The sequence below is a fragment of the Nuphar pumila genome, chromosome 16 (genome assembly GCF_984573655.1).
Source record: "Nuphar pumila chromosome 16, dmNupPumi1.hap1.1, whole genome shotgun sequence".
NCBI classification, from domain to species: Eukaryota; Viridiplantae; Streptophyta; class Magnoliopsida; order Nymphaeales; family Nymphaeaceae; genus Nuphar; species Nuphar pumila.
Window position 1 is genome coordinate 26485542 of NC_143264.1, and position 144179 is coordinate 26629720.

Below are 144179 nucleotides of genomic sequence, written 5' to 3' on the forward strand. Positions count from 1 at the left end.
ATTTGTGTTGATCCTTATTGGGATCTCTTTTGTATTTTCGTTTGTTTAATTAGATGTATATCATGTGTTTTTGTTTTAATCTCGGTGGCATTGTTTGTAACTATAATCTGTATATCCTTTTGGTATATGATGAGGCATTACAAGATCTTTTTTATTGCTTGTGACCTATAGTGGGTGGGTTTCTACTCGCCTAGATTTCCAAGTGTCCTCCACTATTGTGAAATTAAATTATGTCTTTTAGTGCTAAAATGCATTTTTTGCATTTAAAATTTTAAACATATCTGCATGTAATCTTTTTGTTTGTTGATTTTTCTCTTGCAGAGGTCACAGCATCAAATAACAAGTCATTTGATTCATTTCTTGAAAAAGTATGTTTCTTAATTAAATTTATAAGATTTCTTGATGTATTATTTGTTAACTTGCATTTGGATGCATTTGTTAAATGGTTGTAACAGGAATATGAATTATGATTTTTTCTTAATGTATTATATATTAATTGCTTGCAACAGGACACATTTCTTAAATGGTTGCAACCTGCAACTGGAATATGAATTATGATTTTTTTTTCATGTATTATTTATTAAATGCTTGTAACAGGATGCATTTGTTAAATAGTAGATACATGAATATGAATTATATAATTTTTTTGATTTATTATTTATTAAATGATTGCAACATGATGCATTTGTTAGATGGTTGTCTTGCAAACATCATTCAGTTTTGAGATTAATAGATCAACTTTAATGTTATCTAGTTATGTCTTATTTTGTCAATGATAATATAAATCTTATATTTTGATAAATTAGAAAAATATACATTTTCGCTTCCCTTTCGATTCCTACTTGCTTCCCTTTCGCTCCTCTTTGTTTCTCCTTCAAATCCTTGTTCACTTCCGGTTTGCTTCTCTTCTTGCTTTAAGTCTCTTACCGCTTCGCTTCTAAGTCTCTTACCGCTTCCCAAAATTTTAAAGTGCCTTGCTTCCCGCTTCCAGCTCTCACTTCCCAGACTGGCAACTCTGGTCAGGGGACATTCCTTCAACCAAGGTTTGGCAAGTATCAGCCTAAGGCCATCAAAATTACTATTAAGCTAAGATATGCCTCGGTCAGATTATTCAAAATGGCCCAATAGGCCAATTCTTTATCAAACTTACGCAAGAACAGGCTAGGCAAGATAATCAGGTTAGGTCCAGTCAAATTAAGAAAAGGGGAAAAAACAAATGGTTCAACCACGTTATTAGGTAGCCCCAACAACTTGATAGGCTGACCCAAATCTAATCTGATAAATATCCGGCAAAGTTTTGGCTTGGTTTTTAACATGTTTGGGACAAAAAAAAAAATTGTTAAATCAACAAACCTATAGATTCACCTCAATACTAAGTGCTACTAGCTCCTAGTCACTCCCGCTTTCTAATGAAGTTTTATGATTACACATCTTTTTTGTCTCACTTGTCCTTCTTAGTTATTATACTTTTACAAGCTTAAAATCATTTCTTTATACTGCTTTTAGTTTTTTTTTTCTCCCTTGAAGCTTAATATTGCCTACCCCTCAAACCAACTAGCAACCTCGCACTTTGCAATTTGAAAGACAGTTCCACCTATTGATAGTTTATCATCATACTCTAAAGTGTTTTTGAAACCAAGAATATGAATATTGTAAGTGAACAAAACTTAGAAAGTTGAAATAATTGAAGACACTGTATATCCCAGTCAAATAGAAACTACAATTGAAGTAACAGAATCAAGCAATGGTGCGAGGTGAAAACAAATATATTCACCATAAACAAAAGCAAGTAATAACAAGGATACCTTAAGAAATAGATGATAACATAAAATACTAATGCCAATGAGCTGAACAACAAGATCTAGAGAATATCTTCAATGATATTTGAGAACAAGAAGCACAGGAGCTCATAGGATCAAGTTCAATTAACAATTCTTTCACTCTCTTTAATAAGGGAAGAATAAACTTTTGTATCTTCATTTAGATAAATGCATACCGCATCCTTCTTGCTATTTTGTTCTTCTTCTAGTCCTTGAAGAGTTCCATCCATCCGTTTCCTGATTCGTTAGAGAATATGATTTTATAAACTATGAGAAAAACGACACCAAGTTCATCCTTCAAGATTTTTGTAGCATGACAGCAACAAAGGGAATAAGCAAGAACTTGAGCAAACATAAAATGACATAAACAAGTCAAATACACACAAAAGGAACTGTTACATACATAAATTGATCAAATAAAAGGAATCGAAAAAGAATGGGTTAAACAAATAAAAACCACGATAAAATTAAACCAATAAACAATAAAACTAAAAGATTTAGTAAATTCCAATGTTAAGGTACTGCCAAACGTATCGCCAATCCATTGTGTTAACTTTCCAAACCAAAAGCTCATAAAACCCATGATGCACATAAGAAAGTTACAAGGACAAAGAAGTTTTAACGCATCCAAAAGGGCTTCCAACCAAGATAGAAAGATGGTGTGTTGAAAAATCGTGTAGATTCACAATCCACAGAAACAAATTATATCAAAATAAAGGTTGGAAAATGTGTTCTCATTTATGAATCCAAAACAAAATTCAGCTGCAACAACGACCAACTAAAGCAGCCCATGCTACAAATAAGCTTGCCCCATCACAATAATGTTATTGAAAAAAAAAAAGATTGATCTGCAAGAAATGCATGAATCCAAACTTAACGCAAATATGCTAGAAATAAGCTCGCCCCATCGAATCAGTATTACAAGAAAAAACACAATAAGAATTCGACAACTACTGCTCCCAGCACAAGTACAAGACGCCGAAAAATGTTTTTTCCCATGGAGCATAAAAATCACGGTCTGTTTGATGGTTGATTCTTCGTACTCACGGCATCTCGAGAGAGAAACAACAAAACTAACAAAAAGAATAGAAGAAAAAAGAAGCACCCAATTGATCGAACTATAAGGATCGAAGAAATGAACATACAATTCAGCGGAAATGTACTCAATCCGTTTCCGCACATTGGCATTAGCTTCCGCAAGATCTTGCTTGACGAGAACGGGACCGATCAATTTGTAGACGTTCGACTCCTCATTCAACAATTCCAATTCCTTCGCTCAGTGCAACGGAGAAAGAAATCCACCAAAACATTCAATTGAATCAACAAAAAAACAATGAACGCACGTCCAAAAAAAATGCAAGAAAGTGTCCGTTTCATCGCTCGAGATTCGACGTGTACCTTGAGGACCAATTCGTTCTCCCCCAATTGAATCGTGTATTGCTTTCTCACTTGGTGATTCTTCGCGATATCTGTGAATTTTGCAAGAAGTGGGGAAAAAATTTAAAAAAATAATAATACTTTTTGACAAAAATCAAGGAAAAAATTTCTGGGTTTTACCTTTCTGGAGCTTGCTGAGGTTGTTAGCTTTGGTTTCGAGCTCATGCTGGAGCTCTCTTAGCGAATACGAGCTCATGGTCTCTCTCTCTCTCTCTCTCTCTCTCTCTCTCTGCACATTAGGGCGACTATGTCCCTCTTCTTGTTATGTCGTACAAATCGCCGATATTTCGAAATATCGTAATTTCATCGCGATTTTTTGAAGGTCAATATTATAAACAAAATTAATATTTACAACGAGGGAAATATTGGCTGCCGTCGAGGGTACCGGACCCTCTAGTAAAAACTGCTCGTTCCATCAGATTTTTCTTTTTTTCTTTTTCTTTTTTGTGGATCAATCTCCACGGATATGGATTGTTTAGTCAAATACATGTTTTAGATCCTCCGATCTCTAAGCCTATTTTTTAAATGCTTCAAAATTCAATGCCCGACAATGCATGAACATTTCGAGATTGAGAAAATCATTTTTTTATAATAAAAATGCCATACTAAATGCATATGTGAACGATTATTTTGTAATTTTTTTGTTCAATAGTTAATTATTCTAATCTGAATTATTGGGTTTTTAACTTGCACGTTCGACAAATTCAAATTTTTATGTGGTAAGAATTTAGGGTTATGATTGACTAAGGTTTGTTAATTTTAGCTACAGCATAGATTTCTGGCTTCTCTATCTAGATCACACGCATAGAAAGTTCAGAAATTTTTGGGTAATTTAGGATTTTATGCCTCCTTTTTTTGTGTATTTTTCACCCTTTGTAATTTCTTGTTTGTTCCGAAAATTTTTCAGGCAATTGTTTGGCTTTCCTGGACATCCTGAATCATGGTAACAATATTTTAACTGGTTTGGGTATTAATATTTCTTAATTTTTTTTGTAAAAGGAAGCAAGTTCCTACTTTTCCAAATTCCCTATCAAACACTGGATAAAATCTTCCGCATTTTTTCCCATGTCAATCAAACACAATATAAAAAGTGTTGTGACTCCCTAGGGGTAAGCCCACGGAGTTCTACGTTGTCAGAACAGGACAGGACAGGCAAAGACAGCAAGGCTAGGTCTTTGTTCTCATTCTCCTTGTAAATTAAAAAAAAAGACACACAATATAAATTCATTTTGTGACAAAAACTTCAAAAAGTAATTATCATAGAAGAAAAAAATCTCTAATAGAGAATTTATCTCCAACAATCAAACGCCCCCTAAAGGGTGTGTTAATAGCATGACGCAATTGTTGGGCCCCACATCATGCATGACATGAGAGCTCCACTAAAGTGGCGTGGCCAGTGGGGTGATTGTTAAGGTGCTGAGATGAAGGCACCGGATCAAACAACACTGGCGCAGGGGTGTGTCCATAGCTTTCAGAGGTGGGCCACGTAAGGCAGGGTGGTTGTGGGGCCCCACCCGGGGCTTTCCTCGCTTTGGCAGGGTTTTAACAACAACAACAACAACTATTACGCCTTCGGCGATATGAACCGACAAAGAAAATCATTATGGGTCTAGGAAGAAGGATGGAGAAATGGGAAAATATATTAGTTAAAAGAGGTCGGGGTAGGCCTAGAAAGACATGGATGGCAGGGTTTTAAACAAAACAAAAAAAAAGAGCGCCACTAAAGTGAGACCCTCTTGTAACTCGCATCCTGCTTTGATAATTGTATATGCAACGGTTCAAATGTCTACTTAGTGGTCTTAACTAATGTGTTTTTGAAATCGGTTTTCAATCATAATCGATTTCAAAAAATCTATAGAGAATCTACTCAAATCGAATCGAATCATCCCTAATTGGAAAGATTGGAATTCAAACAATTTATTGAAATTTTTGAACAGATAAAAGTTTACAGAAATATTTTAAATGCAGGTGTCTTTCACTCACTGGTGTGCTCAGTAAAGATTTGGTTGTTAGTGACCCCGCCTTGAGCTTACCTGCTTCAGTGGAAAACTTTAGGCCTTGTTTGGAATTAGCAGTCCATGGTAGCTGGGGAAGGAAGTATGGAATCCACAAATTCAGTAGATTAGACACTTCTCATCTATCAGAATTATGGTCAAGGATTTTCCAAATTCATGTTAAACTCGATTGGGAGCTTTCAACTACAACTGTAGATTTTATAGTTCCCTTCCCACTTACCAATTATTAAACAATGTATCATAATTTACAATTTTTCATTGATGGTTGTGGTTAAATGCTTAATCATTGATGACTTGTATCATTTTTCTTTTTATGCTAAGCATGTAAACAAGCTAATGTATCTTTGATGTATCAAAGAAATTTACTGTACTGAGGTGGAAACAAATACTGCAAAACTCGATTAACAACAGCATACACCAAAGCCGAGCAAGTGGACATCAAACATTAAACTACACCAAGAATACATCTATATTTCACTAGATGAGGTAACAACAAATCATCCTCTAACTTCTCACCCAGTAGGGTATTGAGAGCAAAGTGTGCCTTATAGCAAATCAAGCTCATCCTTGAGTTAGAGTACTATTCTTCCTATCAATTTCAATCACAAATGGCATAGCTTTCCGAAATTCTTCATCTCAAAAATACCATGCAATAAGTTCTTAAGTTGATGAACGTGTCTTTCAGTGTTGCCCATGGTAACAAATTTCAATGTATAACAATACAGTGGTGATTTTCAAGCAAGTCCACATGCAAACAATGAAAAATCAGCCTAGATTCTATAGAATGCAAAAGTCTTTACTTGGTTACCGGAGGGCATCAAACCATACCCAAGATGCTTGTTGTGGCCTCCTTTAAGCAAAACATTTGACTTTTGAGATTACATTCATAATGAAATATGCAAAAATACAAAATCAAAGGCCTCTAAGGGTTTAGATAAATACAAAGTGCACATGCACTATACAAGCAGTAAGTGCATACAAGACATTAAAAAATTAAAAAGAAAAATACAATAATATAAAAATATATGTTTTATTGAGCATGAATACTTAAGAGAAATATTACATAAAGTGGGGACAAGAGGTCCCTTATATAAAAAAAGGAAGAGCCAAAAGAGAGCACCCATAAGATCGTTAGTAGCTCCCAAGGGTTATAAATATAGCCGTTGGGATGCCTCCAACGACTCTAAAGGCAAGGACCTTAATACCCATGGTCTTTGGGATAAATATAATATACATATAAAAATAAAGAAAAACGAAAAAATTGTCCTGTGAGAACAAAACCTGTTATAAGAAAAAAGACAAAAATATCCTTATAAAGTATTTACTTATTGCAGTGATAAATAACTATATATATAATGTATATATACTTTATATATTTTTTAATTTTATTCTAGTAACATATATAACTATGACTATATATATGTATATTATATACATACTTCTTAACACCCCTCCTAAAACTTATGGTGAGTTATACTTGTATCCAAAATATTTATTTTTCAATTCATCACATCTTTAAGAACATGCAAAGAGAAAAAAACACATATTTCAACTACACAAAAGAAGATATCTTAACCAAATAGTTATATAGTTTTAAAAAAAAACTAATATGTAAATTTTGAACAAGAATAACACTCAAGTAGAATTTCTAAACAAAGTAGCAATAATTTTAAGATTTTTAGAAACATTACGAACAACAATTCAAGCAAGATAAGATGAGAATGCCTCAAATACAAAATTTATAAAAACAATTTTAAACGAGGATGTGCTCATAATCAACATATTTTTCATAAAAACATAAATATTGATCACAAGAGAATTTAATCACTAAACAATGTTTAAATTATCAAGAAGAGATAAACAATAATGTATTAATAATATCCCAAATTTTTAAGAAAATACTTCAAAACAATTAATCAATTTATATTAAAAACATGTATATAAAGTATAATATTTTAAAAAGGAACCCTCATGAAAATAAGAGTTAATTAAGTTTATACATACAACATTGTGAACAAGATAATCAATTTGAAATATATATGCAATATATTTAAAATACATAATAATTAATGAGAGCAATCTCATAAATCACAACCTATTAGAAATCACTCACACAACCTCGAATGAGGTTAAGTACAAAGGATCAAATAACAATTTTTAAAATATATATATATATATATGTTATAAATGAAATGCATGAAATTTTATCAATAAACATTTTTCATACAAGGAAAAACTAGTAAATGTTTAAAAATTTCATGGAGAGAATTTAACCCACATAACAAAGGTAATAATATTTGCAAATCAACACCAATTTGTGAAAAATGTGAAGAAATTTAAAATCATATAAATATAAAAAGGTGATATTTGGCAAACCTTAACAATAGTTTAACCATGACAAGCAAGCACCTCACTAGACCTTCAAACCTTAAAATTCAAGTGTATCATCTATTATAACAAAAGCACAATCATAATGCCACTTATGGGCTTAGACACAAAAAAAGTGTAAAAGTGTAAATAACAAACGAGTACACATAACTCACTACAAACATCTTTTGTCTACATGAAATGGCACTTAAATAAGAGGCATGATAGGAGGAAACACACAAAGTAAAAGTGCTTGTAATAAAGTCAAACTAATGTCATCAAGAAGAATAAGGATATCAATTTTAACAATCGTTCAAAACATCATGGTTTAAAAAACAAATAGTTGTCACAGATAAATATAATTATAAGCATCCAATATAATAATAATGGTCAAATAAATGAGTGATATAATACACTCATAGAACCAAAGATCAAACAATTGTCAGTTAGATCCGAAGTATAAGCCACTAATCTAAACTGACAATAAATGAAATGCACACAACTCACTTCAACAAACAAGTATTGATAAAAAATGACTTATTCATGCCAAAATAGGGAATAAGGGTATTTTTATTATTTTATATTTTTTATTTATTAGATTTTTTATCGTTAATATATCAAAAATCCCTTAGCTAATTTAGTTACAATTTTAAATTTTGTTGGAATAACAAAAATAATTTTGTATTTTGTTTAATTAGGTGTCAGTTTTTACAAATCTGGATAGTTTTAGTACCCGTTAGGATATTGTGGGTACTAGAAGGTGTAAAGTATTTTTAGTAAATTTTATTTTTTGGTACAACAATTAATCTGGACCTTAGATCTCACTTTGTCCTTAGGTTTAGAAGGTCCAACCCACCCCAAGTTTGGTTCCTTCTCATTGGCTAAGGTGGAAATGACATTTTGGAGTAACCAATCTAAGAGAGGTCAACTCATTGGCTTCTCATTGGCCAAGTGAGAGGTGACTTGAGGACCACTCTCCATGTGTTTAGAAGTCTAACATTGGCTTAGAAAGGAGGAGATAGGACAAAAATTTATTGGAAGCTTCTCATTGGCCCTCAAGAGTGGTCAACTCCCATGAGAGCCAATGAGAACTCATGGCCTCTTTCTTCTCCCTTTAAAAGCTAACTCAAAAAACGTGCGAGAGGTCTTTTGCTACTTTTTAAAAACTTGAGAAAATTTATGGAATGAAAATGGTGAATTGAACTTTGTGAGTGAGAACAAGCTTAACCGTGAAAGTTGGATGTTGAACCTTAAAGAGGTCAATGTCCTTTCTTCTTTCATGTTTTTTCATTATAACGTTAGTCATTGTGGCATTTTGAGGGAGGTGGTCGTGACTGCCTTACATGCGAATGGTGAAGGAAATGGCAGCAAGTATAGGACTAACGCAGTTTGTGTCCTTTGATCAACTAGCCTAGTTTGGGTGCATGCAGAAGGCTGCTCACAAATGCACTCTCTGAGGCATTAAGTTCGTCATATTGACTTTGCGAAGAAGAGCACACCCACAAGATTGTGTTGGCAGTGGTGACAAGGTTTGATCATCGTGCTGATTCAAATTTGGCCTTCTGCCAACTCGCATATGTCTATAGAGTAGTCTATTGGTTGTGATCAAACTGCCTTGTTGGGGGCGTCTGCAGAGAATGACCCGCATATGGGATCTTCAATCTGTAAGTTCCTTCAAAAACTTCTCACGGAGTAGAAGTTTTACACTGAATCATGCCAACAGAAGGTATATAGTCACATCCATCGGCTGGTCGAAGTTGACAAAAAAGTGTTGTCCTAGTAAGACAGTTGTGATCAAATGGGCATTTTTACACCTTGTTGTCATAGATCTGACAGAGGCTCAGGAGGGGACCCCGGGTATCTTGAAATCACCTCACATCCAAAAATATGTTGTCCTTGTACTTGACAACATATGTAACCAGATGGTGACAGAATACAATCCCAAAGTCTACCAAAAAAACAAGACGTTAAGACTGCAGATTCTGCGTCGATCTTCTAAACGAGATTCAAAATCATCATGTGATGTATCGACTGAAATCTACATTGTAATCACATTGAAGCTCATAAAAAAAAAGATGGTGGCGATGGTTCTCCTTCGACCACCCAGCTAGAGCAAAGAAGAAGGGAGAAGAGGGAGGAGGAGGTTGTCGGCCACTTGGTTGAACCAAGGCACCAAGAGGCAGAGCCTTTGGCAACCTTCTAAACTAAGGAAGATAGGTGGTGGTGGTTCTCACCACCACCTAAAAAAGGAGGGATAAACAAAGAGAAGTGGTTGACCCACCTCTCACAGCTATGAAAGAGAGAAAGAGTAAGGGGAGAGTGAGTGAAACAAAGAGAAAGGGGGGGTATTTATAGTTTTTAAAATTGAAAACAGGAGGGAGTCATGCATGAAAGAGAGAGAGAGAGTGGGTGAGTGTTTTAGGAAAGTAGGTAGTAGGGAGGGGTGAAAATGACTTGAGATGTGAGGGGAAGTGGATTTGGGTGATGGATGTTGGGTCTTGGGTTCATTTGGATCTAACCCTAACCCATGTGGGTTAGGGGTGTGATCCATTCGGGTTCACTTGGATCCAACCCATTTGGGTCTAATTAGATCCCACTCATGTGGGTTATAAGGGGTTTGGATTTGGTAAGGCCCACCTGTGTCTCATTAGATCTAAATCCAACCAACTCCATAATGTATATATTGAGATCCATTTAGGTCTCAAATGGATCTAAATATTATCTCATATAGTGAGATCCATTTGGGTCTAAAATGGATCCATATTCTATCTATAGTCGATTTAAATCTCAGTGGGGGTCAAACATATACCCAAGCCCATTCAGGTTGTCCCATGCAACCCGAATCATTCAGAGATCCATATAATGCAGATCTAAAGTCTTGTAAACCAATATGCATTCATTTGAGTTCAGATTGTCTCCCATGTCCAAACATAATAGTTCTAACTCGGATTGGGTCCATCGAATGGATCCAATCTCAATTACATGGGTTGATCAATTTTGATCTTCCCCAAGATCCAAACTTAAAAAGTTTAAGATTCAACAGATCCTATGTGTTTATTCAGATAGTTTGAACTTAAACCTATTGAACTTTCGTTGAGATCCAGGACCAAGAACCTTGTAAATTCTCAATTAAATGCCAAATAATTTAAATAAATACCAAAGTTTTGTTGATAATTAATTGCTAATAAATCAAGCAATGGTGACTAACTAATTAGTCAGAAAACGATAATTTAATTTAACTAACTACTCGAATAATTGCCCAAAAATAAATTTTATTTATTTAAAAATTCTAAAAAATTTATGGACTTTACATCCCAAAATAACTATCAAACAGGTGCTAACACCGCATCCCAAAATAACTATCAAATGGGTGCTAACATCGCATCCCAGAAATGTAATAGTCAAGAATGTTTGCAAATATTTTAACATATTATTGAGGGATTTACTTGTTTGAAATTAAATTGTTAAATTTATGAAGTTTAAAAATATATTTAGGTTTGGATCTCAATGGAGTATCTAAAAAGACCAATATGAGTAGACTTAAGTTTAGAAATATCCAAACATAACACATAAAATCCATTGGATTTCAGAACTATTCAGTTTGAATCTTAAGGGAGATCCAAATTGTTTTATCCACATAATTTAGATTTGGATATAGGAGGGGGATCCAAATTGATCAAAGTTACATGACTAGGATTTAGATCCAATTGGTGGATCCAATCCAAACTTGAATTTAGTTTAGTTTGGATCTTGAGGGAGATCCAAACTAATCAACCCAGATGTTTTGGATTTAAAATTGGATCCATTTAAATATGTATTTTAAATATAATTTAAAATAAATAATGTATATTATAAATATGTATATAAACACTTAAATATATACAAATCTATAGAGAGTTTGAGGATCGAATCCAAATGGACCTGACCCAAACTCCTCTCCTCAATTAAACTTGCACCTATTGGATTGGGGTTGGATCCAACCCAAGACCCAAACCAAATTTAAACTTGGTTTTGCATACAAGAATGCATCCAAGAACCAAGTGATGGGTTGAGATCCATTTGGATCCCATCACTCATCACCTCTCAAATTCCTCATTTTCCTCCATTTTCCCCTCCTTTTTCACCCTATGGCCATTTAATAGCCACACCCTACATCCCCCTTCCGCCTTTCTCTCACCAACCATATACCACCCCCACCCTGGTCTTTCCCTTTCTATTTAAACTCCCTCACTCTCTACACTCTCAACTCTCTCAAGTTCATCTCTCTCACTCTCATCTCTCTCTCTCTCTCCCTTCTCGTGGCTCTCTCCCTCTCGCTTATCTCAGCCCAACCGAGCTCAGAAAAACTCAACTTAACAAAGCCTAGCTCATCCCAATTGAACTGAGCCCAACTCAGCTCAGTTGAACTCAAACCACTATAGTTTGATGGTTCTACTAGGGCTTGCCTACCTTGCCGCCACTTTCGTCCAGCCACTGTTCAACATACGCCTAGTGTTGCCTTGATGGTTCTTCTTCCGCAAACCACCTACACCTCTTGCCACGGTTTGTTGTCACTATCATTTCATAGACCTACATAAGTGATATGATATCCTATGCATACATGTATTTTTATACCTCTGGCATAAATACCGAGGCACAAACAAATTCTCACCTAAGTTTGGATTCACTAAAAAACTGCATTTATTTTGAGGTAGCAAAATATATATGATGTTCATATTTGTACGGTCTGAATATATGTATTTTATTTATGTCAATATACATATATACCCAATTATTTACTTACGAACACTTTGCATATGTTAATTTACGTAGGCGTGTTACACAATTTCCTTTATGTATGCCTATTTCCATGTTGCAAGCATTTATGAACAAAATATGATATGTATGTTTGCATTCTTACATTTGCATGCATTGGACATTTTATAATTGTTAGACTTTACGAAACATTAACTATGTATGTTTCGAACTTTAAGTTGTTCAAGAATCAATTTTGATGCATATACGATTCAAAAATGTTTTGACTGCGCAAATGCGAGAATTTGTTTATATTAAGTTCTCTTATATGCATCTAAAAAAAATATGGATCATCTCGAGTTGAGATTTGGGTATCGTTTGCGTTGTATGTCATATTTGACCATAGTAATTTTTTAAAATATCCCTATTGATTTTCAAATACGAAGGGGTTAATCTTTTTGAAAACCTAATTAATTCATATTATTATTGTACTATAAGACATGCAAGGCATGTCTCTACACTTGTGTACTCATATGAGTTGGGGTTTCGACAACCTACAAAGTGTAAAACTGCATCAAGTTATGAAAAACACATGCACACTTAATCACTTTCAAAGGAAAAATGCCGATCGGTTTAAAGGCAACCAAGCATATTGAATGGGTTGTAATAATACACAAATATAGGAACCTACCAAGAATGGGTGGAATATACTTACTAATATGAGACATATATAATATTGTAAATCTATTAATAAAGAGGACCTAATAACCCATTTGTATTTTTATACTTGCCTTAGAGGAGGTAAGTGGTACAAACTCCGATGTATACTATGATTATTGTTGTTTTATTGACAATGACTCGATGTTTCTAGTCATAGAAATTAGGAAACCGGATATACCGCACGTTTGTCCTAGTTTGATAGTTTTTCACAACTTTTGCATAAAGCATAGGTTGCATCTTTACTATTATGTATGCTTTTAGGGATTTCTCTCTTGGTTATTGCACTATCTCTTTTGGGTATCACTTTATCTAGTCATACAGGGTATTTAATATAAAAAATAATAAACTCCTATGTGGTCTCAGTCTAACTCATCAATGTTTCTCCTATGAGTACCTTCAAAGAGAGTAATTATCAAAACAAAGTTCTTAAATACACAGAGTTACCTAAATGAAACATATGCCTTGTCAATGTGAACTATTTTCGAATAATGATATTTATATCTGGTGAACCGAACACAACAACATATTTGAGATTGATAAGTTTTATGACAATTACTGATACATCCATAATTTTATTGAATGCATAATTGTTCATCATATATATTAGTTATTTACAAATATGTGACATTCTTGTAAATACCAAACTAGATGTAGTATGATCACTTATTATTTCAGATGATGGCATAAACCTGTAAAGGAACCACATTTCTACTTAGTTTTATTTTTTGGATGTGCTTGTTATTTTGAAATATTATTTGTTAAACAATATTTAATTCAATCATGTTTTGAAATGAAATGTATTGAAAAATTCATTTTCTCTAGTTTGAAATCTATGGGTGTGGAAACAATTCCTAATTCAATAAGGCTAAGATCCAATCTTCGTTACCCACCCAAGGTTCACTAACTTAGATCTTTTCAAATACTTTTCTATTATACTTTCATTTTAACTCTAAAAAATGACCAATAACAAAACAATTTTAAAATTTTCTTATAACTTTTGAAGTTCAAAATTTATGTTGCCAATGTTTCCAAAATGTGTGAACCTCCTTTTTTACTATAAAAGAAATGCATAAAAGGCACATGTAAAAGGATGTTCTCAAATGTGTGAGGACGTTCGCCAATCATTGTTGTGAATGTCTCCAAAATGTGTGCCCCCCCTTACAAAAAATAAAAAAATCACATAAGGGGTACAAGTAGGAGGACATTCACAAATGTGTTTGGACATTTGCAATTCACTGTTGTAAATGTCCCCAAAATGTGTTAACTTTTTTTTTACTAAAAAAATCGCATAAGGGGCACGTTCGCTTGCGAAGGTCATGACATTCACAAATATGGGTGTATTTTGTAAATTGCGGTTCTCATATTTTGGAGACATTCATAAACATGATTTGTGATGGTCGTACTATATCTGTCAACCTTCTTTAATTAAATAGTCTAATATTTGCATACCATATGTTGCATGTGCCTTTTATACATTTTTTTAGTAAAAGGGAGGTTTTCACAATTTTGAGACATTTGCAATCATGACTTGGCGAATGTCCTCACATATTCGTGAACGTCGGCTTGTGCCCCTTATGCAGTTTTTTTTTAAGTAAAAAAAAAGGTTCACACATTTTTGAGACATTAGCAACAATTAATGTTTGTGAAGATAGTGTTGTATTTGTCAAAGGGAAAAAATGTCTTCAAAAAATTGAGAATCACTCATATATATATATATATATAACATTATATATGTATACAACCTATATAATATATACACACATAACATATGTATAAAATATATAATTTATTTATATGTAATATATAAGACAAGCCGAGTCAAGCTAAGCTTCCACAGTTGTACTCGGCTGAATTGCCTAAACAAACTGGCTTGTAGCTCAGTTCGCAAGCCAAATTTCATGATCTCTCAGACCTGCTCACAGCCCAACCGGCTTGGATTATAAGTTTTCCAAAAATATGCATGCAAGTGGATTGGAGCAAGGTAGATATACATCCCGGCTGGAGTCCCACAAGTAGCCTACTTAGGGATGAGCCTGACTGGGATTTTGATCTTACCCAGCCATACTCAACAAGTCTACCAAACACACTAGGAAAGCCCATGATCCGGCTGCAATTCGTCAGGCTAGGTCTAGATCCTCCTAATTAGCAGTCGATCCATGGGCTGAATCCAGACTCAGTTGTGTCATATTACCACCAAACAAGGAACACTTAGTGGGTCTAATAAGGGTATTGGATCAGGCTGAGAAGGATTAGATGCCCGCTTGAACATGGACTTGGTTTGGTTGGCAATTGTTTTTAGACCAAACTGGATCTGACCCATTTTAGGTATACCGCGAGAGAGAGAGGTTTTCCTATGAGGTTGGACCTCATCATGCTGGTCAAGATTAGATTATTGGCATTGCTTGTTCGATTTGGATCTGGATCTCTGGGTCCGAAACGGCTGCCTGTCATGTACACCTTTACGATATGGTCCATACTTTGCAAGCCAGTTTAACGTTGTGCAATAAATCTGCAGCTTATTTTTTGTGCATATGGTTGCTGCTTTTCCCTGATTTCTCCCCATCAAAGGTGGGTCCCACCAAAATCTTTGCCCCAAAAATCAACAGTGAAACAGTGTTTCGTGGATTTGGCTCCCAAAAAAAAATCAACAGGCAAACAGTGAACTGCTTCTAGACTGATTGATAGAGTAGCTGGAGACGTGGAGAATATGAAGTCCAAGCATGTGCTATGGCTGTTGTACGTGTCAAAATTTGATATGATAAAGTTGGGTTGTAAATGTCATTTGGATCCAACATAGGTTGATGCTGCTCGGATCTTATACCTGTGGACTCAATTGTGTAATTTTCAACTCTTCATACAACCAAAATTGCAAAAAAAATAATTATTTTATTGCACTAAGGTTACATACTAGAAAAAAGTTGGTCATGCTTGAACCTAAATCCAGTATTCACATATAGATCTTATCCAATATTGATCCATTTTAACTTGTAGAGTTGTAGTAATAAGTGCCGTGGATTTCAAATGAGACCGACATTTAATAAAGTCTGCCAGATTTTTTCTTTTCTCTCTTTTTTTTTTTTCTCATCACGTGAAGACTATGTCTCAACATGACCAAGTTCATGAACTATTGAATTCCTGTTTTCGTACTAAACTTGGGAAAATCCATCCATGGAAATAATATATGGAATTTAGTATGATATATCATTCATAATGATGAATAAATGATATTTAATTCTTTATTCTGATTTTCTAAAACCGTAAGCTGGCCTAAAATCCAGTAAATAACCAAGGTGAGTTACCAGCACATTGGTTGGCCTCTAGTTGATAAAACCTTTGAGGCCACCTTTGCCCACCAGAAAGTACAACCAGCTTTGACCTTGCACAGCAAGAGACACCACCTGTGGTTTCACACTTGTAACCAAGCTGAGTTAAATAACACAAGTTGATGAAATTTCACTAATGTGTTTGCTTGATCATGGACAAGAATCACAAGATCAGGTGCACAGTTTGTTTGAAGTAAAAGAATGTTAGTATATTCAATATGGAGGCATATATAAATATGAGTAATGTCGTTCCTTAGGCTTCTTTTTTGGTTAGGTCTAACCCCTTACAAAATCATAGTTTTAGTTTTTTTTACGTCTAACACTGTAGATGTGATCTATAGGTCTTTTTAGTGAGAATCGACTTTTGGATTGAGGGAATCTGACCCGTATAAAGCTTTTTCTGGTGATCTAAAATCAATGGCTATGAAGGTACTAGTTTTTCCCAGCTCATAAAATTATGTTTTTTCGTCAAAAAAACATGATCCAATAGTCAATTATCACCAAATAGAGCATGCTAAATACATCTAACGGTTCAGATCTATCATAAAACACTTAAAACCTATGGGGGCAGAGCGAGAAACGGGGCCTAATATGTTCAATTATATATATATATATATATATATATATATATATATATATATATATATATATATATATATATACTCAAAGAAGACGAGTGAGTCATTAGTCTTGGGCCTTGTTTGGATGTGTACCGATTTATAGAGAAGAATTAGATAATGTGGGATATCGTGTTGCTATTTTGTCACATCTTTGGTTTTGGATAAAAAAAGGCTTGGTTTTATTATCTTTTATTTGACCAATATTATCATATGTCTTTTGGATCTAGATTCAACTCTACCTAATCAGACATGATTAGGATCCATACTCAGATCTAGATTTACTATATTCAGATTCTGTTCTTAGATGTCCCAGCTGAATTTCATTTGTTTGCAACCATAAATTGAACATTATGTTGTTATTTTTTAAGTTTCGTAACCATAAATAACGTTTAATTCCAAGAGGATATCTTGCCCATGTTGATCAATTTGCACTCTGCTGGTTGGGTATCTTTAACAGTTTAATAATAATGCTGCTAACCATCAATAGCAAACTAGCAACAATAATAAATAGTAGGTTATAATGGGAAATAAAAAAAGAATAATAGTGGATATTATTTTTATATTTATTGTCCATTTTGTTTTCACAGTTCCATATTCATCATTACCCTAGCAAAGATTTGTTGTTTATTCTATTTTTAGCTCCTCTCTTTATATATATATATATAGAGAGAGAGAGAGAGGAAAATGAAAACTTACCCGATAGAAAACCTCCAAAACTTACCCAATAAGGAACATTTATAAGGATTTCTGTGTTTTTCCCAAATTCTGACCTTACAAATGTGTTAGCACTGATTGATTTACTAGAAATTGACACTTTCATCATGCAATTTGGATGAAAAAAATGGTATTTAGAGCCTCAGAAGTATATGAAATTGTAGATGGTTGATTTTTGAAACCTTATAAAAACATATCCATAGATCACAATCAAATGCTCCAAGAACTAATTTCTATAAAAAAAAGTGCATAGATCACATCTGTAAGGTCATTTATCTGTATTTTACCACCAACGTGGTATCTCATGTGGTAAGCGGGGTCCAATGCCAAGCTGAAGACCCAGGTTCGAATCCGTCTACCACATCGGGCTTGAGAGATATTTGGTAGGGTCTGCCTAACCCCACCTTGCCTTTCAAATAAATAAATAAATAAATCAATAAATATCTCTCTCTCTCTCTCTCTCTCTATCTATATATATATATATATCAACAATATTTATTTATTTGTATTTGTATTCATCCTTTCACAATATTTGTGAGCATTGCTCACTATAAACCCATCTTTGTATTATTGTTGCTCTTAATATAATCACTCGTTGATAACATCAAAGCGCCTTCATGCAAAATTGAAAAATTTAAATGAATCATTTATTAGCATTTGAAATAATTTATGCACGTAATTCAACTATTTCCAGTGCTAATCAGCCACTAAATCAATCACCTGAGGCTGTGTGGTCGCGTTCTAGATCCGAAGTTTTACTTTGCAAGGAGGCGGGCCCATCAAGTGACCCGATTCTCGGTGAGGGTTTTCCTTCATCATAAATTTTTTTTGTTAACATGGGAAAGTTGCATTCTTCTTGAAATGAAGCAAAGTAGGGATTCGAATTTGAACCCGAAATGCATGCAATAGATCTAAAATTTGAGCTCATATCCGAAGTAGAGTTGAATCTTGTCCTAAATATATGACACTACCGGATCCAATTTTAAAATATTAAAAACAAGCATTTTTACATGTGAAATAATGACAACAGTTCAGTTTTGGCATAAGTTTTAACACATCCACCATAAAGCACTGCTCTGATTATGATTGAAACCCGAAAAGCCTAATTACATATATTCAGATATAATACGGGTGCACTTTAATGGTGTAGACCGATTGGATATATCTGGATTCCAAACGAAGTATGGCATGCAATTCCCAAATTTGGATATTTAAAGATCTGAATGTGCATTTGGATTGGATTTGGATACCCTAAACCAGACTATCTTCCTACTCAAATAAGATTTCTTTAAGTATTTTAGTTTGATGAGTTTCACATTCGGAACAAAATGTGACTTATTGCATTTTTTTAATGCAAAGATCTTTTTTTTTTATTTAATTTGATTCAACAAGAGCACACAAGTTTTGGATATGGAATTAAATCTACCTAATCAGATCTGATTGAGATTTGGATCTACTGCCTACATTTCAATGTTTTAATTGGATCTGACATGATTTGGGCTGAATCCAATCCATTTGCACGTATAAATTGCATATTTTGATTTTAAATGTGACATATTCAAATAGGATCCGGCCGAACCTGATTCATTTGCGCCACCAGTTGCAGTTAGGGTAATGGGTCAGGTCAGGATTAACCTGGTATTGGATCCATTTGTAAACAGTCCGCTTGGTTGATCTCAATCCCTTCAATTCTTACATTCAAGTGCCAGATCTGGTTGAGATACGGATATCTGTGGCACTGGGTCACCCAAAAATAAATTAAATATCTTTATTTCCAAGTGAACAATATATTGCAAATCTCTTGATTTTCAAGTGAACAGGATCAAATCCATCATTGTCGACCCCGATCCGACCATATTTGCCTATATTGTCATGACCCGGATCCCAATAGAATCAACAATGTTTATTCCGGACCTGTCCCGCATTCAGATATACACCGTAGGGATCCAGCAATCTGAGTTGGATCCGGTTCGGATCTGGGTCAAAACTCCGGCCCGGTTGTACCCATATTTAATTGTTTAATTAATACTGCAACTAGTAATTATGCGCAGCAAGCAAACTAGCGACAATAATAAAAAAACAAAAGAGAAAAGAAAGAATAATAGTTGGTATTATTTTTCATATTTATTGTCCAAAGTTTTTTTTTCATAACCCCACATTTATCATTTCCCTCACCGAAATTGGTTGTTCCTTTCCGTTTTTATCTCTCTCTCTCTCTCTCTCTCTACAAAACCCTCGCCGAGGAAGTGTGTCGCTAGTGGCCCTCTTCTTCTTCTTCTTCCCTTCCGTTTTTCGTAGTCGCTTCGTCTTTGGTCCGTTTGCAGAGAAACCCTAGAAAACCCATCTACTTCGGCCCCTTCTTCTTCCCATCGCGGAGCGTCCCCTTCTCTGGGGAAACCCTAGATTCGGGGCCATCGAGCTCGGTAGCCCTCGGTTGGAGGCCTGGATGAGGCGTCGTCTGGGGCTCCTTGCGTTCTACAGTGAGGGAAAGAGGAATTTTTTTCTTCGTCTTCTTCGTGGTGGCCGTGGAGCGCTTTGAGCTCGCTAGGGTTTAGGAGGAGTGTGCTTGCAGTGTTGAGGTATTGTTGTTGAAGAGAAGAGAGGAGGCCGTTTCGTGTCGGGTTAGCTTTTCGGTTTTCCGTTCTACTTGGAGCTGTGCTTGGGCATGGGTTGTGGGATTCTTGTTGGCTTTTAGAGGATGGCTTCTGGCGAGCACAGCGTCGCGGTTGCTTGTGCCATCTGCGGCTCGTTGCTTGCGTTTCTGTGCTCGCTTTCCGTTGCCATCCTTTGGGCTGTAAATTGGAGGCCGTGGCGGATATACAGGTAAAATTTCACCTTATGTTAAATGTTTCTCATGATAAGCCTCATGTTCTGTTGTATCAGACTTTAGTCGTTTATCGTAAAAGAACACGCGAAATTGACGCTTATTTTGCATGCGACGAGATTGCTCGTCTTGTCGTTTTTTAGACGCAAGCATATAGAGGATGATTATGCGTTACTTTTGGATCTAAATCATCCCTGCATGTGGACGGTATGAAATATGGCAATTTTGTTTCGTGAATCAGTTTCTGATCCGTTATCATTTATGGAGAATTCTTCAATTCATTTGCCTTTGTTGGTAGGCTTTAATTGTCTCCCTTGTATGTTTTGGATGGAAATCACTGATAGTGCCGATCACTGCTTTATTATTTTGAGAAACTTCTGAACTTGCATCTTTTTTCTCCTATTGCCGGTATTCAGATTGGTTGGTGAGTTCCAGATATCCCTCCCCCCTCTCCTTCAAAAAGCTGGCGACACTACGTATCCCATTATTACTAGGGGGAAATGTTGAGCGGGAGAAAGTTTGCAGGCCTCTATTATTGTATTATGTGTAAAATCTTCGAATATAAGCATTATTTACGGCCTTCAAGTCTGCTGATTGATCTAGTTTTGGAGATCAGTCTGATTTGTTTATCTACTTTAGGGAAGTCGTCTGATTTCTTTTTCTGATCGTAGTTGAATAATATTTTAGCTTGTGAGGGGTGCTCAATTGGGCAAATTGGTTTGAATAGGACCTCTGCGCTTCTGGACAACTTTCTATTTTTGCATCCTTGTATGAAGTTTGTTTAGCATATGTACGCTATATTTCCTTTTCTAATACATGAATAATTACTTTGTTATATCAAGCGAGAAGATAGATGGTAATGAGGGTATAGACAACATGTGGCGTTAACCACATTGGTGTAGGAGTTTTCTGTGTCCATCCGACAAGCTTGGTTCTAACATTTGTTGGTCCCAACATGAGGATGTAGTATAAGAAAGCCTCATGTCTTCATTTGTAATTTGGTTAACACATAAAATAAATGTTATGCATGAAGAATAATCTTTTGGGCAAATTTATGTTGGTGGACAGTTGAAATGAGTTCATTCTATTGGTGGTTGTTTTTGGTCATGAGTTAGTTGTTCAATCACATGTCCCGCCTATGTTTACCCTTCAGTACCACGTGGAATTAACATATCTTACAGTCACATGACTCTGGGTGCTCCGACTACTAGTACTCGAGTAATGCTGTGCATAATAATAATAATCTCTTGGACTGCGGTCATGATTCTTGCACAGAATCACGTGTTCTGATACTACAAAAATGTAAGTGCTTTGATAAGGACTTAGTTGAGTGATGCAGAATAATGATTAACTTTCAAGACACACATTGCATGTGTGTTTTGGGATTTGCATTGATAATTTGTGGATACTTTTTTGCAGAAATACATATCTGAAATTACAACATTAGCAGTCAAGATCCATCATGGTGAAATGGTGACCCTACTGGATGGTCTTCAATGTTTCTTTCCTGCGTGAACTTTCATTTATGATATCTCCAGCTATGTCATGTAGGTAAGGGATATGGCATGGGTACAAAGAGCATGATAGGGAAATTTCTAAAAGGATGGGTACATGGGTACAAAGATCATTGTTAGAAAAATCAGAAAATGTCTAAAAGATGGGTATATGCGTACTTTCTCTCTCTCTCTCTCTCTCTGTCTCTCTCCCTCTCTCTCTCTCTCTATATATATAAGGGAAAATATTTGCTACTAATGAAGGAACTAATGAACTATAAATCATAGGTGGGTGCAAGTTGTATAGACACAATCTAACCACATAGATGTGTTCAGCATGGTTTGTTTGCTAAGGATCAAGCCTTGAACCCCTTTAAAAACCTAATTACTTGTCATGATAAAATGATTCAAAACAAGATTCCTACTAAATAAAACATGTAGATCACATCCGCAACATTTAATCTACAAAAAATTGGAAATGTTTTAAGAAAAGAGTGATTTCTAGTCATTAGTAGCCAATATTTTCCCACATAAATAAATAAATAAATTATATATATATATATATATATATATATATTATGGGCACATGCAAAAGTGCAAAATTATGCTACAGTTTACAAGGTGCCCTGATTGACCTTTGATACCAAGCATTGGCTTCATATTCAATGGATCATAAGATGGATAAAATGGGTTAAGTTTGTTGCCTAGATGATCTGTACCCAGGAATACCTAAGTACCTAATCTACCGATACTGGGTCTTGGTAGAAGTACTCATTTACGTGGGTTTCTAGGCATAATATGCAACCAATCAGCAATTCTGATATGGTTAATGGTTGCATCTATTTGATTAATATGCCTTATAGACTACTTTATACGAGCCATATGGGGGTGATGAAAAGATTTTCTAGATCAACGACATTTAGGGATGCTTAAGAACATGGGGTGAGAAGGAGACGGGGAATAATTGATATCCACATGGCCGTGTCTGTGTATGGAGATGACTTTCCTATCCATCTACACTAATGGTATCCCTAAGAATCACATAAATCATGTTATGTGCTTGAAGATTGAAAGGTCTCTGGTTGGTAATAAAACCCTTGATATCCCGCCTGCCCATTTGAGAATTTCACCCAGCTTTAACCTTGTGACAAGGGTCGCACCCCATGAGTTTTGAACCATAGTCGTCCCCCTCAGGTGAAAAACCATGATCACCCCTAATCAGGAAGGCAAAACCTGCAGAGCCCTCATGGGCAATGTGCCTACATATATGAGTTATTGCTGTGTAGGTTTTAGCTCTGCGCTCCCATTCTGGTGACATGTAAACGTGCACGAACATGTGCTTGATGCTTGTCAGTCATTTCCATCACGATCTTTGTTCACTCTTTACTCTCTTAGCGATGCTTCATTTTGCTAGTTTTGAGGGAGAAAAAGTGGACAACTGAATTTAATCATATTTTGGGTTAGTTATGGTATGCTGTGTCACAAATATTGCTGCTAATTTTCGAATATCATGATTTTATCATGGTATTTTCATAATCTGAAAAAACACGAAACCATCAAGAACTTTTGAAATGAAAACATCTTTTGTACTATTGTCATATTGATTATATTTTTCTGTATTTTTATAAAATTTTATATTTTCATATATACTGGTATTTTCCCAAGAAAAACCAGAATATGTGACATTATCTGTATTTCTTTACATGATAGTTTCACAAGAACCATAATTGAATCTTGGAGGCTTTTTACCTACTAATGGGTCTAATTTCTCATTTTTTTATGACAGCTTTCTTGAAGAGCGACTGTATCCATGCATCAGCCCTCAGAGGATAAAATTATAGAAATGTATTGTTTGAGTTTTCAAATTGCATGCTTAGATAAAATTTTAGCTTAGAAGAGGCATTGGGAATGAATGACTGTATTCATGTGATATAGAGATTTTATGCAACCGACTTGGAATCCTATGAACATGGCCATCAATGGTACTTGCACGCCTAAGAATGTGATTGGATTTATTTTTTAATTGAAGGCATTCTATTAGTTGGAATGAAAGAAAGGCAACAATGTCAAATAATCATAGTTTTGCGTCTCCACCCATCCGATCCAAGATAAATCAGTTATAATCCTTCTTTGTTTTGCACACAAAGTGTGTTTACTTGAATTCATTAATGCTAAGAAAGCTGGAGGAATGCTCATTAAAAATTAACTACCCAAACCACCAAGCAGAGATTGACCACTATTTTCAGATGAGTTTCTAGAGTTTTACTCCTATCAAGTTATTAACAAATCCCTTATTCAAGATTTGGGTCCACTGGTTCATATAGGTCCATGCATGCCTATCTAAAGAGTTGCTGAAAGATAGACATACCAAAAATAGTTGAGGGTCTATGTCACATAGGTTTGGGTGCAGGTGCGGTGATGTGGCACTTTAAAAAAGCTTGGATGCGGGGGTGCGGGAGGGTGTATATATATATAGAATTATTTATAGATAATTTATAACAGTTGACAGTAACATTAATGAAATTAAAAAACAATTATCATAATATCATCAAATCAATTCATCATCATGCATCCACAGAAATCGCATGACAAAGATGAAGAAAGTTTACAGAATTTTCATCAATTAATGGGCTTTTGAATCACACATATATGGACCAAGTACTGGTCAAGAAAAGATCCAGCACTAGGTGGTTGGGAGGCAGAATACACACACACAAATTATATGGATACACATTATTTATAAATCATACAAAATGGATGAGTTCAACATCATCACCCCACGGAATAGAGGCCTTTGTAGCTTTTTATACAATGAGAAAATTTATCATCCAAATTAGATGAGCATGCAATGGCCAAATTTAGTAAAATGAGGGTTGACTGTGGTATATAACATCGTAAATTCGTAACACTTGAGAAATAACCACATGATGAAAAAAAAGTGTGCGAGGGGAGAGAGAGGTACACAAACAGAGGGGGGTGGGGGTTTAGCCGAGAAGAGCGAGAGAGACAAGGAGAAAGAGATTGAGAGAGAGAGAGGTACACAGAGGGGGGGGGGGGGGGGGGTTAGCCGAGAAAAGTGAGAGAGACGAGGGGAGAGAGATTGAGAGAGAGAATGGAAACATACCTCCTCGACGTGCCGGAATCGCCATGTCGAACCGATCGCCTTGTCGCTGCTGGGTTGGAGGCGGAGAAGAGGAGGCGTCAGGATCGGGAGGAGGGGGCAAAATGCTTTTTGCCCTAATCCCCCTCCCTGCCCGTTTCTTTGGGCATTTTTTTTAAGTTCAAAAATTGGACACTAAGACCTTGGGTGCATTGACTGCACCCATGGTCGGTTTGACCGCACCCGCGTTGCATCGACGCGAGTGCGGCACCCGGCTGACCGAATCCTTGTGACATAGGTGAGGGTTCAATCCTGTACAACATATGATTGAACAACTGGACAACTATGTCACCTGGGTACGGGTGTGGGTACAAGTGCGTGTTTGTCACTGCAATTAAAAAAAATGTGGGTACGGGGTCATGGCTATATATATCTTAAATATCACATAAATACAAAATAAACTGAACATAATCTAAATATATATGCTATATCTAAAATATGTATTATATACTGAAAATATAAAGTTACACTAAAGAAATAATTATAAATTATAAATTGAGTACAAACTTGTATGTATGGAGGGTGAAATGGCATGTCCAAGTGTCGATGCGTGTCGACATGGGGACACGCCTGTCGATACGGGTACGGAGCGCAAAATGGAGTGTCCATGTGACAGATGGACATCATTAATAATTTCTTTTTTGAAGTTTTTAGTGGTGTTGCCTCTTTCTAGTGAGACCAGCTGAGCAAATGCTTCTGCTTTAGGCGATGGTTCAGGACTCCAGGTGGCCTTCTTAGGAAATGGCTCCATTTTTTCTGAAAAGGGCTCTATAGAATGAGGTGGAGTATTCCCTTGAATTATTGTTTTTCCAGATGATCTAATCATCATATTAGTTGGCAGAATATTTCTAAGCCAACTCGATTAGGAGCCAGTTGTTGAGTTTTCTATCCTTAAAAGCTGTTTTAAGGACCAAAACACCAGCTGCCAATTTCCTACATGCATCGCCCATATTTGGATCGTTGCAAGTATTCCAACATCTTGTTTATTTATGGAATACTATTGTACTTTTTTGTATTGAATGGTTCCTTTGTTGCTTTTGTAATAATTTTGGGCCATAACTCAAAATTTTAATGCACCAAAATTCAGTTTTATTTGTTATAGTTCCCATGGGCATCACCTCTTTGCGCAAGCCAACATGTAGCATAGGCTCTGTTTGCAGGGGTCCTAGCCTCGGAGTTTCACGCTGCCGGCACAATGACTGTAGGTATGGCAGGCTGAGCCAGCATGACCAGGTCTTCGTGCCAGGTGCGGTTTCTTCGGGGTATAAATGCCTCAAAAAAGTTGTAGGGATAGGATGCCATGGTGTACTATGCAGTGGATTAAAGATTGGTTAGTTGGAAGTATTTCTTATGCACATCTTAGGCTATTTAAGGATATTTCTGGTCCTATTTTAAAAGCAAGTTGGTTATATCTCTCACATTTACTTCTTTTGGATATTTCTTTGAGCGTGTATCTTTCCTTTAGTAGACTTGTTCCCTCATATACATATAAAGGCATGACTATATGGATTAGGAATAACCAAATAGGTGTGTATCACGATAGGAGCATACTAGATGTGGACTATCCATAGATGTGTTCGACATGCCCCATTTGCTAGGAGTTGATTGTTGGATCATGTTGAATGAAAAACATGATTTTTTGAAGCTTGAATATTTACAAAAAAGTTTGGGCCATTGATTTGGAAGCCCTGAAAAGCCTATTCATGTGTTGTAATCAGATGATCCAAGAGCCGGTTCCTACAAAACCAAACATGTAGATCATATCTGTACTGTCTGATTAAAAAAAAAGAAAACTCCTGAAAACGCTCCTTCCATATCTTGTCATACCTAAGCCATCCTCACCTGCACCCTATTCACATATATATATTACATCATGGGGACAAGCAACATACCTACCACACATATCCAAGTCTGTATATTATATATGTATGCACATATGCCCTGTGCTCGAATGTGTGCATATACACAAATAAGCTCAAAATGTTTGGGTGTGGCACGACCTTTAAGATGTCCAAACCATTTCATTGTTATTAGTCAAATTATAACATTGTTTGTTTTTATATATTATTTTTTTTGAAAGAAAGGATTAATTATCTCATTTTGAGGGTTTCATTTTCTTCCATGCAGTATTAATTGGTTTTTTATTATCGTTATTGAGAGACCACAATCATTCTTATTGGGAAACCACATACACCTGTCTGTCTGGGCTTTCTAAACACAGGTGGATCTGTTTCAGCAATTTTTTATCTCACCACGTGCTATTGATTATTGATCAAGTTTTCGTATTCCTATGGCAATTATCTTTTTCTTTCGTGTCCTTATCCCTTAGAATGAATCATAAGTTGATGACTTGTTCTGTCTCGTCATCATCATCATCATTACACCTTATCCTAACTCCATTGAAGTGGCTCTATGAGCCTTTTCCATTTCTTAAACTTCAGTCATTTTACAATCCTTCATGTCACCTCTGACTGCCTTCTTCCAAGTCTTCAATTATGTTCCTATCCTCTTTTATAATTCCTTCCATTTGTGTCATGTCAACCTTCCTTACTGGTGCCATAATAGGTCTTTGTGCAACAACATTCTCAATGTCTTGTTCTGCATGCTATGTTTATGTTACAGGTCTTATCACTCCAGGTTTGGAATTGTCCGATGTATTTCATGTGAATGGTTTGGAAGTTTGCTTTCCCCTCTCTTTATGAAGCATGAGTGTTCCTGCAGTATTTTTTGTGTGTGTGTTCGTGTAATGAGGATTTTCTTTGGCAATTTCAGCAGCATGAGAATTTCTTCTTATTCTGCATTATCAGCCTGTGTTTATGCTCCTTTAACTAGCTTGATTTATATGACTGCTGTTTTTCTCATAAGACTAACGTAGTGCCCACTAAAAATTTGACCTTTTTATGCATCTGCAGCTGGGTTTTTGCTAGAAAATGGCCTGAAGTACTATATGGCCCTCAGTTAAGTGCCTTGTGTGGAATTTTGTCACTTTCAGCATGGATAATCGTGGTTTCTCCTGTTGTGTTGCTTGTTGCTTGGGGGAGCTGGTTAGTTGCCATTTTGGATCGGGACATAATTGGACTAGCGGTTATCATGGCTGGGACGTCTCTGTTGCTTTCATTATATGCCATCATGCTTTGGTGGAGAACCCAATGGCAAAGCTCAAGTATGTGTTGATCATTCCGTTATTATCCTTGTCTCTCGCATGGATGCTTTTATCTTTTTATTTAAAATCTTGGATGATAGGTATTTTTCAATGAAGAAACTAGCCTTTGGGCTTCTTTTTTTTCTTTTCCTTTCAAGATGGAAGAAATAAAAGAAATGCATTAATTGTTGTGCATATACACGTTTTGCATGTGACTATTTTGTTTTGAAGCTACACATGCTTGCATGGTAAGCATTGTTTTTGTTCTCATAATTTTTATGATAATGTGTGTGTGAAGTGAGTGAGTGCATAAATTGTATATATTTTTGATTGGTGGCCACATTGTGTGGTTATCTCTAATTGCAAAGTCACAAGTTCACTTGCAGGTTATTTTCTTTCTGAATAGGCCAGATAAATTTCTATTAGCATGTATTGGTTCACCGGTCTGAAACTCTTTTACCAGTTATCATCATTGTGCTATTGTTTTCTATATTTTTTATTCTATTTCATGCTTTTGAAAGCATGCGAGTGCCAGGAAATTTTTATCTTTTTTTAACATTGATTTTTATTACTTTTTAAAATATCCAATTTTCTAATGGGTGAAAGTGTGAATACCTTTCCCAAATTTTGCCTTGTTTATTTAATTTGGGTACAATAGGACAATGATGACAACAACTGTGGTGTGTGTGGTTTGCTTGGAAAAATAAGGCGATGGTAATGGTGGCAAGAATAATTAATATACAATAATTATAGTAGTAGCTTCCCATTACATAGTCGCTACAACTTTGGTGTGTAGTGACTTCTTGATATCTGCTTTTTGCTTATTGATACAAATTTTTTTGGGTTGCCCCCCGAAAAAACAATTACTTAATAATGTGATTGCCATTGTAATTGTTATTACAATCCTTGTCATTATTATTGTTGTTCCGATTATTGTTAATGTTGTTTTATGTTTATTGTTGCTATTGATTTTCTTGTGTGTGATTGTTATCATTGGGAATGCATAATGCAGCAAAGATGGGAAAAAGGCAAAGCAAGACAAAAAATTACGAATCTTGAAGTGTATACAAACTAAAATCTTCAGAAAAGGAAGCAATAAATATATTATTGCAGTTGAAGTTTTCAGCTATTTTTATGGTTCTATCATTTATCTAATTTTTTATAACTCTTTTGTATTTGAGTTTTTTGGATATTCTTTAGTATCTTACTAGCTTAGTTTTAACTTTTAAGTTAAATCTTCTATGAGCTTCTTCTTTAGTATCTTACTAGCTTAATTTTAGGTTAAATTTTGTATATTTGGTTTTAGCTTCCTTTTTTGTTGTTCTCATCTTTCTCTTGATAGCATGCCGGCAAGCTGCATGCAAAATTGATAAAACCCATAGAATCTGGCAACTGTTATACTAGGCATAATCAGAATATAGAAATTTGGTGAAGTTGGGTTTCCAACATTCATGAAGAGAGTTTGGTACTCGAGTATATGGATAGTGGACCTAAGTTTGTTGGTCAAGTTGGGTTTCCAATCTTCATGAGTAGATTGTTGATTTATCTTTCAAGACTTCCCATTTGTTGCTTCTTTCTGTTATGATCAGTATGTATTCATGAATTGAGTCCCCTTTGTCTAAGTTAGCTTTTTCGTTTCATTGGCAGGGGCTGTAGCTATTCTTCTTCTCTTGGCTGTAGCTATTCTTTGTGCATACAAATTTTGTGCTGTATATGTGACAGCAGGTTCTAGTGCCTCCGAGCAATATTCACCTTCTGGTTTCTTTTTTGGCGTATCGGTGATAGCTCTAGCGATTAACATGCTTTTTATTTGCAGAATGGTCTTTAATGGTAATATGACTATTCTCATTTCTCATAATTTTTTTTAATTATATCATCCCTAAGTTGATGGTATTTCTGTCTTGAGTCCATTACTTCTGAATTATATGTTATTTTGCAGGAAATGGGTTGGATGTGGATGAATATGTGAGGCTATCTTACAAGTTTGCATACTCTGACTGTATTGAAGTAGGGCCTGTAGCTTGCTTGCCGGAACCGCCTAACCTCAATGAGTTATTTTTGCAGAAAGCTAATAGGCAAGTTTATGCTGTTATTCCTGGAAAGCCCTAAATTATTGTGCAACCTTTGTTTTGTTTTATTTTTGATGCATTAAATGGAAATTTGATCATCATAAAAGAGAAGGGAGGGTTTACTGTCAAGTAGGTTCTGTACCAGAATTTGTTCATCTTGCTATTTCTGAACGGCTTAGGGTGGCATTGGTGATGCATTTTATAATTCAAAAAAACCTAGTTATTTGTGACTGACATGTTTATCCTTGACTTATGAGGTCAACTTGGTGATCTGATTATGTAAACAAACATTTTATTAGTATATATTGACAAAGATCTGTCCATTAAGAAATCGCTAAGCGACAACTAAGTAAAATTCCCGAGTATCCTAAAATATGAACTACAGGATGCATGTTCATAAGATCTGTAAGTTAATAGGTCATTATATTGAGTTTCTTCAGAAATTAACATCTATTCTTGTTCACTGGAACTTAGTTGACATCTTGTGATACCAATCAAAATAATCAAGTTCCTTGAATGAATAACTTTATAATCAAAAGTAGCAAACACTAATTCACAAAGAAATTCTACCATGAAGGAAGCTAAAATGTATTAGTATTATTCCCGAAGGAGACAAATCAAGTTAATTCAATATCCACAAATTATATGTATGATGTCGTTTGTGTATGGAAACTAGAAATGGAAAAAAACAAGGCTGGGCATATTGGAATAGGGTCAGCCTACTGAGTTTACCCAGTAGGGCTGTTCTGGATTGATTTGGATGGAGTCAAACCCACCGGATTTTGCAGCTATAAAAACTGAAGCTTATCCACTTTGAAATTTGTGTGTGAGTGATAGCTTTGTCAAGTCAACCCAAGATCCTGAAGTTGCTGTGTTATGGACTGACTGATTCTTGCTTTATTTCTTTCTGACTTGGTTGATGTCACAGGGCTTCTTATCTTGGGTTGCTCTACATTGGATCACTTGTTGTACTCATTGTGTATTCTATCTTATATGGTTGGACGGCAAAAGAAGCTCGCTGGCTTGGGGCTGTCACTTCTGCTGCTGTTGTTGTTCTGGGTATATTTTACTTCAGGGCCTTTATATTTTGGTTTTGGTCCTTTAAGCGTTGAAATTACTCACAAACTTATGTATAATTCAAATAGTTGATTCTTGCAAAATTGTGTAAAAATTGTAGACTACAACATGGGTACATGGTTATTTGGATTTGAGCTCCTCAAAAGTCGAGTTGCAGCACTGTTTGTTGCGGGAACATCCAGGGTTTTCCTCATCTGCTTTGGGGTGCATTACTGGTTTGTTATGGCTGTTCATATATAACTAATTTAATTTCACTGCATATGTGCTCTTTCTCATAAGTTGTCATACTGAAAAGTTTTTTAGTTTTGTTTGCTTTTCCTTTTGTTCAGGTATTTAGGGCATTGCATTAGCTATGCTGTTGTAGCATCTGTATTGTTAGGTGCTGCTGTTTCTCGTCATTTGTCTGTTATGAACCCATTGGCTGCCAGGAGAGATGCTTTAGAGAGTACTGTAGTTCGTCTTAGAGAGGGTTTCCGCAAAAAGGGTTTGAACAGCTCTTCTAGCTCCTCTGAAGGTTGTGGATCTAGTGCAAAGCGTAGTAGTAGTGTTGAAGTTGGTCAACTTGGAAATACTGTTGAGTCCATCTGTCGAAGCACTATGAATAGTGCTAGTGATGGTGTTGGTTGGAACACCTCTGCACTTGGTGGTGGTGGAAATTTCCATGAAGGAGTAAGCAGTGATAAAAGTATTGATAGTGGAAGACCAAGTTTGCTCTTACACAGTAGTTCTTGCAGATCGGTTGTTCAGGAATGTGAAATGGGTGCCGTTAATAATGATAAGAGTTGTAATCAAAATAACTCTTTAATGGGTTGTCCTAGCAGTGGTATAGAAAGTCAAGGGTGTGATTCAATTACATCTGGTACAACTTCAGCCAGTCAGCAGGTCTTGGATGCAAATTTAGCTCTGTTTTTCCAGGAAAGGTTGAACGATCCCAGGGTTACGTCTATGTTAAAAAAGAAAACAAGAGAAGGCGACCATGAATTGGCCAATCTACTCCAAGACAAAGGTTTAGATCCAAATTTTGCTGTAATGCTAAGGGAGAGGGGGTTGGATCCAACCATTCTTGCTTTGTTGCAGAGGAGTAGTCTCGATGCAGATAGGGATCATCAGGACAATACAGAGACTGCTGCCGTTGAGTCTAATTCTTTGGATGATGCTATTGCCAATCCAATTTCATTGTCTGAAGAACTAAGACAGCGGGGTTTAGGAAAATGGCTTGAAATCTCTAGGTTTGTTTTGCGGCAAATAGCAGGTACACCACTGCGTGCCTGGGTTGTCTTCAGTTTCATTTTCATCCTAGAAACTGTAATAGTGGCTAAATTTCGGCCAAAAACTATCAAGGTCATAAATGCAATCCATGAACAGGTAAGAGTGATTTTTTATGCTTGAGAAGTCTCGCTATTTCCTTGTTGGGAGTATAGTTTGTGTGGGTTCTCATGTGAACTGCTGCACTTGCAGTTTGAGTTTGGATTCTCGGTGCTGCTATTGTCACCTGTTATTTGTTCAGTCTTTGCATTCCTTCGTTCACTTCAAGCTGAGGACATGGCAATGACATCTAGACCTCGAAAGGTATACAATAAGGATTACTTACATTGCTTTGAAGGATTACCATACTGTTGCTTCTTTGGTGCATGAGTATTTTACAAGGTGCATCTTTTGATTCTGACAATGACTTAATTTAGCAGAATCCGTGTTGTGTTGAATAGAATAGGGATTACTTCAAGAGGTTTCGATCTTGTAATTGTTCTTGTTATGGTGTTATATTCACTTTCATCTGAAAACATGGTGGTGCATCTTTTTTTATTTTTGAGAAATTCACATACTTGTGCGTGGGGCCACTGACACATAATTTCATGTCTTATATATGTGGATTTATACTGAGACCCTAAGTTGTGCAAATAGATGCATGCCGTATACTTGTGCTTATGTTTGCAGCAAACATGCATTAAGATGCGTGAAGCCGCTCTCTGTTTAGTACAAATTGCAAAACGATCCAAAGTCATAATCTAGTGTTGCGAAGTCACCCATCTATAAGCATTAAGTTTATGTCCTATCAGCGGTAATGTACCCTAAATCACACCTTTCTAGAAGTGGTGACTAATAAATTTTTTGCTTTTGACTTTATGCTTGCTACCTATATTTGGATAACAGTGATTATAACATGATTAGTAGCTTGAGTGGTATTTGTAACTGACATTTTGGCAGGAATAATGTGATGCTTTCTTAGTATACTTCTTTTCTGTTCTGGAAAGGAATGAATATTTAGTTATGATTACTGTTTGGAGAAGGGATTCTTCATGGAAAAGGTTGTTTGATTTCTTTCATTAGTAATAGAATTAGTTTCATGGAAACGGCTTTCTGTAATCTGGGTTACTTCTTGCTTTTGTTTCCTTCCAAAAGAAAGATTTTTCATCAATAAATGCTTAAAATATGTGATTACATTTCTCTTAATCTTTGTTACATATTTCATAATATGTTTCTCCTTAGATGCATTTACAGGAAATAGGTGTGTTTTGTCCGGTGAATGGGGACCTACCTATAGCCACTGCATTGAAGTTGTCCATTGTCCTCAACAATAATAGTTCCACTTTTCATGTTCCATAATTTTTTGTCTCTGCTGGCTGTACCCATTTGCTTGTATTGGAAATACAAGTGCGTGACTGTATAGACATGCGCAGTGACTGGCAAATGCATCTGTATCTCTGCATGCACCTTTAAGTGGGCAATCTGGTACATGCATACACGCTTATTCTCACATGCATGTGTACCACCATCATATGGAAAGCCACTTGTATTTGGTAGAGCATTTAATTTCACCTTTTTGTGTACCAAAGTAGGTCACTTTGTTTTATTATCTTGGGAAATATCATCATTACTTCCTGAACTGGTTTTTGATACTGTTACCTGTCAGGTCTGTTTCTGACAGTATGTCTTCCAGCTGTCTACTAGGTCTGATTATGTTGTTAATATGGTCCGTTAGAATTCTGCCTTCCAATACAGTCCATCAGATCATTTCAAGTGTTGATGCATGCTTATACGAAATGTACTCGACTTTTTTATGTGCAACCGGGCATTCATATTAGTTCAAGCTGTAGGAACAATTAAGTAGAGGATACTCTGAATGCTGTTTTATCGCCAGCATACTATAGTGTTTTCTCTTTTTTTTTTCTGATTTACTTTTCTTTTTTATTGGTATTTCTTGACATTTTCAGTATGGCTTCATTGCGTGGCTATTGAGTACCTGCATTGGTTTGCTGCTTTCCTTCTTAAGGTATGTTTATCGGATGTATGCCTAATGGCTATTATTTGGTTTTAATCTTCAGTGCTGCTCCTTTTATGAGTATGCAGCCAATGTAAATTTGGTGGGTTGCCAACCTCATTCTTGTGTCGTGTTGGGATGGGTCATTCATTTTTGGTACTGTTTGACAACAAACTATTATTACCTCTTGTTTTAGTAATCCTTGTAATGCAACTGCTGCTTGTGGCTCATCTTTAATAGTATCATGTTGCTGTTGCTACATCTTGTGCGTTGTCTGACTGTCGAAAATGCTTGCTGATTTCCTGCTTTTTCTGTAACTGGTTCATCTTTGTTTGCACAGAAAAGCCTGTGGAGTTTGAGAAGTGACTTTATGTGTTTGTATCATATTATTTAGGGAAAATTCCATTTAGGAGCCAACCTTTTGCCCCTAATTCCAAAAAATGGGCCTCACATTTCTGAAATTCCAGATATCAGCCTCTGTTTTCCTGGAAACTGCCAAACAAGGGCCTGCATTTATTATTGCCCTTTAACTCGGGTTAAGTCATAACAATAATAGCCTATATCATTAAGAGTTCAAAACTTCAAATTGTTCTCCTTTTGCTTTTTGTGTGGTTGAATGTGTATTTTTTAATGTTTAAAGCAAAAAGGAATCACATTTTTCAAGATGACAGATGTTGACCTCGGGTTCCTATATGACTGTTTAGGAAAAGTATGGCCCATATTTGGAATTTCAGAAAAGTGAGGTCCATTTTTGGAATTAGGGGCAAAAGGTTGGCTCTTAAATGGAAGTTTCTCTATTATTTTCACTCTCTTCACATAATGCAGTTTTCAGGGATATGTTAGTTGATTTTTTTCATTTTTTAGCTGTCATGAATGCTTGAGAATTCGGATAGGTTTGTTCTAGGGAGATATAATGGGTCAGGTTCTGTTTGTGTCTTCGTGTAGCTTGAATCTCACACGTTTAGATTAGAAATTTGTTGAAAGAACTATTTGTGTCTTGGTGTAGCTTGAATCTCACATATCCAGATTAGAAATTTGTTGGAAATCTTTCAACTGAACCCAACATAATTCTATACTTCTGCCCTTATTCACATAGGAAGCAAGTTATGTCTGTAAAATCTGATTATGACCAGATTGCGGTTTCATGACTGCTTACCAGATTCAACCAGTTAAATAATTGGGCTTGGTGAGCCTTACCAATTTAAACAAAAAGAATATGTTTGGCCAGTCTCCACTTGACTCAATATGAAGCACTTTAATTTTAACAGAAAACTGAGTCTCAATCATCACAAAATTTCTTGAAGATAGCAAAAAGTTCATTTCTATTCTTCATGAAGTAAACCCATGTATATCTTATACGATCATCTATGAATTTTGCAAAATATGAAGAACGACCCTTAGACAAATTGGGTGAAATACCCATACATTTGAACTCTTAGTCTCTCTATCTCTTTACCTAAATGACAAAGCATGACCCTTTGTCAACCTACAACTGTCACACTTCTGTACATTCTTAGACACTAGTAACTCTAATATACCCAGACTCCTCGAGGCTGCCAAGTGTTGCAACCTAGAACTGGAAATATGCCCCAGTTTTTGGTGCCACAAAACTGTCTCTTCCAAAACAGCTGCACCCATACCAACTCCATAACTCATTTGCTTGCTCATGTCCAGCCAATCCAAGTAATAAAGATCTTTTCTATGGCCAATCCCAATCATCTTTTTGGATAACTGATCGTACACACCGCAATTAACAGGAGAAAAGGTGACATTATAATTGTATTTAGTAGTTTCACCAACAAAAATGAGATTCATGGCTAATGAGGGAACGTAATAGACTTGTGAGCTATTTAACTTGCAACCACGATAAGAGTTTGAAGAAATGCAATTTATTTTGAAAATGAGCATAGAGTAACCATCTGTAGTGCAAAAAAACACCATTATAGGTTTGACAATTGGTTAGAAGAGACTCATGAGCTGTCATGTGACATGCGATCTAAGTCTATCAACCCAATTGAAACATCTAATGTTGCATCTTCTCTAATAATTGAAGCTTACCACCACCTGACTGCTCTAAGGATCTCTCAGCCAAGATGCAACAAACTGAATACCAACATCCGTGAGCTCAGTGCTCTCACTATTAGAAGATACTATTTAAGCTTCATCACTCTTCTTCAGAACTGGACAATAACTTTTCATGTTACCAAAGCCGTTGCAGTAGTGGCATTGAATAGAACTCAAGTCACCATTACCTACAGTCTTACCACCACCCTTACCACCTAATCTACCACGACTACTGAGGAATTGCTATTACTGTATCACCAGAAGGATATGTTCTGGGAGACTTCATTTTAGTCTCTTCAGCAATCAACTCTGCTAATGCATGAGTTACTGAGGGAAAAAGTGACCTGTGAGGTTTGACATTCCTCACCCCATCAAATTCCGGGCAAAGGTCCATGAGGAACTCTCTCAGTTTGCTTGTCTCTCTTTGCTGATTAACCACACTCACACATGCCTGACAACAGTTGCACTTCATACACTTTTCACATTTGTTATGCCCTTCCATAAGTGTAAGTGCATCCCAAACCCTTTGCATTTTGAGTAGAATTCTTCTACATACTTGCTCCTATGCCTCATAGCGAGTTGATATTGTTCGACCCAATTTTCTTGCTTGTACAATTGCTTGACACACCGTCATGCTTCCTTGGCTTCTTGAAATTTGGACAAATTCACATCTGTTCTTTGCTCTGCCGACCTTAATATCCATACCTTGACCTTCACATTATTTGCAATCCACTCTTCCATGAACTTGTCATAGTTAGGATTGGTTGTCTTGGATTTCACTTTTGAGCCATCCAAGCCCTTTTCCCATAATTATAAGTTATGAAGTCAACCTAATATTCATAATTTGTCTCAGCAAGCTTCAACAGGACAAGTTATATTCCTTCCCCCTTCTCCATATCTCACTACAAAATAAGTAGCTGCACACAAATATCAGAATAGCAACAACAAAAACAAATATGCTGAAATAACCCAAATACGCTGACTGAAAATCAAGCCAGGTTAGCCAACACACAACAATAACCCACTATGCTGAATACACCGATACTCACAATCACACAATAGGCACCACAACAAATACCTTATGCACATGGACAATATACTCTTGACAATATACTCTTACACAGAGCACATCCAAAGAGTATAACCAATATGATGCACAAAATAGGCAAGCTCGGTACACCCAAAGTAGGAAATATAGTTACCAACTGTCCTCAAATCTTTCTCAAATATTGAAATATCAACTCTCTACTGCTTCTAATGTATCCCCAACTGTAAAACAACCCAAACGAAATGAATCTCACAATGACACTACATGTAACGCCCCAAAATCGGTTATTTATCAGAGTTTGAAACAGAAGTTCAACGGAAATCATGTTTGAAATAGCAAGTCCCTGGACCTTGGGTGCATTACAACGCAACCTCCCCTTTACAAACCGATTTGCAACTCAAATATATATTTCATTGAAATAAAAAGAAGAACAAGGTTTTGGTAATACAATTTTAGTAACCCAGAGTTTTAATCAGAAGAGATGCTTTCGAAGAAACTTTTATACTACATCTATCAAAAGTGTCTTCAGGAGCGCAACGTCAGGAAAGAGGTCTCGCCTTGAACGCATCACGACATCATGCCATCGCAAGCTGTATAACCTGTTCACCACCTTCCCATGAAATGGGTCAGTCTCATAACAGACTAGCAGAGGTGCAAAAGACAAGAAGGTACAAATGCTGCAATAATCAAGATATCTGATAGATCAAGAAGGAAAAAACAAGATTAGCAAAACTAACAAAATGTACTCTGAAGTAAGCAAGACTCTAGTAAAGCAAACAGCTAAATACAAGAGCAGTAAGGACCACAATGCTAAACAAGCAATAATCCAACTGATATTATAGGTGAAGAGTAACTAACTCTATCCACTAATCAAACAAAACAACTGAATAAGACAAGCATTTATAACAATGCTCGCAATACATACAAGTATCATTGGATGACTCAGTCTATCGGCAAATAACTACATTAATCGTAAGGCAGAAGCTATTGCATCACAAGCAATTCATAAGCTACACATGATAAGCAATCACACTGTAGCAGTTATATCACAATATGTAACAAGTAGCATAATGCTAATATTATAAGAAATTGACTAGTATGAGAAACTAGTTATTACCTAACAGAGAACTGCGCAAGCAGTTTAACCAACTAGAGTAACGTCTTGACAAGCGTGCATAGCTCAACGAGTAGCATATGGCCAAGAGAGTAATCAAGCAATCAAGTCACATCACAACATGCATATCTCATAATCGTGTGCATAAGTTATATTTTGTTCTCTTTATGAGCAGGCCGTTGTGGTACACACAAGGCAAACAGTAGAAACAACCAAGATCGATTCTGAGGTCCATTATGCTATGTATTTTATTATACTCCGAATGACTGACTGAGTCCGCTCCTAAGGGGACGATCAGTGACCAAGAGAGTAAATCCCCAAAGGCAAACGAAGGACCATGGATGTATTCAAACTTCTGCAGAAGTGGCCTGAAGTATTTCTCCTAACCTCCGATGACTGAGGAAGCCATACCTTTGTCCATAATAGCCATTAATGGTCTGTCCATCGAAGTTTTGTACCATCCATCCTCTCTCTTGATGAACCGTCCCGAATGAGCATGACGGGGGTTTCCTAATTGCCGTCCCATTCTACATGCTCTGGTCTTTCAACCCAATCGAGCATCTTGTATGTGAAGGCACATGATTATCATTTATGGGAATTACACGTGTCATTGTGTGTTCGAGGCAACCACACACCTCTCATCTTACTCACCGCAATACATAACGTACCTGTTCAAAGGTATAACCACGATGAGAGGGGTAAAGATCTCTCGCAGGAAATCCCTCAACACATCTGCTTTACAGAAGTCCACGGTGAACTCATTCAAGTTCCAACTTATCGTGCTCGGGTCCTTTAGACAATCGCAATCATTCTGCCTATTAGGCGAATATTAACATAACAGGATTTAGCTTAATGTGTCAATACACGTTTAGATGTTACTACAGACCTCTCGTCCTGCTCTTCGTAGTTCAAACATATCATACGTGACTAAGAGTACAACTACAAGAGGAGGTGCATGGATTCTTCATAAGAAATCCAACGATAATACCTTTACAAAGAAAGGAAGGCGCTACTGTCTTAGTTTGACCAGAAAGCCTAGAAACTAGGTCTCGCATCAGAGGTGATGTAACGCCGATCTAGCGATGGCGCAAGTACCTTAATAAGATTCTCGCCCTACTCGTGCACACGTTCCTAAACAGGGTTATCCGAGTCGTATTGGATACGCGAACTGAAGTTGTAGAACACTTCTCCCAAATGCATCAATTTGGGAGATTCAGCCGCTATCTCATAAAAAGATTTCGAAATCTACTTTGCAAAACTATACGTTTCGAAAATAGGTTGGTGCTTAAAAAGTCATTCTTTGGAGAACCAAAGTGCATAAGTGTGCATCGTGTCTTTTAAGACAAATAAGTGAAATAGTATATACTATACACTTGAAGCTGCACTCAGGGAGTGCAAGCTGACAAGGGGCAAACCCGTGCACATACTAATACAATGACAAATCAAGGGGCAAGACTCGATGTGCGAAGCTACATTTCAAGCGCAAAACACACAAGCCACACACGAGGTATGAAATCATACCTCGACCATCGAAACACACAACCAGACAACTACGTAAGCAACTCATGAGGTATGAGATCCTATACTGACTAAGCAAGTGTAAAAGACGACTCATGAGGCATGGGGTTGTACCTCGATTAAACGATAAGCGTAAGCAAGTAAAGGAGCATACGACAAAGATAAGAATAAATGCACGAAGTGCAACAACAAAGTAAGGACGAACAACACATACAAAAAGTAAGTGCAAAAGAAGTACGACAACAACAGGAAAGTAAGGTACGAAAAGCAAAAGCAAGTAGTAAGGCCATGACGCATAAAGCGCGGGACAATAAAGGTTAATGCAGAAAGTAAAGTGCGAGAATGTAAAAGAGGACCAAAATTGCATCATGGAGTAAAAAGACAGATGTAAATAAGCAATGGCCATGGCGCAAAGCGCGAGACAACAAGAAAGTAAAGTACGAAAAAGTAAAGAGGACAAGGATCGCGAAACCGCGTCCTTGAGTTAAAGAACATGAATTAAAAGCCTAGGCACATATATCGTGGCGACAACAGAAAGGAAAGTGCAAGAAAAGTAAAGAGGACAAGGATCGCGAAACCGCGTCCTTGAATGTAAAGACATACGTATATATATTATACATATATATATCATCCTATTTTAGTTATCTTTCTTTATTTTAGCATTTATCCGTTCATTGTCCTTTTACGCAAGAATCCCCTACCTTGAGGGGTTGCGGGTTCTCGTATGCCTGCGGCGTAAGCAAGCAAGAGCTCGAGCCATGAAGGGCGAGCTGGATCCACCGTTCAACCTGCGATGCTTAGAACATTAATATATGCCGTAATATAAACGAGAAGCGGGTCCGGTAAAACCTGCAGTGGTACCGGACCCCAAACACGAGAGTAGGCAGGGAGCTCAGCTCCCTGCAGAGGAGCAATAGAGGCAGCAAAGCCTCCTACAGGTTGCGGTGCGAGAGGCAGGGGCCTCAGTCCTGCTTAACAAAAAGCAACAGAGGCAGGGAGCAGGGGCTCCCTGCCTACCAGAACAAAGAAAGGCAGGGGAGAGAGCAAAGGCTCCCTGCCACAACAAGACAGGGGGGAAACACCCCCTGTTGGAACACGAGACAGGCAAGGGCTCTGCCCCTGCCGACAGCAAGAACAAGGCAAGGAGGCAAAGCCCCTTGTCGGAGAACAAACGAGGTGCAGGGGGCTTTGCCCCCTGCTCGAAAACAGGAAAGCAGGGGAGCTTCTTCCCCTGATGGCAAAACGCAAGAAGCAGGGGGGCAGAACCCCCTGCCGAGAAGCAACAGGGGAGCAGGGGACTTCAGCCCCTGTTGAGGAAAAACAGAAGGCAGGGGGAGCTTCTCCCCCTACCAGGAAACAACAAGGGAGCAGGGGGGCTCACCCCCTGACAGAAAACCACAGGAGACATGGGGCAGAACAGAATCCCTTGCCGAAAAAACAACAAAGAGGCAGGGGCTTCACCCATGCCAAAAAAGCGAGCCGACACAAGGAGCTCCGCTCCCTGTCGGCAAAATGGAAGGAAACAGAAGGGGAGAAAGGGAGATACCTGAGACGACACAGGAGAAGGCGATGGTGCCGATGTCAAGACCTCCTTGCGTCAGCCTCCAAAGAAGGGGGGTGTCTGCCGAGGTGGGTGCTGGCGGACACAAGGAAGAAGAGGTTGAAGGAATGGGGAGCAGTGGTAACTCACTGGAGTGCTGATCAAAGAAGCGGTTTGGCAGAGGCGCTGCCAGACATAGGTGGTTGTCGATCGCCGGTGGGAGCAGAAAAAGGAGATCGGGGGAGAGGGTGCCTGAAGGCGGCGATCGTCGGGAAACACAGCCAAGAGGGAGCAGATGGTGGCTGACGGCGAGTCGTTGACGCCAGCTCGAAGAGTGAGATGGCCAGTGACGGTGGTGCAGTCGAAGGTTGCCGGCGACTCCGATCGCCGATGTCTGCAGCACCCAGGACGAAGGCGACAAAAACAGAGGGGTCGCTGGCACCCACACAACAGAGAAAAGGAGGGTGGTGGTCGGCGGCGAGTCGCCAACGACAGAGGTTGTCGAGGCTTGTAGGTTGGCAACGACGAGGAACTCAGGCAGCGAGGGTTGAAAACTCCGACGTCGGGGGCTCTGGCGCAGCCGACAAGGTCGCATGGGAAACAAGAGGAGATGGTCGGTCGCCGGAGCTCGGAGGCCGCCGGGAGGTCTGCCGAACTCAGAGAGGAGGAGGTGACCAGACGGAGTTGATCGCCGGCGTCTCCAATCGCCGACGACAGTGTGAGAGAGACGGAGCAGAGGAGAGAGAAGGGGCGAGGGTTTTTGCCCCTCGCCCGAGACACCTGTGTCCTTTTAAGGACACATGCTTCTCGAGAATTCGAGAAGCTGGGTCGTGGGTCGTGCTCGGGTCCGGGTCCGAGTCTGGGTCCGGTTCGGGCTCGGGTCCGGACTCAACTGATAACGATTTTTTTACGGGCTTTTACACTACACCTCAAGAGCCTCAGAAACTATTGATGTAGTGAGATTTCTCAAAACAGTCTCAAAATGACAGCACAGAAAAATTCCTTGAAAAATCACTGAAAAACCTAATGCTGAACCGATGATCAAGATTTTTTATTCGAAATGCTGTAAAAATCAAGAGCTACTGGTCTGGTATCTTGAAACCTCAAGAACTGAAAGTTGACTAGATGATGCTGATGTCAGCACCCTTGCACGAAACTCTGTGCAACCCAGAATGAAGCCTCCTTTCTTCTCCAACACGCTCTGAATCAGCATCTTCTTGTTCTCAATATGGCTCTGATACCATATTGAATAACAATCAAGAGAACAATAAACCACAAGCACACAAAGAAGAGAGTGAGGAAAAGGCTTTAGCCAAAACTTCCTTAGCAAGGAAAGCTAAAGAGATACGACATCTATGGGTCGCCCTCCTTTACTATACTAAAAGACAAAATCAGTTGACTCTCTAACCTTGTAACAGATTACGTTGATACCCCTTTTAAATAATATTATGTACACTTGAGTGGTGTAAGACCATTGATTAGTAATACATATGATGCATCTATATTATATTATTCAACAGTTTGATATTTTTTATACCTATAAAACGAAAATTGGGAAAGTCATCCCCCTTCCCTATCTCTCTTACGTTTGGAAGGAGGAGGTGCAGGTATGTCTTCGCCCTCTCTCTCTCTCTCTTCCCCCCATTGCTTCCTTTTTCCTCTTATTCTTCTCCTTCTTCTCTTTCCCCCACATCCTCTCTCTCTCTCTCTCTCTGGCCAACTAAGTAAAAAAAAGGTTTCAGGTTGGGTCCTGGTTGGACCCAATCCAAACTGACCCACAACGTACCCATGCCTCACCCGGTACCCAGGCTTGTCAACATGGATACAATGGGTCATCTGCCGTGTCTGTGTTACATAGTATTTTACGAGTTTACTTTTGGTTGTCTCGTTAACTGGATATTGGAGTTATCTGCTGGTATGCTGCGGACTTGGTGCTGGTTAACAATCTTTTTTGGATTTGGTTTGTTAGTCTGAGTTGTCTGAAATTTAATCTAGGTGATCATAATTTGAATCCTTATGCTGGGGGGTGTATACTTTGTGCATTTTTGTAGATATCTTAATAAAGCTATTTGTTTTGTTCCTGGTTTGTGTTCTAACTTTCCACATTTTTGTTGTGGTGCAGCAAATCATCGCTGCTGCTTGGTTTGGCCCTCACAGTTCCCTTAATGGTGGCATGTCTTTCTGTTGCTATTCCTATATGGATTCATAATGGGTACCATTTCTGGATTCCACAAGTAGATAATACAGTGCAGTCAAATAGCCATCAGACATGTGGTACCCGGGAGGTTCGTTCATAAGACCATGCTTATATTCATATTTTCTTATTTTTTCACGCTAGGTTAACAACTTTCTTCAGCAGATAAACAGAAAATACATTTTGTTAATATGTTAAATTATTAAAGTACCTGTGACACGTGAGTATTGCAAGCTGCATTGCTAACTTGTTATTTTAGAAAGTCATTGGATATAAAATAGTTAAATACTGCTTCATGTGCAGGAACACTCTGCTATTATTGGTTTCTGCTCTTTCTTGGTCAGTTATCTAGTTAAATGACTTTCAATTTGTTGACTTCTGGTTCACATACTATTGGAGTTTCTTTCACATGGTTCTCCTTTTTGTTTTTATTTATTTGTTTGTTCTTTTTTGACTTTGTTTGAAAATCAGAAAGTGGTTTGCGCAAGCTATGCATGTGGTCACCTTGGTTAGGTTGCCAGTGCCCTTAGAGGTCTAGACTTTGTTATCCTGAGATAAACGAGGCTATGGGCTGTAAGTTGTAATGAAGTTATTGACTCCAGTTGTTAACATGGCTTGCCAAATAAACACTAATCACATGAAATAAATGGTTTACTGGATCCTGGCAGCCCACAAAATAGCCTCCTCTTGCCATTTAGATGGAACTCTTTTAAAATATATTGGAATTTATCATATTCTAAAATCTACATGTCAACCAGTATATTTACATTTGGACACATTCGTGTTTCTTTGAATGTGATCTGGTTGTCATGATGTAAAAAGCCACCACACTATATGTGTTAGTGTTAATCCTTGCCACACATTTTACTTATATTCTGTTATATAAGTTATTTGTTACTCTTTTGTGTCATTGGAGAATCATAGTACCATTGTCCATAATAAGTGCAGAACCTGATGACAAGATTCACATTCTATGGAGTGTCAATTTCAGGCATTTTGCTACTCCCACACTGGATATAGCTGCGAAGAAAACCTTGTCATTGTTGTTATATCACTATCCATCTCTAGCCACGTGAAAGCGTGAGCTATAAGAGATCATTCTATATCTCAAATGGCTTTTGCAGAGTAGGTGAGGAGATATCATAATATGCCCTTAAAGTTTCTACGGTGCTATAAGCTCTCGGTCATATTGAGTTGCAATTACTCTTGCGGCACTCCAGTGACTGCAAACAAGCTACCCACTTGCCTGTCCATGTTATGAGAGATGGCACAAATTTATTGTATCCAACTCTATAGTTAAATGGCTATGACTGTAGGTAGCTTTTAGTTTCTTAAATTTGTACATCTTCACTTCTTCTGTCTAACAACTGTCGCATGAAGTCAAGTATTTGGTGCTGTTTAGTTGCAGTTATTTCCATATAGTTTCTTATTTAAAATGCTTTTTCACATGCATTGTATTGTTGAGAAGTTGGGAATGGAGTTAGGCACATCTATTGTCTTAATATGAATTTACAAATGTCTGTTTTTTCATTTCAGGGTATTTTGCTGGCGATCTCCACAACAATTTTAATTGGATCAATTGCAGCATTAGGTGCAATTGTTTCTGCAAAACCTTTGGATGAACTGGATTATACTGGCTGGAATGGCACTAAAAAATACTACGACTCCCCTTATACATCATCCTTTTACCTTGGGTGGGCAATGTCTTCAACCTTAGCCTTGCTGATCACAGGTGTCTTGCCTATAGTTTCTTGGTTTGCAACCTATAGGTTCTCACTTTCTTCAGCAATCTGTATTGGTATTTTTGCAAGTAAGTTGGTGTTTAGGATGATAGTTTCACTACCAATTTTTTTTTTCTAAAATATTTGTTTTCTTTTACTTCATGGGATGTTTTGACATTATGATACTCTCTCTCTATAGTTGTACTTGTTTCATTCTGTGGAGCTTCTTATTTGGAAGTTGTCAATTCTCGGGTGGACCGATTGCCTACAAAGGCAGATTTTCTTGCTGCATTGCTACCACTTGTGTGCATTCCTGCAGTTCTATCTCTTTGCTCTGGGCTGTACAAATGGTGAGAAAATAAGATGTGTCCTAATCTAGACTGCTTTAAATTTATGTTATCTGGATGTAGTTTACTCTGCTTATCTTTTTCCAGGAAAGATGATGACTGGCAACTCTCTCGTGGTGTTTATGTCTTTGTTGGCATTGGGTTGCTTCTTTTGCTTGGTGCAATCTCAGCTGTTATAATAACTGTTAAACCATGGACGGTATGTCGTAATTTTTTGGCATCAGTTGAATGGATACATGATTGAAAACTTTGAATGTTTTGGTAATGTTTTTTTTTCAACTGATTTAATCTTATTGTGGCTTAAATCTGTTTTTTCTTATTGTAACAGATAGGGTTTTCATTTCTTTTGGTTCTGCTGCTAGTTGTCTTTGCTATTGGTGTTATTCATTATTGGGCTTCAAACAATTTTTATTTGACAAGGACCCAGATGTTCTTAGTTTGCTTGTTGGCATTTATCCTGGGTTTAGCTGCATTTCTGGTTGGCTTATTGGAAGGTGAATGCTGCCTTGGATTATTCTTGCCTTCGCTATCCTTTCTCTGTTGTATGAATGATTTCTTTTAGATAATTTTTTTGCTAATATAAATGCCCATTTTACTTGTAGGTAAGCCCTTTGTGGGTGCATCTGTTGGCTACTTCTCCTTCCTGTTTCTTCTGGCTGGCCGTGCACTGACTGTGAGTTTTTGTTTTGAGATAATATTGTCTTACATTTAGTTCATAAACTATGTTTCAAAGTGTATCTGCTCATGGCTTCAATTGAACTCATAAATTTTTTTTAGGTACTTCTTTCACCTCCTGTTGTAGTTTATTCACCAAGAGTGCTGCCAGTGTATGTCTATGATGCACATGCAGATTCTGCAAAAAATGTCAGGTTGGTTGGTGCTGTCGATCTCCTTTGCATGGGAAATGCATGTGGTGATAATGATATTGATTTTGTCAAGTTAATTTTGTGGATAAGTGCTGCTATTTATTGTTAGATTCTTCTATCCATATTGTGCTTTTGAGTGCATGCTGTTGTGGTTCCCTGCGTTTGACACAAGTGAGTTTGTGGGTTGCAGTGCTGCATTTCTTATTATCTATGGGATTGCACTTGCCACTGAAGGCTGGGGTATTGCTGCTAGCTTGAACATTTATCCACCTTTTGCTGGTGCTGCTGTATCTGCAATTACTCTCGTTGTAGCCTTTGGTTTTGCTGTGTCTCGTCCATGTTTGACTCTTAAGGTATGCCCACTGCCTTATGCTGTATATTTTACTAGGTTACCTTCCCAATAATAGATCATCAAAAGAGTTATTGGTTTCCTATCCTCAACATATGCTGGCTCTTTGTTTCTCTCTTAGAGTGGATATCGGGCCACCACCCAATGAGAACTGGCACGATATCTGTTAGGGCCAACACTAACCCTGACCTGTGGAAAGCCTGACCCCACTCTTATCTGGTACGGGTTCGCCCAGGCTGTCACATGGATGCTTCTACTAGTTCCCGTGTCCCTGTCACATCTATACAGGATCAAAAGCATCCACTGTTAACGATACACTTTTTAGTTATTAATTGTCATTTAATTATGTATGTTTAGATTTTAAGAGATCTTTAGAATTTCAAGTTGTGCATAACAACCACCATGTGCTGTATTCCAATTGCAATTTTGACCTCGTTGTACTGGGGATAATGCTGTTTCTGCCAAATCTGACATTAGGTTAATGTTTACTGGTTTTGGAATGTCTCGAAGACAACATGTTTTAGACTGTTAGTTCCTAATTGACTGTCTAGAACTTCATACATGGACCATTTTCTAAAATATGGAATAGTTGTGCATTTTGCTGTGTTTGTGTGGCCATACCCCCACAGAGTTTTGTACCAAACTGCTGCTGTGGGTGTGTGTGGGTTCAGGCTGTGTTAGGCCTGGGTCTTTTCGGGCTTGGGGCTGCACAAGCAACCCATGCCCGACCCTTTTGGTTCTGTTTCCTGACTAGATGTACACCCTTACTCTCCTCAATGTATGCTACATTCCTTGAAACATTTACTTGTAAATATCTGTATGTCCAAAGCACTGTGGTAAATTAGTAATGACTTCTTCCCCTTGTCAGCAAAAAGCATGTATTTTTCACATCATAACCAAGTCATTTATCAAATAGCACATCTTTTGATTTTGATGCATTAATTTGTGTACATCTTTTCTTTTTTCGGAAGGTGATATACAGATCCAGTCAGGAGTATTGAATTAGGTCCTGATAGTTGCTTGCCTGTTTCTATTGTTGTGCTATCAAATTTGTGTGAAGCGCTTTAGGCTCATACATAGGAAATGAGAAAATTTTTAAGACTGTTAACTAGGTTTTCTTGAGGCTGATACAGTTATATGGTGAAATAGATGATGGAAGATGCAATGCGTTTTCTCAGCAAGGAAACTTTGGTTCAGGCTATTGCTCGGTCAGCAACAAAAGTGAGTTCCCATGGCCTTGAATTTATTACAGTATTTTCTATTGCTCAGAATGCTCTGTCCTTTTAGTTTGTCAAAAATAATCAGTACATGGTATGTATGGATGTATGCGTGTATAGTTTTGTGTATGTAGGTAGCGTATATATGTATGTATGTGCATACATACATATGTACACATATACATATGTATCTTGTGCCATCAGTTGGTAGGCACCACTTCATGATTTATTTTTCCATAAAAATGTGCTCTAGAAAAGATATTAATCATAAGGATTGTTTATGCAGGAAAAGTAATATGGCTTTGCACTCATATGCATAGCTATACAAGAATAAGAATAATCTTTGTTTTTCCTTTGAGAAAATGAAAATGGATTTCTTTGGAGTATTAGGGCCTATTCCAATTATGATGCTTGCGTAGAAGGCATATCAAGGAATACAAAGAAGGAGCATCTCATTTCCGGGAAGAAAGAGTTTGAAGCAGAGTTGCCAGTCGGGGAAGCGGGAGTAGGAAGCAATTCGAGAAGCGGAAGCGGAAAGAGAGGCACTTCCACAATTTTAGGAAGCGAGAAGCACGGGACGACTTAGAAGCGAATCTGAATCTGGAAGCGACCTAGGAAGCGAAGGGGAAGTGAAAAAGAGAAAAAAGAAAGAAAATAAAAATGAAAACACAAAAAAAAATGAAAAAAGAAGGGGAAGTGAGGGGGAAGCCCCCTTCCTAAATTTTTTTGGCGCTTCCCAACACGTTTCGGAAGTGCCACGTTTTGTGCTTCCGAAACGCGCTTTGGGGAAGCGCACTTCCCCATGCCCTATAACCTATGTCACACGGACTCGGCTAAGGAGGTGCCGCACCCGAGTCGACACGCCCCGACACGGGTGCGGACTCGGGTGCGGCTTCGGACTCGGCCCGGACTCGGTCAACGCCGAGTCGGACTCGGTCAACGAGTCCAGGCCGAGTCCGTCCACATTTTGGACTCGGTCAACTTTGACCGAGTCCAAAAATGTCCCTAAAAAACCATTTTTTTATTTTTTTTTGCTTAAAAATATATATAAAAAAAGGCACAGTGCAGACTGTGACTGTGCTGCCTGACTGTGCACAGTCTGTGCACAGTGCACAGTCTATGCCTGTGCATGCCTGTGCACAGTGCTGTGCAGTGTGCACAGTCACAGCCTGTGCACAGTGCTGTGCCTGTGCACAGTGCAGTCTGTGCCTGTGCACAGTGCACAGTCTATGCCTGTGCCTGTGCACAGTGCTGTGCCTGTGCCTGTGCACAGACACACAGACTATGCTGTCAGCTGTGGCATTTTAAAAATAAAATAAAATTATATATATATATATATATATATATATATATATATATATATATATATATATATATATATATATATATATATATATATATTTTTTGCCGAGTCCCCGTGTCCAAAAATTTTAAAATTGTGCCGCACCCGTGTCGCACCCGCACCCGCACCCGCACCCGCACCCGCACCCATGTGACATAGCCTATAACGCTTTCAGTGACCCTGGTTTGAAGCAAGTTTTCCAAACGGATTAGGTGGGATATTAGTATATCCAGCACATAATATAGATAAATGATATATGTATGTATGTGTGTATCAAGGTCATAGGGTGACAATAAAAATAAAAGGTACACTCTAGATGCTTTCTTGCCTTTCAAAAGAATCAATCCTTAACCCCTTCCCAATGACAAGAAACCGACAAAAACCTTGAAAGAAAGAAAGAAAGAAAGAAAACATTGATCCTGTACCTCCTCTTTGTCACGAAGGGGCATGAAACCTGAGACTCAAGAAACAAAAAAATAACAACATAGATGAAATCCAAATGCATTTGGCTAGATACAATAGGCCATGCAAATACAAGAGAATAAACAAGATATAAAAAATTAAATATTTTATTGATGTGAAATAAACACAAAAACATACAAGAGAAATCTCACTATAAACATACTCATAGACACTTAAACTACCCATCACTCTCTCACTTTAGAAGGCACACACCTACCCATATATATAAGAGTGAAACAAAGGAGAAAAAGGAGGGACTAGCCCAACAACTAGTTGGGAGAGGTACAATGGCTAGATTGGTCAACATATTTTGATAAAAATAAATAAATAAAAATAAATAAATAAAAATAAATAACAAAAATTAGTCATTTAAGTAATGACTAGAAAATAAATGAGTAAAATTCCTATTCTACTCCTAATGGCATACCTTAAGTATACTCAACCTATATAATACCTAGACTGCACTTGATAGGTATACCAAAGAGATACCTAGAATACAAAAGGAAATTAAAAAAATATACAAAGAAAGGGGATATACAAAAGGATATACCAGAGTTACCAGTCGAGGGAGCGGGAAGCGAGGCACTTTCAAAATTTTAGGAAGCAGGAAGCGTGGGATGACTTAGAAGAAAATCACGAACGGGGAAGCAGGGCTTAAGTTAAGGGTAAGCGAAAAAAAATATGTGGATGAATGGGCCCATATATTTGTTCCCCAAGTTGAAAACTTTGCAAGCCAGTACTCAAATTCAAGAGTTCAATAAGTGAATGAATCGTGGGTTTTTTCCCCCACTTACGCATCTGGCTGAACAAGTTTACAGCTCTGTGCAGATATCCATCTCTGGCATGGGCCCAAATAATAGAATTCCAACAGATCACATCTTGAAACTGCATTAGCTCAAATGATTTGATGGCTTCGCTTAAGCAATCACAAGAAGAATACATGTCAACTATTGCATTAGCGATGAAAAAATGAGATTCAGCCAATCCAGTTTTAATCATGCGACAATGCACTTGCTTTCCCTGGCTCAAAACACCTTCATGATCACACCCATGAATGACATAACAATAACTAACTCCATTTGGTTCCATGCCTGCTGCCTGCATCTTTCCAAACATGTCAAGCAATTAGTCTGATCGACCATATTTGCTATATCCACAAAGTATCAAGTTCCAAGTAGCCAAAGTTCGCTCTGGCATTAAACCAAACACTTTGATCGCATCATCTATGCTCCAGCATTGCATATAAAAACCAACAAGAGCAGACCCAACATACAAATTCAACTCAAACCCAAGAACTACACTCAAATTATGAATCTGAAGTCCCCATTCTACAGCTCCAGCGTCAGTACAGACGCTAAGAATGCTACTAAATGTCGATGCGTTACCCTTAACTCCCCCTTGATTCATCCATATATACAATTTAAGAAGCCCGGAAGCAGGGGGAAGCGAAATAAAATAAAAAGCAAAAAAATAAATAAAAAAATGGAAAAAATGGGAAAGCGAGGGGGAAGCGCGCTTCCCTATGTGTTTCGGAAGCGCAGTGTTTCTGCGCTTCCGAAACGCGCTTCGGGGAAGCACACTTCCCCATGCACCTAGGCACTTCTGGTAACTCTGGGATATACCAAGTGCATCCGAGTATACTTTGGTATGTAAATACATATCCAACAATACATATATCCTAACACTCTTCTCTCATAGATCAAGTAAACTACGTGAGACAGGCAAATCAGACCAAGCAAGGAGCCCATAGTTTGCTTATTTCAAGAATCTGTTATTATAGCAAGAGGGAGTCATTTTCGAGGAGAGTGCTGAAGGGGAGTGGTTCCATAGTGGAGGCACGTGCTGTGCTTGAATCACCAGCTAGTATCTAGTTGCCAGTTCGGTAGGTCGGCTATTAGTTACTCAAGGTGACATCGAAGGCCTGCCTCCTTTCATGCACCACTCACCTCCTCCATGAGGATGATCTATACACGCATACAGAGCATGCAAAATGGGTTGAAATGAGTTTCTGACACTTTCTTTGCAATTTTTACCCTATTGATGAGTTTGTATGGTCGATTTATCAGGAATCAATATGTGGATCGTGCTTTTCCAATGCAAAAGAAAGGTTTTTTGAGCCTAAAAAATTTACAAAGATTTTGGGCGGTTGAGTTTTGAAACCCTATAAAAACCTACCTGTGTAATTCCATGGTGGTTGTAGGAGACAACACAGATGTCACAAATGGGGTGACAATGGTTCAGGTGATTTGCTAAATCTCCCAGTCATTGGTATTTTGGAATCTGTCACCATTTATTCTGTTCACCACCACCTATGTCACATGGGTGCGGTTGAGGGTGCGGGGGTGCGGCAGGGCAAAACCGTAAAAAATTATATACATATATTATATATTATATATTATATATATATTAATATATATAATTTTGAAGTTTTAACAGTTAACATTGTCATAATATCATTCATCATGCATGCAATATATCAACCTAAATATCAATCAAATAAGTAAAGCAATTAATAAATCAACCTAAATATCAATCAAATAAGTAAAACAGAAAAAAACTAAATTACATACCAAAAGTATATTTTACAATGTATATGACGATGAAGTAATGGATCTTAATAATTTTCTTCTTCATCATCAGATGCATCATTAGAAGGAAGACTGGTTTCAGATAAATCCATGTTTGTCATGTTGAAATAATGCTCTCTCTCGAAGTCACACTTTTCTGGGTTTACATCCCCAAATTTGAATGTTCCTTGTCTGCGTTACAAACTAAATTTGAAAATGTTAAATACAATACAAGTATATTTAAATGAAAAACTAAAAAATAATCAAATAACTAAGAGAGAAAATTAGTACCTGTATTTATCATTGGTTTGCGAAAGTAGTCGAAGATTTGAACGAACATATATTAAATCCTTTGCATGCTTGCTGGTGAGTTTGGTTCTCTTCACGTTGTGGATTTGAGAATATGTGCTCCAATTTCTTTCACAACAAGATGAACTAGCAGGCTGCGATAGCAATCTTAATGCAAGACGTTGGAGAAGAGGTGTTTCTGATCCAAATATTGACCATAGGATCTATATTATCCTCATCTCTCGCGAATAATGCCGGTCCATATAATCTCGAAGTTGAAATTTTTTCAAACTCTTGTGTGACTTGATTCAAAAGATATGCTTCTGAAAAAAGTCTTATCATACACATATCTCTATGTCTTGATAGCTTTGAGTTTAAATTTGGAGGGACACGACCAATACCACCTACCTGCTACTTTTTTGCATAATATTTTGGATTAAGGAAATGTGCCATGCAATGCAAAAGAGTGTTGCTCTTATTCCATCTTCTGACTAAAATTGAATGAATATGGTTAAAATATTCTGAATCATCCGTTCTTCATGCTTGAAAACTACAACTTGTATTTTTTTAATCATATTATCCCACATTTCATAAACTCTATGAAGCATGGGTTCATCCTTATCAACTTTTCTTAACATTTCCCAAACAGGTTGTGTAAATTGAAGGAAGTATACCACTCTGTCTCAAAACTCATCATCAACAATGAATTTCTTAATTTCTTGAGCCTTGACATCATCATCAACACGATAGAATGTCCAATTTTCATCAGTCACCATGCTAACCAAATCATTCTTCACTTTTTTAATCCTCTTCACAATCACAATGATGAATGCAAAATGTGTTTCAACGATCTTCAATAATTTCAGGTCAGAATGCCTATTAAATATAGTATTAGCACGATGGTGGTTAACAAAATTCCTAATACATTTCTTTCTAAATCTTCAATCCATGAACATAAAGCATATGCTTGCGAATTTTATTCTTCTTGGGGTTGCAAATGCTCTTTAGGGTCAGATTTAAGCTGTGTGCTACACAAGAAGTCCAAAAAATATGAGGGTACTCACTCTACAAACTCAACGCTGCACTTTTACAAACTGGAGCGTTGTCTGTAATGATTTGTACTACTTTCTGATCACCCACTTCTTTTATGACTTCTATAAACAACCCCTTCAAATACTCTTATTTTTATATTCTCTAGATGCATCAACTGCTTTCAAGAATATTGGGCCACTAAGCAAACAAGAAATAAAATTGATCAATGGACACCTTTGAATATCTGTCCATCCATCATAAACAATAGAAACTCCATTTTGCTCCCATGAATATTTTTTAATCTACAACAACCTCTTTACATTTGCCCTCTCTTCTACAAGAAGTGTGGTTCGTAGTTTTTCTGAGCTTGGAGGCACGTAGCCACTCAAATTACAATTTGCCAAAGATGTTACCAAATCCTTTCAATAAGGATTTCTTGCCGCATTAAATGGGAGTGAACTAGAATAAAAATACCTTCCTACTTTTTTATCCATATCCTCCCCTCCGTATGTATTGAATGCTGCTTGTAACGTTCCTCTACTTTCTACATTGACTTTTTTTTTTAGCATCTTCTTGGTGACTTCCAAATGACACACTAATTACACAAGAATCACTCATTGTCTTTCTCTTGTCATATTCTTCTTGTATTGTCTTCGCATTGCCTCATCAACTTTTCTACATCCTGAAATGCTATGTTTTGGTATCTTCAACAAATGCGTCTTCACTTTTGTGTAAGACCCAATAAAATCTCTTTCACAGAGCTTGCATCAAAATCTCTTGTTTCTACCACCTCTTTCTCCAGTTCTTGCAAGCTTATCTACATGCACCCATAGTGGCCCCACATCATCACTCACACTACAACTATCAACAAAACTAACAACAGAACTCACATGTGAGGATGAAGATGACGCAAGTCCTTTCCTTTTATCCGTCATTTTTGTCTTGAAAACACAAAAAAAATTATATTAAAATCAATTATGTAGACAATCAAGATTTATAATATCGAGTCCAGCTCCCGGCTTCCGACTCACAAAGGAGGGTTGAGAGGTAGGCTCGGTCTGTCAGGCTGAGCCCAGCTCCCGACCCGTCAAGGGAAACCGAGGAGGAGGGGGGGGGGGGCGGAGAGGGTTGGGGCCTCGCCCCACCCCTGACTGTCAGAAAAACAGGGAGCAAGGAGGAGCTCACTCCCTTACGAAAATAGGGAAGCAGGGAGGGGATCACCCCCTCCCCTGAAATTAGAGGGAGCAGGGAGGCTCGACCCCTCCCTTGCCGAAAACAGGGAAGCATGGAGGGGCTCGACCCCTCCCCTGAAATTAGAGGGAACAAGGAGGGGGGCTCGACCTCTCCCCTGCCGACCCAACAAGAGAGCGAGAGAGAGCGAGGGGGGTGAAGGGTTGGGAAAAGATCAGAAGAAGGAAGGGGACGAGGGAGAGGTTACCTGAGAGGAGAGGAGGAGGTTGCTTTGGGCGTCGTCGGGGTTGTGGGTGGGGTTGACGCCAGCGATCGCCGGAGGTCTGCGACGAGGGAGGAGACGAGGCAGTGTTGGGCTCCCCTGAGAGACGTCGGGAGGAGAGGAGGCGAGCGAGAGAGCAAAGCTGCGCGAGAGCAAAAATTTGCCCTAATCTTCTTTCACAGCCCTTTTAATCGGGCATTTTTTTTATGTCCAAAAATTGGACAAAAATGATCTTGGGTGCGGTCAATGCACCCAGGGTCGTGTTGACCGCACCGGGTGCCGCACCCGCGTCGCGTCGACACAAGTGCGACACTTGCTTTGCCGAATCCCTATGACTTCGACCACCACTCATTGCACAAATGATGTAGGCAACACTGATGTCCTGATGAGGTCATCAGCCCCTCCTGGCTGCAATTGATCTCTCGAATGGATGCTGATGATGTGGAAGTTGTTGAACTTCTTGTGCCTTCAATTTATTTTATCTGTACTGTGTTCTTGTCGCTGTCTGTGCATGTCTGTTTGAAGAATGGCTATATCCATCTGAATAATTTATTGGGTTATTTGGCACTGGTAAGGGCATAATCTTCATGAGGGACTCCAATTGTTAAGATAGATGTATTTTTGTTTGTATATATACTTAATATAATATATATTTATATACATATATATATATATAATATATACTATAGTCAACTTAGGTTGACTGTATCTAGCTGAGTGAGTTTGGAGAGAGTGATGGGTAGTTCTAGATATTTTTGAGTGTTCTTGAATGCATTTTGTAGTGAGGTTTTTGTGTATTTTATTGTTCATTATGAATGAAATCATTTATTCACAAAATTTGTATTAGTTTGTATCTTGTTAGTATTCAAATGTATTTCAATTTGACATTTGGATTACGAGTTGAAATGCCTTGGGTTATGCTCCATTTTGTGACATGGTATCAGAGCAAGGTATATGGGTCTCGGTATCTTGTTAGTGTTTGTGCTTCAAAAGAAAGATTTGAATTGATGAATGGTTTGGACTCAAGACTTGTATTCTGGTATGTATTTTCTTTGGATTCTTTAATTTAAATATTTATGGTATATACTAAGAAAAAGTGTTTGAAATATAATAGCTATTTATTAATATGTTAAACATGAATATGTTTTCGAGTTAATTAAAATTGGAACTTGTGAAAAATTATTGACTTTTGATATATGTTTTTGTGTAAGCATGTTTACATGAAATATATGTTTTGATTATGATTACTATATTTTTTTGAAAAATATTGTCATGAAAATTATATTTTACAAGAGTATGTGGTTTTCTTTAAAATCTTAAAGACTATGCTTATATATTTTTCATGTTGTTTGCAAAATACTATTTTTTTGTTGTATGCAAATTTTTTATCGTAATGATCGTTAGTGCCTTTTTTATGTGTCAAAGCATGATTATTTGGTATATTATGTGAATTTTATTCTAAAAATTTGTCAAGAAATTTATATTCTTGTATAATGTATATCCATCATGATTATTAGGTATATTATGTGAATTTTATGTTAAAAATGTGTCAAGAAATTTAGATTCTTGTATAATGTATATCTTGAGTCATCGTAATTATAATTCTTTAGTAATACCATGGATATTTTGTATGCTCTCATTATCGACATGCTCATGTCCCATATTTTTATGTGGCTTCAATGATTGAGTTTAAGATATTGCTCTCATTGTGCAAAATTAATTCTTTGAAAAACATCCTCTTTTGATTATACTTGATATTGATCTTGGATAATTTTATATACGACTTGTATTCATTTCTCTGTCATTTTTTTTACAAATGGCTCTTGCATTGGATGCTTTGTTCACATATACTTGAATGCATTTTGTTTGTCATAATATTATCTTGTTTTCTCCTTTTGTATTGTGTTTTGCCTCCTAGTGGGTTCTTGTGTTTGTGCCCCTTAGAAGGTTATATTTGATGCATTGCGACTTGCGAGTGATATTTAGTATGTAGTATTAAAATTCATAGCTTTTGTATAGCCCATGTGGCTATAAGTTATTATATTATCTTATTGCTTTGAGTATTCATAATTGGTGATAATTATGTATGCTTTTGGGTTTATAAATGGTTCCTCGAGAATCTCTATATGTGTTTTTTCTGTAATGTTACATGTCATTGTTTTCTCATAGCAGACTTATGATTTAAATCTAAAAGGCTTCTTTTTACGATCATATATATTGTTCTTGTCTTCTCTCTGAGAGTTATTGGATCTTTTGTATGTGATGTGCCTTAGTACACTTGTTCCTTGATTGGTGGATTTATGAATTCATTTTTGAAGAATTAAGCATGATTCCTGTTTGCTTATTAAAGATTGTAAAAATTGTCATGGGATATATGATTGCACTATATTCATTCTTAGATTTCATCTTCTTTATTGGATTTTTGATTTGAAACTTTATATTTTTAAATTGGTTCCTTTAATGAACTCATCTATTTGAAAAATGATTTTCGTGAGTATTTATTGCCTTTTTATGACATTTGTTGTGTCCATCGCAAAATTTTATATGATGCATCACTTCTCTTGGCTTGTTATTTTTTATTTAGAGATGTTGGGGTAAGTTGTGTGCACCTCGTTTTATTTCAGAGTAGATTGTCGACTTATGATTTGACTCTAACTGACAGTTGTTTGATCTCTAGATTTGTGTGTTGTATCACTCATTTGGTGTATGACCATTGTTATTATAGATGATTGCAACTCTGTTTATCTGTGGTGGCTATCTATTTTTGAAACCATGGTGTTTTGAAAGATGGTTAAAATTGATAATTTTATTGATAACATTAATGTGTTTTCATTACAAACTCTCTTACCTTTTGTATTTCCTCCTATTATACCTCTTATCTAAGTGTTATTATATGTAAAAAGATGTTTATTCACACCTTCATGTGTGACTGTAGCCTATTGTTGATTTTATACTCTTGATCTAGTCGCTGATACACTTAATTTTTTATTTAAGTGTTATTATATGTAAAAAGATGTTCATTCACACCTTCATGTGTGATTTTAGCTCATTGTTGGCATTATACTCTCGATCTAATCGCAGATACACTTGTTTTTTGAGTGACATTATATGTAGACAAAAGATATTTATTCACACCTTCGTGTGTGATTTTAGCCCATCGTTGACATTATGCTCTTGTTTTAAGTGTTGATATACTTGTTTTTAAGTGTCATTATATGTAGACAAAAGATGTTTATATACACCTTCGTGTGTGCCTTTGGCCCTTTAGTTTAATAATGATTATGCTCTTGTTCTAGTCGCTGATACACTTGATGTTTGGGGTTTGAAGGCTAAGAGGTAATTACTTGTAGTGGTCAAACTAGTGTTTTGACTCCCTGTAATTTCAAACTTACAGGGAGTCATAAGTTTGAGGGGAGGGGGGTGTTAAGATGAATGTATTTTTGTATGTATATATGTATGCATGTGTATATAAATACGTATGTATATATATATAATATCTAATATATATACATAGTGTATATATAATATATATACTATAGTCAATTGCGGTTGATTAAGTCAACTGAGGTTGACTGTTTCTAGCTGTTGGAAAGGGTCCAATAGCTAGATTTCTAGCCATTGGACCCTCTTCAACTGCTAAAAACGGTATTCCCCTTTTCTCTCTTCTCTACCTTTTTCTCTATAAATAAGTTGGTGTGTGCATGAGTGAGTTTTGAGAGAGTGATGGGTAGTTCTAGATATTTTTGAGTATTCTTGAGTGCATTTTGTAGTGAAGTTTTTATGTATTTTATTGTTCATTATGACTGAAACCATTTATTCACAAAATTTGTATTAGTTTGTATCTTGTTAGTATTTAAATGTATTTCGATTTGGCATTTGGATTACGATTTGGAATGTCTTGGGTTGTGTGCCATTTCGTGACACCAACTAGCTCACTTGACAAGTTTCAGTCATCGTGAGCACAAGAAATTGCGTGAATGTTTTTTAGAGTTTAGGATGCCAAAGGAACATGATTGTGAATGAGAGGATTATTAACTGTTGAAAATTCACCTAAAGTTTTTCAACTTCTTGATACTGTAATAGGAGTGGAATTTGGGACAGACAGGAGTTGGAATCTGCTCTTTAGTACCATTTAGCTAAAGGGATTAATTTTAGATGAAGCCAGTTAAGGTCCATGGCCATTGGTGGACTCATGGACGTTAACAGGTTCACTAAAATCTTGATCCTACGAAGTTTCTGATTGCTGTAGTTTTGTCTTTCACTAGGATTTTGGGGGGTTAGTAATACCACAATTGGTAGGAGGTGTGTTTTAATGCATATTCGTTTTAAGTTTGCCAAGTCAGAAAATAATCTTGTTGGTTACGAGTACATTATAGGGTTACCTTGGTAATTTGAGTATTTGTCATGGGAAAAATTTGAACTTGTTAATTTCCTATTGCTGGTATTTTATTGTATTATTCTATTTGGGGCATGTTCCAGCTTTCAGTTTACATTCCGGTCAACATTATGTTATGGCTGACAATCCACTCTGCTGTGAATGACTGAGTGGCGGCTATCTCCCATCTATAGGTGCTTATGTGTTTCTGTAAAATGCAAAAATGTGCAAGTACCTTTGCATTGAATCACAGGAATAATATTCTAAGAAGCTTGGAGATTGGACTTTTGATGAAAGCATGAGCTATAGTAAAACATAGCATAATCTTATGACCTATGTCACACGGACTCTTCTAACAAGGCACAGCACCTGCGTCGCACCCGCACCCAGGCGTGTGCGACACTTGGACACTACTTCCTTTGTGTTAGGTGAAGACAACCACACTGATGTCCATTTCTATCCAAAAGTAGATTCAGTTAACCCTAATCAAGTCCATTTTTATCTATATTATATACATCAGTACATAAATGCACACAAATACACATAGTGCTAACTTAAAACTGTTAAAAATTATATATATATATATATATATCCTCCCCGCACCCAAGTTTTTTTTAAAGTGCCGCACCCGCACCTATGTGACAGCTTATGACTATACTAGCTAAAGCACATCGTTTAGAAAAAAGTACATGTTATTGAGCTGCACTCCTGTGCTCTTCTGGGAAACAACTGTTTTCCCCACCATGCTGATGTCATACCGCATACTATACTAGCATCCTTACCTATGTGACATAATATAAATATTAGCTGCTGCTTGCAACAGCAAAAGTAAATTAATGGACATGCATTCATAATAATTTAATGGATCCTTTGAGTTCATTAATTTTCTAGCTTTGATAGTTTGAGATTATTGTTATAAATGATTCGTGCTTGTAGTGACAAAGTTGAAAAAATAGTTTTTGTGAGTTGTGCAATAAAAGTTGCTAATAATAGTTATTTTATTATATTTTATGATGTGCAGTTTGTTGGCTGCTGTTTTTTGATAAGTTGCTGGTTCTTGTTAGTGGCTTGTAATTTACTGTTTGATTCTACTTCAGTCTTCTGTTTAACAAGTTTCATATTTACCGTTACTTCGTTATGTGAAAGCCCAGTTGTGGAAGTGTTATACATGTCATTGCAATATGCAGTTTCCTGAGTGCATCTAGTTTTGTAAGGGGATTAAGTCGAGGTTTGATAAGGCTTATGTTTCATCCTTACCACCACCATCATCGTCATCAGGATTAAGTCGAGGTTTGATAAGTCTTATGTTTCATCCTTACCGCCATCATCATCATCATCATCAGGATTAAGCCTTATCCGAACAGTGCATGGCTCTTGATTATGTGGTATATATATTTCCTGATGTGAAGGCAGGAGCCTGCACCAATGAGATTGAGGCATGTTGCCGTTAGTCTACCTGTTAGCAGGAGTTTCTATTATTGTGCTATGTATTATACTATGTTAAATTGTGGTGCTCTTGTTAGTTTTTTGATTTGTACATTTGCTTCAAAATTGGTTATTGATTACTTGTCCTTGCCTTTCGGTAATTCAGACAAGAAATGCACTGTCTGGGACTTACTCGGCACCACAGAGGTCTGCTAGCTCTGCTGCCCTTTTGGTAGGTGACCCAACAATTACACGGGACAGGGCTGGAAACTTTGTTCTACCTAGAGCAGATGTCGTGAAATTAAGAGATTGTCTCAGAAATGAAGAATTTGCTGCCGGATTATTCTTCTGTAGAAGTAAACCTGGATTTTCATATAGACATGATTCTTCTTCTGATATGGGATACAGGAGAAAAATGTGTGCTCATGCACGTATCTTAGCTTTAGAAGAAGCAATTGATACTGAATGGGTGTACATGTGGGATAAATTTGGTGGGTATTTGCTTCTCTTGCTTGGGTTGACTGCTAAGGCAGAACAAGTGCAGGTGAGCGTCATAATTGTCCTGGTTGTGTTGACATGATACGATTTAACTTTGCAAGTTCAATCAGTACGTGTGGGATATCCTTATTTTTGTGCAGGATGAAGTTCGTTTGCGTCTTTTCCTTGACAGCATTGGTTTGTCAGATTTAAGTGCCAAGAAAATTAAGAAGTGGATGCCTGAAGATCGTAGACAGTTTGAGATTATTCAGGAAAGGTAGGTTATTTTGCTTGGTTGCTTGCTGAATGCGTCCTTTTCATATGTCATGCTATTAAGCTTAGTTGATATTTTGTTATTCATACCTTTATAATTTTTTGTATCATACAGTTACATCAGAGAAAAAGAGATGGAAGAAGAAATCCTGATGCAGCGGCGTGAGGAAGAGGGAAAAGGAAAAGAAAGAAGAAAAGCTCTCCTGGAAAAAGAAGAGCGGAAATGGAAGGAGTTGGAAGCTTCTCTTATATCCTCCATTCCTAATGTTGGGAGCAGAGAAGCTGCAGCAGTGGCAGCAGCAGTGCGTGCTATCGGTGGAGAGTCTGTGATGGAGGATTCTTTTGCTAGGGAACAGGTCTCCGGCATTGCTCGTCGCGTCCTCACTGCACAGATGGCCCGTAGGGCACAACAGGTTAGCATGGCTCTTCCACATTCTATAACTTGTTTAGCGGGAGAAGCTTATCATTATTCTTTATTCTTTGTTTATTGTTTGATGCAAGAACTTTTGTGCACCTGTTGATTAATATTGCATGACCATACAACTGTGGGTTAAGAAGCTCATGATCTTGGTTAGATGCAATGAAAATTGCTTCTGGTCCCATTCTCCTAATTAAGGTTGAGACTAGTAGTCTGTTCGACCAGGTAATCATGCCATCTACCTGAGCGGCTATCCAGATATATTTGATTTAGTTGATATCAGACTATAATCCACCATGCCTTTCAAAACGGAGACCCGTGTTGATGGTTCTCTCCACTAGTTCATGTGATGCCCGTGTTGCATTGTTCCTAGAGTTGCACACTCTTTTTTTGGGGGTCTTGTGTAATTGAGGCAGCCGGGTAGCCAGGTGGAGGGCACAAGAAGTACCATTTATAATACTGTTAGATGGAAAATTTACAAGTATGCTAACAGAAACTTGAAAGGATGAAAGAGTACTTAATGCTAATCCCGGTATCTATTATGCACTTCTACAGTTATGAATACCTTGCCTACTAGATTTAAAGAACTATATCATGTATAATACACCAACCTAAGCTTCCAGAACTATAACATGTATAATACACCAACCTAAGTTTCAAGAACTATAACATGTATACACCGACATGTTCATCCTGATCATGAGCCACACAGGTCTTTAGGCAAGGTTATACAAGTCTTTTAACGTATAACTCACAAGGTGCTAGCATAGATTTCAGGGGTTGGAGAGGTAAAACACGTGACACTAATCTTAGGGGGTTTTCCAGTTCTGTGATTGGTCTCTTTATGCACTCAGAGATGTGACACTATGCTCTATATTGCATTTAGGTTAACAGAACTATGTTTCTGAAAGTGAATATGGTTCATGTAATTGAATCAAAGATTGCACGGTATAAATTTGTTTTTTTTTAATTTTTACCGTCTTTTGAATTATTCTTGCATGCTTCTTGTTGTGATTGTTTAAAACTTGCCTCTGGCTTCTCCTTTTTTTTTCTAATATTGATTGTTTTGGCATGTTGTGAACTATCTTTTAGGTTTTACGTTTCTTTAATCTTCCATTTTTAGCATATATTTTCCATATGTTTGGGAATTTGATTGGTATTCCGAACTTATAATATTTTTGATGTTTGTTATTTTTAATGTTTATTTAGCATGACTTCCTGCTTGTTTCTTGTTGCGATTGTTTAAAACTTGTCTCTGGCTTCTCTTTGATATCTTTGACGTTCATTGTATTGGCATCATGTAAAATTTCTTTTTGGGTTTGACATTTATTTTTCAGTTAAGGCCCTTCGTTTTCCATAATTTTTTTTCTCGAAAATGCTTGGTACTCATAACTTGTATATTTTGACGTTTGCTGTTTCTATTCTCACTGCTTCCTATTTAAAATGCCAAAATCTTTGATCCTGGTGTTGCTTCCTAGTCCACTCTTTCAGCCATGACAGTCTCTCTTGCTTGCCTCTGAGTGAAATAAAGATGATTGGATATCAACAAACAAGTTTAAAGAAACTCAAAGATGATCAGAAGATTTATGTGTTATACTAATTGGATCCGTGTGTGATAGAGGAAATGGTATATCACAAGGATAATCCAATTTTCTCTGGTGGCATGTCCATTGGACATTCTGTTGCCAATTCTTTTAACTGTGTCCATGTGACACAGGTACCATGATATGGAGATGGTGATTACTCATGTCAGGGTAGTCTATATAGCTTGAAATAAAACCAGTGGTCTAGACATAACATGGTCTGCAGATCTGTTCTTCACACCAGCATTGTCTGCATGGCCCATTGCTGTTTCTAGGTGGACCACTGAAGGAGTGGATTGGATTGGATTGATGCATATAGGATGCATTCACTGTGTTTTCCATTTTGTTGGTTGCTTTAGAGCACATTTGGAAGTGGGGAAGATGTAGGAAAAGTGATACAAATTGAAAAATCCGTACAGTTTTTCTGACCCTTCTAAAAGAGAGAAAAATCCTCTTTGAGAGAGTTTTACGAAAAAATACACTTTTTGATAGAAAACATTCCTTGATTGGGGGGGGGGGATGTTTCCTATCAAGAGAAAATGGTGAGGTCCACTCCTTACCACCCATCTTACCACATCTCACCACCACCACTACCACCCATCTTACCACATCTCACCACCACCACTACCACCATCACCACCAACTAGCATCACGCACCTCTAGAAAAACCGCCATCCCCACGATGAATTTCCACTATCCATCACCACCAGTCGTTTGACCACTACCATTACCATCCACCATCACTCACCTCCTAGAAAATGGCATCGCAGAAGCTCCACCACCCACGATGAGTTTTCACCACCACCATCCATCTCACCACCACTACCTCTTGAAAAATCACCCTCCCCACCATCCATCACCACCATTCATCACCCACATCCTGAAAAACGATACCGAAGAAGCTCCACCACCACCACCCCACAATGATTTTCCAATCACCACCATCCATCTCACCACCACCACCTTCCATCACCCACCTCCCGGAAAACCGCCCTCTCCACCATCAATCACCACCATTCATCACCATCCACCACATCCACATTCTGAAAAATGGCGCCGGAGAAGCTCCACCACCACCCCACGATGATTTTTCACCACCATCATCACCATCTATCTCACCACCACCATCCACCATCACCCAACTCTCGAAAATCTGCGCCGAAGAAGCTCCACCACCACCCCTCCTCCTTTCTCTCATTTTTTTAAGAATTTTCATTTTATTTTTCTCATGCTACCCAAACAAGTGAAAATTTTTCATTTTAGAAAAATTATCATATCAAAACTTCTCATAGGCAAAATTTTCTTTTCCTATGCAAAATTTTCTTGCTTCCAAACATGCCCTTATTGTTTATAGCACCTGCACTTCCTTCTCTCTTTTTTCTTTCTAGGGTCTTCCATAGTAACTTCTGTTGTCATGGTGTCGTATATTTAATGTGTAACCATAAACATGTACACTTCTTTTTGAAAAAAATTGTCGGCAGTTTGGGAAAATTTTTCTCTCCAATAATCTGTTCCATGTTTTCTCTTAAAGGTGGGAGACTAACACCATAAAAATGGATCATGCTTTTACATAGAAAAGAGTCATGAATGATTGTGATCAGTGGCATCCACAGCTTCACTATGAGCTGAACCTTTTGACAAAAACTTGGTTGTGGTTCAGGCTCACTTATTTACTTGAAGAAGCCAAGCCCAAACCTAGTTCTAAGTTTGGGTTTTTAAACAAGCTGATCCTAAGCCTTGAGCTTGGGCTCGGTTAAGTTCATTTAAGTTAGCTAGAACATACATAAATATGATTTCCATACAACCTTTAACATAAGTAGAGCGTCTGATGTATGGTATCCTTGTTTTATTTGTAAAGAGCGGTCACAGTTCAATCTGGTGCCCTTTATGTAATTATTTTAAAGTCTAAGTTCAAGCTCAAGTCAAGCATGATACCCAATGCTAGGGCTGGTAGATGAACTGAGCTGCTTGTGGTTCGTTAGGTTGAGCTAGTGAGGGAGTTAACTTAGGCTCATAAAAGATGCTTGGTGAGTTGCGCAAGAGCTGCTCCTGTAAAATTTTGAACCATGCACAAACAAGGCATAGTTCGCCTGGCTTGTGGAGGCCCATTAGATAGAATCAATGTTGTGAAAAGCGTTGAGGCGTAGCGAGGCGCTCCACCAAAAACTGAGGCAAGGCGTAAAGTGTAAGTCTCAATTTTTTTTTTGAAAACTTCAGAAAACTATAAAAAATATCTAAAAATATAAATAAATAAATAAATGCTTTATTGATGAAGCAACAAGCAATAAGAGATAGAAAATCTAAAATAAATACTAAAAAATATGAGATTAACATGTAAAAGTAACTGAGAAACTGATCTTAAAGCGTGAGCCTGATTTTTTTTGAAAACTAAAAAAGCTATAAAAAATATCTAAAAATACAAATAAATAAAAAATGCTTTATTGATGAAGCAACAAGCAATAAGAAATAGAAAATCTAAAATAAAATACTAAAAAATATGAGAGATTAACATGGAACTGATTATATAACTTAGAAACTATAAAAACATATCTAAAAATACAAATAAATAAAAAAATGCTTTATTGATGAAGCAACGAGCAATAAGAAATATACAATATAAAATAAATACTAAAAAATCTAAAATAAATGCTTTATTGATGAAGCACGCTTTAGGCCGGCGCCTTGAGGCGTAGAGTGCCTCACCTCAAGGCGAAGCACGCCTTTTGCGCCTCAAGGGGCGCTTTTAACAACACTGGATAGAATTAAATGTGCATTTTACATATGCTTTATTTTACAAAGCATAGAGTAGTTGGTTGAGGTGTATGGCTTGAAAAATGGAGGTGGTTTTGGTTTGATTCCCATCATTGTCAATATTGTGTATATTGCAACAAGCCAGTTCAAGTTTGATTTATCAGGCTCTTGCTTGTTATGATCATGCTAGGCTCTGTTCGTTACAAGCTTGAGCTAGGTGAGAGCCCAAAAAATTGAGGTTGAGCATCCTGAACTTGCTCGTTCACCTTGCTCAACAACCTACCGAAGGCACTCAGGGGAGCTCAAATACCAAGGTTCAGGTTTCAAATGATATCTTGGAATCCTATCCACCTCAACAGAATCAGCTTTGCCTAGTTTTTCTGAGATTTTGTAGACTCCATGGAGGGGGTATCAGTTTGAAATCCTACGATGGGCTAACCTCCTGCTTGATTTTAAATGCATAAAAGTGAAGAAACAGCCTGTTTAAAAAGGACTGCATCTGTTTATTTAGTTGGGCTGCTTGTGTTGCCTATGATCCTCTGAGGTTTATACTTTATATCATCCAGTAAACTATTCTCATTTCTATAGCATCATCTTTTTGTTTTTTTATGGTTTGCCTTTATATCATCATTCAGATTTCTACCTTTTCTTTCCCCGAGTCATTCTGGGTGATTGTACCCCATGGTTAGGATAATGCGACTTGACTGGTCCAGCTATCTTGTTCAAGCCCATTTAAGTTATCTACTTTATTTTGATTTCATCCTTTCTTGTTGTGTACTATTATGATGCTTCTCTTTGTTTTTTCATTGCTGTTTTTATGCACCCTTAGGTGTCAATAGTTGAAAACTGTAGATAATAAATTGCATGTTGACATCCTTTACTAGTTTCTGTCTTTTACAACAACAACAACAACAACTACGCCTTCATCCCAAAACAATTGGGGTCAGCGATATGAACCAAAAAAGAAATTCATTTTGGGTCTTCCACATGAATCCTTTTCCTCCAATCATTTCTATCCAACGCCATGTCCTTGGTGAGGTTCAAAGCATTCATATCCTTTCCTATCATCTCCATCCAAGTCTTCCTAGGCCTACCCCGACCTCTTTTAACTAATATATTTTCCCATTTCTCTAACCTTCTAACTGGAGCATCATTAGGCCTTCGCCGAATATGTCCAAACCACCGTAAACGATTCTCTCGCATCTTATTTTCAATGGGTGCAACACCTACCTTCTTACGTATCTCTTCGTTCCGAATCTTATCTTTTATTGTATTTCCACACATCCATCTAAGCATCCGCATCTCAGCTACACTCATTTTTTGAATATGATGTCTCTTGGCAGCCCAACATTCTGTACCATATAGTAAAGCGGGTCTAATAGTCGTCCTATAAAACTTTCCCTTCAACCGCAATGGCATTCTACGATCGCACAGCACTCCAGTAGCACTTTTCCATTTCATCCACCCAACCTTTATCCTATGATTTACATCTCCATCAATTTCTCCATACTTTTGAATGATGGATCCCAAATATTTGAAATAATCATTCACCGGTATATCTTGCTCACCAAGCTTCACTACACTCCCATCACTACTTCGTTGCTTACTAAACCGACATTCCATATATTCAGTCTTACTCTTACTCAACTTAAAACCTCTAGCTTCCAATGTCTGTCTCCATAATTCTAACTTAGCATTAACCCCAGCTCTAGACTCATCAATCAAAACAATATCATCAGCAAACAACATACACCACGGTACATTTTCTTGAATTGATCTCGTAAGCTCATCCATCACTATCGCAAATAGGAAAGGGCTTAAAGCAGATCCTTGATGTAACCCAACCGTTATCGGAAAATTGGTTGTCACCCCTCCACAAGTGCGGACATTGGTTACTACTCCTTCATACATATCTTTAATTATACTAATGTACTTGAGAGAAACACCTTTCTTCATCATTGTCCACCAGAGAACGTCCCTAGGTACTCTATCGTATGCCTTCTCTAAATCAATAAAAACCATATGCAAATCTTTGTTCCTCTCTCTATATCTTTCAATAAGTTGTCTAAGAAGATGTATAGCTTCCATAGTTGATCTTCCAGGCATAAAACCAAATTGATTCTCCGATATCATGACAACCTTCCTCAACCTAGACTCAATCACCCTCTCCCAAAGTTTCATAGTATGACTCATGAGTTTTATACCACGATAGTTTGTGCAATCTTGTATATCACCCTTATTCTTATATAAAGGCACCAAAGTACTCTTCCTCCACTCATTAGGCATCTTATTTGTTCGCCAAATCAAGTTAAAAAGATTTGTCAACCATTCTAAACCTTTCTCTCCCAAGCATTTCCAAGCCTCGATAGGTATACCATCTGGGCCAACTGCCCTTCTTGATTTCATTTTCTTCAAAGCCTCTGCAATTTCTTTCTTTTGAATCTTGCGCATGAAGTCACGATTTATCTCATGAAAAGGAATGGAGAAGTCTCCAAGATCTTGAGCATGACTATCATTAAATAGCTTATCAAAATAATCTTTCCATCTCTCCTTAATCTCCTCATCTTTGACTAAAACCCTTTGCGTTTCATCTTTGATACATCTAACCATACCCAAATCCTTCGATTTCCTATCTCTCATCTTTGCAAGCCTATAAATATCCTTCTCGCCTTCTTTGGTATCCAACTTGTCATAAACCTCCTTATATACCTTAGCCCTCGCGTTTCGAACAACTTTTTTAGCTTCCTTCTTTGCTATCATATACTTCTCCAAATTCTCACTATCACGACTCTTACTTAGATTTCTATAACACTCTCTTTTAACCTTAATAGCTAATTTGACATCCTCGTTCCACCATGATGTATCCTTACCTAGTGGTGCACCGCCTTTAGACTCACCCAATACCTCCTTAGCTACTTTTCTCATACCACCTGCTATCTTATTCCACATTGATTCTGAATCCTCCTCGAGACACCAATCAACTTCCTTAACTACCTGCTCTACAAACATTCCTTGTTTAGCTCCTTTCAGTGCCCACCACTTAATTCTAGGATCTATCCTATGTCTATCCCTTTTGCGGCATTGTCTAATTCTAAGATCTAAAATTAAGACTCTATGTTGTGTAGCTACACTTTCTCCTGGTATAACCTTACAATCGATGCAACAACCCCTATCTCTCTTTCTAAGTAGGAAAAAATCTATCTGACTCGTATTAACCCCACTTTTAAATGTTACTAGGTGAGACTCCCTCTTCCTAAACCAAGTGTTTGCTAAGATCATATCATAGGACAAACAAAAATCTAAAATCCTTTCTCCACTTTCATTTCTTTCTCCTATACCATAGCCTCCATGGATATTCTCAAATCCATCCCTACTAATGCCTACATGTCCATTAAGGTCACCGCCGATGAAAAGCTTTTCTCCATAAGATGTCTCTTGTACTACTCCATCTAAATCTTCCCAAAATTGATGCTTAATGAAATCATCTAAACCTACTTGAGGTGCATAAACACTAATAATATTAATAATATCCGTACCTAATACTAATTTAATAAGTAAAATTCTATCACCCTTCCTACGGACCTCAACTACATTATCTATAAACTGACGACTCATAACAATCCCTACTCCATTCCTATTCCTATTTATTCCTGTATACCAAATCTTATATCCCCAAGGTTCTATCACTTTAGCTTTCTCACCTACCCATTTGGTCTCTTGAAGACATAAAATATCAATCTTTCTCCTACACATAACATCTACTAACTCTACCAACTTACCAGTTAAAGACCCTATGTTCCAAGTGGCTAACCTAATTTTATGGTCTTGGACTAACTTCTTTACCCCCACCCGTCCAACAAAGTGAGGGAACCCTTGCCTATTTGACACCACACCCGGGCGCCGGTGTGACGCGTCGCTTCTGGGCGACGACCTAGCAACCCTTGCACATTTATCACTGCCTCCGGGCCTAGAGAGTACAGCGCGTCGCCCAGTAGGGAACGCCCCAACGAAATTCTCATATTGGTTCATTTTCATAGGATATGACAAAGTTTTTATGCTGGCTGTCACAGGCCTACCGCAACCCTCCTCCTTTATCCGGGCTTGGGACCGGCAGTGTATAACTACACAGGCGGAGTTAGTTTCTGTCTTTTATTTACTTATATATATTTTATACACACACACACATAGATACATATACACTCCAAGAATCTTTGTTGATTTTGGATGCTGGAATAGCTTCATTAAGTGGATTCTGGTGGTTGTTGTTTACAGACTGGAGTTCCAGGCGCTGTTTGTATACTTGATGACGAACCAAGAGTGGGGGGGCGACATTGTGGCCCACTTGATCCAAGCATCTGTCAGAGTCGAAGGGTCACCTTCTCCGTTGCAGTCATGATCCAACCTGAGTCTGGTCCTGTGTGTCTTCTAGGAACTGAACTACAAAAGAAGGTTTGCTGGGAGATCCTGGTTGCTGGTTCTGAACAAGGAATAGAGGCTGGACAAGTTGGCCTTCGAATAGTCACAAAAGGTGATAGGCAAACTACTGTAGCCAAGGAGTGGTGTATTGGTGCATCAAGTATTGCAGATGGAAGGTGTGTATGTTGTCATCTGTCATTGTTTTTCATGGTGATTTGTCTTTTTTTTTTGAATTTTGAGGTCTGGTTATGTTATTAAATATATTTGGATGTTCCGACCACACAGGTGGCACATGGTGACAGTTACAATCGATGCTGAAGTAGGTGAGGCAACTACATATCTGGATGGGGGATTTGATGGGTACCAAAGTGGATTGCCACTGCAGTCCAGTAATGGAATCTGGGAGCGAGGAACAGAAGTGTGGATTGGTATAAGACCACCAACAGACTTGGATGCCTTTGGAAGATCAGATAGTGAAGGTGCTGAATCCAAGATGCACATAATGGATGCATTTTTGTGGGACAAGTGCCTGACTGAAGACGAAGTTGCAACTCTTTATGGTTCTACATTTTCTGCGGAGTATCATATGGTTGACTTTCCAGATGATGGTTGGAACTGGCCTGATTCACCTCCTAGGGTCTCTCTCTCTCTCTCTCACACACACACACACACACAGACAGAGAGTTACGGACAACTGTTTGCTGACATGAGCTGTTGGATCTAGGTGGATGACTGGGATAGTGAAGCTGCTGATGTTGATTTATATGATCGGGATGATGTGGATTGGGATGGACAGTACTCAAGTGGTAGAAAGAGGAGGGTTGAGCGACAAGCGGTGACAGTGGACATGGACTACATTGCAAGGAAACTGCGGAAACCTAGGTTGGAGACCCAGGAAGAAATTAATCAACGCATGCGTTCAGTTGAGTTAGCTGTGAGGGAAGCCCTCTTTGCTAGAGGGGAAACACATTTTACCGATCAGGAGTTTCCTCCCAATAACAATTCCTTGTTCGTAGATCCTGAAAATCCACCTTCAAAATTACAAGTAAGAGCTGTTTTTTTCCTTTTTCCTCTTAAATAGTAAAAAGAGAGTGAAGGTGCTGCTTCTGGATTGAGCCACAAGTTCCATTGATCTCATCATCAATTTTCGCATTAAATTGTGTATGCTGAAGGTTGTATCTGAGTGGATGAGACCAAAAGAGCTAGTGAAAGAGAGTTGCAGGGATTCTTATCCATGTTTATTTTCTGGATCACCTAATCCATCTGATGTTTGTCAGGTGTAGTCAGTTTGTACCTTGAACACTTTTCAAAGTTTTATTCTTTCATTGATAGTTGTTGCAGACATTGTTCTTGATGCTCATTCTTGATAATTTTTTCTGCTGAACCCAGGGTCGATTAGGTGATTGTTGGTTTTTGAGCGCTGTTGCCGTACTGACTGAAGTATCACGTATATCAGAAGTAATAATTACTCCTCAGTATAATGAGGAGGGTGTATATACTGTCCGGTTCTGCATTCAGGTAATAGAAATGTGACACAAAAGAAAACCGACTTTTTGACTTGAGTCATTGTTTGATTGTTTACTTGAAATATCTTGTTATAACATGTATGTGTGTACGTGTGCGTGTGCACATGCATGCCTGCACTTGAGCACAGTTCAAAGCATTGATAGATAATGATGCAAGTTTAGGTTGGTGACCTTATTCCCATCTGTCTCCCTTCTTTGTTTCACTACTAATTAGAATAAATGAAACCGGTTGTGACAGTTTGGTCATCAAATTTACTTTCCGTTCTTAGATGTAATGGTTTAGCTTGCTGAAGTGATGTCACTGGACTTTGTGTTGGATTTTATTCACAGAAAGTTGAGAAAGATAAGTGTTACTTTATTTTCATGCTTATGAAGTTGGGCTTGTTTTCAGTGCAACAAAGATTAGTTTTTTCTCTCTTCCGAACCATCAATATTTGCAGTTATTCAGTATCTTATGGTGTGGCAATTGATGTTTGAGGGGAGGTTAACTTTTTAAAAATGTAACTGATTAATCAGTTCAGCCTTTAAGCATAATTTAGATTGACGATACTGTTTGTTTTTTAATGAATTTACGATTGGAAGTTTTTTGCAAAAGCTATTCAAATACTGTTACATTTACTGTGGAAACCAGTTCTAACTTCTAAGGTTGTAAGGTATATGAATATATATGCGGTAAATTTGTAATTAACACACCATCTATATCAAAGAGAAGTTGGACTATTTGGGTTGATATTACTGCAAACATAATCAGGTCTATAGTGATTGCAACCTGATGAAGGAACTTATTTGAGTTAACCATATGAAAAATTGAAAGATGTAGCAACTTTGTGGAAATGGGACAAAGGGCCAGAAACTTAACTGACTTATTTTATATGTGAGCATATCTTATCCAATCCAATAAATGCCATTGGCAGGGCTCTGTATCTTATCTGTTCTCATTGCACTTGTAATATTTCTCAAATGGCTGTTGATGTGTGGCTGAAACCTTTGCATGGTCCCATCTTTTAGTTTGCTCTAGCAAATTATCTCTACGACTATCAAATATAGTGTATGGGCTAGTTTTACGGGGTATGTGGTCAATGAAACCATCCATGGTTGAATCTAATGGGGTGTTTGCATGAGGAAAACCACTGCCACTTTTTGTGTTAACCCGTATGCTTGGAAAGCCTGTGTTAGGGTGTGATTTGGATGATCCCTCAATCGACTTTTATAAATATAAAACACCCAAGTGGATGGTGTTTTTGTTTTTGGGAAATTTCCATTTAGGGGACAACCTTTTGCCCCTAAATCCAAAAAGGGGAATCACATTGTCAGAAAGATCAACCTGCAAGAGGTAAAAGATCAACCTGCAGGAGATAAGGTGAGGTAAAGAGAGAAGAGAGAGAGGAGAGGAGTCTGCGGCAATAGGGTTTTTCCTTTTCACTTATTATTTATAAGTGTTGTACAGGGTATAACATTACACAAGTAGTAAAAATAAATTACAAACATGCCACCGCCCATGCATCCCAAGATGGATCCTTGGAATGTGGTGCGGGTCGGATCCATGATCCAAAACTAACAACCTCCCTCAAGTTGAGTATGGTCTTTGATCATGCTCAACTTGTCTTTGAGTGCCCAAAACTGATGAGTGGATAATCCCTTGGTAAAAATGTCAGCAACTTGCATAACAACTTGCATATCTGACCGAACATATGCAGGTTCAATTTCTTTTTCTTCCACCTTTTGCCTAACAAAGTGTTGATCGATCTCGATATGCTTCGTGCGACAATGAAGGATGGGATTGAAGGCAATATTAATAGCACTCTGATTATCGCAAAGAAGCATAGAGGACGAGATCGGTTCTTGTAATTCTTGCAGTAGATGTCTCACCCATGTAACATCGGCTGTTCCTGCTGCCATTGCACGATACTCTGCTTCAGTACTAGATCGCGCCACTGCCTTTTGCTTCTTGCTACTCCATGTTACAATATTATTGCCGATAAGAATGCAATACCCCGAAACTGATCTGCGCTCGTCAGGATCACCAGCCCAGTCCGCGTCTGTGTAGGTGAATAGTCGATGCCCTGACGTATAAGCTGTGTCCTTGGTGTACATCAAGCCATCTCCAATCGTACCCTTTAAATACCGAAGGATCCTTTTTACTCCTTCCATATGTATATCTGTAGGAGCATGTATAAACTGTGAAGCTTGATTGACAGAGTATGCTATGTCAGGCCTAGTGAATGTTAAGTATTGTAACATCCCTACAACTCGACGATACAAAGTAGGATCATGATAAATAGTGCCTTCTTTAGCACTTAGCTTATGATTTAGAAGGCAAGGTGTGCTAATTGGTTTACAATTCTCCATCCCTGTAGCAAGTAAAATATCAATAGTGTACTTATGTTAGCTCAATGTAATAGTCTCATGTCGACTATCAACTTCCACACCCAAAAAATATCGTAAGGGACCCAAGTCTTTCATCTTGAATTTAGCCATCAACATAGACTTAACCCAAGATATGTGAACCTCATCACTCCCGGTAATAATGATGTCATCAACATATATAAGCACCCAAACAATAGCTGAATCACTTTTGAATATGAACAATGAATGATCTAGAACACTTTTAGTGAACCCATGATGCTGGATCTCCGTGGAAAAACTTTCAAACCAAAAGATCGAGAAGCTTGTTTCAAGCCATAAAGAGAGCGTCGAAGTTTACATACCCAATTGGATGAATCATGCATACTATAACTAGGTGGCTGCTCCATGTAAACTTCTTCCTTTAGTTCACCATGCAGAAAAGCATTTTTAACATCAAGATAATCCTGACGGTGCCCAATTTTACTACTGGGCTGAACGTTTCATCATAGTCCTGCCCATACTGCTGTGTGAAGCCTCGTGCAACCAGACGAGCCTTATAGCGCTCAACACTGCCATCCGGTTTGTGCTTGATCTTGTACACCCATTTGGATCCTACAACATTCTTGTTATCTGGCCTTGGTACAGTTTTCCATGTATTGCATTCATGCAATGCTTCCATTTCCTCATTTATCGCCTCTACCCAGGCACGGGAATGTACAACCTCATGAAAAGAGGAAGGTTCTGTTTCTTTGGACACTCTGGTTAGAAATGTTTGAAAATCCAAAGAGAAATTGTTATAACTTACCCAACGATCTATAAGATGTCTAATCCGAGTGAAACGTCGTAGAGGAGTCTCATCATTGACTGGATGACCTCTACGAGAATAAACAAGACCAGAAAAACGTGATGATGTTGTAGGAGGAATGTCTTCCATATGCGGTTTCATTGTCTGTCAATAAAGATGAATCCTCATAAGGCAACGAGTCATATAAAAGTGAGTCACTGAGCCAAGGATCATAACTGTCCTGTGTATCTGTGGAAGACGAACCCAGAGTGTCAAAATTTTCATCATCAAAAACAACATTTCTAGATACCCGAATTTTGCCTGTATGAGGATCATAACACCTGTACCCCTTATAGTCATTTGCATACCGTACCACTGTACAACTCTGTCTTGAAACTTATTTCTCAATGAATGATCAATATGAACATAACATACACAACCAAAAAGATGTAGTTTTTCATATGATGGATGACAATTATAAAGAACAAAATACGGAGAATTATCTTCAAGGATGGTCATGGGCAACCTATTGATAACGTACACAGTTGTATGGAAAGCCTCTGTCCAAAGAGAGAAAGGAGTACCCACAGTGTGCATCATGCTCAATGTTGTCTCAACAATATGCCTGTGTTTTCTCTCAACTACTCCATTTTGTTGAGGGGTATGAGGGCAAGAAATGTTACGTGTAATGCCATGCTCCTTCAAATATTCACTAAAATCATGGGATATGTATTCTGCCCCCCCCCATCACACTGGAAATATACAACATTGGTATTGAATTGGTTTTGGACTAGTGCATGAAACTGTTTGAACAACTTGAAAACTTCATGTTTGTTTTTCATGAAGTAAATCCAACTAAATCGAGTGTAAGAGTCAAGAAAGAGTACATAGTATCGAGATCTAGAAAGAGAGGCAGTGTGTGCAGGACCCAAACATCTGAGCATATAATCTCAAAAGGCTTTGTTGCTATTTTATTGATACTATGAAAAGGAAGTACATGACTTTTGCATAAATGACAACTTGGACATTTTGACTCTAAACTAACTGCGGGTATTAAACCTTTAGCAGACAACTTGTCAAGAAAAACTTGACTACAATGACCCAAACAAAGATGCCATAAGTCTGGCTTATTAAGTTTCAAGACTCTAGATGAAGAACTATGATCTCTAGATCGACTCAAAAATGTTGGAAAGGAAGAAGCTGAAGAGGCCACGGCTACGGAAGACGACGTCTTCAAAGGCACATGAGATTCTTCAAAGACGTACATGTTCCCGCGCCGTTCACCTTTAGCGAGCGCCTTCTTGGTGTGAAGATCCTTAAGATAAACAGAAGGAGTAAATTCAACGAAAGAATTTGTTTCATCAACTAATTTTGACACAGATAGAATATTCTTTTGAATAGCAGGTGTGAGTTATCATTTTGGCGCAAGTTCATTTGATTGAAAGTAGTCATAAGGATATTTTGTACGTCCTGTGGAAGAACCTGTCCCTGAGGAGTGCGTGCAAACGTCTGAGTTGCCTTCTGCCCTGACCTACTATCTGGCCTTCCTGTTTTGTTCCGGTTCTGAGGATTGTACCAGCAATTTGCTTTAACATGTCTCCGCTTATTGCATAGAAAACAAGTAGGAACACGTCCCCCTCGTGGTACACTGCCTGAGCCAATGCCTCCTCCACCTGGTGTAGGTAGTAATCCTCCTTTGTTTATAGGTGTTCCATTGGGACGAGGAGGAGTAAATAAGACTCCTGTTTGAATAGGCGTATGTGCCATCATCACAGGATGAGCATCATCTGATGCGTGTTCCTGATTTAAATTGACCTCATATTGCAAAAGCTTAGATTGAAGATCATCAAAACATGGAAGAACTGAGACAACCTGGAGTGCCGTGCAAAACATGCGATATTCAGGTCCAAGGCTACCTAATACCTGTTGTACCATATCCTTATCTGATACAGGACTTCCAATGGCAGCTAACTGATCTGTAATCACCCTGACATCCCCCATGAACTCTGTAATAGATTTGTTTCCTTTTCGCATGAATTAGAATTGCCACTTGAGTTGCAAAGCCCGAGATTCGGAAACCTGAGAAAAGGAATGAGCTAGTCCATTCCACAACTCAGCAGCATATTGATCATCAGAAATAGTTTGTAAAACATGATCAGAAAGTGTGGAAGTTATGTAAGCAACTAATGTCTGATCCCGTTGTACCCATATGTCATAAGCAGGATTGGTGGTTCGAAGTTGACTCACCTTCTCATCTTCACATGTTATTTTTTGCATGATATGTGTAGGTGGGGTGGGTGATCGCCCATCTAGATGCCCATAAAGACCATGACTGCGAATAAAAGGCACAATTTGACGCTTCCAAAGTAAGTAGTTATCATGGGATAACTTGTGAGTCATGAGGTGAGTAAGAAAACTAGGGTTCAACTTGGAATCCATGGATTATATGAAGAATGAGATGCAATAACAGATAGGAAATAGGAATGGGATGACACCAAAATAGAATGTCGACTGTACTGACAGTGTATTGAGGGAAAAACAGCAATGCTGTGTGCTGAAAATAGTATCAGTGCCTTCGTCACACAGAGGAGTAGTGACGTGCGAACCAAAAAAAAATGTTGAACTGAAATGTATTGAGAGAAAAACAGCAATGCTGAGAAAAACAACAATGCTGTGTGCTGAAAATAATATCAATGCCTTCGTCACACAGAAATATATTGAGAGAAAAACAGCAATGCTGTGTGCTGAAAATAATATCAATGCCTTCGTCACACAGAGGAATAGTGATGTGCGAACCAGAAAAAATATTGGATAGAAATATTTTTGGGGAGAAAATCAAAGGCTCGGCAGACTGGAATATAATATTAGGACGTGTGTACCAGAAAAAATATTAAAAATGAATGGAACTGAAAAAGAAACTAGAATGACGTGAAAGAGGATTAAGGAAAAGAGAAAGAAAAAATCCTACGTCCTTTAGAAGCACGTGCTGGTCCTTATAGGTCTTGTAGATGATTGATTTCCGCGCCTGTGCTCTGATACCATGTCAGAAAGATCGACCTGCAAGAGGTAAAAGATCAACCTGCAGGAGGTAAGGTGAGGTAAAGAGAGAAGAGAGAGAGGAGAGGAGTCGGCGGCAATAGGGTTTTCCCTTTTCACTTATTATTTATAAGTGTTGTACAAGGTATAACATTACACAAGTAATAAAAATAAATTACAAACATGCCACCGCCCACGCATCCCAAGATGAATCCTTGGAATGTGGTGCGGGTCGGATCCATGATCCAAAACTAACACACATTTCTAAATTTCCTGATATGGGCCTCTGTTTTTATGAAATCTGCCAAACGAAGACCTACTCTTGCCATTGACCACCAACTCAGGTTAATTCAATTAAATTGAATCAAATGACAATGATGCCCTTAAATAACTAAAATATCCTTCTGTTTTCTATGACGATAATTTAGTATTCTTCAACTCCACAGCGTAGTAAGTCTTGGAGGTTAAACTGAGGTCTCTATTTGGCATTTTCAGGAAATCTGTGGCCCATATCATGGAATTCAGATAAGTGAGGACCATTTTTGGAATTAGGGCATAAAGGTTGGATGCTAAATGGAAATTTCCTTTTTTCTTGTGTTAAGCCTATTTTTGGGTTCATGCCCTTCAATGTTTACCTTTGAAGGCCCTGCATGCAATCATCATCTTGGAAGACAATCGTGAGGTTGCCTTCCTAAAATTACTGCACCTTGGTGACATTTTCCATGCAGATCCATTATCTGAGAACAATCTTGTTGCATCATATTGTATGATGCAATGTTTATCAGGAGTCCATATTATATAATGTACCCTCCTGTATCAGAAAACAACATATCGTGCCATATGAGACTTATCATACATCAGTCTTGTACTGTTTTGTGTGATATAGCTCCTGTTTTGTGTTTGGTTTGTGTTTGCAGTCGATCCATAACACTTATTTGATGGGTGTAGTCATCAATCTGGTAAGCTTCATCTCAAATTGATTAAAGATCTTATGGTATCTAAGTATGATAATGCCTAATCTATTTACACAAAGTTATATGTATATATGGATCTGATAAAGAAAACAGAGTTAATTGGAATGTGATCTAATGATGGCTTAATCTAATTATACCAAGTTATATTTGTATATGGATCTGATAAAGGAAAACACACTAAATGGGATGTGATCTGATAATGCTATGTCTGGTATCCTTAGATATTGACCACATCTTATCATTTTAATGTGTTTTGGTCCCCCATCCCTCCTTTCTTCCCTTTGACTAGAATTTTTTTTCACTGAATTTTGCTGCCATATGTTAAGTCATCTGTGTTGATGACCTGCGGTGGAATTTATGCAGTTGTGAGCAATTAAGCTGAAGAACTTTAGATTTAAAACTTAGACAACTTACTTTTTGATATGATATCTTATTATTTAGTTCTGCTGAGTATGCCTATAAAAGAGTAATGAAATTACTAGGATGACAGTATTGTCAATCATTAAAAGAAAAAAAATTAAACATAGGAATGTGCTTCTGAAGCGCATTTCATGTTCCTTGCTTTGCTTGGCTCTTTCCCCCTTTTGGCTATCGTTTTGTATGATACATGGTCTCCTTTTCTTCTTTTTTTTTTGTGTTTTTTTCTTTCGAGGGTCACCCATTGTGTTTCGAGCGTGAAATGCATTGGTTAAGATAGCGAATCTAACCAGCTCTCTTATTCAACTATGCATGAGTTATCACATGCTTTGCTCCATACACCTAGGATGCTAAGCTCATGTGTGAAATTTTTGCTTGTGGGTACTGTTTTTGTTCGTCATACTGCTAAATGTCATGGTCAGTAATCTTGATGTTCAATATGAACTTTTAGTATGGTTATCTTGGTAACATTTCATGGAGTAATTTGATTTGGAGTCTTCATGCCTATAGGGTGAATGGGTCCCTGTTGTTGTTGATGATTGGGTACCATGCGAATCACATGGAAAACCAGCATTTGCTACAAGTAGGAAAGGGAATGAATTTTGGGTTTCTATTTTGGAGAAAGCTTATGCTAAGCTTCATGGGTCGTATGAAGCACTTGAAGGAGGGCTAGTCCAAGATGCTCTGGTGGACCTTACAGGAGGGGCTGGTGAAGAGATTGATATGAGGAGCACACAGGCACAAATAGACCTTGCAAGTGGAAGGTTATGGTCTCAGCTGTTGCGATTCAAACAAGAGGGTTTTCTACTTGGTGCTGGGAGTCCATCAGGTTCAGATGTGCATGTCTCATCCAGTGGAATTGTTCAAGGACATGCTTATTCTATTCTGCAGGTAGTTTTCCAAATCTTCTTTCACCTTTTGTTTGTTTCATTTCTTTTAAAATTCTCTTCATTGACTGGATATTGTGCCTTGTAGTTTGTAATAATTTGTTTCATCTTTGGTTAGGTAAGAGAGGTTGATGGACACAAGCTTGTTCAGATTCGGAACCCCTGGGCTAATGAGGTGGAATGGAATGGTCCTTGGTCTGACTCATCATCAGAGTGGACAGAGCGGATAAGGCACAAGCTCAAGCATGTGCCCCAGGTACTGAAACTTGTTAATGTCATAACAAGGAATGTGTGTACGTATGGGTTAATATGCTGATGTTGGTTCAATTTATCGGTAGAAGTTGCAATGAAATTATTTGGGATAAAGAAAGCCCCCTGTTTTTCTTTTGGTCATGCTTATGATTTCTAATTCTTCACACATTGATTATTGAACAGTCAAAAGATGGTATATTCTGGATGTCTTGGCAAGACTTTCAACTCCATTTTCGATCAATATATGTCTGTCGAGTTTACCCCCCTGAAATGCATTATTCAGTGCATGGGCAATGGCGTGGTTGCAGTGCTGGTGGCTGCCAAGATTATGATACATGGAATCAGAACCCTCAATTTCGGCTGAGGGCTGTTGGGGCAGAGGCATCTTTGCCTATCCATGTGTTCATAACCTTAACACAGGTTCTCTATCCGTATTTCAATTTATACTGTCATTTTGCTTTCTTTTGTATCCATTTTCTCATTTGCAATTTACATGGTTGGTAGGGTGTGAGCTTCTCTCGGAAGACGGCTGGTTTCAGGAATTATCAATCTAGTCATGACTCATCTATGTTTTACATAGGAATGAGGATATTGAAGACACGTGGCCGGCGTGCTGCTTATAACATATACTTACACGAGTCGGTTGGTGGGACAGATTATGTTAATTCCCGGGAAATAGCTTGTGAAATGGTTTTGGATCCTGACCCCAAGGGATACACAATAGTGCCAACGACGATCCATCCTGGGGAGGAGGCACCTTTTGTTCTCTCTGTTTTCACCAAAGCGGCTATTGTTTTGGAACCCTTATAGTGCAATGCCATGATCTGAGGTTTGGTACAATCTTCAACCATATACTAGTGGTCCAAGGACCCTTGTGCCAATTTTTTGAGCTTGCGGGGTATCTGTGACAATGCCCACCTGCTGGTAGCATCTTGTTTGAGCCTCAAAATTGCTGAACGTGAGAGCATTTTTATCATCTAGTCTTTTTGCCTTTTTATCTTAGCATTTTGACATTGGTTACCGCATATTTTTAACAGGGCAAGAAACATTACATTTTGTTGCTTCATTTTTCAATGGTATTATATATTAGTTGCCTGAACTGTCAAATCCTTCTGACTCGAGTTTTTTTTAATTTGACTCAGCGTGATTCTTGGTGGCTGGAACAAACTTCTCACTGGAGGGATCACGAGGGAAACAAATTCATTTTTGATTGGTTCTCTATTGCACCATCCGCACACATGCTCGGGTAACAGTTGCAAACATATGTAAAAGGGTTCATGCATGCTCGATAGCCTACATCAATACACATATGATAGGCTGTGCTCAGAAATGCCTTATACTTGGAAGATGGTTACCCAAGCGACATATTGGATCAGATAGCATGCCGGAGTTACCTGCAGGTTAGCATATAAAGATTTCAGGTCAGGATTGGTTTTGATTTGGCATCAGAATGGATTCAGCAGCTGTTGATTCCCTGTGAATAATTACAGAGCAGTGGAACGTCTGTTTTGGCCAGGTTGTAGATGAATTGATGGTTTTCTGGGTCTGGTGTACAGGTTATTGTAAAAAGATTAGAAAAAAAGAAGGGAATTGGTCAATATCTCAGATGTTGGAATAAGGGCGCTTTTGTTGCTGAGAGCGTCAGAGCTTCAGTAGCAGTTTTGGAAGCCCATAGTAGTGGTTTATGTCTGTATACAACATTGTTAATTTCTTTGCAGCAATGCCAAATTAGCCTTCTGGTAGTGCTTTTCTTTAATCTGGTTACTGTTTACTGCGTATGCTTTTTTCTCTGTTTACCAAAGATCCTAGTAGGTCTCAGGTGTGGAACCTGAACTATGTCACAGGGATACCTTAGTTCACTCTCATGTCTTATCCTCTGCACTGTGTCCTTGTGACAGGGGACCTGAGCCAGCTCAGTTAAGGTGCATTCCACCTGGTTCAGCCATCTTTCACGTCTGACTTCTGCTGCTTTTATGTTGCAACTAGTTTTGTGGGTTCTAGCAGTAGGGGTGTGACCCAAGTGGATCCTGCTGGTATTCTTCTGACGGTATGAATTGTGTTCACATGGGTGTGGCCTACTGGTTCTCAAATGCATATGTATGAACAGATCAGAGCAGGATTCAAAAACCCTAAGATGAAGCAGGTCTGAATGTGCCTTGTATCCTAGGGTTTTACTGACGCAATCTAAGCCAACCTAGCAAGCATATCATGACCAGTAGGTTGGTCCAGCTTCAGCTTTATCTTCTTGGCCAGGGCCTGTTATACTCACAGATAGCCAGCTCTAGGATCTTTAATGTAGGGATGCTAATCTTTTTGTTTCCGCAAGCCAAAACGCCCATCTCAGTAGGAATAAAATAGAAGCAAACGTAAATCATATCCCAACCTGCAAGTCATTCACCCTTGATGTTTGGCTTGAATTCGTATGTGTTCAAGTATACATGTGATAGGCACTTCATCCATCCTAGTTAGGGGTGTCAACGGGTTGGGTTTGGTTTGGACCCAGGTAGAACCAGACTTGGACCTGCTTTTTGGGTATGGTATCTGGTCCAGACCTGGGTCTAATTGGGGTCACTACAAGAGAAATCATATCCGATAAGAACTAGATGAACCAGACCTGAACCATACCTGGTAAAGTAATGTTCTTTATCATTTTTGCATTGAAAATTTGCGGCTCTTAATCGAAACTCAGGTTGGGCTTGGGTCTGGTATAAAATTTTACAAACTACACCCGGATCCATGTATTAATCGGGCCTTCAGGTCTGGGCCCAGGTCTTCTTATTTATCACCATACCCGGACCCTATAGGGTTTGGTCTAGGTCAGGTCCACCACCCTAATCCTAGTGAATGTTTTCAAAATTCTGACTATAGATATGATCTATATGCTTGTTTTTATAGGAATCACTTATTGGAGCATTTGATTCCGATGCATGAATATATTTTTATAAGATTTTAAAATCCAATGACCTACAATTTTTATAAAATTTTGTAGCTCCAAAAACCATTTTTTTTCCATTCAAAATGCACGATCTTGTAAATCAATCATCCTGAACACTTCTATGGGGTTAGAGTTTCAAAAAAAATATCAGAAATCCAATATCAAGTTTCATTTAGCACGACATCCATTTTGTAAGTTTCCATTTTCCTATATATATAGTAATTGATTCCTCCTAAAAATAGGAGGGTGTGGACAGTCCCAATTTTTAATTTTTCTACTCTTTTTAAAATTTAGCTTTATAGACATGATCTATGTTACGTTCCTGGGCCCATTTTGTTGTTCTGGGTTCAAGCTTAGGGTTAGGCTAGGTTGGATATGTTAGAGACATAATAAGGTTCAATTGACTTTTTACAGGGTTTATTAAAAAATTTGGTTCTCCCAATTCACAGCAGATAAATTTCTAAAAATTGAGCAGAAGCTTCTAGACATGTCAGGCTATCCTAAGTAAAAAATTTAGGATTTTATGATAAATAATTATTGTAATTTTTAAGTTTTTTTGGGGTTGGGTTTCTGATAGACCCTAAGAGAAAAAATTATATCCCTAAGAATACAACTAAAAAAAATATAAATATTAGGAGCAGTTCTGAGACAGGATAGGAAAGGTTTTGGTAAAGTTTGGGGTTCTAAGTCGATACGGTTTGGAAGATAAAAATATGAAAACAAGGAAAGCTAGAATGGGTCTGGACTGAGATTTGTTAAAAACAAGTCTGAGTGTCAGATTTATTTCTCCTCACTGGGTTGAAGACTAAACTCGATTTTTACTTGGTTGGTTAAAGACAAGTAGGAGCAATCATGATTAAAATTTGAGTTTCAAACTCATTTTGGTTGAGGAGGTATGCTCAGTGGAAATCAGGTCCAATTCTGCAAAATGCAAGGCTTTGGCTAGGTGTAACGGGTCTAGGATAATTTTAGGTTCAAGTGTTTAGGTTAGGTCAACTTACCAGTGGTTTGATAGGCTAAGGGAGTGGGTCCTCTTCCATGACTGAGAGGTGGTCTAAAAAAGTCAATTTGCTTGACACGAGTTGGTTCAACCAAAACTTGATGTGATGTACAGTCTAGACTTAGGCTTGCATCAAGTCCGATTGGGGCTGACCTTCAAAAGGTCTAGACTAAAGGGAGAGAACCTATATCAAAGACAAAAGAGAGTCTAGGGGCCAAGGGGGAGAGGAGAAAGAAGAGAGAGAGAGAGAGTAGGACACCCTTATAGATAGAGGAGAATTACGAATTAGAGAGAGAGAGTGAGGAACTTCAATTATGCATTTTAATTTTTATATCTTCCACAACGGAATTACAGGCCCTTTATAAAGGTTTTAGGGAAAGCATTATCACACAACACCAATTACAAGAAACCTTAATAGAAATGCAAAATACTAGGAGTCTCCTACATAGAACCTACTAGAGCCATAGGTGTCACCCAAGCCTCTTCATAAAGGCCTTGACACATCCATCTAGGTTCTTCAAGAGGGGAGGTCGACCTCCCTAGGTGTGATCCTGTGACACTCTAAATTTATATCAAGAAATTTTAGAGATTTTTTATTTTTTTAAAACCAACGAAAGGGCTATCTAAGATATTTGCAAACCCGAATAAACTTGGGCGGGTTATAATCAAACCACAACAAACACATGTTTGAAATAGAGTCCTAAACAACCTATTCATTAATTTAATGTTCAATCATAATAAAATCAATCTTAATACATTATTAAAATATCAAAATGCTCAATAGCCAAAACAAAAGCTAAGTATTCAGAAAGAGAGCGATGACATCCGTCCCAGCACCATCACAATCATATCGCATCATCAACTTACTAATTGCCTGAAAAATGATAAAAATAGACGGTCAAACGTTGCCCCAATAGGTAACACTCGACTATACAAACAAGAAAATCAATTTCAAGAACATACAACATGCAATTTACATATCAATCATGCACATATCATAGATCTAGATCATCTATACACACATTTAAATATGCCGATAAATAAACAATAATAATTTACTCTTTAGCACAATACATGCATTCAAACCTATCAGTAATCAAGATCATGCACTATTGCATACAATCATTTCATACATCTCAACATGTGAAACATGTGAACCTTATCTCTAATATATTGTTTCTCTTTTCTTGCCCTGTAAGGGTACACTATCAATGACTGAACTTTGATCTAACTAATCAATGAAGGGTTCGTTATGCCATGTATTTTATTAACCTTATAGACTTAGAAAGATCTTCAAACACCCATTAAATCGGCCAATAACCGAGAGACACTTTAGTGGTCTATAAAATTGATTCTTACTCTGCAGAGTCATAGATCTACCATCCTAGGCCTTATCAGGTAGTATTAGTTTTCTACGTCGAGGATGAAGAACCGAGGAGATGCCTCACTCTCAAAATTAATCATTTTTTTCTTGGTCATGTGTACTGTTTACCCTCTTTAAGGTAGACATTGGTTTGAATGGGTAATTAGTGTTGATTAATTAAACTCATAAGTCAACTTAGGTGCTTCAGCACCAAGGGCCTCTAGCCTGAGCCTCCCTTAAGATGCTTTCACATCAACACAAGAAAAATATCAACCCATTCAAATTAAGCCTTCGATAACATATTTTCATTCTGGGATACCCTGGAGTCCGACTCGCAGTAATATATTGCCCTTGCAAGTACCCTTGAGACAAACCTCGAGGTTTAAGAGTGTATGTGTATGTATTACAATTATTCATTATCGGGTGTACACAAGCACAAATCATATGGATAATGCATTGTTATCAAAAAACACTTCTCTATCTGTTGTGAATGGGACAACTGGATACATTTTTTTGTTTGGAGACGAACCACAACAAAGGTGCTATAAAATAAGTGCAACTAGAACTCGATGCCTCTAAGCCTACACAATGGACTCTAGAGAGAGAGAGAGAAAGAGAGAGAGAGAGAGAGAGAGAGAGAGAGAGAGAGAGAGAGAGGTCCACTCCGAAAAAGAAATTAAAGAATGAAAGCAAGGTGCTGTGAACGGAAAGTAAACTCGCAAGTAGGGGTGGCAATCGTGTCGGGTTGGCGGGTCGACCCGACGGGTTGGCGGGTCAGCATACCTCAACCCGAACCCGACCCGTTTATTAAACGGGTCGGCTGTGGCAAACACGAACCCGACTCGTTTAATAAACGGGTAACCCGACACGACCCGCCAACCCATTTAATAAATGGGTTGGGTCGGGTAAACGGGTTCTCAGGTTCGCGGGTCAGGTTGGCGGGTTGATGGGTCGGGTTTGCGGGTCGGGTTGGCGGGTTGACCCGCCCGCCTAACCCGTTTATTAAACGGGTCAGCCGGGTTGGCATACCCCCAACTTGAATCCGACCCGTTTAATAAACGAGTTAGGCAGGTCGACCCGTTTATTAAATGGGTTGGCTTAAGCCCAACCCGAACCCGCCTAAGAGGCGGGTTGGCGGGTCGTGTCAGGTTTTGCCACCCCTACAGGCAAGTGTTCCAAGTGTTAGCTAAATCATATACAATGCAGTACCACAAGCACGCTCTTTCCTTGCTCTTTCGAAAATCTTCTCTACCATTCAAAAGATCCAATTTCTTTTTCCTTTCATTTCATTTGGCAACACCAATGACATCTTCACAACATTGCATAATCTTTATCATGGCGTTGGTAGCCTTCACCACCATCTCTTTCACCACATCAACTTTCTTACAAAATATTGATATCATTGGAGGCAAACCCACCATAAGAAATGGTGTTAGTGTGGTTGATCTTAGACTGTATCAATTCTCAGGTACTTAAAAAGTGATGCCCAATGTATAATCGCTCTCTCTCTCTCTCTAACGTATGATGGTGCATGTTACGCAACATCTAGTTTTCAATAAAACTAGGAGTTTTTGTTGGCTCGAATCAACATGCAGATCAAGTTACTTATGTTTGCGTGCTTCAAAATAGAATCCGAATGTTATAGCAATAATACATACCGATAGATGTCATGTGGGTGCTCAACGTTCTCCTCAGCCTATCGATGCCCATGATGAGCCCAGGCCGTCAAGTCGATGGTGAGAAAGACCCTAAACTCAAAATGAGAAAAAGAGAACACCCCTTGGTTGTTCTCATCAAGCAACTTGAACCCTTCTTATAGACTTCTGAGAAAAGCCTTTAGTGAGAGGTTACCACATTGAGTAGTTACCCTTTATGGGTAGTTGCAATAACTGTCCTGTAACTCCCATAAGTCATGTTGTCCTATGTCACACCGGGTCACATATGGTTGGATACAATCCATATTCCAACATTCTCCTACTTGACCCATTGACATGAAAAAACACTTTATCAATGTTTTACTGTTATCTTGATTCAATTTTCATGTGGGTTCACATACTATCCTATATCGCAAGAATGAATTATACGAATCATGAAGATGAATACTTCTTTATGAAATGTCATATTTTTATGCACTACAATATAATTCATTTTCAGTGCTTTAACATGTTAAGATTACCTTTATGAATACGTTGGTCTCTAACCCATTCTATTGGGCCTTTAATATTGTTATTCTGTTATTCTTTCTAACCAAATGAGAGATCCTTTATGCAAAATCAACAATACACAAATCTATAGAAAATCAATTTAGTTTTACAAATGTGATCACATATAACCATAATGTATTGTCATACATTAGAAGGAATTAAACAGACCCATCCCCTTTACATGTTGAAAATATAATCCCGGTGCTAGCCATTTAGTAAGGAGAACCGTAGTCATTTCTTTCGTATCGATTGTATCAATACATACTAGATGATTCTCAGTCCTTTCTTTAACAACAAAATACTTTAACTCCATATGTCGATACAAGGTTAAGCTCTTGTTATTCAAGAAAGACACATTAACTTCATTATCATATAAGATCTTTAGTGGCCTCTCGATAGAGTCCATTATACCAAGATACATAATTAAGCTTCTAATCCATATGGCCTGAGATAAAATCTCGTATAAAGTCAATAATTTACGCCCTAATGGTTTTCAGAAATTCTTTCACTGTCCTATAGTGATAAATGACACTTTGATTATTTTTAGTCACTCGCGATTATAAAAGCAATATGCTAAGATTATTCGAGCATTCTTACTCCTCATAATCATCCTTTTAAATGCTCTTACTTCTCATAGACAACCTTCAGAACGGTTGTTCTATTCTCCATATCAGTGAGAGATTAATCACTCTATACGAGATTCATATTGAAAAGATCAATGTGAGACCTCTTATTATTCATCTTTTTTGAGACAAGTATAATTTGGCCATTATCGTTCCACTTTGATGGAAACGATAATACTCATAGTTGCTTCATCTCCTCAATTCATAAAGAATTACGTTCAATTGATGAAACTAGCAGATTATGTAACCAAAGGCAATTGAGCACTATACCTTTGGGTAAAAAAATGCTTCATGGGCTGATATACACATCTACTATTACACCCTATGTGAATTTGGAATACAATAACCTACCTTTAGGTAAAATCATTATTTTATAAAGTTACACACAATCATAATGCTTAATCTTAACACGATCTAAATAATCTTCAATTAACAAAATTCAGATTACTTTGGTAATTGCATGAGTCAGTTAATCAAGATCTTTTATTGTAAACATATTCGTATTATGGAGCATGCCGTTGCACACATGATAATGCATGTATATTCATGACAAAATATGTATTATATCATCAAAAAATATAAATTTATGCTTCAACTTACATGCATAAATAAATCTTGATGAAAACACATCATATATGTCATGAATTTAGTCATAATTCATGCTTAAATATCATTCATAACTTAAATAATATCAAATGCATGTAAAAAGTTATGTTTTTATGATAATAAACTCTTATAAAGCATGAAAAATAGCAAAAATATGCTCTTTTGGGTAAAACACAGAGTCTTTGTGCTGGAACCAGTGTAAAATGCTCGAAATGGCCCCAAACTGATCAACTAAGAGCCTGAACTAGTCCCAGAACTGTCAAACCAGTTTAAAACATGTACAAAAGCCTATATACCCTTAAAACTGAATGAGAAAAATCCTTATTCCTTCATTGATTCATGAAAAATAAGGTCTCTACATTCAGGAATCGGTCAAAAAAAGCTTTGAATCGGTCCCAAAATGCCCCGTATCGGTCACAGAACAGTGCAAATGTAAATAGTGCATGGACCTCATGTAAGATATGATCCGATCCAATTCGGATTCAGATCCAGTTCCAATGGATATAGAGCCATAATGATCGGGTCCCGGGTTGGATACCATGATCCAAACCTAATCTGGATCTGGATATAGATCTAGAACTATAAGAAATACGGGTCAGATTTGAATCTTGGGTCTGGTCTATCCGAATCAGACCCAGACCTGAAACCATAAATGGGTTCGGGTCATATTCGGATCCTCAAACCGATCCAAATCTGGACCTGATCTAAACAACACCTAGGTTGGATCCTAGAACCTGACCCAGTCCATATCCGAACCTGGTCCAAACAGGACTCGAGTAAGATTCGGTCCTTAAACTGATCTAGATCTAGACCCGATCCAAACACGACCTAGGTTGGATCCTGTTTATAACTCAATCCAGATCTGATCCGGATCAAGGACCCGAGTTAGATTCATAATATATCTGGGGCAGATCCGAATCCATGACCAAGATCCAAATCTAGACCCAATCCATAATGGATTCAAGTTAGATCTGGATCCTAGTTACAATCTGTTCTGGTCAAACCCAGACCCGGAACCCAAGGGATCGGGTCCGGCCCATATCTCCGAATCCGAATTGGACTTTGAGTTCAGACCCGATCCACCCGGTCCATAATGGATTCGGGTCCTGGACCAGGTCCTCCTGCGGATGTGGATCCGATGCCCGATCTGCCCAGACCGGGTTTACATCGGGCTGGTTTCCGGGTTCGTGTTCACGTCCGGACCCGACCCGCCCAGAAGAGTTACCCGATAAAACCTGAATGCTTTCAGTTTCTGTGAAACTGATTCTCAGAAACCGAAAGGCTGGTTAGCGGGTTCGGGTTTACGTCCGACTGTAGGCGGCCACCAGCACCGGTGGTTCCGCCGACGAAGGCCACCCCACGCGACAGTATGCTGCCGATGAGTCCTCTCCATCGGCACCGATGAAAGGTAAGGTAAAGGGTTTCATTTTTCTTTTATACAGGTGTCACCGGGGCTGTCGTCGCCACCGACGGTCGACCAAACCAGCTGGCGACGACGGTCGGTCGATGGTGACCAGTCGTCGTCTTCCACCGCCGTTCGCCGACGCTTGCAATGGCCGAAAGCCTGCAAAAACTAAAAAAAGCTCCTTTTTCCTCCCTGCAGTCACAGCAACCACCGGCAGCCAGTCCCGAATGCTGTCGGCGACGGCATCCCACCGCCGGCATCGACATCCCTCTGTCGACGACAGTGTCTGCCTGGAGGTCGGCCGTAGCAGCTTCTGCAGTAACACCTCCAACCTACGGCGGTCGGTCCTGGATGCCGCCAGCAACGTCTCAATGTCGGCGACAACCTGCACCCCCCTGTGGACCCGACCCGCCAGAAACAGTTACCCGATAAAACCTGAATGCTTTCAGTTTCTGAGAAACTGTTTCTCAGAAACCGAAAGGCTCAGACGCCCCATGTCACGCCGGACTGTAGGCGGCCACCAGAACCAGTGGTTCCATCGGCAAAGGCCACCCCACGGCGACAGTATGCTGCTGGCGAGTCCTCTCCATCGGCGCCGATGAAAGGAAAGGTAAAGGGTTTCATTTTTTTTATACAGGTGTCACCGGGGGCTACCGTCGCCACTGACGGTCGGCCAAAGCAGCCGGCGATGACGGTCGGTGGATGGCGACTAGTCATCGTCTTCCACCGCCGTCCACCGATGGTTGCAATGGCCGGAAGCCTGCAAAAACTAAAAAAAAAAACCTTTTCCCTTTTCCTGCCTGCAGTCAAAGCAACCGCCGGCGGCCTCCGGCAGCCAGTCTCGAATGCCGTCGATGATGGCGTCCCACCGTCGGCATCAACAACCCGCCGTTGACGACAGTGTCTGCCTGGAGGTCGGCAATAGCAGCTTCTGCAGTAACACCTCCATCCTGCGGCGGTCGGTCCTGGATGCCGCCGACAATGTCTCAATGTCGGTGACAACCTGCACTCCCCGATGGAGGCGTCCACAACCTCCGGTGGCCAGCTGTGAACAACCACAGCCCACTGCCAGTTCTTATATAAGGAGGGTCTAGATGGGGTTGACCCCCTCTCACCTCAAACCAAAACAGTGGCAACCACCCGGCGGCCGGCCTACTCGGGCGATGGCGAGGGACAGCTTTCGGCATTCTGCTGCCGACCATCACGACCACTCTACTGGCCGGCGGTGAGGCTCCTTGCGGGGGCTACTAAACAAAATACGGCCGAAAACAAAATAGGATTTTGACTAGTGTCACAAGAACGCCGGCACATCCCCATACAGCGGAATGCGAGGTGTGGGCTCATAACTCATTGTTGGCGTTCTTCAAAACAGAACCGAAATGTGATAATGTGATAGCAAGAATGCATATTGGTAGATGCCATGGATAAAATGAGAGTACGTGGGTGCTCGACATTCTCCTCAACCATGCTCACGATGAGTCTAGGCTGCCAAGTCAATGGTGAGCAGAACTCTGAACCCAAAATGAGAGCAAGAGGACACCCTTGGTTCATCAAGCAACCAAGCCCCTTCTCATAACAACGGTAACTCATGAGTCATGTTGTCCCATGATATACCCATATCAAACTGCCAATTCATATTTCAACAGCCTGCGGGTGACTCTGCATGCATATGTACCATAGCAAAATAAAATAAAAAAGAAATGAGAGCAATTTTATGTTGTCTTAATGTTGCTTACGTCCACGGTTAAGGGTTTTCATTGTTCTTGTTTTTTTAGAATGATGAAACAGATACATATATAGATAGAATACAGTTTTGAATCTGTCAAAATTATTTTTGCAAAACGAGATCCTCCTTGTGATAGTTTTGAAACTGTTTCTCTTGAATGAAGATATTTCTTCCTTTTTTTTATTTCTTTCCAATGTAAATGCTCTTTTTCTGATCTTCAGAGTACTTACCATTTCTGCAAAGTTCATTTTCTGTTTTCCATTCTTTCTTCTTTCCATGAATTGTACAATGTTTTACCATTTTTAGCTTTATCTTCTGCCATATTTTCGTGCTTACTCTCTTCGGCCTGATGCTTGCTATATACGTGATTCTCACAACCTTCCATGTTAGACTTGCCTTGCTTGTGTTTACCATATTTATCTCTTTTACATTGAATTTCAATATGATTGCTAGAGTTGCCTTATTGGTATTGTATGTTTCCTCGCACCCTTCCATTCTTCACGTTATTGAACTTTTCAATACTCCTACTCAAACTTGTCCTATCACACGGACCAGGTTTGTTTCCTACACTGATAAATGATGTTTTGGCAAATGGCTTTGTAAATATATCAACTAGTTGGTGTGATGAACGAACGTGTTTGGTAACAAGAGCATTTCCGGCAACCTTCTCCCTAACTTAATGGTAATCAATCTGCATATGCTTGGAGTTGGACCTATTATGAAAACAGGATTAATGGTCATGTATAAAGCACTTAAATTGTCACAATGTAATACGGGGACTTCCCAGATCTAAACTCTAATGTCACGGAGGACAAATGATATCCATGTTAATTCAATGATAATAGATGTCATAGCTCGGTATTCGGCTTCTAAACTCGACCTTGCTGCAATGTTTTGTTTTTTTACACTCCAAGAGATGCAGTTGCTTCCTAGGAATGTGCAAAACCCTATCGTGGATCTTCTTGTCTCTGGGCAACCAGCCCAATCTGCATCAGAAAAAGCATAGAGATTTAAAGAGCTCTTAGATAAAATTCTCAATTCATGAACCAAGGTGCCTTTAACATATCTTAATATCCTCTTAACTTGATAATGAGAAAACATGTGATTTTGCATGAATTGACTCACAAAATTAATACTGAATGATAATTCTGGTCTAGTAATAGTTAAGTATTGTAGGGATCCAACAAGACTCCTATAGTGAGTTAGATCAGGAAAAAGAGCATCAGAATCATCTTCATTAGATTTTGTTGTCTCTAGAAGTAGAGATTGACTTACACTCCATCATTTTATCTTTCTCAAGAATCTCTAGCATATTTAGCCTGACATAAGAAAATGGTGTCTCTATTGTAGTTAACTTCTATACCTAAGAAAAAATGTAACTTTTCAAGATCTTTGATAGCAAACTCCTTTCTAAGTCTTTTGATAAACTCATTAACAAACTTCTCATTGTTTCTCGCTAAAGCCATATAATAGACATAGATGAGGAAGATGAGAGTAGCTTCTTTTTTACAACAAACAAATATGGAAAGATAAACAACACTATAAGAAAATCCAAACTCGATTAGAAAAGCACTCAAACAATCAAACCAAGATCTAGAGGCTTGATTTAATCCATATACAACCTTTTTTAGTTCGACATACATGATTAGGGTAACTTGTATCTTCCTGACCCGGGGGTTAAAAAATTAATAAAAACTTTTTTATTTAAAGACCCATAAAGGAATGCATTCTTGACATCAAGCTGCCTTATTTTTCACTTTTTGATAGTTGCTTCACTAAGAATAATGTGGATGCTAGCAGGTCTAATGACCAGAGAAAAAGTTTAGTAAAAGTCTTTTCCTTCAACCTTAGTGAATTCCCGAGCCACAAGTCAATATTTGAGTCTTTCAAGACTACCATCAGATTTTAATTTAACTTTGAAAATCCATTTTGATCCAACAATATTCATGTTTCTATTCTTTGAAAAAAGATCCCAAGTCTCATTTTTTATTTAGAGCTTCTATCTCTTCATCCATAGCTGCCCTTCCATTTAAGGTGAGAAATAACAACCTTAACAAACTTTGGTTCCTTAAGAATAGAGTTACCATGGACCAAGGGATATTTAGGATTGGGCTTGAAGATTCCCTGCATGACCCGAGTGGTCATGGATCTATGCACTTGCATATTTTGATCCACAAGAAAAGGCATCATAAGTTTGCCGCTCATTGTTGAAAGAATCATTATGATCAACAATTTAAACACCATGTGTAGTGTCCTCATCAATGACATGCATATCTTGATTCACGCAAGGGGGATCTGATCCAATGATATTCAGGTTTTCATTACCAACTTTCCAATCAGACTTTTGCCATGCAAAATAGGTTGGATTTGAAACTTCTTTAGATGTTGAATCTGTAGCATTGAATTCAACAATAGTCAAATTCGTCATCATTGTTTCTCCATTAAAAAAAACCTTGAAGGTCCTAGCTTTTGACAAGAGCCATCACTACAAGAAAAACCCTTATTAGCGACGGATTTTTTCCGTCACAAATTAGCGATGGACTTAGCGAGAGAACATTATCTGTCGCCAATCTTTGAAATATTTTTGAAATTAGCGACGGTATAAATTCTGTCTCAAATCCATCGCTAATTATCGACAGATCGACGACAAAAAATTTCCACTGCAAAACTGTAGGAAATTAGCGACGGATTTAGCGAGGGAATTTTTTCCTCACTAATCCGTCGCTAATTAGCGACAGATTAGCGACCGAAAAATTCTCTCGCTAAATCCGTCGCTAATTTTTGATTTAAACCGTCCCACCTAAGGCGTGAAATTTTCCCTCTCTCCCCCGTTCGAAATTTAAATTGATGTTCGATTTAAACCGAGCCTCGTGCTCCCGCTGGTCGATGAAGCCGAGCCGCATGCTCGCCGCAGTAAGGCTCACCGGACGATCCTGCCGGACGATGTGGACCGCCGCGACTGTCGTCGCCCAACTCCGACGCAACAGAGGAGGGCAGAGGAATCTCGATGAAGGGCGTGCGGATCGCGGGGCGGCCGTTGTACCTGGACATGCAGGCGATGTCGCCGGTGGACCCGTGGGTGCTGGACGCGATGCTGCCCTTCTTCACTGGCCGTTTCGGCAACCCCCATTCCCGCACTCACCTCTACGGCTGGGAGTCGGTCGAGCGCGCCAGGGAGTAGGTCGCTTCCACGCCACCTACCTCCCCGTCGGCTCTGACGACCTCCTCAACCTCGACCGCCTGCGCGACGCCATCCACCCCGACACCGGCCTCGTCTCCGTCATGGCCGTCAACAACGAGATCGGTCCATTCCGACCTCTGCGAGACCCAATCAGAGATCTTGGGGTCGAGGGAGTACGACTTGCTGGGATCCGGTGGTGGGTCATCCTCCTGCTCCGTCGCCGTCGACGAATCGCTCCAAGTCCGGCTTATTGCTGCTGGAATACCTCCCGGCAGCGAGCAAATTTTTTTTTATTTTTTTTTTTAAAAATTTAGCGACGGATTAGTGACAGATATTATTTGTCGCTAATTTAAAATAGCGAAGGACTCACGATGGATATTATCCATCGCTAATTTAAAATAGTGACAGACTCACGACGGATCATTTCCGTCGCTAATCCATCGCAAATTAGCGACAGATAAGTTTTGTCGCTACTTAGCGTCGAAAAATTCGCGACGAAAGCTATCTGTCTCTAATCCGACGCTAATCCGTCGCTAAACTGTTTAGCGACGAATTAATGATGGATTAGCGACAGATTTAGGTCGTCGCTAATCCACATGTTTCTTGTAGTGCATGACCTGTGTTTTCCACAACAGGAAATCTGTGTGACTCAGCTTGAGGGTCACAAAGTTCAACACATTGAGAGATGTTAGAGAAGGATACATCTGGGGCGAAGCCGGTGCTCCAAGATGCGAATGAAACTACTGGTTTCACTAACAGCAAAGCTCTGATGCCATATAGAAAAAAAATAAAAAGAAATGAGAGATTAGTTTTACGTGGTTTGGCTTAATGTTGCCTACGTCCACGTTTAAGGGATTTCACTGTTCTTGTTTTTTTAGAATGATAAAAGAGATGCATGTATAGAATACAATTTTGAACATGTCAAAATTAGTTTTGTAAAACGAGATCCTCCTTGCTCTGACAATTTTGAAACTGTTTCTCTTAAATGAAGATATTTCTTCCTTTTTTAATTTCTTTCCAATGTAAATGCTCTGTCTGATCTTCACAGTGCTTACTATTTCTGCAAAGATCATTTTTTGTTTTCCATTCTTCTTTCCATGGATTGTACAACGTTTACCATTTTTAGCTTTATCTTCTGCCATATTTACTTGCTTACTCTCTTCAGCCTGGTGCTTGCTATATTCGTGATTCTCACAACCTTCCATGTTAGACTTGCCTTTCCAGTGTTTTACCATATTTATCTCTTTTACATTGAATTTCAATATGATTGCTAGAGTTTCCTTGTAGGTCTTGTCTGTTTCCTTGTATTGCTGTTTTCAATACTCCTCCTCATACTTGTGCATATCCAAATGGGTTCTTATTTAGATCCCAAACGGGTTATATTTGGATCCAAATGGCCCCAAAAACCTTAATATTGGTTTCTAAAAATAAAACTCCAAAAACAAAAAATAACTATATGTTATATTTATACACATATTGTCTAAGGTTCAATCTATTGTTAAACATAATTTTATCTAAATATTTAAAAACTCATAAAATCTTAATTTAGGTCGACCTATTTGGGTCTAAACCTATATGGACTTCGGGTTCATTTTAAAATCTATAATCTTTTCTAAATGTTATTTTTACAACTACTAACACAAAATAACTATACTAATTCTAATTAGTCCATGGTGTTGGTACTTCAAAAAAAATAATGTATTCGATTAAAATATTTTCATAAATTATTTATGACAAAAATACCCTTTGATAGAATTTCTTTCAAAAACCACAAAATGCATCTAGTTAAGTTCAAAATACGTTGAAAACACATGGATGGATCATAACTCACTAAAATAAGTAGTTTTAATGATAAATCCCATATTTTAAATAATAATTAGTCTGAAATAATTTTAAAAACTACCAATTTTACCCCTATTGGCTAGAAATGAGTAATTGAGAATATAAAATACAAATAAATAAAATTTAAAAGATAGAAACACATTTTTAACTTGGATTAAGCTAAATTTTTTATTTATTTATAATATAAAATATTTACAGGTTTTTTACATAATCCACATCTAGATCATGCATTTTCGATGAAAAAAGATATTTGGAGCCTCAAAATTTTATAAAGATTTTGAACAATTGATTTTTTGAACCTTATAAAAATCCACACCTTATAAAAATCCACCGAAGCATCGGAATCGAATGCTTCAATAGCTGATCCCTATAAAATCATGTACATAGATCATATCTGTAATGTCAAAATTTAAAATTATGAAGAAAAAAAAAATGAAAAACCCATCTAGCATGGATACATTACCCACATATATATATATACAGAGAGAGAGAGAGAGAGAGAGAGAGAGAGAGAGAGAGAGAGAGAGAGAGAGAGAGAGAGAGAGAGAGAGAGAGAGAGAGAGAGAGAGAGAGAGACGAAAGAAGATCAACATTAATACTCATGAAGATCAACAAAATGTTGAACCCATGAACCAAACACAGAAGAAACAAAACTAAAATATAGAAAAAACAAAGCTAAAGAAAAGAAACTACAGACAACTAGCAACAAAACAACAAAGCCTACTCAACCAGGATCCGTAGGATTAGAAGAAACCACCGCTGAGTGAACGTCGTTCAGATGAGAGGAGAGGTCTCTAAGATGCATACGCAATATTGCATATACATCAACCAGGATTTTATGGACAAGATGATTAAAGATGACCGAAATTTGACAGAAAGTAGCATCATTGCGTGTCATCCAAACAAACCACCAAGTAGTAAGCAATCATGTCTTCCAGATCAGTCTCCACCGCTTGCATCGTCTAATTTTAATAGGGCCCAGGAGAAGATCAAGCGCAAAAGACTCTTCTTTGACAATTACGTTCGGAGATCTCCACGTCCTATTAAATAGGGCCACAAAGATTGGGCAGGACCAAAATAAATGAAAAGTAGTTTCTTCAGCAGCTTGACACAACACACACCAACTTGGAAACTGAAAGCCCAACTTCTTTAAATAACTGTGAGTCTGAACCCTATCATGCAAAATTAACCAAGCCAAGAACCGAGATCTTGGAGAAGGGCCCTTACCCCATAACGCACACTCAGGGAACCAATCTGCCCCTGGGGGGAGCAACGATCTATACACTTTGTGGGTGTGGAACGCTCCATTTGGAGTAATCGCCCATTGCAACCACTGATCATAATTTCCAGCATCCCCAGTTTGATCTCTGAAGGACGATAAGGCTCTCAGCCACATGCTTCGTAAGTGCGAGATCGCCAGACCCCGGGTTCCATGGCGAAAAAGAGATAAATCAGGAGCACCATATTTAGCATGGAGCAAGCGAGCACATGGAGAGCCTGGTTGATGAGCCATCCAACATTGCTTGGCTACGAGAGCAATACTCCTCTGTCTTGGAGCAAAAACACCTAAGCCAGCCATACGCCTCAGTAACACCACCGTTCGCCAACCAACCAAATGGCGCTTACTCTTAAGTTGACACCCAGACCAAAGAGAATCTGACATTAAACGACAAATTTGCTTCTCCATGCCCACATGCATCACGAACATTGACATGAAGAATTCAGGGATAGAAGAAAGAACATGTCTGATTAAGGTCAGACGGCCAGCAATGGAGAGATAAGAAGCCTGCCACGAAAGAAGCTTGCTTTTCACTTTTTGAATAGTTGGAGCCCAAGCAGCGGAAGAGAGGCGTTTCACTTGTAACGGCAGACCCAAATATGTCATCGGCAACTCAGAGATTGCACAATTAAAAATTTGTTTACCCACTGCAAGCATAGGAGACTGAACATTGAACATAGTAAGAGAGCATTTTCTATCATTTAGGGAAAGCCTAGAAAGAGAAAGAAAGAACTGGAGAATAAGCTTGAATCTAAGCATCTGCTGCACGTTTGCTCGCCCAAAAATAATCATATCATCAGCATAAATAAGAATATGGTCCGAAAAAATCTGGAACATCTAGAGGATCTATCAGGCGTTTCTCCGCAGCACGCTTGAGCAACACCACGAGACCCTCAGCAATGACATTGAACAACAAAGGCAATAGAGGGCAGCCTTGCCTTAATCCACGCCCCAACTTGATTTGGCCACCTCTAGTGCCGTTAATCTTAATCATGGCATGAGCATTAGAGACCAATTCCCTCACCCATCCAGAAAAACGATGACCAATGCCAAAATTTGATAACATTTGAAATAAGAAGGGCCAATGCACATAATCAAAGGCTTTATGAAAATCCAATTTAAGAGAAAAATAGGGTTGGCCACTAAGATGTAAGGAGTGAATGACTTCAGAGGCCAAGATGAATGAATGGTGAATCCTCTTATTGTGGATAAAGGCGAACTGAGAGTTTGAAAAAATTTGGTTAGCCACGACCTTCAACCTATTAGCCAATACCTTAGCAATCATCCGATAAAGGCCACTCAAAACAGAAATTGGGCGAAACCTAGAGATATCAGTGGCAGCATCCTCTTTCGGAATTAAAGAAATAATTGCCAAGTGGGTTTGAATAGGCAATCTGGAGTTGCGATAGAACTCATCAAACATGTTAATAATATCAGGCTTCACACAAGACCAAAAAATTCTGAAGAAATCCACATGAAACCCATCAGAACCTGGAGCTTTCCACCCCGACAAACCTTTGATGGCCCTAAAAATCTCATCTTTAGAGAACCTCATTTGCATAATTATGGCTTGATCTTGCCGAATCGAACCGACAGAAACAGGGCCAATGACACCCTTCGCAGTAAGTGAAACAGAATATAAATCTTTAAAATACTGAGTGACAACTGAAATAACGTGTTGATTAAGGTATGAAACACTCTCAATGGTGATTGATGGGACGGCATTCCTCCTATGACGATGAGAAGCATATGAGTGAAAAAATTTAGTATTATCGTCTCCGGCCACAAGCCATTTCACCCTTGCCCGTTTCTTCCATCTAATTTCCTCTTTGACCCTCCAGTTCTTCAAAAGCGTTGATAAGTCAGTAGATCTGTCTTGCAAACTCTGCAGGTGAGAATCAGATAGAGACTCCGGGGAAGACATAGTTTGATACAATGTTGAAATCTCTTGCTCCCAAGTAGCCATTTGATGAAATTTAGCCACATCTCGATTATGGAGCCAAGCTTTGATATCCTTAGCTAGACGAGACAACTTCTCATGACACTAGAGCTGCCCACTGCTCATTGGAAGACTTGTTCCAAGAGTCTGAAATAATAGTGTGAAAGTCTGGCTCTTGGAGCCACCATTGTTCAAACACAAAACTCCTGGCTTGTTTAAAACCATCCCCCCAAATAGTGATTAACTGACCATGGTCCGAGATAGAGGGAGCCATCAAGACACACTTGACATCGGGAATGAGATCCAGCAAATTTGGAGTGACAAAAACCCTGTCAAGAACTCTGCAGCATGGGCGAATCCGCCTATTCGACCAAGAGTAATGCTCCCCAATAAAAGGAATTGGGTAAAGGTGATGCTGATTAACAAAATCTTGAAAACCTCTCATGGATGGATTGGGAAGAACGAGGTTATTAGAATCCTGGATAGACAAAAGGCAATTAAAGTCTCCCATAAGAAAATTATACTCCCCGTTTGATATGACGATCCTATTTAAGTCGTTCCATAAAGCAGGCCTCATGACAGCGTGATTCGGGCCATACACAACAGTGACCACAACCCTCCTGCCACTGTCCTGTAAAGTTAGGGCAACAGACCAATGTCCAGTTGAGAAATATTTAAAGATTGTTTCCCCAAAAAAAGGATACCACCAGCATGGCTGACCACAGGCTTAAAAAAGTAGTCAGCACCCCTCCATATACCAGAGGCAACAGAACGAGAAACTTCATCCATCTTAGTTTCACAGATAGCAATCAGGTCAGGCTTCTCCTGTCTAACCCAATTAGGCAAAAACGTACACTTAGATGGGCAATTCAAGCCCTTGATATTCCAACACAGAGACTTCATGACACACAATCTGGAAAAATCCGGGGAGTGTGTGGCCTCGCCGACCGTCGTGGAGACCTGCCATCGAAAGTCGTAACATTGAGAGGGTTGCTCCTCTTGCCTCTACTACCACTGCTGACATGCCTGTGTCGAACAACCTCCGTACGCTTAGTAGCCCTCGAAGAACCTGGAGAATCACCCCTTAGACCAGAGCCAACATCAATTGAAGGATCTAAGGAGCCACCTAGGATAGTAGAGACTGCCGAAATGGTAGAAACCATATTGACAATTATATGAATCAACTGCGATGATGAGAGAGAGATATCAAGCATCCGGGCTGCCTCTTCAACCTCAACACCCAAAGGCGACAGAGTGAGGGACTGTCGAGGAACTGGTGGAGCGGAATGGAGAGCCACACACCTCCCAAAACTACACACAGAATCAGTGACGGTAGAGGCAGTAGTGGTGGCCTCATTGACGGCTGACGATAAAGGAAAATGAACAGATATACCAATAATCATGCATCTGTGAGCCTCAGTGGAATGAGCATTAAACGCCATAATGTGAATCGCCATGTAATCAAAACGCCTCAATGAAAAAATAATGAAGGACGATAGCAAAATTGACCTTTTCCCACCTTTTGCATGACTGCCTAACCAAGCTGCCAATCCACCTCGAGAAGGGGCCCTAGTCGTGAAAGGTACTGAGTCACTGACAGAGTAATCGTGATGGGAATTAGCATGGGAAATACTGATGGACTTATCACCGGTAGGATAATAATCAAAACTAGTTGCAGCAGAAATCATGGGTCCCCCCGGCAGCACGTTCGACGGTCGTTTGGCAACGTACGCCGGAGGTGATGATATAGCCAGAGCGGTAGGAGGAAATGATTTTCCGGTGAACTGTCTGGGCAGAGCATGTGATAACTGGACCGGAACCCAGATAGTCCCAATCTTGATGGCACGAAAAGAAATCTTCGGCTCCTGAAGATCTTCAATCTGCACCCATGGCGAAAAATGATACACTCGTTAGGTGCGGAATGATACACGCTAAATGGGTTTTTCTGCCCGTTTGTTAAATTTTTTGCAGTTCTGACCCCCCTAAATATGTCGGGCATGATCGATTTACGAGGAATCAACACATGAAAATTTACAAAGATTTTGTACTCCTAAACATCCCAGTTCTGTCAGGACCTTTAGTGGTGTTTTAATACCCCAGCTGAGATGTGGCGGTCATTTTCTGAAATGATATTTAGGGGCGGTTTTAATTGCCACTAAAAGTCGCGGTGAGTGAAAACTGCCCTTAAATGTAGTTTTTAGAGTAAAAAACACTGTTTTCAGCTTCTTTTTTTTTTGGCAAAAAAGGCTGAGTGGTGTACTCTCAGTAGCGTTCCATTGGTAGCTGCACACCTAAGCTCTCTCTCTCTCTCTCTCTCTATATATATATATATATATATATATATATATATATATATATATATATATATATATATATATATATATATATCAGAGAGAGAGAGAGTTTGAGCTTTTATGTCGGGCACATATTGCATTCCCTTGCTTGGTGCCATCTGTCCTACGTAATTATTTTCAAAAGAGTTGTGGCAGTTCTAGCAGTATACTGCATTCCCTTGCTTGGTGCCATCTGTCCTACATAATTTTAAGTGCTCCCAGGATAAACTAAAATACTGACAACTAAGCATATCAGTGGAGTGGGTCAAATTTGAAGCCCTCATCCTTTTCTGCTTTCCATTTTCCCAAATCCCAACTATCATCACTGCCAGTATTTCACATAGTGGAATTAAGCCACCTTGTCACTCCCACTGTCAAACTTTTCAACATGAAGATGTTCCCTTTACCTTTACTGCCCTTGCACTCCTCAAACACTGCAAAAGTTGCCCTTTCAAGCCAGTAAAAAAAAGGGTAAGTTGGTCTTTAAATCCTAAAGGGCTTTTTTACTGTCTGCTCACACTTGGCTATCAAATAGGAACTTGCCAAACATTTGAGTACCTGACCATGAAACCAAACAAAATCTTCTCTTTTATTGCATTTGGTACTATTTCTGCGCTGAAATATTTCCTTGCCACATAATTAGAAAGAGTTTTTCAAACGTCATGATTCCTAGGGATGGAACCAAACCAAGGAAGAAGAAAACAAGGCATCACCTTCCCATATTTAATAAAAAGGTAGGCGCATCCCACTCATTTCCCATCACTAATTTGCTTATTACAGGCAGAAAACCACCAATAACAATAACAATAATAACACACCAAAGTCAACAAGCATAAAGATTACATTTATGTAGTCGGGTAACCATTATGGGTCTTCGTCGTATCAATACTAGGCATCTATCTGGTTATCAAACCTGCAGCAGAATAATAAGATGACAAATATATGAGGAAGAATCAATTAATAAAACCATTTAGAAGATTAGATTCCCAATGGTGCCATACAACATGCACTAGATACCAAATAAACAGTGTGAGTCTCACCATTCCTTACAACTAAAAATCTCAATTCTAACTTCAACCATGGTATCTCTTGTGAAGAAGCTCAGATGAACAATACAAAAAATTCCAGGAGAGACAGGGAAAAGATGCTTCTGCAATAAACAGCAAGAAAGGCATTATCTCATCAAGATCCAATTCCCTTACTGTTTTGTCCATCCACCCAGCAAACAAGATGCAAAAATCTCTAAAAGGAAAAAAAAGAAGGCAAAATCATGCATTTTAGAAGTGATCACAATTATAAACTAAACTTTCAAAAACCAAATCTACCATCAGGGCAACTCTGATCTCCAACTTTGCGCAAACAAGTACCATCAAAACCATCAACTTCTGCTACTCCAAGATCCCACAAAATCTGTATCATTAAAAAAACACAAAAATCCCCAACAAGTGAAATAAGGAAAGATCAATCTCTCTGTGAACACTTGGCCAATAGAATCATCCATCATCCATTAGTAAAAGAAGAAAAACCTTAAGAAAAAGTGGCAAGATATGATACACCCTTTCCATGTATATTCCCCCGACTACAAATACAATACAAAATTCCCCACCAAATTAAAAAGTTTTAAACAAGAGAGAGAGAGAGAGAGAGAGAGAGAGAGAGAGAGAGAGAGAGAGAGAGAGAGAGAGAGAGATCAGAAACCCTAACCCTAGAATGAATCCCTGAAACCTCAATCAACATAACCCCTGGATCTTCCCTGCTGGCCGGCTGGACCTCCTCCGGGAGGAGCATGAGCAGCACTGCCCTTCCCGGGCACCGGAATCTGATACCCACCGACCACCCTCCCGGCGGCCTGGTCGTACATCACACCTCCCGGATTCTGACCCCCCATCATCACCGGCATCCCACCATAAGCACTACTACCAGCGAATCCGTTCTGAGCACCATCACCGTTCTGGTTGGCATCTCTGCCACCTTCTCCCCTGCCAAGGGAGGTCTTCTCTCCCTCCATCTCCCTGAACTTCTGGAGGTAAATCTTGAGAGGATCGACGTAGTCCTCGAAGCCGAGGGTGGTCATCGCCCAGAGGAGGTCGTCGCCGTTGATGGTCTTGCGCTTCTCCCGCTGGCACTTGTCCGACGCCTCTCCGGTGATGAAGCTGATGAACTCCGACACGCACTCCTGCACCGTCTCCTTCGCGTCCTTGGAGATCTTCGCGTTCGCCGGCAGCGCCTTCTTCATGATCCTGCTCACGTTCGCGATCGGCAAGAACCGGTCCTGCTCCCTCGGCGAGAACTCGTTCCCGCCTCCCGCACCCTGCCCTCCTCCCCCGGACTCATTGTCCGAATCCGCCATCCGAGGGAACCCGCAACCAAACACACAGACCCACTGCTTTCACCACAATACAAAGACAGAATTAACAACAGAAACAAGTAGAAGGGTTAGAAGCCGCTCTCTCTCTCTCTCTCTCTCTATATATATATATATATATCCGCCTTCCTCGTTTTATTTGTTTTTTTTTCTTCTTCTCTCTTCCTGCTTTGAGTTTCGCTATGTTGGGCTTGGTCTCCTCTCCTAATTCTGGTTCTCTCAGAGAGAGAGAGAGAGAGAGGATGGGTGGATGTGCGACGTCGGATCAGCGGGTAATATCGCCATCGATGCTCGACGCGTGGGGGTTTGCTGGCCGTTGGTTTTGTCGATAAGTATGCCCGGTATTGGAGGGGCTGCGCGCCGTCGGATGCGCCCACGGAAGAGCGGTCTCGGCCGTTGGTTTTTACCTCCACGTGACACGTTGGAATTTCCTTTTAATTTTTTTCCCTCTTCGTCTTCTTACTTTGGGAGGCAGGGAGGGATATGCCGTCGGTCATTACTCACGATGCAAGTTGGATGGGATATAAACCGGATCAGGCTCATATTATCGGATCCGGACAATATATACAAATCGAGGTCCGGGTTGGGTAAAACAAAAATAGTCAGAACCAGGTTGGAACCGATTCTTAAGCAACCTTTTTTTCCCTTTCCAACATGAAAATAATGCATTTTGCTAATTTTCAGCGAATCCAATATCATTGGGTCCCAAATGATAAATGGATCTGGAATTCTACTATGTGACCAATTGGATCGATCCAGACCACTTTGCATAATTCAGGACCAAAGTACACCTGACCGGGTCCCCAGTGTGGCAGTGGGTCTGGGGAGAAGGTGCTGACCCCTTTGTTCCAGTGGGCCCATTAAGTGACCCGGTTCTCAGATCCACCAAATCCAACTCCATTTAATTAGATTTCGTAAGCCAGAACCATATCCAGTTCTAATTGGATGTGGATATGGTTTTAATTTTTGTACTGTCACAGGTACATGTCGGTGACAAGAGCAGGCGCTTGGACATGTCCACGCAGAGTCACCGACATTATTTTAATATTCTCTACAATATTTTACATTTTTAATATTATTTTCATAAAATTACATTTTTACAATTAAAATATCAAGAAATAGTTTTTTATTGATTAAAAATATGAAAAAACCTGACGCCCTATTTCCCGAAAAAAAAAAATTCAAACTTGCATCACGTGTCCTTGTGTTGACGTATCTTTGTGACATAACTTTTTGCTACTAAATCCAACAAATATCCGAATTGGGCAGATCTCAAAATTTGATGACATGCACCTTAAAAGTCAAATTTGTACCAGTTTTTCAACATCGGATTTATCCGATGTTGGCCACATACGACCTGAATCCGAAACTGTTTACACCACTAAGGGTGACTATTATATCTGGTTTGGATTCTGTCTGGATATGGATAGTGTACTGCCAAATGATTTGGCTTTGGGGCGTGACGGAATGGATTGATGGGATTTCAGAATTGGACTTTGGGCTATGGGGGCTGTTAATATATTCATATCTGGTAATTAGCTCCCAAAATGCCAGAAATTAATTGGATCTAAATTTACAAGTTGAATAGTGCAGTAGGATCTGGGCCTTCGTCGAGTCCACCTCGTACTTTCCTTATTTTTATTGGATTCGGGTCTGAACCATGCACTTTCCCCAGATCCAACCAACTAACTAACCAGATCCATCATGAGCTTAACAAAGAAGCCCACTCAACAGATCAGAGCTATTCTGTTGCATTTTATATCCATAGTCCATATCCGAATAAGATTTTGGAAAGGATATTTTCTGATCTTGAAGATGCTGGACCTGACTAGAATGAGATATAAGCCTATTGCATTTTAAAATTTATTTTGGATCTACTGGTTTTAATTGGGCATTACCTAACCCACTTCCATTGCTTTCAGTATTCATAGTCCGGGTCTTGGAGCGATTGTGGGTAGCATTACTCAATCTGACCAAAATGAAGAGGTTTATATTGTCTTAAGGATATGTGTGTATCGGATCCAGGTCCACATCAGATCTGTGCATGACCCAGCTCAGTGTTGATCTGGGTCCTACTCTAAGCCAGTTCAACAGATCCAAAAATGGGCCCACCGATCCCGTCTGGTTGGAACATAAACCTTTAAAACACGTTTTCTTCAATACAACGTTAAAAACTAAAGAAAACTTTTCAGAGCGCAGGCAAAAAGCAACTTATTAGAAAAAAAGATGTTTTGGCACACGAAATTTTTTTACTTGCAAAAATACTTTTCTGAAACACTCAAATATTGATCTGATTTTATTGACTAGAGGCCTGCAGTTATTTTGTTGGGACGTTGCTAGTTCGAACCCCAAATGGTATGATTATAGGGATGGCAAAACCTGACACGACCCACCAACCCGACCCGCCAACCCGCCCGCTACCTGCCAACCCGTTTTCCCGACCCAACCCATTTATTAAACGGGTTGGCGGGTCATGTCGGGTTACCCGTTTATTAAATGGGTCGGGTTAGTGTTTGCCACAGCCGACCCGTTTAATAAACGGGTCGGGTTCAGGTTGAGGTATGCTGACAGGCCAACCCGACCCGATTGCCACCCCTAGATTGTATAACTGGTAAGAGTCTGCCTATCTGCCAAAAAAAAGAAAAACAGGAAACAGGAAATTCTATGGCCAAACCAAGAGGGGTCGAGTTCGAATCTCACAAGGGTTATTTATCCCTAGCTTGCCTATAAAAAAAAGGGTATTGCCTTATATAATGATTGGGTCTAACCCATACCGGACCTATATATTAAAAACTACTTACCAATGGGAGCTCCGCTTGTCTGATAGGCTAGTAGACATAACCTTGTGTTGGGACGTTGCAAGTTCAAAACCCAATGGTATAGTTGTATAACTGGTAGGGGGTCTACCTAACCCCAGCTTGCCTTTCAAAAAAAAAAAGCTACTTGGAACTAACATTCTCCCGTTTTTCTTAAATTGAAAGCAACAATACTCATGTCCCAAGAATCCATCACAGGGGTGAACGGCTGACAAGATTTTGGTTGGCTCGACAAGCCATTTTCCAGAAAAGTAAACTAGCTTTCAAAAACGACGAAAATATTCACTTTCAAGGTTATTGCATATTAGACAATAATTAAAAGGATATAAATTTGGTATACTAAAGAGCACTATCTTTTTCATGTCTTTTACCCTTTATTCTGGAGATTTAATCTTTTATATATATATATATATATATATATATATATATAAATATAGATAGATATATATATAAAGGTAAGCTGGGGTTAAGCAGACCCCTATCAATTAATTATAAAACTATATCATTGGGTTTTGAACTTGCAACGTTCCAACACAAGGTGACGTGCACTAGCTGCTTGCATAGTTGCTTTAGTAGAAAACAGGTTGTGGGGATGATGGTTTATAACATGTAAGTTGGTTTTAGAACTTAAAAGATCAACTACCTATAATATACAAAAATTTCATGATTCAAAAAATCATACAAGGATTTTACATATCGTCCAATGATGGCTGTCAATCAGGAGGCCGGACTTTTAAATCGCATTATGAGGAAACGACAGACATTTTGGCTTATCGAAGAGCAAATGCTGATCAGGTCAGAGCTACCTCTAACAGATTACCATCAGAGGTCACTTTAATACTGTTCGTCCAAAGCAGGTTATATGTTCCCCCCCCCCCCGAACAGGGCCGGTACTGAGATCTCATGTTCGGGGCTTCCAAATAGCGCCACGTATACGATCGAGACCGGCATGATTCCCGATGACAGTCCGCATCATACTGCATCGTAATTTGGTGCCGCAACAAAGACTTAAGTACCCTTTACCGCCATTCGCTTCATCTTCCTCGAACGAACATAAATGCCCTCCTTCTAGAAAACTGAACCGTCAGTTCTTGAAAAGGATAAAACTGCCTTCCATCGTTATCGCGCCAAAACGTTTCGCAGAGTTTGCGTATGTAGCAAGTGTTATGTTGTAGGATTCAAATAGTTCAAAACAATCCATTCTCGCTCTAAGCACTCTACCGGAGATTCTTTGCTTTCATCTGGAGTCGTCGGAGCATCCTTTCCCTTTGTTCCAGAGCATTTGTTTCCGTCTTACGCGCAACCGCAACATAGTTGTTACCACTGCTTACTCTACAGTTGGAATATCCAAATTCCCATCGTTTCGGTGAGTTTCGTGTAAGGTTTCTTTATTCAATCTGAAGATTGCTTCTTATACAACGATTTGTTTCTTATGAACCCAAATATTCCGATAATTTCTAATCTTGATGATCGTGTAATGTGTTGTGCAGGTTACCAATGTCTGCGCCTCATCAGATTAGAGATACCCCGTCGTTCTATGGGTTGTCTATTAGAGAAGTGATCCGCCAGTCCCATCTATCTAAGGTGTTTGAAAGATACCAAAATATACTTAAGATTGAGAACGATAAAAATAGAGAAAAAGCCTTGGAATCGTATTATGCGGAGGATTATCCATTAGACATCGAGGCTGCGGACCAAAGGAAGAACTCTGAAGAACGAAAGATGCAGAACAAGGATGACGAAGAGAAGGCAAAGGCAAGAAATATTGCTGAGAATTTGAAAAGAAGGCTGAGGATTGACGCACGGGCGAGGGAAAAGATGAAGAAGAATGAGGAGCAATATCAAACTTATGTTCAATCTTTAGTGGATGAAACTGCGGCACAATGTAAGAGGAGAGACTTGGAGCACAGGGCAATGCTTAACAAGGCATGGCTACTGAAGAAGGAGGAGGAGAGGCGTAGGCAAATGAATAAGGAGGAGGAAGAGAAGCAACAAAATAATCCTCAATATGAGGAAGAAAAGGAAAGGCGAATGAGGGGGAAGGAGTTTGAGGAAGCTAAGGAAATGCAAAGGCAGGAGAAGGAGAATGAGGAAAAGAAGGAAAGGCAACGGAAGGAGAAGGAGGAGGAAGAAGAAAAGGAAAGAGAAAGGAAGAAGCAGGAGGAAGAATTCCAGGAAAGAAGGAAACAAGAACTGGAAGAGAAAGAAAGGCAGCGGAAGGAGAAGGAAGGAAATGAAAGGGAAAGGAAGAAGCAGGAGGAGGAAGTGCAGGAAAGGTTAAGGAAGAAGCAGGAGGAAGAGGCGAAAAGGGAGAGAGAAAGGAAGCAAAAGGATGAGGAGAAAAAGCAGAGAGAAAGGAAGGAGAAGGAGGAGGAGGAGGAGGCGAAAAAGGAGAGAGAAAGGATGCAACAGCAGAAAATGGAGAGAGAAAGGAAGCAGAGGAAGGAAGAGGAGAAAATGGAGAGAGAAAAGAAGGAGAAGAAGGAGGAGGAGAATAGGGAGAGAGAAAGGAAACAAAAGAAGGAGGATGAGAAAAGGGAGAGAGAAAGGAAGGAGAAGGAGGATGAGAAAAGGAAGGATAGAGAAAGGATGGAGAAGGAGGCCGAGAAAAGGAAGGCGAGAGAAAGGCATGCGATGGTGGAGCCGGTAGAGATGGAGCTTGAAAGTCAATTGGTGGCAGTGGACCCACCAGAAAGTCCCAGGTTGGAGGGAGAACAGGAGAAAATAGCGACCAAGGTAAATATATCCGTTCTGTCTGTGAAGATTTAATAACATATTTAGCGATTTTGGTATAGCGATTACTGTGTTAGGTATTAATATGTATAGCGATTACTGTGATATTCTGTCTGCAACCAATATTATTTATAGCGGTTAGTAGAATAGTATTTATAAGTACAAATGAAACTAAATTACAATTGGTAGGAATAATATGTTATTTTGTGTTACAGGGAGTTCACAGGAGAAGTAGAGCACCAGGTGAAAAGCTCGGAGGTCGGTGTCAATGGCCTGTAGTTCTGTCGTGGTATGGTCAGCTGAGTGCATATAAGAAGGACCGATTACGAAATATGCACTTCGGTGGCCTTTTGGACCAACAGTATTTTGAAACTTGCTGGAATACCATGACCCACCTGGTAAATAAATGGAATGATAAGACGAACACATTCCAGTTTGATTCTTTTGAGATCACCATGACTCTAGAAGATGTGGCGAGGATCACTGGCCTTAAGTGCGATGGCAGTGCTGTCCTGTTACGACATTCAAACTATAACGCAAGGGAGAAATGCAAGGCCCTGTTAGGAATGTCGATGGACGAATGAAGTCAATGTATTTCTGGTGGAATAAATTCCACATCAATGAAGGTCTCATTTTTTCATAATAAATGGGAAGGCCACTCCGCTACTTGTGCATCTGAAATAGCTGACCAAAAGTTGCGCGGCTTCTTTCTATATTTTTTTGGTCTTACATTATTTTCCGATTATTCTGGTTCGAGAAGAAGTTCCATGTGGCTGCAGTACCTGGCAGACTTAGACGAAGTAGACAACTATGTCTGGGGTGCCGCTATGCTCGCACACTTGTACAATCAACTCCACCGTGCGAGTAACGGTACGAAAACAGTTGGTGGATTTTGGCAATTTGTTCAGGTATTTGTTGATTACATACTTAGTAATTGTAGAACAATCTCATTGCAGGTTGTGGTGTTACTAATAATATTGTTTTTGTTAGGCCTGGGCGTTGGAACATATTATCCCATTGCATCCTCGTTGTGGCCCTCCGATTTGTGATTTTCCAAAGATCGGTCGTTGGGCTAGAATAAACGTCGTAGTTTATAATGCTAAGTCCATTTTAGATGGGCTGCAACTAAACGAGGTAAGCGTTCTAAAATTGTTTACAATCGCGACAACATTTACCATTGAGTATTATAAATCGTTGTAATGTTCAACATTCTTAAGTATCCATCGCTGCAGGATTGTCTTCAGTAGTACATATCGTTGTTGCCATATCATGCGTAAATAAATGTTAATATATTTGTCATTCGTTATTAAAAAGAATTACCAATGTACAGGTTTTGTGGAGACCTTATGGAGATGGGGAGGACGATGATGAAGACGTTGTTGCGGTGGCTGCTAGATTGTCTTACCGCGATTTGTTGCTATTCTGCAATTTTGAAGCCGAGTTGCAGCAAGGTAGTCGAGTTCTTCTACAATCTGGCTTTGGGCAGTCTATCCCAAATAAGCCTTTGGAAGTGAGAAAGAAGATGAATAGTGGTGATGGCAGGAACGTTAATTGGCCCGATCGCTATAGGGATGAATTATTAAATTGGAACTCAGGTGGTTTGATCTCTTCTATTTCGAAACCACATGAAGGACAACAATTTGATCCCTTCTATTTCGAAAGGTATTGGGAACCAATGCGGCAAAATCGGAAGATTGAAAAAATTGTGAACCCATGCCTCCCAATTGCCCCTTCTCATGTTGCAGCCCAGCCTCTACAACCAAAACATCGTCTCTCTCCGGTTACTACGACTGGTCCCTCAGTAACAAAGCGCGAGGAAGAGCGAACACTTGCACTAAAAGAGAACATTGTCTCTGCCGCAAGGTTCGAAGTTATGGAGAGGGAGAATAAGAAATTAAGGGCAGAAGTAAGAACTATGAGGATTCAATTGAACTCAATGGTAGAGATGATGACCAGTTTTCTTAATAAAGGTCTCGCAACGAAGATGCCACGCAGGATAGACAGTGCACAAATAAAAAGTGAGAGACAAGTCTATGATATTTCATCTGATTCGTCAAGTGCCTTAGAATAAATCGTAGTTTTTCATTTTTATCACGCTAGGTTTTTGTTGTAATTGTATAATGAGTTGTAGTAACGTGACATTCTTTTATTGTTTAATTCTTTTTTGTAATAAATAAACTTTCATCGAAAATAGATGTTTGTTCAAAAATCGTGGCATTGCCTAACCTCTCTAGCATCGCTAAGATATATCATTTCTGTTTAGCAATCGCTGTATTTGTCTCCGCCTCGAAAGAATATCGCAATAAGGATTGGCGATGTAAGCCTTGAAAAATAATTTAACGAGTTCTGACGGTGTAAATGATAACAGTCAATAGCGATAAGAAAAGAGTTTGTCGTTGCATGAATATATCGATGTATCCATATACGATAATCAATAGAATAATCGTGAAAGATTATTCATACCCAAAAGCTTGTTATAATGCGACCGACAAACAACGGAGTTTTTATTATTTAATAGTGAATAATTAAATTTCGGGGGTGTTTCCGAAAAAGTCTGGCATGTGAGACGACATATTTTTAATTATTTCTATAAAAAAAGGGCGGTTTGTGGAAAAACGTATTTTTAAATTTTTCAAAAGCAATCATTTAATTTGGCAGCGGCTATCGAAAATAGGGCGGCATGCAAAAAGACGTATTTTTATTTATTTAAAACACAATCATTTAATTAGCGTGCTGTTTTCCGAAAATGTCCGGCATGTGAGACGACGTATTTTTAATTATTTCTATCGAAAAAGGGCGGTTTGTGGAAAGACATATTTTTAAATACTTCAAAAGCAATCATTCAATTTGGCAGAGGCTATCGGAAAAAGGGCGACATGCAAAACGACATATTTTTATTTATTTAAAACACAAGCATTTAATTAGCATGCTGTTTTCGAAAAAGGTGGCGTTTTCGAAAAAGGGCGCTGTTTTCGAAAAAGGGCGGCATTTTCGAAAAAGGACTTTACCTTTGTATTTGACTGAGGACGGCGTTTCCGTATCTGCGTTGCAAAGGTGCCATCGATATCTCCGTCCAGGCATGACGCCGAAGAAGGGGACAATCGGAGCAGTACGACCAACCATGGCGTCCAAGAAGACGACTACGGGGCCAATACGACCCGGCACGGCGCCAAAGACGATGGGAGCACTATGACCGGGAACGGGGGCAACAAAGAGGACGGTGGGAGCAAAACGACCAGGCACGGCGCCAACGGAGAGGACGATGGGAGCAAAATGACCAGGCACAACGGCAACGGAGAGGACGATGGGAGCAAAACGGCCAGACACGGCGCCGAAGAAGAACACAACCACATCCACATTACCAGCATTAGCGCTTAAGACATATATTTTTTGAAATGCCTGAGCAATTTAGTCAACATTTGCCTTTTCATGTCGTATTTGGACTATTGTTGTTTACTGTAGACAATAATTTCAATGTCGAATCCTGAATACCACGCTCATGGTGCACACAGTTCAACATCCACAGGCAAGGTTGGGCGGCAACGCTCTGACGAGTCCGTAGATGACATCGAGCAGATGCAAGATGAATTTGCAGTTGGGAACACTATCAGTAATTTTGTAAGTATTTAACCACTATCAATTTCTAGGTCGTTCCGGTTTGTATGTTTTGAAGTTCGTAAATTTGTGCAAGCAGACAATGTGTGATTTTGTCAATTACATCCAGAGCAAGCCAACGAGCAATACAGTACGCATCATCACCCCTTATTTCATGGTATGACTGTTCCGCTGTTGTTTTGTTTGTTTTTATTACGTACTAAAGTTTCTTGATGGTTAAATCTTACTATTTCGTGCAACAGATGTACGTCCGGCGAAAACCATATAGCATTAGATTCAAAGAAGCAGTAACTTGTTGGAACAACGATGATTAGTGCCTAGACATTTTGAAATTTGGAAAGGTAAGTGAACAAACATTTTCTCAAAGGTTTAGTCGTAACATCCCCATCACGATATGTCTCTGGAATGAGAAATTATTTTTTCGATTCGCAGATTTTACTTCCTACACTCTGGCAAAATCCCGACCATTGGGTCCTATACGAGATGAATTTTCTGGAAAAACAACTATGGTGCTACAACTCATTGGACTGCCACAGTGGCGTAGAACGCGACGCTATGCATTTGGTAAAATTGTAGCCATAGATGAATCGTAGCTATTCGAGGTGGACCAGAGTGTAATATATTATCCCTTTATCACAGGCGGGATTCCTTAACGAGGCTATGGGTGTCGACATTGCAGAGTGGATGTTGCTCTGTGCTGACGATGCTCCTTTACAAAGTAATGGGGTCGATTGTGGCATATTCGTAATGAAGCATATTGAAGCAATATACAATGGAATAGATGTTACTTTCCACGCTGTATGAGCTTTATATCCGATGTTATTGTTTATTCCTGTTATATATTCGTTTCACATTACATGTTTTGTTGCAGGATATTATGCCGGAAATACGCGACGAAATATGCGAACAATTGATTGAGTTTAAAAAGAACGGCAGACAAAATATGTTGTCTTCCTCTCCGCCATCACCGTTCTCGCCCTCCTCCTCGACAGCAACCCAGTCGGTGTAGTCGCGCTCAGGATGGCCAGCAGAAGCTCCACCACGTTGTCTTCCTCTCCCTAGCGAGGAGGTCTCAGCACAGCCGCCGTTCCGGTGACGGGCGTTCATATCATTCCGGTGACGAGTGTTCTACGAAATGTAAATCGTAATCAGAAATCGCCGTAATTAGATGGGCTGCAACTAAACGAGGTAAGCGTTCTAAAATTGTTTACAATCGCGACAACATTTACCATTGAGTATTATAAATCGTTGTAATGTTCAACATTCTTAAGTATCCATCGCTGCAGGATTGTCTTCAGTAGTACATATCGTTGTTGCCATATCATGCGTAAATAAATGTTAATATATTTGTCATTCGTTATTAAAAAGAATTACCAATGTACAGGTTTTGTGGAGACCTTATGGAGATGGGGAGGACGATGATGAAGACGTTGTTGCGGTGGCTGCTAGATTGTCTTACCGCGATTTGTTGCTATTCTGCAATTTTGAAGCCGAGTTGCAGCAAGGTAGTCGAGTTCTTCTACAATCTGGCTTTGGGCAGTCTATCCCAAATAAGCCTTTGGAAGTGAGAAAGAAGATGAATAGTGGTGATGGCAGGAACGTTAATTGGCCCGATCGCTATAGGGATGAATTATTAAATTGGAACTCAGGTGGTTTGATCTCTTCTATTTCGAAACCACATGAAGGACAACAATTTGATCCCTTCTATTTCGAAAGGTATTGGGAACCAATGCGGCAAAATCGGAAGATTGAAAAAATTGTGAACCCATGCCTCCCAATTGCCCCTTCTCATGTTGCAGCCCAGCCTCTACAACCAAAACATCGTCTCTCTCCGGTTACTACGACTGGTCCCTCAGTAACAAAGCGCGAGGAAGAGCGAACACTTGCACTAAAAGAGAACATTGTCTCTGCCGCAAGGTTCGAAGTTATGGAGAGGGAGAATAAGAAATTAAGGGCAGAAGTAAGAACTATGAGGATTCAATTGAACTCAATGGTAGAGATGATGACCAGTTTTCTTAATAAAGGTCTCGCAACGAAGATGCCACGCAGGATAGACAGTGCACAAATAAAAAGTGAGAGACAAGTCTATGATATTTCATCTGATTCGTCAAGTGCCTTAGAATAAATCGTAGTTTTTCATTTTTATCACGCTAGGTTTTTGTTGTAATTGTATAATGAGTTGTAGTAACGTGACATTCTTTTATTGTTTAATTCTTTTTTGTAATAAATAAACTTTCATCGAAAATAGATGTTTGTTCAAAAATCGTGGCATTGCCTAACCTCTCTAGCATCGCTAAGATATATCATTTCTGTTTAGCAATCGCTGTATTTGTCTCCGCCTCGAAAGAATATCGCAATAAGGATTGGCGATGTAAGCCTTGAAAAATAATTTAACGAGTTCTGACGGTGTAAATGATAACAGTCAATAGCGATAAGAAAAGAGTTTGTCGTTGCATGAATATATCGATGTATCCATATACGATAATCAATAGAATAATCGTGAAAGATTATTCATACCCAAAAGCTTGTTATAATGCGACCGACAAACAACGGAGTTTTTATTATTTAATAGTGAATAATTAAATTTCGGGGGTGTTTCCGAAAAAGTCTGGCATGTGAGACGACATATTTTTAATTATTTCTATAAAAAAAGGGCGGTTTGTGGAAAAACGTATTTTTAAATTTTTCAAAAGCAATCATTTAATTTGGCAGCGGCTATCGAAAATAGGGCGGCATGCAAAAAGACGTATTTTTATTTATTTAAAACACAATCATTTAATTAGCGTGCTGTTTTCCGAAAATGTCCGGCATGTGAGACGACGTATTTTTAATTATTTCTATCGAAAAAGGGCGGTTTGTGGAAAGACATATTTTTAAATACTTCAAAAGCAATCATTCAATTTGGCAGAGGCTATCGGAAAAAGGGCGACATGCAAAACGACATATTTTTATTTATTTAAAACACAAGCATTTAATTAGCATGCTGTTTTCGAAAAAGGTGGCGTTTTCGAAAAAGGGCGCTGTTTTCGAAAAAGGGCGGCATTTTCGAAAAAGGACTTTACCTTTGTATTTGACTGAGGACGGCGTTTCCGTATCTGCGTTGCAAAGGTGCCATCGATATCTCCGTCCAGGCATGACGCCGAAGAAGGGGACAATCGGAGCAGTACGACCAACCATGGCGTCCAAGAAGACGACTACGGGGCCAATACGACCCGGCACGGCGCCAAAGACGATGGGAGCACTATGACCGGGAACGGGGGCAACAAAGAGGACGGTGGGAGCAAAACGACCAGGCACGGCGCCAACGGAGAGGACGATGGGAGCAAAATGACCAGGCACAATGGCAACGGAGAGGACGATGGGAGCAAAACGGCCAGACACGGCGCCGAAGAAGAACACAACCACATCCACATTACCAGCATTAGCGCTTAAGACATATATTTTTTGAAATGCCTGAGCAATTTAGTCAACATTTGCCTTTTCATGTCGTATTTGGACTATTGTTGTTTACTGTAGACAATAATTTCAATGTCGAATCCTGAATACCACGCTCATGGTGCACACAGTTCAACATCCACAGGCAAGGTTGGGCGGCAACGCTCTGACGAGTCCGTAGATGACATCGAGCAGATGCAAGATGAATTTGCAGTTGGGAACACTATCAGTAATTTTGTAAGTATTTAACCACTATCAATTTCTAGGTCGTTCCGGTTTGTATGTTTTGAAGTTCGTAAATTTGTGCAAGCAGACAATGTGTGATTTTGTCAATTACATCCAGAGCAAGCCAACGAGCAATACAGTACGCATCATCACCCCTTATTTCATGGTATGACTGTTCCGCTGTTGTTTTGTTTGTTTTTATTACGTACTAAAGTTTCTTGATGGTTAAATCTTACTATTTCGTGCAACAGATGTACGTCCGGCGAAAACCATATAGCATTAGATTCAAAGAAGCAGTAACTTGTTGGAACAACGATGATTAGTGCCTAGACATTTTGAAATTTGGAAAGGTAAGTGAACAAACATTTTCTCAAAGGTTTAGTCGTAACATCCCCATCACGATATGTCTCTGGAATGAGAAATTATTTTTTCGATTCGCAGATTTTACTTCCTACACTCTGGCAAAATCCCGACCATTGGGTCCTATACGAGATGAATTTTCTGGAAAAACAACTATGGTGCTACAACTCATTGGACTGCCACAGTGGCGTAGAACGCGACGCTATGCATTTGGTAAAATTGTAGCCATAGATGAATCGTAGCTATTCGAGGTGGACCAGAGTGTAATATATTATCCCTTTATCACAGGCGGGATTCCTTAACGAGGCTATGGGTGTCGACATTGCAGAGTGGATGTTGCTCTGTGCTGACGATGCTCCTTTACAAAGTAATGGGGTCGATTGTGGCATATTCGTAATGAAGCATATTGAAGCAATATACAATGGAATAGATGTTACTTTCCACGCTGTATGAGCTTTATATCCGATGTTATTGTTTATTCCTGTTATATATTCGTTTCACATTACATGTTTTGTTGCAGGATATTATGCCGGAAATACGCGACGAAATATGCGAACAATTGATTGAGTTTAAAAAGAACGGCAAACAAAATATGTTGTCTTCCTCTCCGCCATCACCGTTCTCGCCCTCCTCCTCGACAGCAACCCAGTCGGTGTAGTCGCGCTCAGGATGGCCAGCAGAAGCTCCACCACGTTGTCTTCCTCTCCCTAGCGAGGAGGTCTCAGCACAGCCGCCGTTCCGGTGACGGGCGTTCATATCATTCCGGTGACGAGTGTTCTACGAAATGTAAATCGTAATCAGAAATCGCTGTATTGCTGAACCTACAGTAAGGTACGCCTAAGGCGATTTCTTGGGACGCGTCTGGACGTACTTTTGGATTTATTTGAGATCGAAAAATTCGGTCCAATCGCATTGATTAATATTTGGAATAGCCCCTACATTGTTCAATATCATTAATGCGGAGTGCATTTTTACTGAAGATTTGCTTTTGGTTTAATAAAACTGACGTATATACTTGAAAACTGACGGAGGGTGATAGGACGTTTCATTAATATTTGATTGACACAACACACACTTCCACTTTGCTTCGCGAATAAGGAACCGACAAATCGATAATATTCACACCGACAAGTTTTCATGGTGGTAGCAGTGTAGTTGACGGTAGACCACTAAGCGTATCGCTTCGTACTATTCGTAAAATACGAAAGCTACATTAATGGCCGTTATTCACCACTTTTTTCATATGCCAGCAATAAAGCGATGTTTAAGCATACAACATTTCATAGCGATGTTGAATATTATCATTTTGAACATTAGAAGTCTTTGTTCATTAAAATACATCGCAGTCTCACTCAGCGACTGTCAACCACGCCGATTGAGCGCACATCTTTTATCAATTGCAAGCCTTTTAGATGCTCGCGAGGCCTCCTTCACTTTCTCCTCCGCAATTAGAAAGGACGTCAATTTTTTGCAGAGTTCTTCGCGGAATCCGGGTATATCAACCTGCAAAAACAGATTGTAAAGTAGAAGCAATAGACATGCACTTAATCCCCAATAACAGAGGCGAAGAAATGGCATACAACGTCGAATTAGGGTTCTGCACCATTGTATATTGCTTCAATGTACTTCATTACAAATACCCCGCAATCAACGCCATTATCTTGTAAAGGAGCATTGTATGCCATGCGATAGATCCACTCGCTAGTATCGACTCCCAAAATGGCTTTGAGGAAACCGATCTGAGAATAATGCAACCGATAGTAAATTCATGACCCCAGTACACGACTTGTTCCTCACATAGATATTGAAACTTACGAGATGGGAAATGTCTAGCCGTAAACCACTGTCAACTTCCAACGAATTGTAACACCATAGTTGTTTTTCGCGTAAATCCATCACGTATAAGACCCAATGCTTTTCAGATTGCCATAGTGTAGGAATCAATATCTGCAAATAGATCGAAAAATTGATGTTAGCACTTGTTATGCTGTAATATTGCACTCTAGGTTTGTTTGCTTACCTTTTCACTTGACAAAGGGTCTCTGCAGTGATTACCGTTAACCCAATAAGGTATGCCGTCTTGAAATCCACTAGAGTATGGAAAACGGCGTAAGATAGTCTGCAAACCCAAACATTGCTAACACTAACGATAACATACGAATCAATTGAAATAAATCAATAACGAAAAACAACATAAAATAAAACCGATATACCATGAAATACGGGCTTACGACGCATATAGTCTGGCTTGGTGCGCTGCTTTTAATATAACTGACGAAATCGGATATAGTCTGTTTGCAGCAAATATGTTGTTGTTAACGGACGTACACATGGCTTACGTATATAGACAACTGCTACTAGTTTCATACTAACAAAATTACTTATCATGTTGTATTGTGCGAATTCACTCTGCATTCTGTTGATGTCCTCCACGGGTGATTGACTAAGTTTTCGCCCAACTTCGTCGGTGGATGTGCGACTGAAATGAATATGGACATTGCAACGAACGATATTGAAAATACATTATACAGTACACAAAACACAAATTGCAAAAAATGGCATGAAACAGACGGATTTTGATGAAAATGTAGACGATGTGTAGACAATATACCCATGATTCACCATTGTTGATCGTGTAGCTATCTTCGTCTGTGTAAGTTTGTATGTATGAAGGAACCGTCTATTTGATTGTTGCTGGTTCACGAAGTAGAAGACAAACACAGCTTCTAGTACCCGTGCGACTATTTATGACCTAAAAGATGTACTGCTCAACCAACATGATCAATGAATACTGTATGACAAATCAAACATTTATTGTTATCCATTGTAACTGAGTAATTCGACTACATATTGTGGTTATCGTTGAATAGCGATTTGTGTAGCAATACTCGGCCTTTGTAAATGGTGTTAGTCAATGCCGATTTGCGGTGTTAAACGATACTAGTATAAATTGATAGTGAACGTTTGTTCATAATAACCCCACGGATCTAAAAAAAAACCCACGGGTTGAACCACATATCGATTGTGAGAAATTGTGCTTTACCACTCACACTTGCACTTCGACTGTTAAAGCGAACAATGTTCCCCCTGTACCAGATGAAGATGTTGACTTACCTCTTAAGAAATGAAGTGAGGAAGAGAAAAGACATATTGAGTAGCCTTTTATTTATAATATATGGATACAACATTTCACAGGATAACAATAATGATTTCAAAAGGCAATTGGAGGTGTCACAGGAATCTCGTGTAGGCAATTAATTTAGTTGTCATGCCTCTTTGCATGCCCCGATCTCCACAATGCCGGGTATGTTTTTGCGTTTATAGTCATTTGTCACTGACGACTTGCGGTCTGTGGTTGGATTTGCTTAAATCGATAGATAGCGATTTTTTGCTTCTGCATGAAGTCGATCGATGACATCACTGTATGGCGATTTGTGGTTATCGTTGATTAGCGATATGTGACATCGCAGCATAGCGATTTGAGGGTATTGTTCGACTGTCGCTCTAAGCGCGATGACAATGGTTGTTCAAGTAAGCTTTTTTGGGGCATTGACCAAGGTTGCGCTTCATTTTATGATCCAAGTAGGCTTTCAACCGCGCAGGTGATAGCATACTTAGATCATAAAATGGAACGCAACCTTGCTCATTGCCCGAAAAAAGCTTACTTGAACAACCTTTGTCATCCCGCTTTGATCGACATTCGAACAATACACTCAAATCACTTCACTGCGATGCCACATATCGCTAATTAACGGTAATCACAAATGGCCATACAGTGATGTCATCAATTGACTTCCTGCAGAAGCAAAAAATCGTTATCTATCGATTTAAGCAAATCAAACCACGGACCGCAAGTCGTCAGTTACAAATGACTATAAATTCAAAAACAAATCCGGCATTGTGGAGATCGGGGCATGCAAAGAGGCATAACAACTAAATTAATGGCCCACACGAGATTCTTGTGTCCCATACCTATCTGTCGAATGCATCAGAGCCTGTCATGAAAGAGAAAATATTAGACACTGAATTAAGTTTCACAAGAAATGCATACCTCCTTGCAACATTGATTACATACCAAAAGACTTGTAAAACTGTAGCGATCGTTGCCGGAAATCTGGTCGGGAGGAATGTAGGTTTGAACGTTTGGTGGTATTTCGACATGGTATTGCTGCATGATGGACATTACACGAGTTAGCTATTTGACAAGATTCTCGCAATGGAAAACAATATAATGTTTTACATACCTGTTCATTGCAAGGGCCTTGTTGTTTTTTATTACAGGTAGGTTGTTTCTTAATCCTCTTCTTGCCAACCAATTCTACTGCACCCTTTGCCCTCCGACGACTGCGATCAAAGGCAGGTTTTCTTTTGATACCCTTCGCTTCATGAATATGTCCATCATAATCAACAACGTTCACTACTGACTTGTTGAAGATAATGTTTACGCTTCGGTGCAACTTCTCAGGAGTGTCAAGCGAAACATGATTTTGACATACGCTTTTCGATCCCATTATCTTCGTTTGGTATTCATTCGCTGCAACGGACTTAATGTGAATTAACTCCACGTTTTCAAGTAACTCCGTTGCAGCTTTTCTCACACATGCATAGCCTTCTTCACTTCTCGATGCCAAATCAGCAACATGCATGAATGACCTACACAGTTGTTGGTAACGGGAGGCTATGTGGCACTTCTCGTCAACACCAGATTTACTCGCATTGTCCATAACGAGCATTTCAATCTTCGCGCGTCTGGTCCATCTTCGCATTACGTAAGACTCAGCTATTTCTTGTATCTTCTCTTGATTGAGTGTCTTTAATGCATGACAGCATAGAATGCCTTTGAATTCATACATTTTGCACGAACATTCTACCCTTCCGTTGTCAACATTGTACGTGACATGTGCTTCTTGCCTTTCCTGATGCTTTTCGCCCTGACAAAAAATATGGTATTTGTGCATATTCTCGGTTTGCACGAGTCCTTCTATTTTGCAATTCATGACATGCAACACCTCTTTCTTGATCCATTCAAATACAGTTAGTGTATACAGAGCTGTAGGTCGCATCAATATTTCCATGCCAAAAGTTTGAGGTCGTGTATTGAAGCATTTCACGTCATATTCAAGCTCATTTTGTCTTAGACCGTCTACAAATAATTCATATTGTTCCATGAAACGAAACATTGTTAAACATGAATACAAAGTTTTCTTCAGGGTGGCATACATAGATTCGGCTCTTTGTGTGCTTATCATACCTGCACAAAAGTATTGTCTTCCATATGCCAATGCCCACTTCTCTTTTTCTGCATATAAATTTTGTAACTACAGACAGTCAGTAAGGTCGTATGTCTTAATCATTTTGTCCCAATCTGACTTAAAAGTGACCTCGTCTACACTATGAAGTACACACCTTGTAAACGATTTGTCAAACCCTGTATTCTGATTAAATATGTGTCCTATGTTCTTTGCAGCATTTTGAAAGATATGCCACAAACATAGGCGATGATGTGCATCTGGCCACACATGAAGCACTGCAGCCGCAATTGCGTGATCACCATCTGTAAGTACAGTTTCAGGATGCTTCCCGTTCATTGCCTGTGTAAATACTCTGAACAACCACTCAAAGCTTTGCTTGGTCTGGTCATACACAAAAGCATCGCCTAATATACAACTCTGTGCGTGATGGTTCACTCCCACAAACTGCACAAATGTCCACTGTTCAGTATTAATCTTTACTGTAGTATCAAATACAAGCACATCATTGAAGCATTCATAATCTACTCTAGACTTTGAATCTGCCCAAAACATATTCACAGCATATCCATCTTCGTCCACTTGAATTGCACTAAAGAAACCATGTTCATTGCTTGATTTATTCTGCAAGTAGCGAACCAAACAACATATTTCTCCGTTCTTCATGTTATCTGTCCTCTTCTTTCTCAAGTGGTTTCTTAGATCCAAAGGAGTGAATGGCACATTTTCGCGACCACCATCTATGCGGGTAAACAAATTGTATGTCTTCCTTGGTGCAATGCCGGCGCTATCAGCTATTTCAGCCATTGCAGCATGCGCTATAGTTACTTTACGATGTGACCTTAGCATAGCAGTCATATATGATGCAGATAAATCATGATTATGATCACTGATTAAAGTACGCACGACAAATTTCCCATTCAGATGTCTTCTCAAAACCAATCTCGCCTGACATCCACATCTTGATTCTGGCATGCTCCTTGTTGGATTTCCCATTGATTTCTTCCAACCTTGCTTGGAACAGACATATGTCTTTCTAACCAAGACACCCTGTGCATTTTTTGACCAAGAAAACTGTGAACACCCCAAATTTTTCAAAGATTTGCAAAATGACCCTTTTGCCCCTAACTCCATCTTCTGAGAAATCAAAGCAAAATTCTTCAGACTTTCTGGATTAAAAACCATATTGATCCATTTAAAATCGTTTTCAGGTTCAAATCCGGTGCTTTAAATCCATATTTCCTCAAAATCCGGATCCTAACTCATTTCTGAAGAATTTTTCTCAAAATGGCTTTAAAATTCTCAAAAAAATTCTCTTTTGTAAATATTTTTGCAAAAACACCAAAAAAATTAGTTTTAACCTTTGTTTTCTCGCAAATCTTAGGATTTTATTCTAAAAATACAAAAAAATTGAAAATAACACAAAAACCAAGAAAATTAGGAAAGTTATGAGAAAAACAAATGGGTTTAAGCATTTTAAAATCAATTTTGCTAAAAAAAATCAATTTAAAACTGTTTTATGAAAAATCTTTTTACACGGAGCCTCTTTTTGGAAAAACCAATTTTTTTTTTACAAACGAAACCTTCTTAGGGTTTCTCTTGGGGAAAACCTCGGAAAAAGGATGGCCGCGCCCTTCTTCATCACCCTTCTCTTTCTCTGCTCCTTCTCTCCATCTCCACCTTCTGTTTCCACCGATCGCCCCCCTTTCCTCCCGTCGATCTCTAACCGAATCCCTCCCGAACCTTTGTCCTCTTCTTTAAGAATGGGCAGAGGTAAACCCTATAGACACCGCTTCTTCACCTCCCCATTCACATCTTCTTCCTCTTTCCATCCTACCACTTGATCGGATTTTCTTCTGAAGGAAAGATTTCAATCCATTTCCGTCCAGCCTTCTTCTTCCTCTGGAGTTCTCCTGGTAGAAGAAAAGCCCCTTTTTCCATATTGTAGCATTAAATAATCCGGTAAGTCGCCTTCCATTTCTCCTCTGATTTTCCCCTTTTCATTATTTGGTTTGGAAAATTTCCCATTACGGCTTCACTACAGCATTCTCGGTGGCGTTGAGTTGCCTGTGCAACACCAACCCACCATTATGCTATAGCAAAACGGAACGACTCTGTTCCAATACATTTTTTTTGTGTTCTTTACGTTTTCCATTTTTTTTTTGGTTTATATCACAATTTCTCCAATGCTCTGCTCTATGTTGATAATCAGGAAGCACGTTGATCTCTCTTGAATATTTTTTTTCTTCTCTTTCTTTCTTTCATTATTTTTATTGATCGTTCATCTATCTTGTTCCATTATGCTGGTAAAAAATTTCCAGTTTGCGTGTGCTCATTTTCTCTTGCTGCTTGGTTTTCTATCCTTGATTTTATCGATTATCGCATTGTTGATTTCTGTTAGATGCATTTTTTTTTGTTTTCTTTCATCTTTCGAAATATTTTGGTAGCAAGATGATAAGTCGTTGGTGCTTGGAAGGACATAGGTACCAAGAAAGAGTAATCTGAGCCCAAATTTGGATGACTTTGCTAAGTGGGCAGGTAATCCCTGGTTCTGCAAAATTTTAACGCTGTACCCACAGGAGGCTGAAGACGTTAATCACCCTCTCGGGCATATCATCTAGTGGAATGATCAATCCACCAGTCTTGGATTGGGGTCCTAATCATCGGCTTTCCCTTTTTGCTTCCTTTTTGGGCTAATTGGTTTGAATAGAACAAGTATTCTTGATGGAATCTGCTAGATAAATTTACTTTTAAGTTACTGAATATCAGTAATTGTTGTGGTCATATGCGAATTTGATTGGGAAAATGGTGGTGCGGAATTGATTTTAAAGGAACCATAACATTTATCTTTGGTTCATTCATTTGTTGACTTAATCCTTTCCCCACACTTATAACTTATAGGTATTAGTATCTCCCATGGATGATAAAACCAGTTACGCACTGATTGGTTCGTTTTCCCATCATTAACCTCTATCATCTATTTGTGACTCATTAACTCTGATTCGTTTGCACTCCAATGAAGAACAAACTGATAACGATGAACTATCATAGCACAGCCCAACAAACAAATGAACCGATCCTTTTGTGGAGTTCCTAAGTGCACGATCTCCAGCTTACCATTTACTGTTTTCTAAAGGCCTGTGATCCACAAGTTTTGGCTTGAAAGAAGGTGGTTGTTCCAGAGGAGTCTCAATGGATGTTGGGATATAAGAATCATGGAAATCTAGATTTGAGCTCTGTTTAATGTCAGATATTTTTGCAGTTTTTAATCTGATGAATGGGTCGAATGATGGAATTTTAGCTCATTTTGTGACCAGTCTAGTAGAAAATTGACATTAAACTCATTCTTTTGTTTTCCTTAAAGCTTTTGTGCTGATATTCTGGAACAAAATGTTTGTAGTATACAATGAACATGCAACTAATGCTATTGAGAATGAAGGCCAGTAGCTTGCAATTGAATGCCTGAAGTGATCACTCTGAAACATCTTTGATGTCACGAGTGGTCATGCGCCAAGAGGTCTTCCTGTGCTTGATGCAAGTAGTTATATTAATGATTTCTGGTTCCTTATGCTACAATGTCACAAGGTGCTACTAATCAAGTTTCCATTGTACCTGCTGAGGATGCTACTATCAGGTGCTATTGATCAAGTTGTTATATTAATGATTGCTGGTTTCTTTCAGCTTGTGTTTTTGAGGTTGCAGGGATTTACTGATTTGAGTTCTGGGAGGAGTGAAATTCTAAAGAAAAAAAATATATAGTAACTTCTTTTGGTGTCTGCAATTCATTTTCTGGCATTAAGCTTGAAGAGAAAGGTGGGTTTCACTTTGTTTCATGTTACAGTATGTATTTAGCTTAGTTTACATTTTCTACTATCGGAAGTGTATATCTTATGAAATATGTTTCTCTCCCCTTCATACTAGTTGATTCTTATCAAGCCCAACGGCTGTTGATATTTGCCATAGTAAGTTTAATAACCATCTTGCGATTTTTTTTTTTTAGATTGATGACATTTGTGATGTTTGGAATCTATGTGTTATGCTTTTAATTTTCTTCCAGAGTTTTTATTCCAATCCATACAAAATATTAATCATGTCATCGCCTTTCATTTTCCCATTTCATTATATTCATGACTCCATCACCTGCTGTGCACAGCAGAGGGCGCAACACCATCTCAGAAATATCTCATGAACCAGCATCATTGTATTTGTTCCAACACATGATAGTCTTCTTACCTGCTGATTGTTCATAGCCCTGCACAATACTCTCTCACCTACCCATCCTTGTAACCCAGACACTGGTTAGGACTCTCCTACTGTTATGTTTGCTACAGGTTTACTATTCACTACCCATCTCATCTCGGCCTTGCACTCACTGTGCAAATCTTCTCATCATCTTTACTAGCACACGCCCACTTTCCTTCATCTATATCACATATACCTATCCTCATTCACCGCCCACAGCAGCAGCTGCCCTCAGTCTTAAAACACAGTCCCAATACCATCCTGTCTACAGCCAACCTGTGGTTACGTCCTTGCAGCCTCATCAACCCCTCCACTTGTGGTAACCTGTCACATATTTACAGCAGTGCCTAGCACTGCTGTAACCATTTGCATAGCAGTGCCCATGCACTGCTATGATTCAATGTATCCGCCACCATAGCCTATCCGGTGCACATACAAAGAATCATCTTCAGCTCTCATAAGCGTTGCTAGCATAGCATGTATACATGCTTAGCTCCAGCATTATGCACCACATGTACACAACATATGAACACCAGCTGTTAGCCGTTTCCTGCATTCAGCTTGACATCATCTATCATTCCAACACATTGATTATCAGCAAGCCTATCACCATTGAGTGTATAAAAATACACTCTGACATGTGTTCTCTCACAAAGTCAAGGCTTTGTAAATACATTTTAAATCACTTCCGGATTAAGTTTATGGTATCATATACACTTTTCCACATGCCTTTTATACATCTATTGGGAGTTTCATATACTTTTCACTATATTTTGGTTGTATGCTAACCATGCCCTTCTTTTCGGAGAAAATACATGGAAATTGTTATCCTCTTTTTCTAGAATTAGAGACTCATGTGAATATTTTCAAGAATGTAATAGTTAGACTATAATGAAAGTTTTACATTTCAAGTATTAGAATAGAATATATGAGCATACATGCCTTAGAGAATATTTGTTTTTATATCATTTTTTTCTCATTTCTCAAATTCTCACAATGGTGGAACACGAATGACACGTGCACCATTTCGTAAGAGGTAATTGATACTAAGTTGATGATCCACATCAATGGCCATAGTCAGGGTGTGGACAAAACTTAGCATTTTTATCTTTTACAAAATAACACTGGATCCTCACTAGATCCATTTTCAAAATTCATCATATTTTCCATAAATATTTTCTTCTTTTATCAGAATTTAACTTAAAATTAACTCAATATATATACCAATGGCCATAGTCAGGGTATATTGAGGGTTAATTTCATTTTAAATTCTATAGAAGCACCAAAAAGGTATTTTATCCTTCATTTGAATTTAGATATGACTATTATATAATACATTCAATGACCATAGTCAGGAGTGTATTATATCATTAGTCTTATTTAAATTCATTTAAAGAATGAAATATGATTTTCAAATCCAATTTCAACTTATTCAAATTCATTCATCATATAGGATAGAATTGCATCATACTTTCAAAACTTCTTTTTCAAAATCCCAAGTGTTTCTTCTTCTTCATCAGATCTTATTCAAATCCAATTCTATCTCGTTTTAAGATTCAAAATTTCAACTTCAAAGTCCAATTTGACTTTGAAACTCCAAAATCACTTTATATTCAAAACTCAATTCAAAATCCAATTTCAAAGTTTAATTTAACTTTGAAGTTTCTGATTCATCTTCTGATTCAAAAATCAAGTTTTCTTCAAGTTTTAAATCAAAGTTGAGACTGACTCTGAATCTCAAAATCCAAACCTTCCTAAAATTCAATCTGGGTTTTCAAAACCCAGATCCATCTTCAAAAGTCCCATTTGGACTTTCAAAACCCAAAATCCAAAGTTAATCTCAGCTTGGATCCAGATTTCCAAGTATAAACTCCATTCCACTTTGGATCTCCCATCACAGATCCAAATTCCATTTAGGATCCAAATCCTTATTCCACTTTGGATCTCCAATCACAAGATCCAAATTTTATTTAGGATCCAGATCCTCATTCTACCATTGGATCTCAGATTCGGATACAAATTCCAATTCTTAGGATCCAGAACCCAATTCTACATTGGATTTCAGACTTCAGATCCAAATTCACCTTAGGATCCAAAACCAATTCTACCTTTGGATCTCAGATTATAGATCCAAATTCCAAATTCTTAGGATCTAGATCCCTATTCTACATTGGATCTCAGATTCAGATCCAAATTCCAATTCTTAGGATCCAGAATCTAATTCCCCTTTGGATCTTAGACTTCGGATCCAAATCCATTCTAGGATCCAAAACCCAATCCTACATTGGATCTCAGACTTCAGATCCGAATCCATTCTAGGGTCCAGAATCCAATTTTACTACGGATCTCAGACTTCAGATCCAATTCCCTCTTAGGATCCAGAGTCCAACCCTATCTCGGATCTCAGATTTAAGATCCAAATACCATCTTGGATTCCAAATTTTGAATCCGATTCCATTCAAAATTCCAAATCCAAATTCCACTTTAAATCCAATTCTTAAAACCAATTCCATTTTCATTCCAGATTTCAAATCATGCTTCCATTTTCAGATCCTAAATTCAAAATTCAGCTTTGAACTCTATTCAGAGTCCAGATCTTGGATTCAGATTTCATCTTAAAAATCCAACTTTCAAATCAATTCCATTTCTCAATTTTTCAAATTTCCCAATTCTATCTTTCCTTCTGATTCAATTTTTTTCATTTCTATTCTGATTCAAAGTCCATTTATGACTTTGAAAATTCCTTTCATCTCAAAGTTTCAAGATCATTTTCCAAGACCAGATTCATATTCCCAAGCTTTTGATTCTTCTTAAAGCTTAGAACTTTAATCCTAAGTTCTAAGTTAAAATCATTTTCTTCACTTTATCAGATTCATCTCACTTGGGAAAATCTTCAAAATATCTCAAAAAGAGCATACATCTTTGCATTTGCACAAGCATGATTCTTTGTGCATCTAGACTTAGGATAAATACTTAGATAAATTCATTGCGAAGCAAAAGGCATAAAATTCGACCATTGGTTCGATTACCCCTGGTAAAGGCGCCAGGAACGGTCGAACCTCGTACCGACGAGCGGATCCCGTCTCTCAGTTTTCCCGCAAATATTTTTCAAAAACGGAGGCGAGTTATTTCAAATATTTTCAAAATCAAGGTCAAGTGAGACCTGCAAAAGATTTCCTCTTCTCTTCTCTTCTTTCTTTTCTTTTCTCTCTTTCTTTCTGTCTTTTTATCTTTCTCCCTTCAAAAAGGAGGAAAATAAGAGGTTGGAAAGGAAAAGAGAAGAGAAAAAATATTACGAGAGGAAAAATTTTGCGATGATCACAGGTTTGGCGACCGAGATGGGACCCGTCTTCGTTCGGTCGAATTTAATGCCTTTTCTTTTGCTTTGACATTATCTAAGTCTTTATTCTTCAAAATGTCAGCTACATTTTTCATGCAAACCTTAGGAGCCTAGATTTTGTCCTAAGCTGATATCATTACATATAGGATTTAAGTATGGTTTGGTAGGACCATATTGAGGAGATTATTCATGTTCATATTAGACTTAGGTCTTAAATACAACTCTCCTCAATTTTAGGGATTGAATGCAAAACAATGTATGCAAGTGTATGCTTCTCTTCATTTTAATCTATCTCTTTAGGACTTGCATTAGAGCCTTCTGATTTCTTGCATGTTGCCCATATTTTGAAAACCTCCTTACCTATATTGTCCCGGTCTTCACGTTGCTGGGCTGTCTCACTGAACCATAGTTCAGGAGAGAGCCTCACAACTGGACCACCTATTTGGGTTCGCGCCCCCCTGCCACGTACCTAAGGGTCATAGTCCGAGGTATATCGGTAGGTGCTCAAGGATGTTGGGAAGCCATTACTTTAGAACTGGAGAAATATTTCTATGCCACGTACTTCGAGCTTCGGTTTGAGTATATCGGCGTATCTTGATTGAAATCAGATGATCTGAACCCTAGAGTTAGGATTAAGGTCCTACAAGCCATTTCAAAATATTGCATTTAGAGTCGGCCTCTAGGGAGTGCTGTTTATGTATCCTTGTTTATATATCTATGATTGTATGATATTCTCTATATCTTTCAAAACCCTGGGTGTATATTATTCAAAATTTTCTCTTTATTTTAAAATCCAGGTGTATTTTCCTTTTTCTTCTCTTAATTTCTTCTAATTCTTTTTTTGACCCTGCCTGCAAATTTTTGAAATCATTTTCTATATTCTATTCCTTACCCTCATTTACAATAAAACATCTTTGTCAGAAGATGTCCTTTTTAAAATTAAACTTTTGTTCATATTTTACTTGTTTATCCTTTTTTTCGGAAAAACAATGCGGTTGTCGCAAATTTTGGTGACAACCCGATCCCTCGTAATGGGATATTTTCATTGCCAAATTGTGATTTCATCCTTCATTAAAATTTCCTTCCTAAGTCTTTTTCTAAAAACCCTCCATTCATTTACAGAGTGAAAACATCAACGTTTCATCATGGTTCAAACGAGAGCGAAAAGAAGGGCAGCTCAGCAGCACAATGACAGCGAAGTGGAAGAAATAAACTCTTCCAAATTGTCTCGAAAACATAAATCAGAGGAAGATGATGTTGACCCGACAATGTATAAGATCTTTCAAAAAATGATGGCAAAGATGATGTCTGAGCAAGGAGGGGCAAGTTCAAAGAAGATATCCTCTAAGAGCAAGACCAAGAGAAAGCCAGTGAAGAAGCATATCAGGATCAACAAGAAGAGGGTCCAGCAGGACAGCACATCTGAGGGCACGGAATCAGCAGATGAGGACTCCGAAGAAAAGCAGTTTGTATTCATCCCAAAACATCTGCGACAACCCAAGAAAGTGGCAGAAAAACCTGAATCAGTCAATAAACCTAAAGATGGAATCCCGACAGAAGATTCAGTTCAAGCATTAACTAAAATGGTCAGAGATCTGCAGACTCGAGATAAGGGGAAGAGGGTGTATACCAGACAAGACTTCTACTTTGTAGATGGGGACAACAACTTGGAAGATCTCCCCCGAAAGTTTATTAAGTTCGATGGGTCCGGCAACCCAAAGGCCCATCTCGCAATGTTCTTTGCCGAATGTGCCAGGTTCAGTGAAGACAATCGAGCCCTCTTCTTATGATTTCCTCACAGTTTGGAGGGCGTAGCAGCTAAGTGGTATGCAGAGCACATCAACCCTGTCGAGCTGCGTGATTTTGACAAAGTTGTCAACTTGTTTGTAGAAAGATTCATGTTCAATACTGAGGCACCGCCAACCCTTAATCACTTATGCAATTTGAGACAGGATGACAACGAAAAGGCCATAGATTTTATCCGTAGGTGGAGAGATACCTGCAACAAGATGAGGACCCCCGTCTCAGAGGAACATGCCCTTCAACTCATCCTCAATAACTTCTCTCAACCCCTGAAAAGCCTCATTTTCCCATACCCTTCCAAGTCATTTATTGAGTTGACTAAGCGAGCTGAATGGCTCGAGTTGGGAATAAATAACGGAGTCTATGATGGCACCACTCTGGCAAAGGACAATCAAGATATAAAGAAGAAAACCCATTTCACTCTTTCCGCTGGTCCCTCATCCGACAACAAGGGTAACAAGGAGGATCATGTTAGCAATTCAGAAGGATTCAGGGGTCAAAAAGGAAGGTCTTCCAACAATAATAAGCCTTCCCAACCTAATTCTCAGCAGCGGGAAAAGAATCAGGAAAAAACAAAGCGCAAGGATTGGGGTCCTGACCGCGAATTCACCCCTTTGGAGCAAACACTCGATGAGGTTCTGGAATATATGCTCACAAAGAATATGATTCGTCTGCCAAAAGCTGGCGATCCTTCAGTAGTCTTGGGCAACTTCAAGGAACAGTTCTGCAAGTATCATCGAGCAATGGGACACGACACAGAGCACTGCTTCGTTCTGAGAAACATCGTCCAAGACTGCATCGATAAACACCTTCTGATAGAGGAGAAAACTGAAGAGCAGCCTGCCGTCCTGGCATAACCTCTTTCAGATCGTTCAAAAGGCTAATGACACTAGGGTCTTTTCTGTTATCCTCCATTTTCTTTATCAAACCATCCTGTAAGGGCAAGTCAGCCCGAGTCTTTTGCGACCTTTTAGTCAAAGATACTTATAAATATTTCAGTCAGTTTTGCTTATAAATGAAATGTCAATTTCCTTTCTTTGAGGTTCAATTCTTATTTCTTTTCGCGATAATTGAGGCACCTTTTATTGTTTAAATTTTCATTTACACTTTTAAGTATTCTTTTGCCACCAAATTCCTATTCTTTTCAAAAATACGAGACAATCCTGACATCATTCATGAGAGAAATGATATTACCTATGAGGGTTTTTCAAAAACCATGAAAATCTTAGTTCAAATATTTTTTACAACTTTTTTTAAAAAGATCAACCCTTGTGTTGATCATATTTTTCTACAAATTGATTTTGAATCATTGCATTTCAAAGATCAACCCTTGTGTTGATCATATTTTTTTTATAAATTGATTTTGAATCATTGCATTTCAAAGATCAACCCTTGTGTTGATCATATTGATTTCGAATTATTGCATTTTAAACATCAACCCTTGTGTTGATCATATCTTCCAAAATTGGTCTTTCAAACCATTGCATTTCATAGATCAACCCTTGTGTTGATCATATTTTCTAAAAATTTGGTTTTCAAATCATTACATTTAAAGATCAATCCCTTGTGTTGATCTCATTTTATTTCATTTAAAGATCAATCCCTTGTGTTGATCTCATTTTCCAAAAAAGAAATTTTGATTTCATTTCATTCAAAGATCAATCCCTTGTGTTGATCTCATTTTCCAAAAATTTGATTTCATTACATTCAAAGATCAACCCTTGTGTTGATCACATTTTCTAAAAAGATTGATTTCGAATAAATACATTCAAAGATCAACCCTTGTGTTGATCATATTTTCTAAAATTTGGTTTCGAATCATTACATTCCAAGATCAACCTGCGTGTTGATCATATTTTTCTAAAAAATTGATTTCGAACCATGGCATTCAAAGATCAACCCTTGTGTTGATCATATTTTCTAAAAATTGATTCCAAATCATTACATTTAAATATCAACCCTCGTGTTGATCATATTTTCTACAAATTGGTTTTCAAATCATTGCTTCAAAAAAAATTAACCCTCATGATGATCTCTCATGAATGATTCCCTTTCAAAGATTAGTTCTCGTGGTTAATCCTTCTTTCCAAAAATGATTTTCTCATCTTCTTCTCTCATTTTATCCCATATGCAGGTAGGATCAAACTCTTTTTCTCATCTTTATCAGTTTTATCAATTTTATTCATTTTTATTATTCATCCATTTTTCTTAAATTCTTATTAATTCTTATTTCAAAAATTACCCTTTCAGGTTAAGGGATAAACCTGATGCCTCCTTTTAATGAGGTATTATTTTTTATTTCTCCTCCCCTTCCGGTTAAGGGATAAACCTGAAACCTCATCATACGAGGTCATTATTTCTTCAAAACAAGGAATAGTCTTGAATGTCTTTCCTCCTCCTTTAAAGCTTCATTAATCTCTGCCAAATCTCTTCTTTATCAAATTTTCAAGCTTTGCTGATTCTTTTGATTCTTTATCAAACTTTTATCAATTCTTGCCAAAATTTTATTTCAGCCCCATTCAGGATAAGGGGTTAATCCTAAAAATCAGGCCACATACAGCTTAACTATGATGGTCTATTTCAATCCACAAGTTGAATCCTTTCTTTAGGTTGAATTCCTATAGAATCAAAAGCCCATAGGTCGAACCCCTGTCAAATGAATATAACTCACAAGTTAAATTCCTCTTGAACTAAAATTTCTTCTCAAAACAGTCGATCTTTAGGTTGAACACCTACTGCTCCGCAGTCCTTAGGTTGAAATCCTTTAGGACCATTCCTTCCCTCGATCTTTAGGCTGAACCCCTACTGATCAGCGAGCTTTAGGTTGAACACCTACTGCTTCGCAGTCCTTAGGTTGAAATCCTTTAGGACCATTCCTTCCCCCGATCTTTAGGCTGAACCCCTACTGATCAACGAGCTTTAGGTTGAACACCTACTGCTTCGCAGTCCTTAGGTTGAAATCCTTTAGGACCATTCCTTCCCTCGATCTTTAGGCTGAACCTCTACTGATCAGCGAGCTTTAGGTTGAACACCTACTGCTTCGCAGTCCTTAGGTTGAAATCCTTTAGGACCATTCCATCCCTCGATCTTTAGGCTGAACTCCTACTGATCCGCGATCTTTAGGTTGAACACCTACTGCTTCGCAGTCCTTAGGTTGAACACCTACTGCTTCGCAGTCCTTAGGTTGAAATCCTTTAGGACTATTCCATCCCTCGATCTTTAGGCTGAACTCCTACTGATCCGCGATCTTTAGGTTGAACACCTACTGCTTCGCAGTCCTTAGGTTGAAATCCTTTAGGACCATTTCATCCCTCAATCTTTAGGCTGAACTCCTATTGATCAGCGAGCTTTAGGTCGAACACCTACTGCTTCGCAGTTCTTAGGTTGAAATCCTTCAGGACCTTTTCTTTCTGTCTTTAGGCTGAACTCCTACTGATTCGCGATCTTCAGGTCGAACTCCTACTAATTCACAGTTCTCATTTTAAATTCCCTTCAGATCATTCATAAGTCAGTCTATAGGTTGAATTCCTACTAATCCATATTCTTTTTATGGTTCTTTGGCTGAATTCTTATCGAACCACATTCATCTTTCAAGAAGTAAACCTGTAGGATGAATTCCTACCAATCCATATTCTTTTGCAGTTCTTAGGTTGAATTCCTATTGAACAAAATTCATTTTTTTGTAGGCTGAATCTCTACTGATCTATATTCTTTTGTTGAAATCCTATTAAACCAAAATTCATTTTTTTCAAAAATCCAATCTGTAGCTTGAATTCCTACTGATCCATATTTTTTTGCTGTTCCTAGGTTGAAACCCTATTGAACCATATTCATTCTTTCGAAAATGCAGTCTATAGATAAATTCTTTTTAGTCACAAATTCTTTTACAAAATTCTTGTGTTGAAATTCCTATTAAATTAAAATTCATTTTTTTCCAAAATTTCAATCTGTAGGATGAATCCCTACGGATCCAATATTCTTTGCGACTCTTAGGTTGAGTCCCTGTTGAGCCAATGTTGTGTGATAAAACCAGTATTTTCATGTTATTTCCTCCAAAATTTCAGCTAAAGGATGCATCAAAATCTATATTGAGTGATTATTTTACAAAAGGAATTCTGGAACATTATGCCAATTTGCTGAAAACAGTTGTTGACTCCAATATTCTTGCTACACAAAAAGAATTTCCTTAGATTACCTCCTGTATTTCCTTCCAAGAAGGTGAAACTTTTTGCGAAAAAGAGGTCAAATTCAAATATTTTCCTGTTGATCAACCAAAAGGATGTAAGAAATATCCTCGATATGATCAATAAAAGAAATCTTCAATGATGTTGAAAAGCCAGAAGCGAATTGATATTTATCTTGGCTATGGTGTGTATTTTAAAATGACTTTCTGACAATCAGGCAGTGGAAATATCTTGAGCTATAAAAAGAATCCACTCAACTCATATCTTCTCATTTCATTTAAAAAGTTGCAATCAAATATCCGCAAAAGGGATCTCTCAATTGTCGTCAAGATGAAGGCGAATTAAGCGAGTAGACCCCCGGGGCCAAAGAAGATTTGAAACATCTCCAAGATGACGGAGTTTGTGACGGATCCTTCCAGGGAAAGTTCAGATCACCGTCGAGATGAAGGCGAGTGTGATGAACCTACCGACAAACCCTAAAAGATATTTGATTTCTGCTATCGTCTAAAGACCTTTTGAGCCAGTGAGATCAATAAAACCCCTGAGATAAAAGAAGGATCAGAGCATCACCAAGATGAAGGAGTTTGTGACGTGCCCTTCCGTGAAAAAAGAGAAAAAGTCAGGACATCCAAATGAAGGATGATGAGGAAAACCCGAGAAAGCCCAATGACTCAAAAAGAGTGCAAAAAGATCATCGTGGGAAAACACCCAGATATCAAACTGCCAAAATTGCCAGAAGTCATCTTTTCTCATGCAAAATTCTTTTATCAATATCTCTTCGCTTCCTGCTTTTATGAAATTAAGAATATTTCTTTTATTCTCATATCAGGGAAATGGATAGCTTCCTTGAAGAAAATCATCAGTGCTAAATTTTTGAATTTGACTCTTAAAACCGAGGAGCTAACCTCATTAGAGGAAATACTCTAGGTAAAAGAGGGAATATCTTTTCACATACATGCACATTTAGAAGCATCTGAATCTGCTATGATTTTATCTTATTGGCAAAATTTTCTAGCTATTCCAAGAATGAAATAAACATTCAATATCCATTCTGATGCAACCTAGCGTTGTTTATATCTTCCAGAAGAGTTGCCTCATTCAGTTGAAGTATCTATTCCTATCTCATCGCGGTTTCTTCAGTCAAGGATTCCGTATGGTGCCCCCACTCAGGATAAGGGTCAAACCTGAACCATTTGCGGAAGATCATTTGATTTCAAAAGCTATTTCAGTCTCAGCAATGAGACGCCCAATTTCTTCCCCTTTTCAAAAGTTTTAGGGAACCCTATATTTCCTCCTTTCGCAAAAACCCCTCTCGGATTTGTTCGTCCAAATTCCGAAGGTCCCATCGTGCTTTCTCCATTTTTGAGAAACTCGTATGGTAGATTTCCTATCCAGATTAAGAGTTAACCCGAGACCTCGCTTCGCAAGGTATCTTCCTTGCAGGTTTGGGTTAAACCTGAGTCACATTCCAATGAAATTCCTTGTTTTGACGAGATGTTTTCTTCCAAGTCCCATCATGGCTCTTCCCATCAAGGAACCCATGCTTTGTATATCCATCCAGGATAGGATTTCACTTAAGCTTCATTTCACAAGGCATTTTCCAAAATGTCCCATCAAGGTCCTCGTGTATTCCTTTCCTCATTTCAAATTCATCTTGATATATTTTCGTCCCATCCAGGTTAAGGGCTAAACCTGAATCATTCCAAAAAGAATATCTCGTCTCACCAATGAGACCTGATCAAAATTCCGATTTCCCACCATTTCGGGATTTTTGTCCAAAGTCCCATCACGATTTCCTCACTCTCTACTCAATCATATCATTTTTCGAGGATTTCGTCCCCCGAAAAACCATTCAAGATAAGGTTTCAAAGCTTGAGAAGCCACATTTCCCAAATAAATTCTTCCACACCCAGTTCAGAACTGTCGACTGGGGCATTTTCAAAATTTGGAGTGTTGTCTTTGCCACTAAGCTCGGCTTTCAACCGGCTTAGTAGCAAAGAGGGGCATCTATGAACACCCCAAATTTTTCAAAGATTTGCAAAATGACCCTTTTGCCCGTAACTCCATCTTCTGAGAAATCAAAGCAAAATTCTTCAGACTTTCTGGATTAAAAACCATATTGATCCATTCAAAATCGTTTTCAGGTTCAAATCCGGTGCTTTAAATCCATATTTCCTCAAAACCCGGATCCTAACTCATTTCTGAAGAAATTTTCTCAAAATGGCTTTAAAATTCTCAAAAAAATTCTCTTTTGTAAATATTTTTGCAAAAACACCAAAAAAATTAGTTTTAACCTTTGTTTTCTCGCAAATCTTAGGATTTTATTCTAAAAATACAAAAAAATTGAAAATAACACAAAAACCAAGAAAATTAGGAAAGTTATGAGAAAAACAAATGGGTTTAAGCGTTTTAAAATCAATTTTGCTAAAAAAAATCAATTTAAAACTGTTTTATGAAAAATCTTTTTACACGGAGCCTCTTTTTGGAAAAACCAATTTTTTTTTTACAAAAGAAACCTTCTTAGGGTTTCTCTTGGGGAAAACCTCGGAAAAAGGATGGCCGTGCCCTTCTTCATCGCCCTTCTCTTTCTCTGCTCCTTCTCTCCATCTCCACCTTCTGTTTCCACCGATCGCCCCCCTTTCCTCCCGTCGATCTCCCCCCTTTCCTCCCGTCGATCTCTAACCAAATCCTTCCCGAACCTTTGTCCTCTTCTTTAAGAATGGGCAGAGGTAAACCCTATAGACACCGCTTCTTCACCTCCCCATTCGCATCTTCTTCCTCTTTCCATCCTACCACTTGATCGGATTTTCTTCTGAAGGAAAGATTTCAATCCATTTCCGTCCAACCTTCTTCTTCCTCTGGAGTTCTCCTGGTAGAAGAAAAGCCCCTTTTTCCATATTGTAGCATTAAATAATCCGGTAAGTCGCCTTCCATTTCTCCTCTGATTTTCCCCTTTTCATTATTTGGTTTGGAAAATTTCCCATTACGGCTTCACTACAGCATTCTCGGTGGTGTTGAGTTGCCTGTGCAACACCAACCCACCATTATGCTATAGCAAAACGGAACGACTCTGTTCCAATACATTTTTTTTGTGTTCTTTACGTTTTCCATTTTTTTTTTTGGTTTATATCACAATTTCTCCAATGCTCTGCTCTATGTTGATAATCAGGAAGCACGTTGATCTCTCTTGAATATTTTTTTTCTTCTCTTTCTTTCTTTCATTATTTTTATTGATCGTTCATCTATCTTGTTCCATTATGCTGGTTCTGAATTTCCAGTTTGCGTGTGCTCATTTTCTCTTGCTGCTTGGTTTTCTATCCTTGATTTTATCGATTATCGCATTGTTGATTTCTGTTAGATGCATTTTTTTTGTTTTCTTTCTTCTTTCGAAATATTTTGGTAGCAAGATGATAAGTCGTTGGTGCTTGGAAGGACATAGGTACCAAGAAAGAGTAATCTGAGCCCAAATTTGGATGACTTTGCTAAGTGGGCAGGTAATCCCTGGTTCTGCAAAATTTTAACGCTGTACCCACAGGAGGCTGAAGACGTTAATCACCCTCTCGGGCATATCATCTAGTGGAATGATCAATCCACCAGTCTTGGATTGGGGTCCTAATCATCGGCTTTCCCTTTTTGCTTCCTTTTTGGGCTAATTGGTTTGAATAGAACAAGTATTCTTGATGGAATCTGCTAGATAAATTTACTTTTAAGTTACTGAATATCTTTTAAGTTACTGAATATCAGTAATTGTTGTGGTCATATGCGAATCTGATTGGGAAAATGGTGGTGCGGAATTGATTTTAAAGGAACCATAACATTTATCTTTGGTTCATTCATTTGTTGACTTAATCCTTTCCCCACACTTATAACTTATAGGTATTAGTATCTCCCAAGGATGATAAAACCAGTTACGCACTGATTGGTTCGTTTTCCCATCATTAACCTCTATCATCTATTTGTGACTCATTAACTCTGATTCGTTTGCACTCCAATGAAGAACAAACTGATAACAATGAACTATCATAGCACAACCCAACAAACAAATGAACCGTTCCTTTTGTGGAGTTCCTAAGTGCACGATCTCCAGCTTACCATTTACTGTTTTCTAAAGGCCTGTGATCCAAAGGTTTTGGCTTGAAAGAAGTTGGTTGTTCCAGAGGAGTCTCAATGGATGTTGGGATATAAGAATCATGGAAATCCAGATTTGAGCTCTGTTTAACGTCAGATATTTTTGCAGTTTTTAATCTGATGAATGGGTCGAATGATGGAATTTTAGCTCATTTTGTGCCCAGGCTGGTAGAAAATTGACATTAAACTCATTCTTTTGTTTTCCTTAAAGCTTTTGTGCTGATATTCTGGAACAAAATGTTTGTAGTATACAATGAACATGCAACTAATGCTATTGAGAATGAAGGCCAGTAGCTTACAATTGAATGCCTGAAGTGATCACTCTGAAACATCTTTGATGTCACGAGTGGTCATGAGCCCAGAGGTCTTCCTGTGCTTGATGCAAGTTGTTATATTGATGATTTCTGGTTCCTTATGCTACAATGTCACAAGGTGCTACTAATCAAGTTTCCATTGTACCTGCTGAGGATGCTACTATCAGGTGCTATTGATCAAGTTGTTATATTAATGATTGCTGGTTTCTTTCAGCTTGTGTTTTTGAGGTTGCAGGGATTTACTGATTTGAGTTCTGGGAGGAGTGAAATTCTAAAGAAAAAAAATATATAGTAACTTCTTTTGGTGTCTGCAATTCATTTTCTGGCATCAAGCTTGAAGAGAAAGGTGGGTTTCACTTTGTTTCATGTTACAGTATGTATTTAGCTTAGTTTACATTTTCTACTATCGGAAGTGTATATCTTATGAAATATGTTTCTCTCCCCTTCATACTAGTTGATTCTTATCAAGCCCAACGGCTGTTGATATTTGCCATAGTAAGTTTAATAACCATCTTGCGATTTTTTTTTTTTAGATTGATGACATTTGTGATGTTTGGAATCTATGTGTTATGCTTTTAATTTTCTTCCAGAGTTTTTATTCCAATCCATACAAAATATTAATCATGTCATCGCCTTTCATTTTCCCATTTCATTATATTCATGACTCCATCACCTGCTGTGCACAACAGAGGGCGCAACACCATCTCATAAATATCTCATGAACAGTCACAACATCATTGTATTTGTTCCAACACATGATAGTCTTCTTACCTGCTGATTGTTCATAGCCCTGCACAATACTCTCTCACCTACCAATCCTTGTAACCCAGCCACTGGTTAGGACTCTCCTACTGTTATGTTTGCTACAGGTTTACTATTCACTACCCATCTCATCTCGGCCTTGCACTCACTGTGCAAATCTTCTCATCATCTTTACTAGCACATGCCCACTTTCCTTCATCTATATCACATATACCTATCCTCATTCACCGCTCACAGCAGCAGCTGCCCTCAGTCTTAAAACACAGTCCCAATACCATCCTGTCTACAGCCACCCTGTGGTTACGTCCTTGCAGCCTCATCAACCCCTCCACTTGT

The 144179-nt window shown here is 38.6% G+C and overlaps 3 protein-coding genes across 3 annotated transcripts in view; 1 reads left to right on the forward strand and 2 right to left on the reverse strand.

Annotated features, from left to right (window-relative positions):
- The window catches only part of LOC149813117 (prefoldin subunit 6-like), a 19172-nt gene extending 15663 nt beyond the window's left edge, over positions 1-3509 (reverse strand). The window contains exons 1-4 of the mRNA XM_089992139.1: positions 3378-3509; positions 3219-3289; positions 2966-3090; positions 1997-2057 (exon numbers count right to left, since the gene is read on the reverse strand). Of these exons, the coding sequence (XP_089848265.1) occupies positions 1997-2057; positions 2966-3090; positions 3219-3289; positions 3378-3453 (333 nt within the window). The 5' untranslated portion in view covers positions 3454-3509. The remainder of the gene's footprint in view (positions 1-1996; positions 2058-2965; positions 3091-3218; positions 3290-3377) is intronic.
- Positions 3510-19932: 16423 nt separating this feature from the next.
- Positions 19933-83592, forward strand: LOC149813118 (calpain-type cysteine protease DEK1-like). Its single transcript, XM_089992140.1, has 31 exons — positions 19933-20573; positions 28140-28390; positions 30017-30199; positions 30309-30444; positions 31367-31497; positions 31616-31730; positions 31845-32880; positions 32974-33084; positions 34728-34786; positions 44181-44343; positions 45789-46062; positions 46173-46323; positions 46408-46519; positions 46649-46814; positions 46923-46993; positions 47098-47189; positions 47377-47539; positions 48685-48756; positions 61863-62240; positions 62335-62450; positions 62562-62859; positions 71471-71790; positions 71900-72251; positions 72339-72659; positions 72787-72891; positions 73004-73132; positions 81208-81588; positions 81703-81840; positions 82020-82256; positions 82341-82794; positions 82979-83592. Exons 1-30 carry the CDS (start codon positions 20449-20451, stop codon positions 82644-82646), a joined length of 6492 nt encoding a protein of 2163 aa, XP_089848266.1. The 5' UTR covers positions 19933-20448; the 3' UTR covers positions 82647-82794; positions 82979-83592.
- A 21402-nt stretch (positions 83593-104994) lies between these two features.
- LOC149813119 (nuclear transcription factor Y subunit B-3-like) lies at positions 104995-106760 on the reverse strand. The gene is made up of 4 exons (XM_089992141.1): positions 105977-106760; positions 105598-105682; positions 105313-105422; positions 104995-105185 (listed from the first exon to the last, which is right to left on the reverse strand). The coding sequence occupies exon 1, from the start codon at positions 106620-106622 to the stop codon at positions 105999-106001; it is 624 nt and encodes a 207-aa protein (XP_089848267.1). The 5' UTR covers positions 106623-106760; the 3' UTR covers positions 104995-105185; positions 105313-105422; positions 105598-105682; positions 105977-105998.
- Positions 106761-144179: the final 37419 nt, after the last annotated feature.

What these genes read in the sequence shown, in the direction of transcription:
- LOC149813118 (XM_089992140.1), top strand. Translation starts at nt 20,449, where the DNA reads ATGGCTTCTGGCGAGCACAGCGTCGCGGTTGCTTGTGCCATCTGCGGC. An exon ending in TGCTGCTGTTGTTGTTCTGG is followed by an intron (nt 31,498 to 31,615) that starts GTATATTTTACT and finishes TAAAAATTGTAG; the next exon opens with ACTACAACATGGGTACATGG. An exon ending in TTGCTCGGTCAGCAACAAAA is followed by an intron (nt 48,757 to 61,862) that starts GTGAGTTCCCAT and finishes TCGGTAATTCAG; the next exon opens with ACAAGAAATGCACTGTCTGG.
- LOC149813119 (XM_089992141.1), bottom strand. Translation starts at nt 106,622, where the DNA reads ATGGCGGATTCGGACAATGAGTCCGGGGGAGGAGGGCAGGGTGCGGGA.